General features: G+C 41.9%; 2 protein-coding genes across 3 annotated transcripts; both read left to right on the plus strand.

Moving 5' to 3' along the window:
- The first annotated feature begins 18,065 nt into the window (after nucleotides 1-18,065).
- LOC115169831 (integrin beta-1) lies at nucleotides 18,066-40,712 on the plus strand. The gene is made up of 14 exons (XM_029725839.1): nucleotides 18,066-18,132; nucleotides 18,604-18,689; nucleotides 22,065-22,287; nucleotides 22,628-22,798; nucleotides 23,054-23,298; nucleotides 23,653-23,808; nucleotides 34,036-34,221; nucleotides 34,682-34,822; nucleotides 35,655-35,857; nucleotides 36,063-36,301; nucleotides 36,590-36,812; nucleotides 36,973-37,208; nucleotides 37,567-37,733; nucleotides 39,619-40,712. Exons 1-14 carry the CDS (start codon nucleotides 18,066-18,068, stop codon nucleotides 39,682-39,684), a joined length of 2,409 nt encoding a protein of 802 aa, XP_029581699.1. The 3' UTR covers nucleotides 39,685-40,712.
- Nucleotides 40,713-44,201: 3,489 nt separating this feature from the next.
- On the plus strand, nucleotides 44,202-90,984 carry LOC115169832 (enhancer of polycomb homolog 1). Of its 2 annotated transcripts, XM_029725841.1 has the most exons (15): nucleotides 44,202-44,480; nucleotides 46,066-46,158; nucleotides 69,937-70,093; nucleotides 71,993-72,138; nucleotides 72,469-72,675; nucleotides 73,884-74,032; nucleotides 74,414-74,570; nucleotides 74,858-75,019; nucleotides 75,306-75,395; nucleotides 77,643-77,791; nucleotides 78,010-78,374; nucleotides 88,156-88,280; nucleotides 88,459-88,600; nucleotides 88,980-89,358; nucleotides 89,646-90,984. In XM_029725841.1, the coding sequence occupies exons 3-15, from the start codon at nucleotides 69,958-69,960 to the stop codon at nucleotides 89,716-89,718; spliced, it is 2,280 nt and encodes a 759-aa protein (XP_029581701.1). In that variant the 5' UTR covers nucleotides 44,202-44,480; nucleotides 46,066-46,158; nucleotides 69,937-69,957; the 3' UTR covers nucleotides 89,719-90,984. The 2 variants fall into 2 exon arrangements, with proteins under 2 accessions (XP_029581701.1, XP_029581700.1); XM_029725840.1 differs by lacking the exons at nucleotides 44,202-44,480; nucleotides 46,066-46,158 and adding an exon at nucleotides 48,174-48,754.
- The last annotated feature ends 10,802 nt before the right edge of the window (nucleotides 90,985-101,786 follow it).

Genomic DNA, 101,786 nt, shown 5'->3' on the forward strand with positions numbered 1-101,786 from the left:
ATTTTCTTTAACCGATTTTGGTACTTATTGCAGGGATGACAGACACGTTCCTTACTTTCTCCCCCTTCCACTTGCCTCTATAGAGCCATACTTAATAAAGGATTTTTCCTGCCACCATTACACAGCAAAGACCGCACAGAATGCTGAATAATGTAAGGCTGACTTCAAAACCCAAAACGGGGATGAGGTTATATTAGACAGTGCAGTTAAATTAACAATAATTTAAGCTTCCTGCCAATATCAGATATGTGTATGTCCTGGGAAATGTTCGAAGAACTTCTTCGGGATCGGTGTCCCATCCACGGGACGGTTGAGCTAACATAGGCTAATACGATTAGCATGAGGTTGTAAGTAACAAGAACATTTCCCAGGACATACACATATCTGATATTGGCAGAAAGCTTAAATTATTGTTAATCTAACTGCACGGTCTAATTTACAGTTGCTATTACAGTGAAATAATACCATGCTATTGTTTGAGTAGAGTGCACAGTTTTGAACTTGAAAAGTAATTCATAAACAAAGTAGGCACATTTAGGCAGTCTTGATACAACATTATGAACATAAATGCAATGGTTCATTGGATCAGTCTAAAACTTTGCACATACACTGCTGCCATCTAGTGGCCAAAATCTAAATTGCAGCTTGCCTGGAATAATACGTTATGGCCTTTCTCTTGCATTTCAAAGATGATGGTACAAAAAAAAAAAAAAACAGGGGGGTTTTCTTTGTATTATCTTTTACCAGATCTAATGAGTTATATTCTCCTACATTCCTTTCACATTTCCACAAACATCCACAAAAGTGTTTCCTTTCAAATGGTATCAAGAATATGCATATCTTTGCTTCAGGGCCTGAGCTATAGGCAGTTAGATTTAGGTATGTCATTTCAGGCGAAAATGTAAAAAAATATATTGTTTTGTTTGTGACAAATTATTTGGCTACACAATAATATTATCCTAACATCATCAAATACATTGATTTGAATACAAAGGACTATTGTTCTGTGTTAACGTAATGTCTTTCATTTCCACCTTCATTGGAACCTAGATTAATGAATCATTACTTAGCCTTTCATAGTTTATATATTTAGTTTAATTGAATTATAATATATGACTCATGAACCTGCAGTGATTAAGTTAAAAATAAATAAAAGATTGGGATGTAATTAGGAGGTACTAGATGAGTGGCTGATGATTTGGGGAGAGAGGTCCCTGTTGCTTCATTTGACTGTTATTTAGACACGGGGGGGGGCTGTGCAGTCATACACAACGGCTAAATGTGTGCACATCGTCATTGTTCTCATTGACTATGCACACACTCATTCAGAGAACACTATCCTATCCTTTAAATTAATGTAACCTACAGTAGCAGTCAAAAGTTTGGACACACCTACTCATTCAAGGGTTTTCTTTATTTTTACTATTTTCTACATTGTAGAATAATAGTGAAGACATCAAAACTATGAATTAACACATGTGGAACCATGTAGTAACCGAAAAAGTGTTAAACAAATAAAAAAAACATTTTAGACTTTAGATTCTTCAAAGTCGCCACCCTTTGCCTTGATGACAGCTTTGCACACTCTTGGCATTTTGACTGGTACTGTATATTACACAGAGCCCCTTTGTCTTGACACAGATGGCTTTCAGTGTTTTTCAGATTTTACATCACAGAGGAAATACATTGTAACTCTTTTAGAGTATAATACATGCCATTTAGCAGATGCCTTTATGCAAAGTGACTTACAGACATCTGTGCATAAATGTTTTATGTACGGGTAGTCTCTGGAATCAATCCCACCATCCTGACATTGCAAGCTCCATGCTCTAACAACTGAGTAAAAATGTTGTTATATTATACTAGTGTCACAGTTTGGAAGAAGTAAAATTTGATGGGAAAAAATGGGAGAACCCTTCCTCAGCAGTAAGACAGCATAACTTAAACTACGCTGTCTTACAAATAAACAATGCTCTGCAACAGGGTCAACAACAGGGTCAACAACAGGGTCAGCAACAGATCAACAACAGGGCCAACAACAGGTCAACAACAGGGCCAACAACAGGGTCAACAACAGGGTCAGCAACAGGTCAACAACAGGGTCAACATCAGGGTCACTAAAGCTTCATGTTTGTTCACTGATCACAAAAACAAGCCAACAGTGGTTTCGCTAAGCTACATTGTCTCTTAGGAGGAGTTTACTATACTTTTTCACTAAACAACATTCAATTTGTGTAGTTTATGCTCCAAAACGAGTGTTGGAGAGTAAAGTTTCACATATGAGTCCCACTGTTGATCTCTAGAATGTGATCTTTATCTGAGGTAAGTGTGTTGAATCGACACTTAGCAATAGCTCTTATCAGTAGGTAGAACCTTCCAAACATGTTTATAAAATGTGTTTTTCATATTGAATCATTGTTGAACCCTCCATATCACAGCAAATACAACTTCTAAGAAAGGATGTGCCCTGCAACACCTCAACATCTTTGAACAAAGTACAGTTTCTCATATCATTAAGTAGTTTAACTTTGCCTACTCACAGGAAGGTTCACAGGCCTGTCTGTCTGTCTGTCTGTGAGCTTGCTTCATTGCGCTCCAAGTACAGTGGGCATGTTCTGTGTGGGAGGTTCTAGATAATAAGAGGTGCCCGAAATTCATTGTCCACTCTGCTGAAGGGAAAAATATTTAGCCTTTGACTGAGCCATTGCGGACATATTGTAACGTGTTTGGGCTAGCTGGACTCCTGCCCCTAGTTCTAATTTTTACATTCCGTTTTTCCTCGACGTTTTGTTATTTTGTATGAGGCAATTATTATTTACGGATTGGCAACATCACTGATACTTGGTATTTTCTTCTGTGAAAGGAGTAGTCTACGGAGTAGGGACCCCTCCGTGAGTTAAGCTTTTTTTGTATCTAGAAAAAGCGCACGGGATACTTTGCCTCAAATGCAGCTCTAAAATTATTATTAAAACAAAAAATATATATATATTAGAAAACACGAGTCAAGGTAAGATGATGTACGTTATTTTCAAAAATGATTATCCGGCATATCTGGTAGGTCTATGAAGGCTATGTCAAAAATGTACGCTACTGAAATATCCAAGAGATTCGACAAAGGGGATGGGGAATGGGCTGAGTAACTTTGGGTGGGGATAGCGGCAGTCGGACAGGGCTACGCGAAACCGATTAACTTTGTAAATTCACTCGTATTAAATAGACCTACATTGACGTTTCTGTGTTTATCTTTACCAAGGTACGTTCCTATATTGTCCAGCCGTAGGCCCATATTAATGGCAATTTGATGCATTTTGGTTGGTATACTTTGTATTTGTTTGTCCCCCATTTTATTCTACTGTCTGTCGGCTACTTTCTGTTACAGCGTAGGCCTTCCTTCCTACCATAAATTAAGTTTTCTTTGACATGTTTTAGAGGCTGAAAGTTAGTTAGGTTAGTCCACTCTTACGTCTAGGCCCTATTCCATGATGTAATATATTGTATCAAGAATTGTTACAGCCTATATTGGGCTCCCGAGTGTGGCCATACTTCGAGTGTGTCTCCCTGGGGTACCCTACAATGTACCATGTCAATCAATACGTGGTAGCTTATGTACAGTATACATAGATTTGTAATGTAATCGCACAGATGCTTAAATGGCAGGTTGTTTCATTGAGCTAGACTTTTGCATGGGAGTGTCTCACAGCACTTATATATATATATATATATTATTATTTTATTATTTAACCTTTATTTAACTAGGCAAGTCAGCTGCAACAAATTCTTATTTACAATGACGGCTTACCCCGGCCAAACCCGGACGAGGCTGGGCAAATTGTGTGCCACCTTATGGGACTTCCAATCACGGCCAGTTGTGATACAGCCTTGAATCGAACCAGGGTCTGTAGTGACGCCTCTAGCACTGAGATGCAGTGCCTTATTTACATACGTATTCAGACCCTTTGCTATGAGACTCGAAATTGAGCTCAGGTGCATCCTGTTTCCATTGATCGTCCTTGAGATGTTTCTACAACTTGATTGGTAAATTCAATTGATTGGACATGATTTGGAAAGGCACACACCTGTCTATAAGGTCCCACAGTTGACAGTCCATGTCAGAGCAAAAACCAAGACATGAGGTCGAAGGAATTGTCCGTGAGTTCGGTGACAGGATTGTCGAGGCACAGATCTGGGGAAGGGTACCAACATTTTTTTTGCAGCATTGAAGGACCCCAAGAGCACACTCTTCCTAGAGCTGACTGCCCGGCCAAATGGAGCAATCGGGGGAGAAGGGCCTTGGTCAGGGAGGTGACCAAGAACCTGATGGTTTCTGACAGAGCTCCAGTGTTCCTCTGTGGAGATGGGAGAACCTTTCAGAAGGACAATCATCTCTGCAGCCCTCCACCAATCAGGCCTTTATGGTAGAGTGGCCAGACAGAAGCCACTCCTCAGTAAAAGACACATGACAGCCTGTTTGGAGTTTGCCAAAAGGCACCTAAAGGACTCTCAGACCATGAGAAATAATATTCTCTGGTCTGATGAAACCAAGATTGAACAAGCTTGTAGCGTCATACCCAAGAAGACTCGAGTCTGTAATCGCTGCCAAAGGTGCTTCAACAAAGTATTGAGTAAAGGGTCTGAATACTTATGTAAATGTGATATTTCAGTTTTTAATCGTTTAGAAATGTCCAAAAATGTATAAAAAACTGTTTTAGCTTGGTCGTTATGGAGTGTTGTGTGTAGATTGATGAGGGGAAAAACAATTAAATCAATTTTAGAATAAGGTTGAAACGTAACAAAATGTGGAAAAAGTGAATGGTCTGAATACTTTACGAATGCACTGTAGATTGCAAAATAGTTGGGAAGAGATTTTTGATGCACCGATTGCATGGCGTTCTTCACCAACCGAATGCGAGGCGCAGAATGATTTGTTGACCTGCTGTGTAAGAAAGCATCGCCACCAATCCTGATAGCAAGCGTGGCACAGACAGCACACAGCTAAGTTCTTGTTTTAAGGACTAAAGTGGCCTTGTTAAAAGGCCTTAGTCAGAGTAGGTGGGGTAAAATGACTGTCTTTGATTAGGAGATCCTGTCTGGTAGATAGAACTAGAATGTTTAATAACATAGTATTTACATTGTCTTAAAGATGAGTGAACCCCCTCTTGTATTTGATTTTACACACACACACACACACACACACACACACACACACACACACACACACACACACACACACACACACACGCACACACACAGAGTTTCAGTGACTTCAGAGGCTTGTTAATAGCACAAAGAGAAGAAGTGGTGTTGTTGGGCTGACCCAATCAGTCACTTCCCCTAGTTACATTGTTATGACTTAACAGCGCCAATATTACTGGGCTGGCCTAGGACAGTGTCCCAAATGGCCCCCTATTCCCTTTATAGCACACTACTTAAAAAGTAATGCACTAGGGCTCTTGTCAAAAGTAGCGCACTATAAGGGAGAAGGGTACCATTTGGGACGCTAGACTAGGAGTGTCCGGATAATATCATACTGTAGTCATGGGGTCATAGAACTATTACTATATGAAGCATCTCAGAGTAGGAGTGCTGATCTAGGATCAGGTCCCCCCTGCCATGTAATGTTATTCATTGTGATCTAAAAGCCGAAACGTATCCTAAGTCAGCACTCCTACTCCGAGACGCTTGACACATACCCCCCCCCCTTAGTTGTCCGACTGATTCAACAGATGACTGACTATGCAATTCAGATTTCTCAGTCACACATGAGTCACATTTCAAGCTAGACCCCCAGGCCTGGCAGTGTTGACTGAATTGAGTGGTCTCTTCATGGGGGATATTCTTATGAGTCATGGACACTGCGTTTCTTGGGTCGAGGTCTGGATCTGGAACAAGGGCCTATTAAGTTGGAATGTATTGTCTCATTCTTTGAGTACGATCTAGATCAGCCCCCAACCCCACCTCCATTTCTGAGAGCAGTTACACGTTTTGTGTTAAAAGGAGGCTTTTTGTATCAAGCGTCTCAGAGTAGGAGCGACGATCTAGGATCAGTTTAGCCTTTTAGATCACAGTAAATGAGATTTCATGAACAGGGGGAGACCTGATCCTTGATCAGCACTGAATTACAGCTCATATCATCTCAAGAAGGCAGCTCTCATTCACACGATTGAGTAGCCTACTGGCTAGTAGCTCAGTAGATGCCCCCTGTTAAACAGTACCACATACAAATGAACTCGATTAAGAAGGAATTCCTCAGTTTAGGTTGGGTTTCCTCAATATTCCCTTGTACTCGCCGGTACAACTGAATGCACTTCCTGATCCATCCACACAGTGCTGTTAAGACAGCACAGCCTGTACAGCAGTTTAATTAAGGAAATGGATTCATTCACTGCCCTGCTGCTAGGAGAGCTAATGGACAGAGGGAGAGGGGAGCGGGCGGTGGACTGTGACACAGGCAGTGGGGGTTGGGTGTCCGTTCACGTTACTTAGACTGCTAACTCAGCACAATTAAAGATGCAAACATATTTTGTGTGGTTATCATTCATAGCAACCATTCACGCATTAAAAGTGTTGAGATAATCTATAGACTCAAAAGCACGTACACATTTATTTAACACGCTAATCTTCATAATGAATACCATCAAATGTACTCATTTTGTACTCCTCACTATTTGTATGCACCGTGCAGTCCAAGGTGGTCCATCGACGATAATATTTTAATGTGGTTAACCAGCGTCGTAGAAGTAACAGCGAGGTGAGTGAGGCCGTGAGGAAATCCATGCAGGTGTGTTCTCTGTTAGTTACAGTCAGGTTCAAGTGGCTACATCACCAGATCAAAGTGTTACCTAGTTTAGCTACCACTTAGCACTGAGATGAAACATCCCATAAACACAACCAACTGACTCACTGAATAGGTGTTAGGTCTTGTACTTTCTCCCCCTCTCTAAACTGGTTTTTGTTATTCATTTTTTTAATGAAGTAATGTTAAAAAAATCAGAGCGGTAGATCTCTGCTTGCTTTTTGACTGCGAAAGTGATGTTGACTCAGAAAAGGTTGGTGACCACTGACTTAGAGGATTGAGCTACATCTAGTGTCCTCTCTGGGCTCTGTTTAAGACCATAGAAAACCATTTGTCTGGTCAGTTTTAGACTGTGGTAATATAATGTAGAATTTTTCTTGAGTAAGGTTTTCATTGCAGTGAGCTGTGGTTGTTTTACCTACCTTAGTTGAATACACTGACTGTAAGTCACTGTGGATAAGAGTGTCTGCTGAATGACCAGAATGTTATTGTGAAGTTCTTTACCTGCTAACGTAGGTCTTCAGTAGACCTCACATTTTGCACTGACCTTCCGTAAAGGATTGTTCTCTTTTGCTTATTGAACCTGACCATTAAAAGCCACGATTCGCCAGAGTTTATTCACACTAATATAAATATTAGGCTCTTAAAACATACCATGTTGCAAAACATACCAGCTCCAACATCACCTTGAATTCCCTGAAATTCTTTGAGGTTTTAGTTTTTTTCACGATAGTAGTGGTAGTAATATGACAATTCAAGCAAATTGTAGCTGCCAAGGGCTAGGAGTGACTGTTTTTGTCACTTCATTATTCAATGTTTTTAATTAATTTCACTGCATCAGAGATGCCGTACAGCTCCTTTGTAAGATAAATGTTTTAAAATGAAACATGTACTGAAATAGGTGAATTAACACTCCTCAGTTAGCAGGCTCAAGCAAACTAAAACCCACATGGTAGCAAAAACTAATTAGCAGAAGTTGTTAACAAGTTAGAAATGATTTAAACACTCTTTGCTGTAGGCTACTATTTACTAGTTAATAAAAAATCATGTATGTCATATATATTCATCCCACCCAGTATTGTAATCAAAATGTACCAGAGAGCATGTAGTCCTTGGCTCAGACAGTATAGTAGTGTGGGCTCAATAGCATCTGTGTGCAAGATCTTGAGAATCAGCTGTATATGTGATGGAAGAATGCACTGTGCATGCAGAGGGTTGCTATTCCATTGAATTGGGGATAGTTTAACCAAAATATGCCACAAGACCTAGAATTGCCTTGTGTATCCCACAAAAAAAGGTTCACTGTTAAAAGCTAACTTTTTTGATGAATTTAAGCAAAACTCTCCAAATTCCCGGGCTTAACTTCCCAGAAAGTTTCCGACTCTTTGCAACCCTATTAGCAACACAACATAGCATCAGGACATGGTAGCAGCACAAAACATGGTACAAACATTATTGAGCACAGACAACCGCATAAAGGGCAAGAAGGTAGAGACAATACATCACACAAAGCAGCCACAATTGTCAGTAAGAGTGTCCATGATTTAGTCTTTGAATGATGAGATTGAGATAAAACTGTCCAGTTTGAGTGTTTGTTGCAGCTCGTTCCAATCGCTAGCTGCAGCGAACTGAAAAGACGAGCGACCCAGGGATGTGTGTGCTTTGGGGACCTTTAACAGAATGTTACTGGCAGAACGGGTGTTGTATGTGGAGGATGCAGTAGATATCTCAGATAGGGGGGAGTGAGGCCTAAGAGAGTTTTATAAATATGCATCAACCAGCGGGCGGGAGCATTGGTGGCAAATCTGATGGCCGAATGGTAAAGAACATATAGGCGCTCGAGAGCACCCTTACCTGCCGATCTATAAATGATGTCTCCGTGATCTAGCATGGGTAGGATGGTCATCTGAATCAGGGTTAGTTTGGCAGCTGAGGTGAAAGAGTAGCGATTACGATAGAGGAAACCAAGTTTAGATTTAACTTTAGCCTGCAGCTTTGATATGTGCTGAGAGAAGGACAGTGTACCATCTAGCCATATTCCCAAGTACTTGTATGAGGTGACTACCTCAAGCTCTAAACCCTCAGAGGTAGTAATCACACCTGTGGGGAGAGGCTACCCTCTCAATCCACATCAAGATGGTTTGAACTATAAAAACATTGACAGAATGTTGCTCAATTGGCGGAATTGTCTCTTATTGCTAAATTCTGCTTACCAGTTCTAGCATGCTCTCCAGTGTGGATTAGTTTAGGCTACATGAGAAGGATGGGTCTATATGTGGTGCTATCTGCTGTTATCAGTGCAGAGGTTAACGTGCATGTTTTAGTTCTCTGGGCTCTGTTTCACCAGAGATATCCCCTCTCTCCAACGGTCGATCTGAGCCTCATGGGGAGTAGACCTAGACTGCTCTAGGTTTTGCGTCCCAAATGGCACCCTATTTCCTACATAGTGCACTACTTTTGACATTGGCCCTGGTCAAAAGTAGTGCACTATATAGGGAATAGGGTGCCATTTGGGACACGTCCTAGATCAGTCAACCCCCCCTACATTTTTGGTGCTCTATACATGATACCCTGAGCTGTAAACAAAGATACTGTTCAGGAAGTTTGGGAGGAGTCTAGATTATTAGAGGGACTGGCATTGCTGCCTTTGGGTTGGATCATGTTTAACTGTCAATTTTATTAGTGCACATCAAACTGTAGCAAAACGTTTTGCAATGGAAAAAGAAGTTCAGGTAGATCCTTTTTCAGTCCGTTTTCTTCTGTTTGGTGTCTACTAGTGAATATGACCCTGGTGGATTTTGTATTTTATCAAAGCAGCAGCTACTCTTCCTAGGGTCTGCATAAAACATGACATAATAGCTAGATAACATTTAAAGGGAAATGGAAACACTAGGTTTTAGATCACTAGCTAACTCTAACTGTAAATCGCCATATTGGCATTGTTACGTCACTGGCTGAATCCCAAAAATGGCTGAAAGACCTGAACTCTGCGTGCATTAATAAGCAAAATTTGCTGGTGTCAAACCATATATGAAAACATGATGCATATTTTGAAAGCTGAGAAATAGCCCTTTCAATTAAATGGTAATCAGTCAATAAAAAACACCTATGAAAATGTGTATTTTATGCAAAAATCAACAACAAAAAATCCCAAACAACTGCCATTTACTCAACTTCCTAATGAAGATAGAGAATAAACTAAGAGCATATTGAGTTTTCCTTATTTAGTAAGGATGGAAAATAGTAATACCTTTTACTGTGAATGAGTTATAGCTGTTTTAATGAATTCAATGGAATGTTCCGTTATCAGACACGCATATCTGCATCAAAACATATTACAAATGGCATTTAGTCTCACATATGATAAGGAAAGAGATACACAAGCAATATAATATGAATAAGTCAATAACTTTATTGATAGCACCCCATAGACCCAAATTTAACCAGGAAAGTCAGTTAAGAACAAATTCTTATTTACAATGACGGCCTACCCCGGCCAAACCCTAACCCGGACGATGCTGGGCCAATTGTGCGCCGCCCTTTGGGACTCCCAATCACTCACTCACTCACTCACTCACTCACTCACTCACTCACTCACTCACTCACTCACTCACTCACTCACTCACTCACTCACTCACTTACTTAGCAACAGCCTCCTTCACTGCCTGATAGCACAGATCATCCATTATACTGACCAGATACTCTAGTGGCCACTCTAACAATGAAAATAAATGTCTTAAAAAATGGAAGGCAGCCAGGAGGAGACAAGATCACCATTCTAGCCAATGAGGGGGCATATATGTGTGTAAACAATGGGCATAACGGTTTCCACTAGTAACCACAGCTAGGGCTGGGTGATATGGCCAAAATATCAATCACAGTATTATTGAAATTTTTTGACGTTATTTGATGGTATTTTATGTTTTGAATAATAAAAGTTCCATAATTGTTTTACATGTAGACAATGCCAAAAATAAATGCAAAACTGTTTCTGGATGCTCAACACAAAAAGTACAATCAATGTTAATGTCTTTTTTGAGTTTCTTCAGGTAATGATTCGCAGGGTAATACTTATGGATCATTCTGAAAGAGACCTCGTTAACAAGCAAGTATTTGTGTGGTAATGACCAGACTTTTTCCAACAGATATTAGTGACCAATGTATTCCAGTAACTTGTGACATAAGGAATGGATACAATATCCCTTTGAAATAAAGCACGTATAGATCTGTTGTTCTGAGGGAGCAAGGAGAAACATATTTTCCCTATTGGAGGGCCAACTTGATTAAGCGAGGGTAGGTCAAGAAGGTGAGGTCTGGCTAGACCTCTAAATAACATGAGAGTTCCAGATGGAAAAGCATCAAAGACTGTGGCGAACTCTCTGGGGTGTTACAGGGATATTGTAACGAGATAAAAAAACAATCCTTCTGCATTAAAAAGTTGACTCACCAGCAGGAAATGATTATTGAACCAGTTCTTAAAAAAGAAAGACTTGTTTCTATACAAAATGTCCTTATTGTTCCAAATGAAATACCTATGCGGGTAAAAAATTATGTTTCTATATTAATGACGACACTAAGAAGACTTGTCTTTGAAAAGCTGATACTTTGTAGGAATCTTATCAATGTTATAGTTACAAAGTAATTTAAAATTGAGGCCACCAAAACAGGAGAAGATATAATGAGGGATGAAATTCCAAATTGAAGTTGGATTCTTTAAAAATTGTTTATTATTCAAAGTAGGAAAATCAAAAAAAATTGAGACCACCATATTCATATGAGTTCATAATGACACATTATATTTCCTAATATAATGTGTAAGATTTTTCCAGATGAAGTTGAAAAGCACCTGGTCAACCGCTTTACCTATTTTGTTGTCAAGATATAGGGCCTGGGCTGCATAAGTAAGTCTCGAGATACCTTCAGCTTTAGAAAGCAATACTCGACCTTTCAAGGATAAATCCCTCTGCAACCAATGGTTCAACTTCTTTGAATTTTTTTCAATAATAGGTATAACATTTAATGAGCATCTTTCCTGTTGATCCTTAGATATGGTAATCCCAAGGTATGTTACTTTTTCCTTGACTGGAATATTGGATATAGAGGGTATCACACAGTCTTTAATACAAACAATTCACACTTATTAAGGTTTAGGCAAAGACCAGATGCTTTGGAAAATATATTTATCACATTGACTGCTCTAGAAATCTGGTCAGCATCTTTCAAAAAGAGGGTTGTGTCATCTGCAAGTTGACTTATCTCTGGATTTAACAGAACTTGAAAGAAGTTGGGTTGCAAGCAGGAAGAGTTAAGGTGACATTGGACAACCTTGCCTAATTCCTCTTTTCAAATCCAATCTAGGAGAAGTGACATGCTTTAATTTAATTGAACTGTTCCCATTCATATAAAGAGTTTTAATAGTACTACAAAATAATTCCCCAAAACCAAATTTCTCAAGGGAGAGAAATAGAAACTCATGTTCCACTGTATCGAAGTTTTATTGTATTCTTAGACTTTTATCAAGCCTATCTTCAAAGATTAAATCAGAAGTCAATAAGGTCTAACACCAGTTGGATATTATTAGATATATGTCTATTCCTCATGAAGCCAGATTGGGTCTCTTGTATAATTGAGTCCAATACTGCCTTCATTCTTTTTGCAAATATAGAGGCTAATATTTTGTAGTCATTATTGAGCAGACAGATTGGACGCCAATTATTGAGTAGAAGCAAGTCTTTCTTGGGCTTAGGTATTAATGTAATCAGACCTTGAGTCAAACTGGGAGGGAGAGCATTATTTGTAATGCTTTCAGAAAAGACCTCCAACAGAAATGGGGCTGTTGAGAAAATGTTTTGTAAAACTCAGCAGATATACCATCAGTCCCAGGAGATGTATTATTTTTCAGGTGTTCAATAGAATAAATTATCTCTTCAACTATAATAGGGTTATCACACTGTTCCCAATCAGCGTCCCCAATTGATTTCACATCCCCCAGAGAGTCAAAAAAAGAGTTGAGGAAACCTCACAATACTTAGAACTATATAAATTCCTGTAGAAGTTGCAACTAAAGTTAGAGATTAATCTGGGATCATCTGTGATGAGACCATTAATATTTAATTGTTGAATTGTATTATTGTTAGAGTGGTATTTTCTAACCTGAAAAAATAAAATGGATTTTGTTCACCCTCCTCTAGCCACTTCTGTCACGTCCTGACCCTTGTAAGATGTCAAGTTCTTCCTAGATCTGATAAAGGCTCCTTTTGTAGCTCAAACAGAACAGATTTGTTCTCTGAGAGACTTTCAACAGGCTTTTGAACAAGAGAGGTGATCTTTGTAATTACACTTTCTTCTTCAGCTCTCCTTGTCTTGGCAAGAGAACTCCCATATTTTCTGAAATATTTTCCAACCTCGTATTTAAAAATCTCCCAGTTATTACCGTATGAATTGTCATTCATAGCTTTGTTCCAAAAGTGTGTAATTAAATTGTTTATCTCCATCTTGACCAACTCATGTTTTAATATAGAGCTATTAAGCTTCCGGTAGGATGCTCTGCCAAGGCCATTATCAGAGATAAAAAGTTTAATGTCAATATAAATAGCTCTATGATCAGTAAGGGGAGCGGCAAGGATGTTAACAGAAATACCCTGTTTATCAAAACATTTAGACACCAGCCAACAATCTATGCATGATTGTCTGGAGCATGTCTTATTACTCCATGTGAAAGACTTGTCATTAAGATACTTTACTCTCCAAATATCTATATCAAACCTTTCCATAAACTGCCTCAAACTTTTATTCATAGAAGTGGACTCTCCCGATGGCCATCTAACAATTAAATTATTCGTAGAAGTATTAAAATCCCCACCTACTATAAGTAAAGCATTCGGGAACTTGGTTTGCCAATGGAGAATACGCTTTTCTAAAGTAAGTGATCATTTTCAAGTTTGGAATTGTAACCATAACTGTTGGTAATAATAATGATGATGCTGTTACAGTTGATAACAATACAAAGAAAGTGACCAAAAGGGTCACAGTCGGAGTGCAAAATACTTCCATTGAAATGATTCTTTAGAGTGATAACTCCAGCAGAGCTTTCAGAACCATGAGAGAGCCATACATCCTTACCCCAGTGAGATCTCCAGAAGTTGACGTCGGTAGCAACTGAATGAGACTCTTGAAAAAAACAGAAATCTGTTTGGCAAATAAAAATAATGCTTTGCGCTTTACATTATTTCTTAACCCCCTAGCATTGAGTGAAACTATAGACAACGACAAAGTGGAATATAGAACAAAGTACTATGAGCTAAACAACAATCGCAAATTGAAAAAGAATGAAAGGAAACCAGCGTTGCACACCAAATAGATATAAATAATTGAGTGAGAATAGTTTAGCATAACAAAGCTAACCACCAGAACAAGAAAGAACAAAGAGCTTGCTCACTGCCTATACTGCAGGTAAAAATATCAGAAGTGAGAGAATAAATAAAATAGTAAATATCCATTACTCCAGTAGTCCTGTGCAGTTAGAACGAAGGTTAAATCACCTTAGAGCTGGGAGTGGGATCTGCTCACATCAGAGGTAGCTATCTAGGAAGCCTATGTTGACCACCAGGCACAGTCTATGACAGTTCTCAAGGAGGAAGGTTGATTTCGGATCCGTTGATGAAAGCGCGCCCTCCGATGAAGTAAGCCGCTTTCCCTTCTTTTCGTGCTTTTTCCACAGCTGGCCACAGTTTCTCTCTCCTTTCTCTGTCTGCTTTCGAGAGGTCTTCAGCAAACCGTAGATTGTTATCACATAGGAAATTAGATTTCTTGGCTGCTTTCCAAATGGCATCACTGTAGATCCGTGATGTGAATTGGAGAATGACACCTCTGGGCTTGGAGTCACCCTGCCTTCTCGTGCCGAGGCGATGTACAGTGTCGACAACATCTGCTAGCTTAGCCTTCTCCACAGGTAGGATAGCTTGGCAGACTTTGATGGTCTCTTGCCGCACGTTCTCCCCATCTGCTTCGGGTACTCCATACAGTCTCAGATTCCACCGTCTGGAGTAGCTTTCGAGTTCCGCGATTCTTCTTTGGCACAGGTCCATCTTTCCCTCCTCCTTTTCGATGTGTCGACCTTCTTCTTAACATCCTTGATTTCCATGCATGCAAAGTCAACTGTTTTTTTTTAAACCCTCGATTTTCATTGCGTTGTCGCCAACCATTTTCTCTATGGCATCGGACCTTGCATTGATGAGCCTGGAAAGAGTGGCGATAACATCATTATTGGCAGTGGCATCTGGGCCCAGTTCAAACATACCTTTCTTGGAAGCTGGAGGTTTGCTTAGGGTTGTAGGCAAAGAAGGAAAATCCTCATCTGACACGGTAAGTGTCATAGAGTCTGTCAGACCAGTATAGTTGTGGCAGTTGTCAATCAAAGCATTTGCCTCCTGTGTAGCGACATTGGATGATGCCTGAGCATTGCTAGCTGAGGAGTAAGCCATAAGATTTCTCTTTCTGTCAGCGCGCTGTGACATTTTGGAAAATATAATCTTAAATCATCAATAACCTGGTGTTTTTAGCAAGCAAAGTATTAGTTTGGTAGTTCAAAATAATACACTTTTCGCTATCTTTCAAAAGTTGGTATGCAGAGCTCGGTAAGAAGCGTGCATTCAAGCTGCCATCTTGGAGCCTCTCATAAAAGCACTCTCCACTGGCGGGAGTTTGGAGAACACATGTGAAGAGCGGCGCCTATGGTGCGTCTTCGCCACAGTAATAATTCATTTTAAACAAATTCCAAATACAAGCTTCATAATTTGTTACATTCCAAAATACCAGTTGGCCTATGCTAGTAATTGTTGCCCCATTGCTGGTGAGCTTGCAAAGTAAACGGTTCATATTATTGATCACCAATTTTTTTTTAGAGCTGTCTATTTATTTATTATGGCAATTCTCTATTATAATTTGACGTTTGCACTGCACCCGATCCTTTAGCTGTACAGCAAAGCAGCAATCTGTTCACTAGTTTACCACTCAACCTCTGACAGTTTGCTGGTCCAATCAGATTGCAGAGTGTGCGTTTAACTAGCCAATCTGTTACAGGTTTTTTTTCAAGGGCGATGCTGCGGCTACTGTCTCTGGCTACGTGAAAAGTAATCCACGTAGACTCTGTGCCACAAAATGAGTGACAAAACGTTAAAAAACCTGGCCAGATAAGTTCAAGTCATCAGGCTCAAGTCAAAGTAGAGTCCCGAGTCTTGAGGCTCCAAGTCAAGTGTCTAGTTATTTCATTTTTTATTTAGTCGAGTCTCAAGTCATCGAATTTGTGACTCGAGGCAGACTTGAGTCCAATTCATGTGACTCAAGTCTACAACTGTGGTCGTTACTATGGCAATTCAAGATGGCACAACCACACCTCTAATAAAAATCCTAAAAATAGAGATGTTTCTATGTTAAATACACGTTTAGCATTAGTGGATGGAATACATATCTTTGCTTAGCTTTACTAAAGTTTTTCAATTTACCTTTAATGGACAAGTACATCAAGGAAAGAAACTACATACATTTATTTAAAATAAGAATAAACACTTTCATTAATTTATGCCTTCATAATCTTGTGATTCATAGACGCTACTGGCCAATATCCCTCTCTCTCTTTTACACCTTTTATTTCACATCTTGGATGGGACTGCTGAAACCACTTGTGACAGAGTGAAGATTTCAAGTCCGCTTGCTCTCTCTCTCTCTCTCTCTCTCTCTCTCTCTCTCTCTCTCTCTCTCTGATGGTTATCACTGAAGCTCTTAGGGAGGCTTCGCGTTAGATGGCCTGGCCAATAGTCCCAGGACGTGGTTATTTTCCTATAGGCTAGACAACACGACTGCATACATGGTTGTGTACAAAATCAAATAGCTGTAGAGTTTGTGATCTCATCTAGAGACAAAGCTCCTGCACAACCTCATCATTTGTCCAATGTTAACAAACATCACATTTCAGGGTGTACTTTTTACATATTTGAGTTATATGTTTGGATGACAGACATACTTGTGTTAGTGAGGAACAGGAACAAAGCCTTTCCTAACCCTCAGTCAGACATACTGTAGGTCGTGTCAAGAAGAGAAATGGTTAATGCTCTCTGACTGCTCTCTAATCAAGTTGTTGTCGGCACTGTTTGTCTCTCTGGTATGCTATGTGACTTCTGCCGGGCTGAGAGAAGACCGGGAGGGAGGAGGGGGAGGAAGAAGAAGAGGAAGAGAGAGAAAGGCTGATTTCATAATTTAAATGGGAGGAGGACTGGGCTGGCCATCAGAGGAAATGTGTCACTGGTGGGAGAGCTGGAGTGGGGAGCAGGAGGACTTGGGGGAGGCATGTAGCTGCCTGACCAAATATGGGAGTAGCAGATGCACACCTCTCCATTCTCTGCTCTGTGTTAGGAAGCAGTGGACTTGTCAAGGACTGCTTCCCAAATGGCACCCTATTCCCTACATAGTGCACTACTTTTGACCAGGGCCCATGGGGGACTTTACATGGGATATTGTTGCCATTTGGGACAAAGCCTAGGTCTGTTCTGCAAAGACATAGTCCAATAGGAATGTTAGCCATAATCAAGCCTGTTTCCTAGGTGTTTTCAAATGCAGACCTCTTATGAGGACAATGATTAGAAGAATTCCGTTGATGACTTTTTCTTCTCCTGTCTTTTGTTCAGTGCCAATGGTGGAGTCGTTGGTGGAGAGTTGCATTAGTGGCCAGGCCTATTTGTGTTCAATGTGATTAAGTGGCACGAGCTTAGACAATGTCTTTAAGGTGCTTCTGAAAACGCAATGACTTTGTTATGACCCTGGGGTGTAGAGCTCCTTATCTAAAGATTACCTGACTAGATATTCACGTCCCTGTCACTCTCTGACTACCTTTGGCTTGCTTAAACAGCAGTCTATCCATGCAATAAACAAACTTTCTTTGTTCATGTTGTGCTGAATGCATTACACACTTCTCAAAACTCCTCATGACATAACCGAGTATAATCTATTGGTCTCCCGAGACTGATATTCTCACGGTACAACACGTCCTCACACTTAAAAACATGTGACTTTTTTTTACCATGTTTGTTAATCAAGCAGGCTGTAGGCCAGTGAAACAAAGAAAAATGTCCTTGCAGTCCCTGCTAAGCTATCTGTGTGAGAGAAGCGACTGGAAAGGTCCTCAGTGGTTGTTTTCATGCTGTTTGAAGACAGGTATACCATTTGCTTCACTAAATTCATGTCCAGTAGTTTGAATCAATGTTTTGTCTCCTTTCAGATGGATCTGAGGCTACTTTCAATAGCAACATTATTAGGAATCCTGTGTTTCTGCAGTGCACAGCAAGGTAAGGTTATTTGACTTACACACACATATTGTTTTAGGGCTACATTTTACTGTTTTGTTATGCACCTAAAGCATTAGTCTACTTTGTGCATCAAAAAGCAATGAAAAGAAGACATTCTTCAGATTACGATATTGTGGTAGAGGAGGTTGGCCTAATGGAATGATGTCATCTATTTAAGAAACTGCCTACAGCTGCCAGCTGCCTGGCTTCAGCAACATGACTCGCAATTGAACAGATTGGAAGAAATGAAATTCCATGTTGAGCCAGGAAGAGAGGAAAAATGTAGTTACAAAAGCTGCGTCCCAAATGACACCCTATTCACACTGTATTGCACTATTTTTGACCATAGTAAAGCAAAGTAGTGCACTATATAGGAATAGGGTGCCATTTGCAATGCACATTTTCTGAATTCTGCCTCTTGGCAAATAGTTGTGGCTGTATTCAAAAATATGTATTGTTTCTTCCTTTCAGAGGGCAGTGATTGCATCAAGGCCAATGCACAATCATGTGGGGAATGCATCCAGGTGGCAGAGAAATGTGGATGGTGTACAGACACTGTAAGTTGTTTGAAAGCACATGCTTCCAGAGGCACAGTCTTATCTCACCGGAAGCAGCTAACACAAGTGTTTGTATTAGGAGCTGAACAATGGCAGGGATAGGATTTGAATACCAGTGTATGGGCACTTGCTGTGAAATAGTTGCCGCCAGCTCAGAGTGTAGTAATGCAGAGCTGTCTTGAGTCACGGAACAGAACACTATTTTCTACATTGTAGAATAATAGTGAAGACGTCAAAACTATGAAATAACACATATGGAATCATGTAGTAACCAAAAAAGTGTTAAACAAATAAAAATATATTTTAGATTATTCAAAGTCGTCACCCTTTTGCCTTGACAACAGCTTTGCACACACTTGGCATTCTCTCAACCAGCTTCATGAGGAATGCTTTTCCAACAGTCTTGAAGGAGTTCCCACATATGCTGAGCACTAGTTGGCTGATTTTTCTTCACTCTGCTGTCCAACTCATACCAAACCATCTCAATTGGGTTGAGGTCGAGTGATTGTGGAGGCCAGGTCATCTGATGCAGCACTCTATCACTCTCCTTGGTCAAGTAACCCTTAAACAGCCTGGAGGTGTGTTTTGGGTCATTTTCCTGTTGAAAAACAAATTATAGTCCCACTAAGTGCAACCCAGATGGGATGGGGTATCGCTGCAGAATGCTGTGGTAGCCATGCTGGTTAAGTGTTCCTTGAATTCTAAATAAATCACAGACAATGTCACCAGCAAAGCACCCCCACACCATTACACCTCTTCCTCCATTCTTCACAGTGGGAACCACACATGAGGAGATCATCCGTTCACCTGCTCTGCGTCTCACAAAGACACAGCGGTTGGAACCAAAAATGTCAAATTTGGACTCATCAGACCAAAGGACAGATTTCCACCGGTCTAATGTCCATTGCTTGTGTTTCTTTGCCCAAGCAGGTCTCTCCTTATTAGTGGTGTCCTTTAGTAGTGGTTTCTTTGCAGCAGTTTGACCATGAAGGCCTGATTCATGCAGTCTCCTCTGAACAGTTGATGTTGAAATGTGTCTGTTACTGGAACTCTGTGAAGCATTTGTTTGGGCTGCAATCTGAGGTGCAGTTAACTCTAATGAACTTATCCTCTGCAGCAGAGGTAACTCTGGGTCTTCCTTTAATGTGACGGTCCTCATGAGAGCCAGTTTCATCATAGCGCTTGATAGTTTTTGCGACTGCACTTGAAGAAACTTTCAAAGTTCCTGAAATGTTACGTATTGACTGACCTTCATGTCCTAAAGTAATGATGGACTGTCATTTCTCTTTGCTTATTTGAGCAGTTCCTGCTATAATATGCATGTGGTCTTTTACCGATTAAGGCTCTCTACTGTATACCACCCCTACCTTGTCACAACACAATTGATTGGCTCAAACGCATTAAGAATGAAATAAATTTCATAAATTAACTTTTAACAAGGCACACCTGATCATTGAAATGCATTCCAGGTGACTACCACATAAAGCTGGTTGAGAGAATGCCAAGAGTGTGCAAAGCTGTCATCAAGGCAATGGGTGACTACTTTGAAGAATCTCAAATATAAAATACTTTAACACTTTTTTGGTTACTACATGACTCCATATAGGTTTGATGTCGTCACTATTATTCTACAATGTAGAAAATTGTCAAAATAAAGAGAAACCCTTGAATGACTAGGTTTGTACAAACTTTTGACTGGTACTATATATTGTTACGGGAATCAAGTTAACAATGTTCTTAAACCGAACTTCAATTAAACTACTCAGTCTGCCCCCCAGAGGGTGTAAGATTCTGGTTGAATGAAACAGACGCAGATCCAGCTTACAATTGGTCAGAATGTTTATTTACAAGAGCTCTGAAATTCATACAATGCACACAGCCTTTTATATTACCACACACTTACATCAGTAGAGAACTCCACCCCGCTTTAGGCGGCTGTATTTTTCCACAGTACACATACATTCCTTATCAAACCTTGCCACCTGTCTTCTAATCTCCTGCCAACTAAGCCGTTCCCAGGCCGTTGTTTCTCTCCCTAACTTAGGGATGCCTCTTCTCCTGTTCCTTTCCCAAGGTCTTCTTATCAACTCTGCCCTGTTCATTTTGAAATAGTAACAGTGTCTTAGTCTTAAACAGTCTACTCACACACATTAGTACATTAACATTATAATTTACATTTTAGTCATTTAGCAGACACTCTTATCCAGAGCACCTTACAGTAGTGAATGCATACAGTTCATACATTTTTTTTGTTTGTACTGGTCCCCCAGTATATACACATATATATATATATATACACATATATATATATATATATATAGTTGAAGTCGGAAGTTGACGTACACCTTAGCCAAATACATTGAAACTCAGTTTTTCACAATTCCTGACATTTAATCCTAGTAAGAATTCCCTGTCTTAGGTCAGTTAGCACCACCACTTTATTTTAAGAATGTGAAATGTCAGAATAAAAGTAGAGATAATTATTTATTTCAGCTTTTATTTCTTTCATCACATTCCCAGTGGGTGAGAAGTTTACATACACTAAATTAGTATTTGGTAGCATTGCCTATAAATTATTTAACTTGGGTCAAACATTTCGGGTAGCCTTCCACAAGCTTCCCACAATAAGTTGGGTGAATTTTGGCCCATTCCTCCTGACAGAGCTGGTGTAACTGAGATAGGTTTGTAGGCCTCCTTGCTTGCACACGCTTTTTCAGTTCTGCCCACAAATTTTCTATAGGATTGAGGTCAGGGCTTTGTGATGGCCACTCCAATACCCATTTGCGACCAAGCTTTAACTTCCTGACTGATGTCTTGAGATGTTGCTTCAATAAATCCACATCATTTTTACTCCCTCATGATGCCATCTATTTTGTGAAGTGCACCAGTCCCTCCGGCAGCAAAGTACCCTCACAACATGATGCTGCCACCCCTATGCTTCTTGGTTGGGATGATGTTCTTTGGCTTGCAAGCCTCCCCCTTTTTCCTCCAAACAGAACAATGGTCATTATGGCCAAACAGTTCCATTTTTGTTTCATCAGACCAGAGGACATTTCTCCAAAAAGTACAATATTTTTTTGCTCCCTCTGATCTGAAGAAACACAAACAAACATGACAATTCACTTCGGGTTACCTTCACCCACTCAACAGCACCCACCATATTTTCCACCCAACTTGAAACCACCCATGGATCTGACTGAACTTCTGACTGAACTTGCTCCTTCTTCATACTGCAAAATCATCAGAAATGTCATATCAGAATGAGTGCTTCATCATGTGTATGTTGACTATTTTGAAAACCAATCAAAAAAGTCAATACAAATAACATAAAAAACAAGAAAATGTGGGTTATTTGTCATATTTGTCTCTGTGCAGGACTTCCTGAAGCAGGGAGAGTCTAAGTCAGCACGCTGTGATGAGCTACAGTCCCTGATCACGAAGGGCTGCACTAAGGCCAAGATCGAGAACCCCCGGGGCAGCACCTCCATCAACAAGAACAAGCCTGTCACCAACCGCAAGAAGGACATGGCAGAGAAGCTGAAGGCTGACCAGATCACTCAGATCCAGCCTCAGAAAATCACCCTCAACCTCCGATCCGGTAATGACCTGATTCCTGACCTGTGCTGATATTGGATCAGTTTGACCTTTTAGATCATAACGAATAAGATGGACATGGAGGACCTGATCCTCGATCAGCACTACTACTCTAAGTATTTTTGTGAATATGGGCCCTGCCTCCTGACCTGACCAGCTCATTGGCCATGCTTTATCTCAACAGGGCATATTAGAATATGCAATCTTTCTTGAACTTACCGTTCACATGCAGTCAATTTCTGAATCCAAGTTTTCAGGCAGAATCCTGTTGATGTTTGTCAAATATTGAATGATGGAGAGTCTTCATGTTCTCTGAATCTGTTCCATTCCTTTCTCACATGAAGGTGAGGCCCAGACCTTTAAGTTGAAGTTCAAGAGGGCAGAGGACTACCCCATCGACCTCTACTACTTGATGGATCTCTCCTTCTCGATGAAAGACGATTTGGAGAACGTCAAGAATCTGGGGACTGACCTGATGCGTGAGATGAAGGAGGTCACCTCAGACTTCCATATCGGTAAAAGACATTAAACTTCACATACTCAAAATGTTCAAAGTAAGGTCATTCAGAAAGAAGGAAGGTATTGGGTACTTCACTGTGGTACTTCATTGGGTACTTCACTGTGGCTATCCTCTGTTCCAACCTGTGTTTGTGTATTTTGTAAGGGGTTGGGATCAGAGCAAAAGACAGATTTCAATGGACTGCAAGGAAAATGGATCAATAAAGTATATTGTTGTTCTTCTTCTCAACATTGGCTGTTTTCCTGACCAGGTTTCGGCTCCTTTGTGGAGAAGACAGTGATGCCATACATCAGCACTACCCCAGCCAGACTGCTGAACCCCTGCACCAGCACCAACAACGACACCTGCACGAGCCCCTTCAGCTATAAGAACGTGCTGAAGCTGACTGAGGACGGGGAGGAGTTCAACAGCCTGGTCAGTAAGCAGCAGATCTCTGGAAACCTGGACTCCCCTGAGGGAGGATTCGATGCCATCATGCAGGTGGCCGTCTGTGGGGTGAGTGACCTGACCTGGGCCATAGTGGGATAGTCTCACTTCAGGGCCTGTAATCATAAAGCATCTCAGAGTAGGAGTACTGATCTAGGATCAATTTAGCCTTTTTGACCATAATGAATAAGATTACATTGAAGGGGGGACCTGATCCTAGATCAGCACTTCTAATCGAAGACACTTTATAAATACCAGCCCAGAAGTACAGAAAGCTTCATAATCGGCTAGAATGGTTCATGATTGAGATAATACCAGTCAGTCCAAAGCATTAAAACAAATAATTAGGAATCACTGATAAAGTTGGATGCATTTGTTTTCTTTTGGGGGCTCTAATTGGATGTGTTTTTCATCACCCTGCAGGAGGCCATTGGCTGGAGGAACGTCACTAGTCTGCTGGTGTTCTCCACTGACGCTGGCTTCCACTTTGCTGGAGACGGCAAGCTGGGCGGCATCGTTCTGCCCAACGATGGGAAGTGTCATCTGGAGAACAACATGTACACCATGAGCCATTACTACGTATGTCTTTCTCTACTTACTCTATACTTTCCAGCCATTTTCTATTGCATTTGTTTTATTGTAGTGTATTGATTTTGTGTATTTTGCATGCTGACCTCACAAAATGACTTTCCATGTACACGGACAATAAAGTTTAGAGCTGACCCCATTTAGTTGACTGGTCAATTGTTGGGTCAATGGGCTGTTGGTCGACCGATATTTCTTTAGTCGAGCAGTAGCAAAAAGTATTATAATAATAAAAGTAATAATATCATGGTGTACAAGACACCTGTCGGATTCGCGCCTGTCTGAGTGGACTGATCCATTGTGGAGGCTGTGGGGATGGCACAATCCATCACTCTAAAACATGTGCTTCTGAAATTGTATATGGTTATATTACATAAGAACAATGTTGCAACACCAATAAAATAATATTATTTTATAAAAAATAAGCTTTCTCCCACGTTGGATAGTGGTCACTGTCCGTGGTTCAGAAACACATCAGTGCGCTGTTGAATTGGCGCCTTTTCCTAGACCATGTTGCTATGTGCATAATAGCAAAGTTAACCAGCATATTGGTGTTGAGAACAATGCAGTGGAGGCAGCAGCAGAATGAGGAGATGAGAAATCTGCCCTTTCCTTATTGAACAGTGAGGAGAGAGGAAACACCAACCTAATTAGGTCTATAATCAATAGTCTAACTGTTAATTGTGCCTGGCTTTATAATGTGTCAATATTTCTACAGAAATAAGACAGATCCTGCTTCTGTTGCCTGTTTGAGTGAGTTTTTAATAGCCTACTGATTCCGTGAGTACCAAGCCTCACGCAATGACATGTCAAGTAAATAATTTGGCTATTTTTAATCTTTGCTGTAATAAAGGCCTTACACTTTATTTCATTAGAACAACCTCTCTGGCATTACTTATAATATATTTAGTGTTGTTTACACTGTTCCAAATTTATAAAAAAATTATATTTATAATAATAACGCTCCTTTTTCTTGATCTCTTTCTTATTGTTATTATTATTATGATCCTAAGTAATGTCATGATCATTAGTAGGCTTGCTATAGCAGCCTTGTATACTCACCATTGAGCTGTAGGCCTAAGAGCGCATCCTATTTAGTCTTAATACCGTAACTTACTTAGGCCTATATTTCAAAACTTTTATAGGCTACTGTATCAATCAATCAATAATTAAGTTGTTCATGTAATCACCAGCCAACAGCATACCACCCTGCATCCCACTGCTGGCTTGCTTCTGAAGCTAAGCAGGGTTGGTCCTGGTCAGTCCCTGGATGGGAGACCAGATGCTGCTGGAAGTGGTGTTGGAGGGCCAGTAGGAGGCACTCTTTCCGTTGGTCTAAACAATATCCCAGTGATTGGGGACACTGCCCTGTGTAGGGTGCTGTCTTTTGGATGGGACGATAAACCAGTGTCCTGACCCATTGCACTTATTGTAAGAGTAGGGGTGTTAACCCTGGTGTCCTGGCTAAATTCCCAATCTGGCCCTCATACCATCATGGCCATCTAAACATCCCCAGCTTACAACTGGCTCATTCATCCCCCTCCTCTCCCCTGAAACTATTACCCAGGTCTTTGCTGTAAATGAGAATGTGTTCTCAGTCAACTTACCTGGTTAAATAAATCACACAGCATATGAGTCATTCATGATTTGAAATGCAATCAAGTATTTTTGTTTTCAAATAAAATAAAGCCAGCCTTGAATAATTAGCATAAACAATAAATAAACCGTTTCATTTCGGAAATTGCGTAAACAAATGAATGCGACTGTTTTTAGTCTTTGCTGTAATAAAGGCTTAACAAACAAAAAACTTTACAACAGAGTCTGTTACGTTTGTAATTTATTTAGTGTTTACATTTATTATATTGTAATCTATACAGCACCTGTTTGGCATACATAATGTGCACGCAGCGCTTGCTCTTTACCTTCTTTTTCTTGATCTCCAGTATTTTCCACAACTAGTCCAATTTATTCCACACATCTGACTTTCCCTTTACCTCCTGAGCAACCAGTAAACATTCCCCCGTTTCTAGAATATTTGCCACGTCCTCTGCATCCAACCAATTTATTGATGTGATTATGATATGCTATAGGTCAGACCCTATTGTGCCCTATTCAGACTAGATTCGTTTTACTGGGGGAGGTCGGGTCATGTACAGTTGAAGTCGGAAGTTTACATACACCTTAGCCAAATACATTTAAACTCAGTTTTTCACAATTCCTGACATTTAATCCTAGTAAAAATTCCCTGTCTTAAGTCAGTTCGGATCGCCACTTTATTTTAAGAATGTGCAATGTCAGAATAATAGTAGAGAGAATTAGTTATTTCAGCTTTTATTTCTTTCATCACATTCCCAGTGGGTCAGAAGTTAACATACACTCAATTAGTATTTGGTAGCATTGCCTTTAAATTATTTAACTTGGGTCAAACGTTTCGGGTAGCCTTCCACAAGCTTCCCACAATAAGTTGGGTGGATGTGGCCCATTCCTCCTGACAGAGCTGGTGTAACTGAGTCAGGTTTGTAGACCTACTTGCTCACACACACTTTTTCAGTTCTGCCCACAAATGTTCTATAGGATTGAGGTCAGGGCTTTGTGATGGCCACTCCAATACCTTGACTTTGTTGTCCTTAAGCCATTTTGCCACAACTTTGGAAGTATGCTTGGGGTCATTGCCCATTTGGAAGACCCATTTGCGACCAAGCTTTAACTTCCTGACTGATGTCTTGAGATGTTTCTTCAATATATCCACATATTTTTACTTCCTCATGATTCCATCTATTTTGTGAAGTGCACCAGACCCTCCTGCAACAAAGCACCCCCCACAACATGATGCTGCCACCCCCATGCTTCACGGTTGGGATGGTGTTCTTTGGCTTGCAAGCCTCCCCCTTTTTCCTCCAAACACAGCAATGGTCATTATGGCCAAACAGTTCTATTTTTGTTTCATCAGACCAGAGGACATTTCTCCAAAATGTACAACATGCAAACCGTAGTCTGGCTTTTTTATGCCCGTTTTTGAAGAGTGGCTTCTTCCTTGCTCAGCGGCCTTTCAGGTTATGTCGATATAGGACTCGTTTTACTGTGAATATAGATACTTTTGTACCTGTTTCCTCCAGCATCTTCACAAGGTCCTTTGCTGTTGTTCTGGGATTGAGTTGCACTTTTCGCACCAAAGTACGTTCATCTCTAGGAGACAGAACGCGTCTCCTTCCTGAGCGGTATGATGGCTGCGTGGTCCCATGGTGTTTATACTTGCGTACTATTGTTTGTACAGATGAACGTGGTACCTTCAGGCATTTGGAAATTGCGGAGGTCTACAATTGTGGTGTACAATTGTGGAGGTCTACAATTCTTTTTCTGAGGTCTTGGCTGATTTCTTTTTATTTTCCCATGATGTCAAGCAAAGAGGCACTGAGTTTGAAGGTAGGCCTTGAAATACTTCCATAGGTGGAGCGCCAATTGACTCAAATGATGTCAATTAGCCTCTCAGAAACTTCTAAAGCCATGACATCCTTTTCTGGAATTTTCCAAGCTGTTTAAAGGTCAACTTAGTGCATGTAACCCACTGGAATTGTGATACAGTGAATTATAAGTTAAATAATCTGTCTGTAAACAATTATTGGAAACTGACTTGTGTCATGCACAAAGTAGATGTCCTCACCGACTTGCCAAAACTATAGTTTGTTAACCTCTCTAGGGTAGGTGGCACCAAATCGTCCCACCTACGTAACAGCCAGTGGAATCCTGTGGCGCGTTATTCAAATACCTTAGAAATGCTATTACTTCAATTTCTCAAACATATGACTATTTTACAGCATTTTAAAGACAAGACTCTCGTTAATCTAACCACACTGTCCGATTTCAAAAAGGCTTTACAACGAAAGCAAAACATTAGATTATGTCAGCAGAGTACCCAGCCAGAAATAATCAGACACCCATTTTTCAAGCTAGCATATAATGTCACAAAAACCCAGAAGACAGCTAAATGCAGCACTAACCTTTGATGATCTTCATCAGATGACACACCTAGGACATTACGTTATACAATACATGCATGTTTTGTTCAATCAAGTTCATATTTATATCAAAAACCAGCTTTTTACATTAGCATGTGACGTTCAGAACTAGCATACCCCCCGCAAACTTCCGGCGAATTTACTAACAATTTACTAAATTACTCACGATAAACGTTCACAAAAAGCATAACAATTATTTTAAGAATTATAGATACAGAACTCCTCTATGCACTCGATATGTCCGATTTTAAAATAGCTTTTTGGGGAAAGCACATTTTGCAATATTCTAAGTAGATAGCCCGGCATCACAGGGCTAGCTATTTAGACACCCAGCAAGTTTAGCCTTCACCAAACTCCGATTTACTATTAGAAAAGTTTGATTACCTTTGGTGTTCTTCGTCAGAATGCACTCCCAGGACTTCTACTTCAATAACAAATGTTGGTTTGGTCCCAAATAATCCATAGTTATGTTCAAACAGCGGCGTTTTGTTTGTGCGTTCAAGACACTATCCGAATGGTAAATAAGGGTTACGAGCACGGCGCATTTCGTGACAAAAAATGTCTAAATATTCCATTACCGTACTTCGAAGCATGTCAACCGCTGTTTAAAAATATTATCGTAAAAAAGCGATAATATTCCGACCGGGAGTCGTTGAATCCATTCGAAGACGATAGAATAAAAACATGGTGTCGTCTCGTGCACGAGCATGAGTCCCTTTGTCCGCTGATAGACCACTTGCCAAACGCGCAAATGTGTTTCAGCCTGAGACTGCCTCGATATCATTCAGCTTTTTCCCGGGCTCTGAGAGCCTATGGGAGCCGTAGGAAGTGTCACGTTACAGCAAAGATCCTCAGTCTTCAATAAACAGAGACAAGAATAACAAGATCTTGTCAGAGAGGGCACTTCCTTTAAGGAATCTTCTCAGGTTTTTGCCTGCCATATGAGTTCTGTTATACTCACAGACACCATTCAAACAGTTTTAGAAACTTTAGGGTGTTTTCTATCCAAAGCCAATAATTATATGCATATTCTAGTTACTGGGTAGGAGTAGTAACCAGATTAAATCGGGAACGTTTTTTATCCGGCCGTGTAAATACTGCCCCCTAGCCCTAACAGGTTAACAAGAAATTTGTGGAGTGGTTGAAAAACAAGTGTTAATGACTCCAACCTAAGTGTATGTAAACTTCCGAGCACAAAACACAGCCTCTGTAATTTTAGTCCCGTCCCAATCTGTCACGTCCTGACCATAGTAAGTTGTTATTTTCTATGGTAGAGTAGGTCAGGGCGTGACCGGGGGTGTTTGTCTGTTTTTGTATTTCTATGTTCAGTTTCTAGTTTTGTATTTCTATGTTGGTGTTGTTTGGGTTGATCTCCAATTGGAGGCAGCTGATCCTCGTAACCTCTAATTGGAGGTCATATTTATGTTGATGTTTGTCCCACCTGTGTTTGTGGGTGATTATCTTTTGAGTAGTGTTTTCCTCTCTGCGTCACGGTTTGTTGTTTTTGTGTTTCAAGTATTTCATGTATTGCATTTAGTTTCATGGAATAAATAAATATGTGGAACTACGACACGCTGCATTTTGGTCCGATCCGTCAGACAGATGTGACAGAATCGGCAATGTCAGTAATTTTTACATGGCAGGAGAGTAACAATTCCAGCCAGAATAACCTACTCCAAGGTCCTCTGATAATACTAATATGAATCAACATCCCTGTGTTTTCAGAGAAATGTCAGAGTTTGACAGATGTTGCTTGTGTCCTACATGTAGCCTATCAACTTTCACAGTGAATGCTTTTGTTTATATGTTTTGTGCATATGAATTGAATATTGCCAAATGCGTCAGTAAAAAATATTGAGCCTATTTAATGCAACCCTTGCTGTTAATAGATCGCATAGCAGCATACAACTGACCTAAAGCAGCATACAACTGACCTAAAGCAGCATACAACTGACCTAAAGCAGCATACAACTGACCTAAAGTTAACTTTCTCATCCATTGCCTTAAAATGCATCTCAAGTGCTGGGGGGCATTTAGGACGTACTGCAGATCTATAAAATATCCTAAAGATTATGATCAGACTTCCTCAATTGAAATAATATTATAGCGACACTATACCAAAGATGGTTTGGTATGGTTTAGAAACTTTGGAACCAAGCTGGAGTTATCAGTGTGGCCCTATCACCTGGACATGTTGAAATACTGTATCTTCATGCCTAGAATAAAAACCTCCAGGCTTCCATCATAACTGTCAATTTATAGAAGAAAAAAAAAGAATTATAAGGGGCAGTTTGGAAAAAATGTATCCTGTCCGAATCATCCTTTGGAATAACGTACATTCTGGAGTAATAATTACATAACCAACATTCTCTAGTAATACTAGTCCCATGCAAATAGGTCTTTGGTCACGTGCATTCGATACATAGCCTACATGTGTCACGTAAAGAGAGCAAGGGTTGAGGGATTAGGGAATGTTTTTCCTGAAGAAATGAGGGATTTCGGTAACAGAACTTTTCAGTCAGAAATGGCTGTTATTATGTTGCAACTGCAGCAACATGGACAGCACGATAAACACTTTAATGTTCTGTGGTGGTCACTGCAGCAGGGAGGAGAGAGAGACAATGGGTGCTAGTCACATGGTCACTCACTGTCTTTTTTTGAGCCAGGCCTCCACAATCAAATCAATTGCTGGTCGGACTCCCTTTAGTCATTTGTGAGTCTTAATTATTTAATGTGTGCTTAAGGCATCAGAAAACCTCAGTGAATATAGTTGATTTGATTTAAACACATAGGATTTGTCAATATATGGAAAAATGCACGTTTTAACATTTCGACCAATCGATCGAAAAAACAGACAACTCTTGGTCGACCTATATTTTTTTTAGTCGGGGATAGCCCTAACAAAGTTAACGTATCATATATGGCAAGGGTCGGCAACAGGCGGCCCGCGGGTCAAAACTGCCCCGCATGTCACGTCCTGGCCAGTATAAGGGTTAATTAGTATTGTAGTTTGGTCAGGACGTGGCAGAGGGTATTCGTTTTATGTGGTTCGGGGTGGTGTGTTTTGTTGAAGGGGCATTTGGTTTAAGTATTCCGGGGTTTTTGGGCACTGTTTGGTTTTCAGGTATTCTATGTTTAGTCTAGTATGTCTGTTTCTATGTTTGGTTAATTGGGGTTGGGACTCTCAGTTGAAGGCAGGTGTTGTCTATCTGCCTTTGATTGAGAGTCCCATATATTAGGGTGTGTTTGTGTTTGTGGGTGATTGTTCTGTGTTAGCCTTGTGCCTTGCAGACTGTCAGTAAATCGTTCGTTTTCTTGTTTGTTGTTTTTGTATTCGTTTTGGAGTGAATAAATGTTCAAAATGGACAACCGCATGCCTGCTGCGTTTTGGTCTACCTTTTCAGACGACGATTTCGCATTATCGTCAGAAGACGAAGATAATTGTGACAGAATCACCCACCAACTATGGACCAAGCAGCAGAGGAAGGAGCAGAGGGACTTCGAGTTGGACTGGCGGGAGAAGTGGACCTGGGAGGAAGTTCTGGACGGGGCCGGACCTTGGCACCAGGCTGGGGATTATCGCCGCCCGCAGTGAGAAATTGAGGCAGCCAAGGCAGAGAGGCGGAGGTACGAGGCCATGGACGCGCTGAGGGAGAAGCACAAGAGGCACCCCCAATAATTTTTTTGGGGGGGGCACACGGGTAGTTTGGCTAGGCGTAGGAAGAGCCGGAAGCCAGCTACCAGTGGTTATATGGAGGAGCGTATGGGGTGGAGAGCGCTATGTTTCGCTGAGGAGCGCACTATCTCACCCATACGCACGCACAGTCCGGTGCAAGTTATTCCAGCCCCTCGCAGGTGCCGTGCTAGAGCGGGCATCCAGCCTGGTAGGAGGATGCCTGCGCAGCGCATCTGGTCGCCGGTACGCCTCCGAGGACCAGGCTACCCAACTCCCGCTCTACGCACGGCTACCATCAGGCCCCTGCACAGCCCAGTCTGCCCTGTACGTACAGGGCTACTAGTTCCATCCAGCCAAGGCGGGTTGTGCAGGAGGTAAGATCTAGACCGACTGTGCGCCTCCATAGCCCTGGGTTTCCAGCTCCTGTCTCTCGTGCGGACCCGGAAGTGCGTCAACCCAGTCCGACTCGTCCTGTTCCCGCTCCCCGCACTAGCCTTCAAGTGCGTAAACCCAGCCTCGCCAGTCAACAGTCGTCAGAGCTGCCCGCCAGTCAACAGTCGTCAGAGCTGCCCGCCAGTCAACAGTCGTCAGAGCTGCCCGCCAGTCAACAGTCGTCGGAGCTGCCCGCCAGTCAACAGTCGTCGGAGCTGCCCGCCAGTCAACAGTCGTCGGAGCTGCCCGCCAGTCAACAGTCGTCGGAGCTGCTCGCCAGTCAACAGTCGTCAGAGCTGCCCGCCAGTCAACAGTCGTCAGAGCTGCCCGCCAGTCAACAGTCGTCAGAGCTGCCCGCCAGTCAACAGTCGGCGGAGTGGCCAGACTGCGCCGAACTGCCGGAGTGGCCAGACTGCGCCGAACTGCCGGAGTGGCCAGACTGCGCCGAACTGCCGGAGTGGCCAGACTGCGCCGAACTGCCGGAGTGGCCAGACTGCCCCGAACTGCCGGAGTGGCCAGACTGCCCCGAGCTGCCGGAGTGGCCAGACTGCCCCGAGCTGCCGGAGTGGCCAGACTGCCCCGAGCTGCCGGAGTGGCCAGACTGCCCCGAGCTGCCGGAGTGGCCAGACTGCCCCGAGCTGCCGGAGTGGCCAGACTGCCCCGAGCAGCCGGACTGCCCCGAGCTGCCGGACTGCCCAGACCTGCCGGACTGCCCAGACTGCTTCGAGCTGCCGGACTGCCGGACTGCCCCGAGCTGCCGGACTGCCCCGAGCTGCCGGACTGCCAGACTGCCCCGAGCTGCCAGATTGCACCGAGCTGCCAGACTGCCCCGAGCTGCCAGACTGGCCAGACTGCCGCGAACTGCCAGAGTGGCCCGACTGCCCGGAACGGCCAGAACCGGAGCCACCTCCTGATATAGGTGGGTTGGGGAGGGGGGGTGTAGCACAGTGCCGTCGTTGACGGCAGCCACCCTCCCTTCCCTCCCTTTTAGTAGAGGGGAAATTTGTTTTGTTGTTTGGGGTTGTTGTTTTTTTGTTTTTTGTTTTTAAGGTGCTTCCGGGGTTAGCACCTTTAAGGGGGGGGGTACTGTCACGTCCTGGCCAGTATAAGGGTTAATTAGTATTGTAGTTTGGTCAGGACGTGGCAGAGGGTATTCGTTTTATGTGGTTCGGGGTGGTGTGTTTTGTTGAAGGGGCATTTGGTTTAAGTATGGGGTTGGGACTCTGTTTGGTTTTTTTGGGCACTGTTTGGTTTTCAGGTATTCTATGTTTAGTCTAGTATGTCTGTTTCTATGTTTGGTTAATTGGGGTTGGGACTCTCAGTTGAAGGCAGGTGTTGTCTATCTGCCTTTGATTGAGAGTCCCATATATTAGGGTGTGTTTGTGTTTGTTATTTGTGGGTGATTGTTCTGTGTTAGCCTTGTGCCTTGCAGACTGTCAGTAAATCGTTCGTTTTCTTGTTTGTTGTTTTTGTATTCGTTTTGGAGTGAATAAATGTTCAAAATGGACAACCGCATGCCTGCTGCGTTTTGGTCTACCTTTTCAGACGACGATTTCGCATTATCGTCAGAAGACGAAGATAATTGTGACACCGCAAGTGTTTTTTGGGGGTCCCCCCAATATTTTTTGTAAAACATTTTTGGTTTGTTTTTGGTCAAAAAAGACTGAAATCACAAGGAATTTGGCATATATATATATATATATATATATATATATATATATATATATATATATATATATATATATATATATATATATATATATATATATATATAGGAAATCTGTTCCCAAGTATTCCCGCAAATAAAAAAAGAGACATGATCGTGTCTCAATGTTATCGAAGTATGACATTATTGTTATTTTCAAATACATTACATTTTTGGGCTTAGTTGTGGTCAATTTGCAGTGTACAAATTATTACAATTATGTTCCGGCCCCCCTACCATCCACTCTGACAAAAATCGGCCCTCGGCTGAACCTAGTTGCCTACCCCTAGTATATGGTATAACATGCTGTATGACTGGCACATGTCTCAGTGGTATGGATCATTGGATCTTTGTTTTGACATTTTCATCTTGCATTTATTTTCAATTGACAGGACTATCCCTCCATTGCCCATTTGGTCCAGAAACTGAGCGACAACAACATTCAGACCATTTTTGCTGTTACTGAGGAATTCCAGCCTGTTTACAAGGAGCTGAAGAACCTCATCCCCAAGTCTGCAGTAGGAACTCTGTCCTCCAACTCCAGCAACGTCATCAAGCTCATTATCGATTCTTACAACGTGAGTTTAACTCCCTAACTTTGAATTGGAATGGCAGTTTGATGTAAAGCTAATAATTACTGTGCAGTAAATAAATACCTGGGATGGTTCCCAAATGAGACCCTATTCCCTATATAGTACACTGGACCTTATTCCCTATATAGTGCACTGGACCTTATTCCCTATATAGTGCACTACTGTTCTTCTATTGACATATTTTGTTGAAATTCTCTGTATGTTGTTTGCAGTGCTTGACTTGTACTGAAATAAGTGCCGGTAGTCATTTTGGATGCCGGTACTGTTTATATTTAGGTGAAGGAGCTCCACAATACTGTTGATCTAATATTCTAGAAGAGGAACAGGAACTCAAGCAGTAGAACATTAGAGGTGCTTGTGCTCCGGTGAGCTCCTGCCCAGGTCAAGGACTGGTGGTTTGATAGTCTCTGTCATCTGAAGATATTCTCTGTATGTCGTGTGATAGTCTCTGTCATCTGAAGTCATTCTGGAAAACGGCAAGCTGCCTGAAGGTGTATCCATAACATACAAGTCCATCTGCAAGAACGGTTGGGTTGGAACCGGAGAGAATGGAAGAAAATGCTCTAACATCTCCATTGGAGATGAGGTAAGTGTGAGCTAGCACAGCCTTTCCTTCGTCGTCTGGTCTCTATTGAAATGTGGGTTGAGAATAAAAATGTGTCAATGTATTACATCTGGAAAATGTGTAAACCATCCAAGACATTTTAGGAGTTTACTAATGAAAAACAAGAAGAGGGAATATCGTTGAGACTGATTATTGTCAACGTTTCCGTTCAAGAGGCCTTTCTCAATACCAGTGTCCAGGAGTTTACTAAAGGGTGATTCCAGTTGTTGAGGAAAACTCGTTCCAAGGATCAGGCAGAGCTCATTATCCAGTTAATAAGAGTTTATTCAAGCAATTGCAAGGGAGATTACACTCAGGATACATCTGAGAGGAAACTCAAAATGACAGAGTCACACACAGTCATTATATACTTCTTACACAAAGAGCTGCTTGAGAGATGAAGGGTACTTAGCCCCACTTCCTTAAAGCATTATACACCAGTTCTCTCAGCCTACATGTGTAAGAGAGGGGAGTGATGAGTTCTTTAAAGCCTATTCAGCTGCATGAAGATTTTAACATTGAGCAAGGCCTCTGGAGCCCGTAGAGATAAAGAGCCAGCAGCATATCACTCCTGTGAGAAGAGGAAAACTAAACAGTCATGGAAAATTACCAGTTGAATAGCACTATACAACTCAACCATTTTACATAGCGTTTAGACTGTACAAAACCATTTTACGTAGTATTTAGACTAACAAAACCATTTTTGCCCCAACACAGCATTATGGACATTTAGTTTGGAAATGACTAACATTTTGTGCATGCGCAGGTTGACTTTTCGACTGAATCGACCTAATACCTTCATCCTATCATCTAGGTGTCCTTTGAGATTGCCATCAAGTCCGAGAAGTGTCCGCCTGAAGGCAATTCCGAGACCATTACAATCAAGCCCCTGGGTTTTACTGAGAATGTGGAGATCGTCCTCAACTTCATCTGCGAATGTGAATGTTCCAAAGATGGAAAACCTCTCAGCGAGATGTGCCACAATGGCAATGGGACCTTTGAGTGTGGAGCCTGCAGGTACGATATAAAAACAGTTGTTTTAGTTCTACTTTTTGGGGTGTGAAATGTTGTTCTGAAACTATACGCTGAGTGCGTGTGTGTGCATCCCAAATGGCACCCTATTCCCAATATAGTGCACTACTTTTGACCTGAGCCCTGCAGGCCTAGGGTGTTGATACGGGTGCCATTTGGGACGCATACTAAGTCTCTTGCTTTCTCTCAGGTGCAACGAGGGCCGTATTGGCAGACTGTGTGAGTGCAGTACAGACGAGGTGAGGACGGACGACCTGGACGCTAACTGCCGGAAAGACAACGGTACAGACATCTGCAGCAACAACGGAGACTGTGTGTGTGGAACCTGTGAGTGTAAAAAGAGAGAGAACCCAGAAGAACGTTACAGTAGGAAGTTCTGCGAGTGTGACAACTTCAACTGTGACCGCTCCAACAACAAACTCTGTGGAGGTAGGACCCGTGGCTGGCCCCCTTGTTTTGAGTACTTGTATACACGTTTTCATTGACACATTGAATTCATTTGACACTGCTGCGTACTGTAACATTACCACACCCATTATGAGTAGGCTAATTAATAGAATAAACAACTGAACGAACCTCAATTTTCTCCACCCCTTTCCTCAGACATGGTCTGAAAGAAAATGTTTTAGATTGGGTGATTCTTCAAAATGGGTGGTTGAGTTGTGTAGGCCTAGCATTGATTGAACCTCTTATTTTATCCCCCCTCCCCTCTACTAGGACATGGACGTTGTGAGTGCAGGGTGTGTATCTGTGATGCCAACTACACGGGCAGCGCCTGCGACTGTTCCCTGGACACCTCCACCTGCCTAGCAGCCAACAAGCAGATTTGTAATGGCCGGGGCACCTGCGAGTGTGGTGTCTGCAAGTGCACCAACCCCAAGTTCCAGGGCCCCACCTGTGAGATCTGCCCCACCTGCCCCGGCGTCTGTGCTGAGCACAAGTGAGCCTGACAACACAGGGTGTCTAAGCAGTCTTTTAGTTTGTTTGTGCGATCTGTTTTTAGGTCTTTTGTATGGACTTTTATCATGTTACCCCTGGTTACAGACCAAATTTAGCTCTGGGACAATAACGTTTGTTTGATTGATGATTGTCCTCTACAGAGACTGTGTTCAGTGCCAGGCCTTTGAGACAGGAGAGAAGAAGGACACGTGTAAGAGGGACTGCAGCTACTTCAACCTGATCAGAGTGAAGGACCGGGACAAGCTGCCCCAGCCAGCCGACCAGTCCTACCCCCTATCCCACTGTAAGGAGAGGGACGCCAACGACTGCTGGTTCTACTACACCTACGCCGTCAGGAACCACACAGAGAGGGAGGTCTACGTGGTCGACACTCTGGGTGAGTGGACGGATGTTGCTGCTCAACTCTCTGAAAGAAATACAAATCTTTGATTATCCATTTTAAGAATAGCCTGCCATAATGGCTCCATGTCTGTATAGCATTTTACAGGCTGTGTCACTAATCACACCTTTTGACTAGGGCCCTGTGGTCTCTGGTCAAAAGTAGTGTACTACAAAAGGAAGTTGTGCACTACAAAGAGAATAAGATGCCATTAGGGACCACACACACAGTGTAGGCCCATGTCCATTGTATATGATTAACTGTAAATGCAGAATGTTGCCATTGACTCTACGTGTGTGTGTGTGTGTGTGTGTGTGTGTGTGTGTGTGTGTGTGTGTGTCCTTCTGTGCTCCAGAGTGTCCAGCAGGTCCTGACATCATCCCCATCGTGGCTGGCGTGGTGGCGGGCATCGTGCTGATCGGCCTGGCCCTCCTCCTCATCTGGAAGCTGCTCATGATCATCCACGACCGCAGGGAGTTTGCCAAGTTCGAGAAAGAGAAAATGAACGCGAAGTGGGACACGGTAAGGCGGATCACACCAGCATACTGTCGGATCACACCAACAAACGTGCGTTCAGAAAATAATTGCAGTGGATGCTTTTTATTGTTTACATTGCAGATATCAGTGCCTTTGAAGGCCAGAGGGAATTCTGTGTGAACACTAACTGTTATATGTGTGCCTTGGTTATCTCTTTGGCTCAATCTCCCCTTTCCTTTCTGTTCTGTGCCAACAACTGCAGCACGGAAATGTGGCTCTGGCATGCTGCTCAGGCTGAGACAGACTTTATTCCCCTTTCCTCTATGGGCCTTTCCCTGGCTCGGCTAGGCTTGGGTAGCAGTGCTGCCACCATCTGTCCACTCATCAGTACAACATGCCCATAATAGGCAATAAAGCTGGTGTTACCAACAGAAGCTCAATCGAGCTGCTCAGTGTGCTCTGAAGTCATAGCAACAGTATTCCATGTTCATAGTAGAATGACAGAGCACTTGTGTGCTGAGAGAGACTATAGCTTCTGTTCTAGGCCCAAATGGCACACTATTCCCTATAGAGTGCACAACTTTTGAACAGAGCCCTGTGGGCCCTGGTCAAAAGTTGTGGAAGTGCACTATAATGGGAATAGGGTGCTATTTGGGACAGACCCTCAGTCTCAAGAGCATGGCTTTTGCTAAACCATTTGGGTTGGATATGTTTGTATTCTGAATATACACTATGTAGTAGACTAAATACATATACTTGGATTTTATTATACTTTTTCAAGACAGTAAGAAAACAAACAAACATTTGTTTTACTAAAGAATAAATGAAAACAAATTTGCCATCCAATAGGTACAGAATAATATAAAGTAACTGTACAGAGATGGGATGTTGTATTGTTAACAAGAAATTAGTTAAGTCTTCCTGATTTGTGAATGATATCCATTTCTCCCAGTTACTTTCAAATACAGGTTTTTGGAGTCTTAAGGCATATGTCAAGTTTCCATATTAAACATTTATTGGATTATACTTAGCCATTCTTCAAATTGTGCAGCTTTTACTTTATACCAGTTCCTGGTAATGGTTGCTAAGCCTTTCTGCTTTGTTTCAAACCCTTCAAACCATCCCTCCATCCTGTCATCTTTTACTGCTTCACCTTCTTTTCATGCTCTTTCTTGTCTTTCTTTTCTCAAACCCCTGTTTGTCTTATTGTCGACCATAGCAAGAGAATCCTATATACAAGGGCCCTATTAATAACTTCCAGAACCCAAGCTATGGGCGTAAAGACATGGTCCTATTACTCTGTTTGTATTGCCCATCTTTCTTTTCCCTTCTTCCTGCATGTACTTTACTTTCCCTTTGGAGTGTTTTGTGCTTGAGTGTTGCATCTTTTCCACACCTGTTTTTCAACTCTTATGTTCATTCTCTTCTTCAAAACAAAAGCTGTAAGAAAACCATTTTCTCATTTCAGCAGTGAGTTTAAAGTTTATGGTACTGAAGCAAATTGAACAACACATTTGTCAAAGAAATTAACTTTGAATAAAACAGAAAGAAAAAAAGCAACGCTGGTCTATCGCATTGGGACGACCACATCTATTAAATGGGCTAAGGATTAACACGTATTTCACTGCATGTTGTGTGTGCCATAAACATGCTATATTATTGGACATGTGACTGCTTTCTTCACAAAATGTTGAAAATCATATTGTCCAAACCATGGAGCGGCTGCTCTGGATCTGATTTAATTTTAACCAAACTGTGATTTGTGAAGTGGCTCCAACCTAATTATTCAATTTTTGGGTTACATTCCAAATGGCACCCTATTCATTCCCCTATGGGCTCTGGTCAAAAGGTATAGCACTATATAGGGACAAAGACATAGTATCCATGGTGACCCTTTGCCTCACTCTCTCTCTTTACTTGTCTTTTGCAGGGAGTGAATCCCATCTACAAGAGTGCCGTAACAACTGTTTTCAATCCAAAATACGAGGGCAAATGATGGAGCTTCCTCTGTCATTACAACACTGTATGCAAAAGAATATGGAAGGAGGGGTGTTTTTATGTTCACTTTGTTTTTGTAGTTGCCAAATGATAGCAGTGCATTTTGCCACTATTTCAGTATGTTTTACTAACTGCTTTTTCTATGCATTGTTTGAATTGTACAGTATGTATAAACTTGGGTTATAATTTGTTTGTGGAACTTGAGAGAATCCTTAAACTGTTTTTTTTGCCACTGAAATGGTAGGGTCATTGAAGGTCTAGTTGTGCCTTTCAAAGAACCGTGGAGCCATTCTTTCTGTTTTGAGGGTGACATTGGATGTCGATATAGGACAAGATATGTAGCGATAGCTGGCCATTGGGACAGCAATAAATTGTCATGTGTACAGTTTGTAGGCAATGGATTCTGTCTAAGCCATATTTTAGTGACAGAAAAGGTCTGGAAGCAAAGGTATGTTTCTTTTCAATGACTTTCTTCAACCTGAACAATCAGTTTAATAATTTTGGGGGTTTGTCACGATATTTGTGAATCTTTATAAATGAAATGACATCAAGTACAGTAGTGCTATTATGGGCTCCAGGTTTACATTTTTTTTGTTTTAAAGAAGACTCAGGTCCCTACTAAACTCCTCATTAATAGCAATGCCAAATATGACATAACTCACTGCCTTCTCGTTTTAAGTGTCTTGTTTCAGTTATGGAAATGTAATTTTGAATGGGGTTCTGAATGTTTTTTACTTGACCTAAAGCCCCAGCTTTCTTTTTTGCTGTCAAATAATTCTCACCTTAATCCTTTTCTAATTTGATGGATTGATCAAACTCGACTTCCATTGAATAATGGTGGTTACGTTTCAGTTATAAACATCAGTGTTATGGGAATGGCGTCGGTCAGATCTTTGTAAAAGTTCAAACATCCCACTTAGTTGTAAGAACACACCGTGCTCTTTGTTTTTAAAGGGTATTTTTATTTCATCAAATTCACATTTTCCAATACTTTATTAAATAAAGTTCCAATACAAATTACCCTAACATTGCTACATGCTGCATGTGTGTGTGTTAATTACTGTTTAATGTGTCCTTGCTTTATCTTACTGTTAGAGAGAATCCAGTGTGATGTATCCAAGGTTACAATGTCCAGGGAATGTTCAGGGAATCCATCTTTCTACTCACTGCCCATCTTATGCTACCCACATGTTTTCTACAGTTAAAGGTCCAATGCAGCTGTTTTTATCTCAATATCCAATCATTTCTGGGTAACAATTAAGTGATTGTTTTCAATTAAAATGATCTAAAAGAAAGAAATAGCTTCTTAGCGAAGAGCAATTTCTCAAGCAAGAATTGTTATGGTCTGGGAGTGGTCAAAGTGGGGAAAGGAAGAGAGGTTTGGAACTATTTCTTATTGATCTATGAACTATACTGAACTAAAATATTAACGCTACATGTAAAGTGTTGGTCCCATGTTTAATGAGCTGAAATAAAAGATTCCTGAAATTTTCCATACTCACAAAAAGCGTATTTCTTTGAAATGTGGTGCACAAATTTGTTTACATCCCTATTAGTGAGCATTTCTCCTTTTCCAAGATAATCCATCCACCTGACAGGTGTGGCATATCAAGAAGCTGATTAAAAGGCATGATCACTACACAGGTGCACCTTGTGCTGGGAACAATAAAAGGCCACATGTAACCACGCCAGCCCAGGACCTCCACATCCGACTTCTTCACCTGCGGGATCGTCTGAGACCAGCCACCCGGCAAGCTGGGGAAACTGTGGGTTTGCACAACCGAATAATTTCTGCACAAACGGTCAGAAAACGTCTCAGGGAAGCTAATCTGCGTGCTTGTCATCCTCACAAGGGTCTTGACCTGACTGCTGTTCGGCATCTAACTGACTTCAGTGGGGGAATCCTCACCGTCGACTGCCACATTGGAGAAGTGTGCTCTTCACGGTGGAATCCCGGTTTCAACTGTACCATTCAGAAGCCCATTCAGAATAACATTTCTGTAACTGAAACAAGACACTTAAAACAAGAAGGCAGATGGCAGACAGCGTGTATGGCGTTGTGAGGGCAAGCGGTTTGCTGATGTCAACGTTGTGAACAGAGTGCCCCATGGTGGCGGTGGGGTTATGGTATGGGCAGGCATAAGCTATGGACAACAAACACAATTGTTTTTTATAGACGGCAATTTAAATGCACAGAATACTGTGACGAGATCCTGATCATGTTTCAGCATGATAATGCATAGCCCCATGTCGCAAGGATCTGTACACAATTCCTGGAAACTGAAAATGTCCTAGTTCTTCCATGGCCTGCATACTCACCAGATATTACACCCATTGAGCATGTTTGGGATGTTCTGGATCGACGTGTACGACAGCGTGTTCCAGTTCCTGCCAATATCCAGCAACTTCGTACAGCCATTGAAGAGGAGTGGGACAACATTCCACAAGCCACAATCAACAGCCTGATCAACTCTATATGAAGGAGATGGTTACGCTATATGAGGCAAATGGTCACCCCAGATACTGACTGGTTTTCTGATCCATGCCCCTACCTTTTTTTAAGTTACAGTATCTGTGACCAACAAACGCCTATCTGTATTCCCAGTCATGTGAAACGTATAGATTAAAGCCTAGTGAATTTATTTCATTTGACTGAATTCCTTATATGAAATGTAACTCAGTAAAATCTTTGAAATTGTTTCATGTTGCGTTTATATTTGGGTTCAGTATAATTTACAGCTATTTTCAAACAGCTCTTACACTAAAAGGGCATTATCATTTTAACAGTATTATTCCAACATAGTTTGGAAATATATACAAAACACAGGAAATCAAGTTTTGGAGTGCACTGGACCTTTAAAATATGCATTTCAGCTCTCTTATCCTTGCCAATTCATCCATTTTCCAACTCAGGATAAATCTCAGGATAGTGTGTCATGATCTGAACAACAGAAATACAGCTACCACTGTTCTCACATGCCTGCACCTGCAGTCTTGCTGCTGCTGTAATGCCTGATGACTTGAGATAAGAAGTTTGCAGATACTGGCAGTGGTGCAAAGTACTGAGGGAAAATTGCTTTAAAGTACTATTTAAGTCGTTTTGGGGGGGAATCTGTACTTTACTATTTCTATTTTTGACTACTTTAACTTCACTACATTCCTAAAGAAAATAATGTACTTTTTACTCCATACATTTTCCCTAACACTCAATGCTTAGCTGGACAGGAAAATGGTCCAATTGATTCACTTATCAAGAGAACATCCCTGGTCATCCCTACTGAATCTGATCTGGAGGACTCACTAAACACAAATGCTTTGGCTATCCAAAAATTAAAAATTAAAATAATTTGTGCAGTCTGGTTTGCTTAAAATAAGCAATTTGAAATGATTTATACTTTTACTTTTGATACTTAAGTGTATTTTTGCAATTACATTTACTTTTGCAATTACATGATACTTACAGTTGAAGTCAGAAGTTTACATACACTTAGGTTGGAGTCATTAACACTCGTTTTTCAACCACTCCACAAATTTCTTGTTAACAAACTATAGTTTTGGCAAGTCGGTTAGGGATCTACTTTGTGCATGACACAAGTCAGTTTTCCAACAATTGTTACCAGACAGATTATTTCACTTATAATTCACTGAATCACAATTCCAGTGGGTCAGAAGTTTACATACACTAAATTGACTGTGCCTTTAAACAGCTTGGAAAATTCCAGAAAATGATGTCATGGCTTTAGAAGCTTCTGATAGGCTAATTGACATCATTTGAGTCAATTGGAGGTGTACCTGTGGATGTATTTCAAGGCCTACCTTCAAACTCAGTGCTTCTTTGCTTGACATCATGGGACAATCAAAAGAAATCAGCCAAGACCTCAGAAAAAAATGATAGACCTCCACAAGTCTGGTTCATCCTTGGGAGTAATTTCCAAACACCTGAAGGTACCACTTCATTTGTACAAACAACAGTATGCAAGTATAAACACCATGGGACCACGCAGCCATCATACCGCTCAGGAAGGAGATGCATTCTGTCTCTTAGAGATGAAAGTACTTTGGTGCGAAAAGTGCAAATCGATCCCAGAACAACAGCAAAGGACCTTGTGAAGATGCTGGAGGAGGTCTTCCTGGTTGAATTATTATTATTATTATTTTTACTAGCTCCATCACATAAAATGTTAATCCCAGGTATATTCACTGATTTATGTGAAGAGGTAAATAGTGTACAGATTGACCTTTCCCTATCTGAGCCTGAATGAAGTCAGGCACCAGCAGGAAGCACTGCATTTGAAAAATAGTGTTTTTCTATGCGTCTATTATTTGTGTCTGTTAGGTAGTCCATTCCCGTTGTAATCACAGAGGACTCAGGTTCACTATACTATGTAGCTGCAACAGATGGAACGTTCTTTTGGGATTTGAGCTCATCAACACAGCGCGCTCTACAGGTGATTGGTGCTAGCCGCCGGCCAATCAGGATGCGTCTTTTGTTGCAAAGTTGTTAACCCCCAACAAGACAGTTACCTTCTCCTATTCGTTAGCCAGCTAGTTTCGATAGCAAGCTAATCTTCTTTAAAATTACCCTTATAATTTCCTGATTTCAACAACGGATTAGTTCGGCGGAGGCTTTCCGATACGAAAATCAGTTTTTTTAAAGTAGTATTTTCCTAAGAACTCCATTGAGTTTGTTTGACGATACCGTTTGCAACGTTTCAGTTATGCCGTCTGGCCATTTGGGGAATCAATCTCATGATCATCAGAAATGTTATCACCCATCCTGGAGCAAATGTAATGGTACGTTTTTCTGATATCTTTGACTTCATCAATTTACTGATCGAAACTGTCTCGTGAAAATCGGGTTGTTTGCAAGATGGCCAGCTAGACAGTTACAGTTATTACAATTCAATCGAATGGCAAGTTGGCTTGCTGATTGACGTGACATCGGTGGTTGGCTAACGTTACAGTCGCGAGACGGCTTCATTTTTAGCTAGCTAGTTAGCAGGCGTCATTGTTTTTGTCTAACTAAGTAAAACTGTGTTTTGTTTGGCTTGCGATTGTGTTGTAACTTGTCATTGGCTTTCAAAGGTTGTTCTGACGTGCGAAATGCAGAACAATGTTTTTTATTTTTATATTGTTTGGAAAAAAGGTCAGAGCCAGCTAACGTTACGGTCATTTCCAGGAAGTGTCATACTAAAATCTGATATATAAACTGTGCAATAATGTTGTAAATTGGTTAATACGTTTTATAACCACTAACGTTAATTTGAATGTCACGTTATAGCTAACTAGTTTACTTTAATGCCATCAAGGAAGGCATTTGATAGCTAAACACTGCCAGCCAACTACCAGTGATCTAAAAAGGAATTGCACACATTCAGATTTAGGGTGTGTTTGTAAATTCAATCTGCAGTGCCAGAATGCGCTCTAGGCGTTCGTAAATTCAGATTGTCCGTTTGTAAATTAAGAGCGTTCAGAGTGCACACACTGGAAGGTCAGACTGAGGCGTAGGGTTGATCCGAGAGTTCTGACCTCACAACAGCAGTCAAACAACCAAGCTAGTTGGCTAGCTACTTCCAGACACAAATGAGAACATCTCGCCCTAGCAGTGCTGGTTAGGCTGTTTTTATCAGTGGCGGTTGCTGAGGGGAGGACAGCTCATAATCATGGCTGGAATGGAGTCAATGGAGTGGGATCAACCACATGGAAACCATGTCATTGTGTTTGATACAATTCCATTGACCTTATTCCAGCCATTATGATCTGTCCTCCCCTCAGCAGCCTCCTGGTTTATGTTATCCAGAGCGCTGGTGACTAATTGTGCTGCTGACAACAATTTAAACCTGCGTTTTTGCCGAATTTTATTGACACCTGCCGTATTTAGGTGTTGAGCATTCGTAAATTCCTTAGTTATTCTGAGCTCTGGCACACTTATCTGAAATCGGAGTAGATAGCCAGAGTGAATTTACGAACGCACCCGTAGCAGTTAAAATTCGACTGAAGGAATCCGTGATCACTAATGCCAAGTTGTTTGGAATGATGGTAATTAACATAATACATCTGGAGTGGCTTGATCAAACTACTCCTAGCCCTGGCCCCTGCATGTCAGAGACTAAACACTATACTTGTCCTGGGCCTGTATTAAAGCATGTCGGAGAAGGAGGGATGATTTTAGGATCAGTTTAGCCTTTTAGATCATGATGACATGCACAGGGGGGGCTGATTCTTGATCAGCACTCCTACTCTGAGGCACATTTTGATTTAAGTTGCTCTTTGCAATTGGAATTGCTGTCCCAGTCCCGTCCTACCAACATGATGACCCCTATAATTACCAACACTCAAAGAAATGATAACTGGTATGTTTTTTAAAATTCCCATTCAGATCCCAATGATGCTGTCTTTTGTAATGGATTACCCTGGGTGGACTCTACAACTCTTGGAACCTGGCTAGACCCGATGTCTGCCATTACTATAGGTAAGCCCAGATAATGTTTTTATAATATGGGCTTTAGCACCAGATGCCTCTGCTTGCCATTCAGCATTAAGGAGTTATAGGGTTAAGGCCCTGTGACAGACTAGCATACTTTGCAGCGGTAGGCTGTGATCATGACTCTCAGTTCCATCAAATTACATGAGTCATTTGGACGAAGGCATCTTCTGTACAAGGGAGTTTTATTAAGAGCCGCGCCGCTCAGTCTGAACATTAACACGCATGTGGTACAGTTTTGGAAGCATAAGGACCTTATCTTTCATATCAGAGAAATACATTTCACAAAACAAAAGGTTAAATTTATACTCACTGTTTAATAATATATATTTTTTTTAAATCTGCCCCTTCGATATTGTCTCGTTGCTGCAGCTCCCCAATGGGCTCTGGAGGCGAAGGTCGAGTCATGCGTCCCCTGAAACATGACCCGCCAAACCACGCTTAACAACACCGGCATCCGGCCCGCCACAAGTAGTCGCTAGAGCGCGATGAGCCAAGTAAAGCCCTAACCCCCCCCCCCCCCGGCCAAACCCTCCCCTAATCCAGACGACACTGAGCCAATTGTGTTCCGCCCAATCAGACTCCCGATCACGGCTGGTCGTGATACAGCCCGGGATCGAACCCGTGTCTGTAGTGACACCTCTAGCACTGTGATGCAGTGCCTTAGACCGCTGCGCCACTCCGGAGGCCCCGATATACACCTTTTTTATAGGGTTAGGGTTCCCACACAGCCATATTTCCATGTTACAGCACTTGTTTACGGAAACAGATGGAAGACAGTGGACTAGGGCTAATTAGCTGTCTGTCTCCAAAGACCAGTGTGTAAACGGAGGACGGACGCCATAAACGTGTTGTCACTGAAAAATACTGTCGGCTGCAACTGAGTTAAAACAGTGTACAGTAAGTATATATTTTGCATTTGTGAAGTTATTTTGATATATGAAAGGGATTTATCTTTCTAGAATGATACCGTTATTAAGAATTGATTCACGTTACATGGGAGTATTGGAGATTGGTCCATAGGGCAGGAGCCTCTCTGGCTTGGAAAAGGCTTACTTATTCAAGGTACCAGAACCCTTTGTTTTGAGGTTCTTAATTTTTCCAAATATTAAAATTACTGTGGGACACAGAGGACCCACACAGTTCTGTTGGAGAGGGCCACTGTTCTAGGATTGATCACACGAGGGTGACATTTTGGAAAATACTTTTGGAAGCTTTTCAGTTTTTACCTTACTGGTAATTTAGTCACTATTTAGTGAATGATTAGTTTATTTTACATTTATAATATAGTTATAAAAAAAAAACGTTTGTTCATGCTTCATCTCAAGGGTTTTATTTTATTATAACTTTTATATAGGAACTAGGTGTGTTATCACTGCATCAGCAAGATACAGGAAACCCCCTCTAAATGTACAAATCACAGAAGCAGGAGAAAAATGTGCATGATAATACACCAGGTACACACTTACCTCGTTTGCACACACTGTAATTAGATTTCTTTCTATTGTGTTATTGACTGCATGTTTGTTTATCCCATGTGTAACTGTTGTTTTTGTCGCACTGCTTTGCTTTATCTTGTCCAGGTCGCAGTTGTAAATGAGAACTTGTTCTCAACTGGCCTACCTGGTTAAATAAAGGTGAAATACATGCCTAGTGGTTAGAGTGTTGGACTTGTAACAGAAGGAAAGGTTGCAAGATCGAATCTCCAAGTTGACAAGGTAAAAACCTGTCATTGTGCCCCTGAACAAGGCAGTTAACCCACTGTTCCTTGGCTGTCATTGAAAATAAGATTTTGTTCTTAACTGACTTGTCTAGTTAAATAAAGGTTAAAAAAAATATATAATGTTACTGTGACAATTCAGAATTATTTAGTCACTGATGATGAATTGGGCAATGTAGGCTATTTAGTTTGCAATCAATTAGGGACATGCAGCGAAATATTCTGTAGTGTCAATGCTCCTTTATTGCAATCCCAAATGTAACCTGAATCATATAGTTAACTAGTTCTCAATTGTTTTAATTACTTATTTACTTGTTTACTTTTGGGGCACTGGAAGGGTGGTGGGGGCGCTACGCCCCACCCCCACCGTCGCGCACGCGCTCGGAACCGTGTGGGAATGGCTGTTAGATGATCGGTGGGTTGGGCTGCTCTGTGCGAACGGAGCGTTATAAAGAGTTTTTAATGTCCGCCATGTTGGCCATGGCGTACTCAACCACCGATAGACAGCGAAGCCTCTGAAAAAATAGACCGAAAGAGAGCGACCAAGATCCGGGCCTTCCCGGCTCCGTTCGACGCCCTAAAATATAGCTTTCAACCAGTCGAACCGTAGATTTCTGAAAAACAACAGAGTCATCCATGAAAGCGCAACTCGAGACCGTTGTGAATTTTAGGAGATCGGATAGATTTATGTTGCATTTCGAATTATAAAAAATGAGTAAATTGTCGTTTCGGGCACGGGCGCTGGACGCGTCCAAGCCACTACCCGTCTTCCGATGTGAGGATTTACCAGACCTGCACGAATATGCATCTATTAACCGGGCAGTGCCGCAGATGCCGACGGGGATGGAAAAAGAAGAGGAATCGGTATGTTTTATAGCTCGAAAATCTGAGGAAAAACACGTTAACTTATTTTTATATTTTGAGAGGTGTTACTCTTTTTTTTCTCCGCAAGTTTGCACAAAATGGCCGCCAATTGTATTTTCAAAAAGACGACGAAAATGTGGTGTAGATGCCATTCTAATAATACATTAATACATTTTACAGTTCACTACGAGGTATTATTTCTATATATTATACTATATTCTGGTTTTAGCTGGTTGTTTTCGCTTGAGATGATTTTCAAAGTACAAAGGAATCACGTGACTCCCGTCAATCCGACATTTTGTTGTCAGTTTTTGGGATGGGCCTTGTGTTGGCGTAATGGCAAAGGACCGGTGCAAGGGGGAGCTAAATATCGGAAATTATATATGCCCTCCAACTGTGCCTGTGGGATGATGGCGATACTGGGGGAAAAATGAAAACATTGTGTGCCTTGCATGGATAGTCTGTATTTTCAGTTTAACCATAAGTGTGCGCTCCAAATAGCCTACGCTGTTGAATTATTATAAATTAGCGCGCCAACGAATGCATGAGAGCAATCACTCATGGCTGCACTGTTTTGCTTTACTTTCAATAAGCATATGGTTGGCTATATACAATTTGTATTTTGCTGGGCACCTCTAGGTTCATATTTGGCTTCAGGCTCAAGGATTCAAGTCCCAAGTGTTGGCTAGGCACGTGGCCTTGTTATGATGTGGACGTTTGTACCTTGTCAATATGACATGTAGCCTCTGTTCTTGGTTATCCGCTGTCATGTCTCTTGGGCCGGTCTGTGTTTACATTTCAGTGCACTAACTTGTATAGCCAGCATTGTAGTTGATTAGTTAAAAAAAAAAAATGGTATCCTTATTTTATACATGCCATGCGTCAGTTGAAACCTGTTTCTAGTGATTGCCTACCTACGCTGTTTGATGCTTTAAGGTAAGATGCTCCCACTCCCTGCAGACCAGTTGTCTAAAATACCCTTTTTATTTCACCCTTTGTGTACTTTACTGTATTTATACTTGGGATATTGCATTTCAACTGAAGTTTTTATGCTGGAGGACTACTTTAATTGCACATTTCGACTTGAGTGTGTTGATTTATTTATGGCAGGTCCAGGACATGTCTTCTTGACATTCCTCTGTGAGACAATGTATCTTAATGTTCTGAGGCTCACAGCAGGAGTCCCAGCAGTGGGCCTCTTCACAAAGTCTCCACTCCATTCTTATGTACTGTGTTGCATAATATAGGCACATAACAATAGGAGTGGTCTGTTTACTTATGCAGTATACTGAGCACCCTGTCAAAAGGGAGCTGTCAGGCAACAGACAGCTTCTCACTGACTGGCATGGGAAATGAGATAAGCATGGTATCCACCTTATGTCACAAAGTTGTTTTTAATGGATGTTTTGGGTGGGGGAATAGATGTTCTAGCTTGCGCTATGCGTGTGCCTTATTCCAATTGATTGCTCATTAGACTTATTTTTCAACCTGGCTGCTCAACTTTTTATAACTGTTAACTGTGTCAGTCCACACAGCAAGTGTTTGTTGGGTGAACTCACTGTCACCAGGTCAATGTCTGAGACATGACGCAGAGGGAATTGGAGGGATGTGTTTTGTCTGAGTGCCAGTTTTCCTTGAACACAGATGTTGGCAGTCGACCAGTTTCTCACTGCTGTGACCGCATTCACCTGGAATGTGTTGCGTGATGGGCTAGCCTACCTGACCCAAATCTCTGCTGTGGTGCAGCTGAAATCAGGTGTAAAATGGTTTCACCACAAATGCGTGACTACCTATGAACTGTTATCCATTGAGAGAGTCGGATGTTTTTTGCCTCTCAAATAGCACCCTACTCCCTATGTAGTGCACTTTTGACCAAGACCCATAGGGCTCTGGTCAGAAGTACTGCACTATATAGGGAAATGGCTGTGCTTTGGGATTCAGCCACATACCATCTCCCCCTCATAGAGGTGTTGAGCCTTGGTGAGATTAGCACAGGTGCTGTATTTATCAAGCGTCTCAGAGTAGAAAGGCTGATTTGGGATTAGTTTTTCCTTTTAGATCACATTGAATAAGAGTACATGGACTGAAAGGGACCTGCTCCTAGATCAGCACTCCTACCCTGAGATGTGCATTATATGTCCCCAGATGGTTTCAGGAAACAATTTATAGAAGTAGCTGTGTAGACCACTTAGTCTCACAGTAGTGGAGTTACATAACCAGTTCTTCTCTCCAGACATGCTCTGTGTGTATCCCAAATGGCACCCTATACAGTGCACTACTTTTCACCAGGACCCATAGGGCTCTGGTGAAGAGTAATAGTGTTTTTTTGGCACTCATCCAGAGTCTAACAGTAGTAAAGTTATGAATTCTACTCTCTAGATGTTCTCTGATTCTCTGTGGCCCCGTCATTGTCCCTGCCCCCTGTGGCAGACCATCATGTTAAGTGACATTTACAGCGGCTGGGACAGTAGCTGCCTGGTAGGCAGGGAGGACAAGAGGAGGAGCAGCCGTGGGTCCTCAGAGCAGACCTGACAGCGAACGATACACATTTTAAGGGTTAGCCTATTTCTAGACTGTTGTGGTCTGGAGGAGGAAGAGACAGATGGTTATCAGTTTATCCTCTGCTAGCCCATTGCCATCGCTAGGGAAGTAGCCTATAAAAAGGGAGTGTTTTGATTAAATTTATTCTCTGGTACTTTTTTTAGCCAGTAGATTTTAAAGTAGTGCTCACAAGCCAAAAGTGGTCCCTGAAAATGGCATGCTAGGTGGAAAGGGGGATATCTAGCCAGTTACACAACTAAATGCATTCTACCAAAATGTGTCTTCTGCATCTAATGCAAACCCTCTGAGTCAGAGCTGTGGGGGTTGCCTTAATTGACATCCACGTCATCAGCTCCCAGGGAGCAGTTGTTGTTGGGGGTTAACTGCCTTGCTCAAGGGCAAAACGGCAGATTTTTGGGTTACTGGCCCAACACGCTTAACCACTAAGCGACCTACTACGTCAGATATGTGCACCACGTCATTGCTCTGCTGTGGTGGGTGCATCTTGCTAGCTGTCACTCATTTGGCCAGGGGCTGAAGCTCATTGGTTGAACTCCAATTGTTAGGAGACTGGCACACATGGGGGAACATGGTGCAGCACAGCTTCCAGAAAAATGGTTGCTTTCAAACTAGGGATTTTGTGGTGGAGGTAAAACAGTAATTCTGATCAAAGATTATGTATATATGAACTACACACTGACAAATCCAGGCCAAAACAGAAGGTAAAAAAAATGCTTAGTCACCGAAGTTTCGGACATGACACTTGCTGCCAAACGCAAGGACCTTTATTTATTTTTTTCTTCCCAAGGCTGCAGTTCTAGGCTGATATAAAACATCTTATAGAGGAGAATAATCAGCTTGTGAATGCAGTGTTTTAGCTTGTGAATGCTATGCTCACTGGGGAAAAAACCTCCTGCAAGGTTATGCAAGTACACAAATATGGAAGGGACAAAGTGAAGGGCTGTGTCTGAAATGGCATCCCATTCCCTATATAGTGCACTACTTTTGACTAGAGCTCTGGTCAAGGCTTTGAATGAATGCAATGGGAACTGAAAATTCTGAAGTGTCTAGAAGCTGCATAGCTTATATCGGAGCTGGCCTTTGGAGCAGATTCCAGAGTGCTGAAAATGAAAAATGTAATTGGTTGTCAACAGTAATTTTCTCAGCAAGCCTTGGAGAGTAGGCTAACAGTCTTGATTCCTATGCAAACCACATCTATTGTAATGTTTAACAAACTTGCAGGGATGTGCACTATTCTCAGCCCTTGGGAAGAGTAAGGTTGCATCACTATTCTCCACACTTTTCCCAAAGTGTGCACTCCCAGTCATGGATTTAATGTAGTACCTATTGGCTGGAGGAGATACCATGACGGAGTGTGTGCAAGTGCAGTCTTTGGTAGAAGGGTGGAGAATTGGGACGTAACCAAAGATTTCTGTAGTGTAGTGGGGACTTAAGGCATCGATTTAGCGCCTCTCGGTGTGTGCTGTAGCCAAGGCAAACCTGCAGGTGACTCTGTCCATGTAGGATTACTAATATTCTGGGTTGGGCAGCAGAGATGGTGTTCGTTGCTTTGTATGGGAAGGGTTCTGTTCCTCTTCACCTACACTAGCTACCGCCAACCCTTTGCAACAAGAGAAGTAGGTTTGGGCGGAATCTAGATTTTCATATCGTCCTTCTCTCATCTAGGGATTTATGGTATTACCGGCATAGCACACAAGGGTCACAAAAATGCAGGAGTAGACAGCCAAATCATGCTCAAAGTTATATAAGCATAGCTAGTAGCTACCAAATGTTATTTTCGGTGAGTGGACATTTACAAGAGAAATTGTGCAAAGAAACAAAGTTGTGACGCATGCATTTCTGAAGGAAGAGCAGCATGTGTACACGGAGCAGATGGGAGAAGAACAGAGAAGGAAAAAACTCTAGGAAGCACAGGGGGAAAAATGGCAACTGTACAGACAGAACTCATCCAGAGCTCTTTGACTTCTGGCAGAAAGTCATTAAGATATCTGATGGCATTCATTTAGTAGTGAATTGCATACAGGTGTGACTTCATCACCTCATGTGTGCCGCACAACAGACACTCGCTGATAGATATAGAGCACTACAGACTCACCAGCTCGCTTTCTCCTGTCGTGCTAATTACAAACACATGACTGGCTCAACTGTTCTGGGGAACCACCGTAAGCTTCATAATGTGACGGGTGAAGTGAATGCTAACGTATTGCACAAGATGACTGCAGGTATTTAACTTAAGTAGCTACAAATTTTCAAAGTTATTGAAAGACAAAGTTTTGGCGCTATTGAAAAACCGTCCCGTGGCTTTTTCCAAATACGGTATACACACGGTATACTGCCCAAGCCTAGAGAGAAGCTCACTTTATTTGGCATATACAACTAGGGCTGTGATTGTCATGGAATGTTGAAGGTTATTGGTAATATTGTGATTTGGTTGTTTTAAGAGGAAATACTGTGGTGATTGGTCAAATTTGCAAACCCTCGTAATAGTGGTGGTGAGGAGTAGGAGCTCTGCCATATGCTTTGTGTCCAGAAGTAATTTAGCCATTCATTGTAGTCATGCTCTGTAGAGTTGCTCTTTTCTTATGTCAATTAACCCGTGACATTCCTGGATTACTTATTATATTATTAATGAAGTCTGATTTTTAATCAACAAATACAACATTAAGTTTTAAAACATCAAGGGTACAAGACTGTGTATATATATATCTGGCTATATTGGCAAAATCACTACATATCCCATCAGGCCAAGTGGGGAGAGGCTGCCTGTTGTCACAGTTCCAAGTCAAAAACATCCAGCTAACATCCATGATATCCTTTGCCGCCGTAGTCTTACGACATATCTCAAACCAGTCATTACTATTCAACAAAATAATAAAACAAATAATTAAGTTTCTTTCCAGTGAATTTCTGAGTTACATGATTGTAGAACTAGCAAAGGAGTTTTGAAGTTGAGGGTGTCGTATTTATGGAGTTTGGCAACTAGAGCTAGCAGTAGTTTAGCCAGGAAAAACAAGCATGGGCCTAGTGTGCATATGCATACTAGGCTAATTCAGGAGACTGTTTGTAATTTTTATGCCCTGCTATCAGGAGCTGGCAGCAAAGTTTGATTAAACAATTCAGACTGAAACAAATAAATCAGATGACTTATATTTGAGTGCGACTTGATATACAATCCCAAAATCAGCTACAACTGTCAGTAAAACAAAGCTTAAAATGATGTTTGAGTGAACCCTGAATACAGAAAATGAATGAAGTCTCTTCTGGACACAGTGAACACCACCTCACCACTCTACACTGAGTATACCAAACATTAGGAACACCTTCTTAATATTGAGTTGCACCCTGCCCCTTTTCCCCTCGGAACAGCTTAAATTCGTCAGGGCATGAATTCTACTAGCTGTCGAAAGCGGTCCACAGCGATGCTGGCCCATGTTGACTCCAATGCTTCCCACAGTTGTCATGTTAGCTGGATGTCCTTTGGGTGGTGGACCATTCTTGATACACACAGGAAACTGTTGAGCGTGAACCCAGCAGCATTGCAGTTCTTGACACAAACCGGTGCGCCTGTCACCTACTTCCATACACCGTTCAAAGGCACTTCAATCTTTCGTCTTGCCCATTCACCCTCTGGTCGTGTCTACACTTGACACTTACGTGCAACTTTCACTATCAGAATATTGCATTGAAAGATGGGTCTAGATGCACAAAAGCCGCTTTGTGGTCTGATTGTGTTCAGATCTGGCTGACCACTTCAAAAGGTGGTCAGGGACGCATTGCGTCCAGACTGAGGAGAAACCGCACACAATCAGCTACCGAAGGCATATACAGTGGGCAACGTCATCAGCACTCCTCCCACAAGTCTACAGAAATTATGCTAACCCATTTGCAAGTGTTGCTTGCTAACTACAGAGGTTAGCTACAGTAGTTAGCTACTGCCATCAGTTATCATCCACTGTTTTGTAAAATGCATTTGAATCTGGACACAGTAGACACATTTAAATGTAGGTGTAGATGCATGACACGTTTGAAATTCCATGATCAGAAATCTATGATCAGAATGCTAAAGCTGCATGAACTCAAGTCTAGACACGGCCTCTGAATGGCATACACACAATCCATGTCTCTATTGTCTCGTGGCTTAAAAACTGGTCTCCTCCCCTTCAACTACACTGATTTTTGAAGTGGATTTAATAAGGGATCATTGCTTTCACCTGGTTAGTCTCATGGAAAGAGCTGGTGTTCTTAATATTTTGTGTACTTGGTGTATATGCAGGGAATTGTTGATGAATCCTGGAGGGGACTAACTATGGCTTCATCCCAAATGGCGCACTATTCCTTAGTGCACTACTTTTGACCAGAGGCTTGGGAAAGTACGGAATGGTGTGCCATTTGGTACACACACACTAGGCCCCTCAACTCTTGACCTTAAAACCAGTCCCACCTGTTATTTTTCATTGTTCCCATCTAATCAGGGACTGATGTAGACCTTGGACAACAGGTAGGTGCCATTTAATTATCAGGTAGGACACAACCAGCAGGCTCCTGACCTCGTAGGGTAACAGTTGAATACTCCTGCACTAGGCTATAAATAGGCTGGTATTGTAATCCAGTCAGTGGTTAGGCCTTTTTCCCATGGTTATTATGAATGCCGTTATTTTCAAATTGGCACCAACTAACTCGGTCATAGAATACTGGCGCAATTAAAATACTGGCACAATTAAATATTTTGTGGTATGTTGCAGACAGCAATTTCTTTTTGTCTGATTTTTGTTTCCATAATGTCCTTTCAAAGCGGTGACTGAGTTCCCTAAATGAATCATTGTACCTGTGTAGATGAGGGAGATTTAACTGTTGCTGACAGGGAAACACTTTTCTGGACTCTAGTTGGAAGTGAATGGCATGTGTCCCAGATGGTACCCTGTTCATTATATAGTGTATTCCATATGTAGTGCAGTACTAGTGCACTAAATAGGGAATTGGGTGCCATTTGGGATGCAGACAGTGAGACCGCAGAGCAAACTGAAGCTTGCCTAGGGACCCCAGAGCTGTGGCGAGCGGCACAGTGAAACCATAATCACACACTCCGGAGAGATAATGTTCAAATCTGGGACCACGCTGTGCTTCTGCTGTCTTGACAGACTGCCAATGACACAATGCCCAGGTCTGAGAGCCAGCGGCCTGTTAGTTTTACTACTGTCAGACGAGTGCCCTCCCGGCACTTTTCCTCAGGATGACAGAAACCATATTTAGATTATGGTAATTCATCTTAAAAGAACATGCAACTCGAGAATGCAGCAGCGTTTCAAGTTTTATTGGTCGTATACACTCGGTACGCATGTTATACATTGTCCAACAAAATGCTTACTTGCAGGTTCCTTCGACAATGCAACCACAATTAACTCTTACATCTAGACGTTCCGCTAGCGGAACACCGCTCCAATATCCAATGATTGGGCGTGGCGCGAAATACAAACTCCTCGAAAATCCGAAAACTTCCATTTTTCAAACATATGACTATTTTACACCATTTTAAAGACGAGACTCTCCTTTATCTAACCACACTGTCCGATTTCAAAAAGGCTTTACAACGAAAGCAAAACATTAGATTATGTCAGGAGTACCCAGCCAGAAATAATCAGACACCCATTTTTCAAGCTAACATATAATGTCACAAAAAACAAAACCACAGCTAAATGCAGCACTAACCTTTTGATCTTCATCAGATGACACTCCTAGGACATTATGTTATACAATACATGCATGTTTTGTTCAATCAAGTTCATATTTATATCAAAAAACAGCTTTTTACATTAGCATGTGACGTTCAGAACTAGCATTCCCACCGAACACTTCCGGTGAATTTACTAAATTACTCACGATAAACGTTCAAAAAACAATTATTTTAAGGATTATAGATACAGAACTCCTTTATGCAATCGCGGTGTCCGATTTTAAAATAGCTTTTCGGTGAAAGCACATTTTGCAATATTCTGAGTAGATAGCTCGCCATCACAGGCTAGCTATTTTGACACCCACCAAGTTTGGTACTCACAACTCAGATTTACTACAAGAAAAATTGGATGACCTTTGCTGTTCTTCGTCAGAATGCACTCCCAGGACTTCTACTTCAACAACAAATGTTGGTTTGGTTCCAAATAATCCATAGTTATATCCAAATAGCGGCGTTTTGTTCGTGCGTTCAAGACACTATCCGAAGGGTGACAAAAAGTCAAAATATTCCATTACCGTACTTCGAAGCATGTCAAACGCTGTTTATAATCAGTTTTTATGCGATTTTTCTCGTAAAATAGCGATAATATTCCGACCGGGAGTCGTTGTTTTCGTTCAAAGACTCAATCTAAAATGGACTCTTCACGTGCATGCGCGCACCCGTCTCATTGTTCTCAGATCGACCACTTACCAAATGCGCTACTGTTTTTCAGCCTGGGGCTGCAAAGTCATCATTCAACGTTCTGCTGCCTTCTGAGAGCCTATGGGAGTACTTAGAAAGTGTCACGTTACAGCAGAGATCCTTTGTTTTGGATAGAGATAACAAAGAAGGCCAAGAAATGGTCAGACAGGGTACTTCCTGTACAGAATCTTCTCAGGTTTTGGCCTGCCATTTGAGTTCTGTTATACTCACAGACACCATTCAAACAGTTTTAGAAACTTTGGAGTGTTTTCTATCCAAAGCTACTAATTATATGCATATTCTAGTTTCTGGGCAGGAGTAATAAAAGTTAATAAATGATAAGAATACGTACATAAAGTAAAGAATAAACATTTAGGCATAAATATAACACAGGAAGGCACAATTTATAGTTCAATTTTACACGTGTATTGGGGATGGGGTGTAATGTATAAACTGAGCGGTATAATAAGTAGGCTTGGGCGGTTTACCGGGGTATTTAGAAAAAGCCGCAATGCTTTTTCAATACTGTTAACTATTTCTGAAGTTGTTTTAATACATTTGAATATTAGTAACTACTTTAAGTACCTGCAGTCAACTTGTACAACAATACTGTCTAAACTCCGGTATGGCAACATCTGGAAAAATAGTGCCTACTTGGTAGTGTGTACCGGTGCTCGACCAGTCGGCGAAAACCAACATCATTCACGACAGAACGGTTGTTTGTCAAGGGTAATGAATTATCTTGGCGTTAATGGATTTCGCCTTTGCGTTGTCTCGCTGAAATGTTCTTACTCTTTCAAATGACTGCTCGATCCACACAGCAGACATTGGGCTGTGTTGTACGTGTAGCGCTATATATTTTGTGGCGTTATTACGTCATCTACCTCCGTTATATAGGTATGCACAGTAGCTTTGATATCGGTTTTGCACATCGCCATTAAACTAGACAGTCGGGCCTATGCCGACGTTGGCATTTTTAGCTGGTATCGGCCGATTTCCGATATGCTTACCGATATATCGTGCATCCCTAGTTTCTTCCGCTCCGATACCGTCTGACCGACAGATAAGGGAGAGAACAACTCATGGCTGGGGTGTGGGGTCCTTGATGCTGTGTGCCTTCCTCAGACACTTTTGAGTCGATGTCCTGTATGGGTGGGAGCATGGTCCCAGTGATGTCCCAACGATATTCGTCCTTGCTGAATTTATGATGCACACTTTGAAGATGTTAAAATAACTGTCCATTTACTTTTCCTCAGCCAACAAGACGAGTAACTAACAGCTAAATCACTAGCTTATTTCAATCTACTATTCCCCCATAATAGAAAAGTTGACCTGTCTGGGACCGTTGTGGGACGATGGTGCCCAAGTTCATACGACCAGTATATCAAAAGCAGCCTGATGCAGCAGACCAAAACGGTTGGCTTAAAATGTTCATATACTATTATTTCTTCACATTACTAGCATAGCAATGCACACCTGGCAGTAGCCTGCGTGCGGATCTTTGTTCCATGATGCAATTAGCGGGAAACCGGTTTCCAAAAGCGCACCCCACATGTGAGTGGATTCATGTGACAGATGAAAATATCCATGAGAAATGTGGAGGGGACGATCTGAAGATTCAACAATTAGGATGGGTTGCTAATAACTAGGATTGTGCCATTGACGTCTGAACAACGAGTTGATTTGAAAACCAGTAGAACATGAGAAATAAGCTACTGGTTTCAATGGCATAATATAATTGGTTCCACGTTTCTATTGTCGGGTTTTTGCTAGGCCACTAAAGCAAGATAAGACATGCCTCATATGAAGTAAAATGTTCTCATTTCAAGGTTAAATATGTTTTCAAAATGCATACTACCTCCAGTTGCCTATGCACTTGAGTGGTGAGGTAGTTGAGAAATAAAAAAAATAGTAGCCACTTTTAATTGTGGCCTTAAACTGTTTAACACATGCGATTGCATAAGAATTGTTGCGCAATGATGCTTATAAAACTGCTTGGAGTAACAGCGTTACCTATGTTACTACCATGACAAAGACCAAAGTCAGTGGGAGTACCATTTGAGGACAGTGGTGTGTCTATCACAGGTGAAGGATCTTTTAAACAGAGTTCTACAATAAGCCATTTTCTTGTTGTAACAACTGCAAGTGTTTTGTCCAAATACTGGTGGTCAGCTAATAAAATTGACGACCTGACCAGATTTCCAGGACCTGAACAGTTTGCAGTTCTCTCAGGGTCAGCTCGATGAGTTTAAACAGCAGAACGGCAAGTTGACAGCAATCTGTGAGTCATTGAGAGAGGACGTCAGTTGTGTGTGTGTGTGTGTGTGTGTGTGAATCCATGATAACAATGAGGGAGAAAACAGATTATCTCGAGGGACAATCAAGGCGGAACAACATGACTGTGGACTAAATTGCAGGTTCTCCATGAGACCTGGATGGAGTCTGGGGACAAAGTGAGGGAAACGATCTATAATAAACTGAAGATGAACCACAAAGATTGATGTGGAAAACCCACCACTGGCCCAGGTGACAGGACCAGGCCAATAGTGATCAAGTTCCTGAGGTTCAAGGACAAGGTAGCTGTTCTGGAAAGAGCCAAGAACTTGAAAGGAATGTATATCTTCCTCAACGAGGACTATCCAGAAGCTTTGCGCTGAAAGAGGAAAGAACTTCTCAGCCATGAAATCTGCCAGAGCGCGAGAGGACATTGCTTACATCCGTAATGAGTCTCATTGTCCACCCTTCCTCCAAAAGGCCTGGAACAGAGAGCCTATGGGTTCGTACTGTCAACCCCACAGCGCACACACACCAACTGATTAATGGACTGCTGAATGTATATTTTGTTCTCTTTGTTTGCTCTTTTCCATAGCTCTCTGATAAGCTACTCAGGAAAAGGCTGAAAATAGTCCATATTAATATGTAGCCTTCCAAATAATGTTCATGAAATCAATAACTTGCTAACATCAGAACATTCATATTAGCTGTTTCTGAGACTCACTTAGATTGTTAATTTGATACAGCAGTAGCAATACAAGGTTGTAATATCTATAGAAGAGACAGGAATGCTTGGTGTTGCTGTATGTATGTATGTATGTATGTATGTATGTATGTATGTATGTATTCAGAGCCATATCCCTGTAATGCTTAGGGGTTGAAGTGTTGTGGTTGAAGGTTCACTTCTAAATAATGTTTGATACTGTATGTGATGTAAACAGAGGTCTACTTTCTTGGGGCCTTGACTATTGACTGGTTTTCATTAAGTGGTCCGCTCAAGAGGAAGCTTCTCACTGTAGTCGGTGGCCGTAATCTACCGGGGTGTTTACAAACACTACAGGAACAAGATCATCCACGTGTATTGATCACATTTTTACTAATACTGTAGAACTTTGTTCTAAGGCTGTATCTCTACCCATTGGATGCTGATATAGTGGCTATATCCATGAAAGCCAAAGTTCCCGAAACCTGGGCCCAAAAGATTTTGCTGTGACTCTTATGTGGATAATGGTAAAAATAGTTGTTGGTCTGTGATTTAATAAGGAGCGGTTCGACACTGCACTTGATGAAATTGCTTCAAATGATTGATAAACACGCATGCACCTGTTAAGAAACTGACTATTAGAACCATTAAGGCTCCATGGATTGAGGAATTGAAAAACTATGGTTGAGAGGCTAATAAGTCAGGCTGCACATCGGCCTTACTGCAAATTGAGAAATTATGTAACTAAACTCAACACAAATAATAAACTTATAAAGACAAGATCAATTATCAACTTTTGAGTACTTGAAATGACATTATGAAAACATTCAATGACGATGGTGACTCATCACTGCGTGAATAATAGGTAGACTAGTGGAGTTTTTTTTTTTTTTATGTCATGTGAACAAGTACAATGAAATGCCTTCTTGCCAGCTCTAATCCCCCAAAAATGTAGTACTAGTAATAACATAAGTTAGAACAAAAACACACAAGAAATAAGAACGCGAAAGTAAGAAGCTACACTGAACAAAAATATAAACGCAACATGTGAAGTGTTGATCACAAACGTTCTATTTGCACAAAGCTTATTTCTCTAAAATGTTGTGTACAAATTGAAGTCCCTGTTAGTGAGTGTTTCTCCTTTGCCAAGATAATCCATCCACCTGACAGCTGTGCCATATCAAGAATCTGATTAAACAGCATGATCATTACACAGGGGCATCTTGTGCTGGGGACAATAAAAGGCCACTCTAAAATGTGCAGTTTTGTTACAACACTATGCCCACAGATGTCTCAGGTTGAGGGAGCGTGCAATTGGCATGCTATTTCCAGAGAATTGGATGTACTGAAACAAAGCTGAAAATGTGGCCACAATTGTTCCTGTTCCCAAGAAAATTAAGGTAACTGAACTAAATGATGATCACCCCATTGCACTCACCTCTCATCATGAAGTGCTTTGAGAGACTAGTCAAAGATCATATCACCTCCACCCTACCTGATACCCTAGACCCCCCCCCCCCAATTTGCTTACTGCTCCAATTGGTCCACTGACAATGCAATCACACTGCACACTGCCCTATCCCATCTGGACAAGAGGAATACCTATGTAAGAATGCTGTTCATTGACTATAGCTCAGCGTTTAACACCATAGTACCCTCAACTCGTCATTAAGCTCGAGGCCCTGGGTCTCGACCCCGCCCTGTGCATCTGGGTCCTGGACTTCCTGACGGGCTGCCCGCAGGTGGTGAAGGTAGGAAACGCTGGGGCCCCACAAGGGTGCGTTCTCAGCCCTCCTGTACTACCGGTTAACCCATGACTGCGTGCCCATGCACGCTTCCAACTCAATCAAGTTTGCAGACGACACTACAGTGGTAAGCCTGATTACCAACAACGACAAGACGGCCTACAGGGAGGTGGTGAGGGCCTTCTGAGTGTGGCGTCAGGAAAATAACCTCTCACTCAACGTCAACAAAATGAAGGAAATGATCAGACTTCAGAAAACAGCAAAGGGAGCACCCCCCCATCCACATCGACGGGACAGTAGTGAAGGTGGAAAGCTTCAAGTTCCTTGGTGTTCACATCACGGACACACTGAAATGGTCCACCCACACAGACAGGGTGGTGAAGGAGAAAGGGTGCATCTTAAACCTCAGGAGGCTGAAGAAATTTGGCTTGTTATCTCAAACACACAAACTTTTACAGATGCACAATTGAGAGCATCCTGTCAGGCTGTATCACCGCCTGGTACGGAAACTGCACCGCCCTCAAGGCTCTCCAGAGGGTAGTGCGGTCTGCACAACGCATCACTGAGGCAAAACTACCTGCCCTCCAGGACACCTACACCACCCGATGTCACAGGAAGGCCAAAAAGATCAAGGACAACAACCACCCGAGCCACTGCCTGTTCACCCCGTTATCATCCAGAAGGCGAGGTCAGTACAGATGCATCAAAGCTGGGATCGAGAGATCGAAGCTGTTTTTCAATCTCAAGGCCATCGGACTGTTAAACAGCCATCACTAACATAGAGAGGCTGCTGCCAACATACAGACTCAAATCTCTGGCCACTTAAATTAATGGACTTAATATAGGTATCACTAGTCACTTTAAATAACTTCACTTAATAATGTTTACATATCCTACGTTACTCATCTCATATGTATATACTGTATTCTACACCATCTACTGCATCTTGCCTGTGCCGCACGGCCATCGCTCATCCATATATTTATATGTACATATTCTTATTCATCCCTTTACATTTGTGTGCATAAGGTAGTTGTGAAATTGTTAGATATTACTGCGCCCTGTGGCTCAGTTGGTAGAGCATGGTGTTCGCAATGCCAGGGTTGAGGGGTCGATTCCCACGGGGGACAAGTACGGGGGGGAAAATGTGTGAAATGTATGCATTCACTACTGTAAGTCGCTCTGGATAAGAGCGTCTGCTAAAATGACTAAAATGTAAATGTGAACTAGAAGCGCAAGCATTTCGCTACACTCACATTAACGTATACTAACCATGTGTATGTGACCAATAAAATGTTTTGATGTCCCAGTACTTCCATAGCCTGCATACCTACCAGACATGTCACCCATTGAGCATGTTTGGGATGTTCTGGATCGACGTGTACGATAGTGTTCCATTACCCGTCAATATCAGCAACATCGCACAGCCATTGAAAAGTGAGACAACGTTCCACAGGCCACAATCAACAGCCTGATCAACTCTATGCGAAGGAGATGTGCCGTGCCGCATGAGGCAAATGGTGGTCACAGCAAATACTGACATGGTTTTTGATCCAGACCTACATTTTTTTTAAAGGTGTAATAATTTTTTTTCATTTGATGGATTTCCTTATGAACTGTAACTCAGTAAAATCTTTGAAATTCTTGTGTTTTATTTTATGTATACTATACATAGAGTACCAGTCAAGTTTGGACACCTACTCATTAAAGGGTTTTTCTTAATTTTTACTTTTTTCTACATTGTAGAATAATAGTGGAAACAGAACTATGAAATAACACATGGAATCAAGTAGAAACTAAAGTGTTAAACTAATCAAAATATATTTTATATTTGAGATTCTTCAAAGTAGCCACCCTTTTCCTTGATGACAGCTTTGCGCATACTCGGCATTCCCTCAACCAGCTTCACCAGTCTTGAAGGCAAACACACGATTGCATTTTTTATTTCATAGTTTGGATATCTTCACTATTCTACAATGTAAAAATAAAGAAACCCTTGAATGAGTGGGTGTATCCTAACTTTTTGACTGGTACTGTATGTATTCAAACTCTTTGCTATGAGACTCGAAGTTGAGCTCTTTTGCATCCCGTTTACATTTTTTCATCCTTGATGTTTCTACAACTTGATTGGAGTCCACCTGTGGTAAATTAAATTGATTGGACATGATTTGGAAAGGTGCACACACCTGCCTATATAAGGTCCCACAGAAGACAGAGCAAAAACTAAGCCATGAGGTCGAAGGAATTGTCCGTAGAGCTCCGAGACAGGATTGTGTTGAGGCACAGATCTGGGGAAGGGTACCAACAAAATTGTGCAGCATTGAAGGTCCCCAAGAACACAGTGGCCTCCATCATTCTTAAATGGAAGAAGTTTGGAACCACCAAAACTCTTCCTAGAGCTGGCTGCCTGGATAAACTGAGCAAGTGGGGGAGAAGGGTCTTGGTTAGGGAAGTGACCAAGAACCTGATGGTCACTGACAGAGCTCCAGAGTTTCTCTGTGAAGATGGGACAACTTTCCACAAGGACAACATTCTCTGCAGCACTTCACCAATCAGGCCTTTTTATGGTAGAATGCAGACAGAAGCCACTCTTCAGTAAAAGGAACATGACATCCCATTTGGAGTTTGCCAAAAGGCACCTGAAGGACTCTTACGCCACGAGAAACATGATTCTCTGGTCTGGTGAAACCAAGATTGAAGTCTTTGGCCTGAATGCCAAGACTGGGCAGGGACTGAGAGACTAGTCAGGATCTAGGACACGATGAACGGAGCAAAGTACAGAGAGATCCTTGATGAAAACCTGCTCCAGAGCGCTCAGGACCTCAGCCTGGGGCGACGGTTCCCCTTTCAACAGGACAACGACCCTAAGCACACAGCCAAGACAACGCAGGAGTGGGTTCAGGACAAGCCTCTGAATATCCTTGAGTGGCCCAGCCAGAGCCCGGACTTGAACCGGGAGAGTCCTGAAAATAGCTGTGCAGCAACGCTCCCCATCCAACCTGACAGAGCTTTAAAACCTGTTAAGGACAGACGTTCCGCCTGCGGAACCCCTAGCCAACAGCATCGCATGGCGCGAAATACAAAACCAACTAAAATACCACAATTCAATTTTCTCAAACAATCAACTATTTTACACCATTTTAAAGACAAGACTCTCGTTAATCTAACCACATTGTCCGGTTTCAAAAAGGCTTTACAGCTAAAGCAAAACATTAGATTTTGTCAGGAGTACCCTGCTAAAAATAATCACACAGCCATTTTCAAAGCAAGCATATATGTCACAAAAACCAAAACCACAGCTAAATGCAGCACTAACCTTTGATCTTCATCAGATGACACTCCTAGGACATTATGTTATACAATACATGCATGTTTTGTTCAATCAAGTTCATATTTATATCAAAAACCAGCTTTTTACATTAGCATGTGATGTTCAGGACTAGCATACCCACCGCAAACTTCCGATGAATTTACTAAATTACTCATGATTAACGTTCACAAAAAACATAATTATTTTAAGAATTATAGATACAGAACTCCTTTATACAATCGCGGTGTCAGATTTTAAAATGGCTTTTCGGCGAAAGCACATTTTGCAATATTCTGAGTACATAGCCCGGCCATCATGGCTAGCTAATTTGACACCCACCAAGTTTGGCCCTCACCAAACTCAGATTTACTATAAGAAAAATTGGATTACCTTTGCTGTTCTTCGTCAGAATGCAGTCCCAGGACTTCTACTTCAACAACAAATGTTGTTTTGGTTCGAAATAATCCATAGTTATATTCAAATAGCTCCGTTTTGTTTGTGCGTTGAGGTCACTATCCGAAGGGTGACACGCGAGCGCATTTCGTGACAAAAAAATTCAAAATATTCCATTACCGTACTTCGAAGCATGTCAAACGCTGTTTAAAATCAATTTTTATGCTATTTTTCTCGTAAAATAGCGATAATATTCCAACCGGGCGATGTATTCATTCAAAGGCTGAAAGAAAAAAATTGAGTAGTCTCGTGGATGCGGATCTCCAGTGTCACTGTTCCCAGCCTGAACACTAACAAATACTCCTGCTGTTCTTCGCCTAGAGACTGCAGACACCCCATTACACTTTTTGGCGCCTTCTGAGAGCCAATTGAAGCCTTAGAAAATGTCACGTTACAGCACAGATGCTGTATTTTCGATAGAGATGCTACAGAAGGACAATAAATTGTCAGACAGGGCACTTCCTGTATGGAATCTTCTCAGGTTTTGGCCTGCCATATGAGTTCTGTTATACTCACAGACACCATTCAAACCGTTTTAGAAACTTTGGAGTGTTTTCTATCCAAAGCTACTAATTATATGCATATTCTAGTTTCTGGGCAGGAGTAGTAACCAGATTAAATCGGGTACGTTTTTTTATCCGGCTGTGAAAATACTGGCACTCAAGTTTCTAAAACTGTTTGAATGGTGTCTGTGAGTATAACAGAACTCATTTGGCAGGCCAAAACCTGAGAAGATTCCAAACAGGAAGCGCCCTCTCTGACCATTTTTTGCCCTCCTTGATTATCTCTATCCAATACAGGGGATCTCTGCTGTTACGTGACACTTCCTACGGCTCTCAGAAGGCGTCAAAAAGCTGAATGACGTCATTCCAAGCCCTGGCTGAAAAGCTTTAGCGCATTTGCTAAGTGGTCTATCAGCGGACAATGGGACTCATGCTCGTGCACGAGACGACCCCATGTTTTTATTCTATCGTCTTTGAACGGATACAACGACTCCCGGTCGGAATATTATCGCTTTTTTACGAGAAAATTTGCATAAAAATGTATTTTAAACAGCGGTTGACATGCTTCGAAGTACGGTAATGGAGTATTTAGAAATGTTTTGTCACGAAATGCGTAGTGCTCGTAACCCTTCTTTACCATTCGGATAGTGTCTTGAACGCACAAACAAAACGCCGCTGTTTGGATATAACTATGGATTATTTGGGACCAAACCAACATTTGTTATTGAAGTAGAAGTCCTGGGAGTGCATTCTGACGAAGAACACCAAAGGTAATCAAACTTTTCTAATAGTAAATCGGAGTTTGGTGAAGGCTAAACTTGCTGGGTGTCTAAATAGCTAGCCCTGTGATGCCGGGCTATCTACTGAGAATATTGCAAAATGTGCTTTCACCGAAAAGCTATTTTAAAATCGGACATATCGAGTGCATAGAGGAGTTCTGTATCTATAATTCTTAAAATAATTATGTTTTTTGTGAATGTTTATCGTGAGTAATTTAGTAAATTCACCGTAAGTTTGCGGGGGTATGCTAGTTCTGAACGTCACATGCTAATGTAAAAAAGCTGGTTTTTGATATAAATATGAACTTGATTGAACAAAACATGCATGCATTGTACAACATAATGTCCTAGGTTTGTCATCTGATGAAGATCATTAAAGGTTAGTGCTGCATTTAGCTGTGGTTTTGTTTTTTGTGACATTACATGCTAGCTTGAAAAATGGGTGTCTGATTATTTCTGGCTGGGTACTCTGCTGACATAATCTAATGTTTTGCTTTCGCTGTAAAGCCTTTTTGAAATCGGACAGTGTGGTTAGATAAAGGAGAGTCTTGTCTTTAAAATGGTGTAAAATAGTCATATTGTTGAAAAATTGAAGTTTTCGGATTTTAGAGGAGTTTGTATTTCGCGCCACGCCCATCATTGGATATTGGAGCAGGTGTTCCGCTAGCGGAACGTCTAGATGTAAGAGGTTATTAAACTGCAAAATGTTCTCTCTGCCAACAAGAGGGGTGTGAAGTTTTTTTGGGGGGGAGGGGTGCGCATGGGTTGTGAGGTGGGCGTTTACTACGCTGTGTAATTACATTATCCATCTGGACCTTTTGCCACCTAGGAAATTTGTGTCTGGACCTTCTCAAATAGTACTTGAGTACCCGTGGCCTAGACCATATCCAAAACAAATAGCAATACACTAAATTCATACATTTTCTGTTTTCAGTTGTAAACACAATACCACACATTTTTCCAAAGTATTCAATAATGTTGCTGTGCATTTCCAATGAAATCAAGGCATTAGAATATACCAGAGGGCTTACGCTGGTTTTTGTTGAGCAAAACGCGCCAGCGAGACTAACGCTGCGTACAGAGCCCTCGTCTCACTCGCCCTCCACGCACTGTAGGCTACAATACCTTGAGTTTCCCTGTATGTTTGATTTTCATTAAATCATACATGGTGTTTTTTCTGGCCTAAAATACATTAGTTCATAAGGGAAGATGTGTGTGTGTGTGTGTGTGTGTGTGTGTGTGTATATGGCCTACAGAAGTTTGATCAGTTATACCATTCATGCCAAAATATTCAGATCAGGTAAAAGCAGACATTGGCAAGAGACCAGGCTTTATGGAATCTAGGTCAATACTTCAAAAATGTTTAGTTATGAAATGCCCACCTTGTACCAATGTTTGTCCTCTGTAGTTGCTTGCACATCTTTGTTTTCTGAAATCCATACTTTTTCAATAATTGTTAATCAAATACCAGTACCGACTGTTTCCTTGTTGAGATTCAATTGGCGCATTTGTTCGGCGTTGCCATCTTAGAGCAACAGCAATGAGCAAACAGTCGGTGGTTGCCTGGCAGGCTATTTTTTTCTATTTGGCTGGCTACTCGATGTGCTTGAGGAAAACATTGCAATGGGATTTTAAAAAATGTAATCACTTTAATTCATTTTTATTGGCTAAAAGCTGGCTTTTACCGGCTAATGGAAACCCTGTTCCACTGGTGGTTTGTAGCGATTTGCGATGACGGTAATTATTTGTTGCTGTAAAGTGCATAATCTGCCAGGTGCCTGGTCCAAAATAGCCCCCAGACTTTGAAACTGAAGAATAGGAATTTTTAGTTACGAAACTGGTATGAGTTAAGGCTACATATTGCCTTGGATATAAAGTGTACTTGGGTTTTGCACCTGGGGAATAGCCTAGTAAATCGGTGACTGACGACCATTCCTGCACTTTTACCCTGGCCTTGCCAAGTCCTGCTGTTTTTTTATTTTCCAGTCCTTTGTTTGAGAGTACTAGAAAAACAATCACCTAAAAACTCTGAAGGTGATTCTGTTTCTATCAGTAATGATTTCACCCTTGATTTGTTCCGAGCCTCACGGATAAGATAGCAGTCTGTCACAGTGCTTGAGATTCACTCTGACTTATGTACTCCACTCTAGGCGTCAATTACCTCAACTTCCAGCTGACCCTGTCAATTTACCTATTATGTGGTCTGACTTGATTGTTAAATGGGCAGAGGTATGTTCATTCATTTGACCTCATTCCTCTACTCCTCTCTGTGGTCCTGTATGGCACAGTTGATAGAGCATGGTGACTGCAATACCAGGATCGAGGGTTTGTTTCCCGCTGGGGGCCACCCATATGAAAATGTTTGCACGCATGATTGTAAGTCGCTTCAGATAAAATTGTCTGCTGAATGTGTTGATTATTATTAAGATCTATTTTTCTAGGAACACCATCTCCAGAGGGCCATGTCGGCTCAGTCAGTGTATGGAGAGAAACACAACATGGTCATCCCCGTCCCGGAGGCAGACGGCAACATCGCCTACTACGAGTCCCTCTACCCCGGGGAGTTCAAGATGCCAAAGCAGCTTATTCACATACAGCGTGAGTAATGGACCTGGCTGCAAGGCTCTAGTACCCTATACTACCGCTCAGTCCCAAATCGCCCCAAACACCCTCTCTATTCACTTTGGGCAATCGGACAGGATTTGATTGGTATAAGTAATATGATGAATCTTCCACCTAGCCTATCAGAGGGCCTGGTGGAACTGTTTCCATATTGATTGCAGCTGGCAGATCCTCTGAGATCACAAGTCCCTAAGACGTTGGGTCTAGGTGTCCATTTGGTCGTACCTCCTCAGCTTGGTTTATGGAGAGGTGTTGATAACCCACATATACAGATGTTATCTGTTGCTAGGCAATAGAGTGATGAGTAGTTTTAATGCCCTGATATCAGGAGCTGGTGGCGAAAAGTTTCATTAACCAATTCAGAGACTAACTAATACATATTGAAGGAGAGCCAATCCATATACAATCTCGAAGTCAGCTGTAACTGTCAATAGTAAAACGTTTGAGTGAACCTGAATCTGGAAAATGAAAGGTCAAGTTGCTTCTGTAGACTCCTCCTCCCCACCACTATATGGCAAGGAGTTTTGTTGGTAGTAGTTGGGACTTGTAAGGCATAATTCTCAAGTGTTGTGGGATCTAGCCTTAGTAGTAATTTAGTAGGCCAAATCCTCTTGTACATGAATCATACTATTTGTTATTGCTCAAGATAAGAGCTCAGCTAAATGTTATTTCCTGGGCTTTTGCCATTATTGTCCGATGTGAGATGGGCCTGGGAATTGTCAGGGAACTTACTAATATTATCACCATACTTCGGTGCCGATTCGATAATGTGCTCTAATGATCCAAACATATTGCTCACCATATGTCTGATGATCCAAACATATTGCTCACCATATGTCTGCTGCAGAGAGGAAAGACTAAAACTAGTTTTGATCAGTCAGTGAAATAAGTTCTGAAAGTTGTTGGCTCACTATTTATAAAGATGGGATGAAAAATAGGTACAGCCAACTAGCGCTAGCTAACGCTACCTACAGTAGCAAAACAATTGTTACTTAGAGTCAAATATCTATATCCTCCCAAAATAATATTGCAATATGTAACTTGATTTTTTTCCCACAACTTTTTCTGTGTCATTATAGCTAGGCAATTACGTTAATTCATGTTACCTTGTTAGTAGAGGCTGCCGAAAACTCAATCTAACATGATTGGAATTTAAATGAAGGTGTGTTTGTTTTGGATTCAGGATTGTGATCAGTCTTGGGCTTTGAAAGTGTCATTGGCTAAATTTTAAATGCAGTTGCCAAGATGCTGCCATGAAGTTTCTCTGGCTCGATTTGCTGAACTGACCAAATGTAAATTAATCCCTTTACCCCAATCAATACAACCATTGCTTTAGTCAGAATTGAAATACTAGTAGCTCGGGACATAAGTCAGCATTATGTCAAACTGGAAAGATGGGCTAGAAGGTCTCTCGTATCCCGTAATAGGAAAAGGGAGCATCTAGCTCTAATTTTGAACTGTTGAAATGGAAATGCATTGGCTTAAGCACCAGGCTACTGTGATGCTACTACGTTAGCATGTGTGCTCAGTGGTAACAGGAGAGCTACACTGGGGCGTCATGGATGCGTAGCTTTTGCCGGCGTGGGCAGACCTTACGCGTCCTCTGGTGTGAGCCGCATGCCAAATTCTTGAAAATAGAACCAGTGTATAAATTTACTAGGCTGTTGTAGCCATCAATTGTTTAATTAACAATCAATCACCCATATTAGCAAACGTATTTCATTTCAAACTTCACATTTCTCTAGTATAGGCTACTTATCATCATGAACAATATCAGCAAGTACCTGTGAAAATGATCGGTATGGTCTGTCTAACTTTAGATTTGTACTCCATTCTCGTGTCTGAAGTTCACACCTCTCCCTCTCTCACCTGTAGCTTTCACCCTGGACACGGAGCAGCCGGACTATGACCTGGACACAGAAGACGAGGTGTTTGTGAACAAGCTAAAGAAGAAGATGGAGATCACCTTCCTGCAGTTTGAGGAGATGGTCGACCGTCTGGAGAAAGGCAGTGGGCAGCAGGTAAGTCTTGGAATCTGCATCCCAAATGGCACGCTATTCCCTACATATAGTGCACTACTTTTGACGGGAGCCCTAAGTGCCTTGGTCAAAAATAGTGCACTACACGGGGAATAGGGTGTCAATTGATGGGAGAAGAGGGAGTAGCCGACAATGGGCAGTCATAGCATCAGACTAGCATCCTGTCCAGGGGGGTGTACTGTCTTGCACATCAAGCTGTGTCACGCTACAGAAACCAGAAATGGTTACTCTACAGTCAGGGGATCAGAACAGAGACCCTGCCACCTCCCAAATGTGACCCCCTGCTCCTCCCTCACCTCTTCCCCCGATCAGGCGGTGAGCCTGCAGGAGGCCAAGCTGCTGTTGAAGGAGGATGACGAGCTGATCAAGGAAGTGTTTGACTATTGGACCAGGAAGAGGAAAAACGGCAAGCACGGCACGCTGCACCCCACTGTGAAGCAGGAGAAGAGGGACGGCTCCAGCACCTCAGACCCCTACGTGGCCTTCCGCAGGAGGACGGAGAAGATGCAGACCAGAAAGGTAGGATCCCACCTCTAAACCAGGGGCAAGTCAAATTTTATTTGTCACATGCGCCGAATACAACAGGTGTAGACCTTACCGTGAAATGTTTACTTACAAGCCCTAACCAACAATGCAGTTAAAAAATATATATAATATAGATACCAAATCATTAAAGAGCAGCAGTTATAAGTAACAAATAATTATAGAGCAGCAGTAAAATAACAATAGCGAGGCTATATACAGGGGGTACCGGTACAGAGTCATGTGCTGTGGCAGTGGTTAGTCGAGGTAATATGTACATGTGTAGGTAGAGTTATTAAAGTGACTATGCATAGATAATAACAGAGTAGCAGCACTAAAAGGGGGGGGGGGGGCAGCAATGCAAATAGTCTGGGTAGCCATTTGATTAAATGTTCAAGTAGTCTTATGGCTTGGGGGTAGAAGCTGTTTAGAAGCCTCTTGGACCTAGACTTGCCGTGCGGTATCAGAGAGAACAGTCTATGACTAGGGTGGCTGAAGTCTGACAATTTTTATGGCCTTCCTCTGACACCGCCTGATATAAAGGTCCTGGGTGGCAGAAAGCTTGGCCCCAGTGATTTACTGGGCCGTTCGCACTACCCTCTGTAGTGCCTTGCGGTCAGAGGCCGAGCAGTTGCCATACCAGGCAGTGATGCAACCAGTCAGGATGCTCTTGGATGGTGCAGCTGTAGGACCTTTTGAGGATCTGATGACCCATAGCAAATCTTTTCAGTCTCCTGAGGGGGAATAGGTTTTGTCGTGCTCTCTTCACGACTGTCTTAGTGTGTTTGGACCATGATAGTTTGTTGATGTGGACACCAAGGATCTTGACGCTCTCAACCTGCTCCGCTACTGCGTCGTCGATGAGAATGGGGGCGTGCTCGGTCCTCCTTTTCCTGTAGTCCACAATCATCTCCTTTGTCTTGATCACATTGCGGGAGAGGTTGTTGTCCTGGCACCGCACGGCCAGGTCTCTGACAATATTATAAGGGGTAGTTGACATGATTCCCGTACACAGATAAAGCCTAGTCCTGGTCAATAGAAATTCCTGTTGAGCATGGTTTTTAGTTTAGGACTAGGCTTTATGTGTCCAGGAAACTGGCCCCAAGTGTGTGTACCCCTACGCATTTCCATTTCAACTAATCATAGGCTTACCCTAGGTTATTGACAGCAGATGAGTCAATTAATGGTGAAATTGCCCCCCTCAGAACCGTAAGAACGAGGAGGCTGGGTATGAGAAGATGCTGAAACTGCGGCGGGACCTGAGCCGAGCCGTCACCATCCTGGAGATGATCAAGAGGAGGGAGAAGAGCAAGAGAGAGCTGCTGCACCTCACCCTGGAGATCGTAGAGAAGAGGTGGGTACTACTCATAGATGTACCGTTTTTTTTTTTTTTTTTTTAAGTCATGTTGCTAGGATGCCAGTCATCTTAGTCAGGACAACTTTCATTCTGGAAATTGATTAAATGTGGTAAAATATTGTATACAACAATGCATTTGTAGATATCTGCTTGGGTATATGTTTGCTAGCTAGCCAGCTTGCCAACCATTAATTAGGCCTATACGATCTATGGTACTACTGTAGTGGAATGGTTGGGATCTGTTTAAGAGACTAGAGTTGGACTTCTGTTGCAAAACAGTGTTTTAAATCAGTTTTGATTGTCTGGTGATTTGATTGAGATCCAGTTGAGTTATTCAACTGGTCGATTATAACTTGACTTTGACCTTTGCCCTTCCAGGAACGTTATGTCGGACTTCGGTGGTGAGATCATGGCTGAAGTGCTGGCCCAGCGAGCTCTGGCCAAGCCTGCCCATATTATTCCCCTGGCGCCGCTGACCAACAGCAACCAGTACAGACACCAGGACCACATGGACCACAAGGAGTACAAGTCCAAGGTGTGTGTGTGTGTGTGTGTGTGTGTGTGTGTGTGTGAGGGGAAAAAAAGAGGTCGATCTCATTGGTCCATATTCACATAGTGTCTCGTAGTAGGAGTGCTGCTGATCTAGGATCAGTTTTGCCTTTTGGATCACAATGGAGAAAGTGACGTGATCCTAGATCAGCATGTCTGCTCAGAGATACTTTGTGAGTACGGGCCAATGACTCAAAGGCTTTTTCCTGCTTTCCCCCCAAACAATTGCTAGCAAGTGAGTGACGAATTGAAATGTCTGTCATTCCCTTCTAGCCGGAGAAGACTGTCGTCAGGCAGAAGAGGAAGTATGAGAGGAAGCCTAAAGTCTTACCCCTGTCAGCTGCTGCCCCTCACTACTCTGGCCCCTCTGTGTTCAACGCTAAGGACGTCCACCAGTATGACTTCCCCAGCTCAGATGATGAGCTGCACTCCCAGGTAGGCAGAGCGGTTAGACATGGGCTGCTTCCCAAATGGACCCCTAGACCCAGCGTCCTATGCACTTGGAGATCTGAGATGATTTGATTGGTATAAGCAATATGGTGAGACTTCCACCTAGCCTATCAGAGGGCAAGATGGAGCTATGATCATATTATTGTCACCTGTCAAATCTCCAAGTGCTTAGGGTGGATTTGGGATTGGGCCTTGGACGTCTGTGGGGGAAACTTCTTTATTTGGTCATAATGTCATTTTGGTGACCTGTGACTGCTCTCCCTCTCTCCAGGTGCACTCAGGCTCCTCAGAAGCTGAGGAGGAGAATGACCCAGATGGTTCCTTTTCATTCCGAAGGAAAGCAGGCTGTCAATATTATGCTGTGAGTATAAATGACTCCATCTGATAAGTTTATTATACATTTACACAAGTTCATTTTGTACCCAAAATCTGAACATTATACACTATATGACCAAAAGCTCGTCGAACATCTCATTCCAAAATCATGGGCATTAATATGGAGTTGGTCCCCCCTTTACTGCTGTAACAGCCTCCACTCTTCTGGATAGGCTTTTCACTAGATGTTGGAACTAGGGATGCACGGTATATCGGTGAACATATCAGAATCGGACGATATTAGCTAAAAATGCAAACATCGATATCGTTCTGATGTCTAGTGTAACACTGCTGTTAAAAACCGATGTCAAAGCTACCGTGCATACCTATATGATGTAATGATGCCACGTAAAAGTTTGCACTACACGTGCAACACAGCATTCCTAACCTAGCCCACACAATGTCTGCTGTGTGGACCGAGCAGTCATTTGAAAGAGTAAGAACATATTAGCGAGACAGCTCAAAGACGAAATCCAGTAAAGCCAAGATAATGAAGTTCATTGCCCTTGACAATCAACCGTTCTCTGTCGTGGGTGATGTTGGCTTTCGCAGACTGGTCGAGCACCGGTACACACTACCAAGTGTGCTATTTTTCAGATGCTGCCCTACCGGTGTTGCACAGTAATAGCGTCACTGCTATTAGCTTCACTACATGCATACTATGGAATGCCGTTTGGGACTTTGCGTGTCAAAAAAGATAGACACAGTACAGATACTTGTTGTTCGCCTACTGAAATTGAACTTCAGTTCATGAAAAATAGCTAGGCAGCTACTTAACCCTGTTGCCCAAAGCTAACGTTATAAGCAGCCAGCTAGCTTCATCTGGCTAGTGAGACTCGACCGGACTGGGTTATGTGTTGTGAAGCTAGCCACAATAAGGATTAGACACAATAGTGGAATTTGCTGTTTGCCTTCAAAATAGAGGTATGTCATTGACAGTGATCCAAATTAATACAAATAATAGAATTATGCTATACTTTTATCAACATTGTCGTGTTGTTTGACACGTCAAATAGTGTTGTCCTTCAAAATAAAAGTAAAGCATAATTCTACTATTTGAACAAATTATGCTTTATTACCAACGCGGTATTGTAAACATATCGTTCGTGGCTGGTGTTTGCAGACTTTTTTGTACAGCTTTGACAGTGCTACTGTATCTTTTTTGACACGCAAAGACCCAAACGGCGTTCCATAGAAATCCTGGTTGAGAATGAAACGACTGAACAAATGAACGAAACAGCACAGCAAGTAAGTGAAATACGTTTTGATTATGTTTTACTGGAAATGGGGGCATGCGTAAATGCCAACAAAATAACTTGTTGGTGTGTGTGTGTAACCTTAACTAGGCAAGTCGGTTAAGAACAAATTCTTATTTACAATGACGGCCTGGACGATGCTGGGCCAATTGTGCGCCGCTGTATGGGACTCCCAATCACAGCCGGCTGTAATACAGCCTGGATTCGAACCAGTGTCTGTTGTCAAGCCTTATGCAGTGCCTTAGACCGCTGTGTGTGTGTGTGTGTGTGTGTGTGTGTGTGTGTGTGTGTGTGTGTGTGTGTGTGTGTGTGTGTAACTATTTAACTGTACTAGAATGCTTAAATTTAAACAGCCCCAGACCATTATTCCTTATGTGGCCTACCACTTCGCGGCTGAGCCTTTGTTGCTCCTAGACGTTTCCACGTCACAATAACAGCACTTACAGTTGACCGGGACAGCTCTAGCAGGGCAGACATTTGATGAACTGACTTGTTGGAAAGGTGGCATCCTATGACGGTGCAACGTTAAGTCACTGAGCTCTTCAGTTAGGCCATTCTACTGGCAATATTTGTCTATGGAGGTTACATGGCTGTCTGCTCGATTTTATTCAACTGTCAACAACGGGTGTGGCTGAAGTAGCCGTGTCCACTGATTTGTAGGGGTGTCCACATACTTTGTGTATATTTGTTTAATTCAAAACAAAATGCAGGAAATTGAACATACACGTAATCATATTGTCCCTGTGGCATTCTGTCTGGCCATGTATTGTAACTTGCATTATAAATAATATATGCCATTTAGCAGACGCTTTTATCCAAGACTAGTTAGTCATGAGTGCATCATGTTTTTACGTGTGGGTGGTCCCGGGAATTGAGCCCACTATCTTGGCGTTATAAGCGCCATGCTCTACTGAGCTAGAGACCATGTCTAAAACTTGTCCTATGTCTAATGGCTCCTCCTGTGTCTGTCTCACTAGTCTCGGTTGGACCACGGTGGCAGCTGGCCGTGGGTCAGTCCGTCAGAGGGAGGTCTGGGAGACACTCGTTACCGCTACTGCCTCACCACCCTCACCGTGCCACCACGCTGCCTTGGCATGGCACGACGCCGCCTGGGACGGGGGGGCAGGTAGGTTACTGTAGGGTAAAAAGGGCAATCTGGGATTCAAACGGAGGGTTGCCACTGTTTTGGTAAACAGCTGAGTGATGGGGCAGGACAAATATAACCACTCTCCAATTAATATTAAGATCTGTTGATGTGAGATCAATTTAATAGTTTTCTGGGACCAATAGCATGAATGAATGCCTTGCTAACAGAAGGACTTAACCCTGTTCTCTCTCCCTCAGGGTTTTGCTGGACAGGGCGCACACAGACTTTGACAATGTATTTCATGGGCTGGACTCGGAAATGCTTGACCTGCCTGTCCACTCTCCAGTCACAGACAAGTTTGCTAGTACCTCACAAACAAATACCTCGGACAGAACCTCTTCTTATTCTTCCTCTTCTGCGGACCTCAATCGGATACTGTTGAACATTAAGTCGAGCCGATGGAGGCACTTTAGGCCCCGGACACTATCGCTACACGACGAGGACAACACAGTCACAGATCCTTTGTTCAGGAGGCTGGGCAGGAACCAGAGTCACATCACCTCTACCCTGGCTGGCACCACTGGCCCCCTGAGAGGAGCTAGCCCTACGGCCCCCACAGCTGGTGAGTAGGGCCTGAGGTTATAGGTTTATCTGCACGCGCATGCATGCCGTTCCATAGACAAGTACACAGTCCACGTCTATACACACACACACACACTCCACGTCTATACACACACACACACACACACTCCACGTCTATACACACACACACTCCACGTCTATACACACACACACACACACTCCACGTCTATACACACACACACACACACACTCCACATCTATACACACACACACACACACTCCACGTCTATACACACACAGTCCACGTCTATATATATACACACACACACACACACACACACACACACACACACACACACACACACACACACAGTACTAGCTCAAAAGTCACTGAATCATGTTTTTTTTTAACTAGCTATATGAAAAAGGAGCGACCCTTACTTTGGTAGGTGTTTTAGAAAGGCAATTGGAAAAGTCTAAAAGCATGAAATTGTTGAAGACGTGTTGGATTGATTTTTTTTTCCCTGCCACCCCTGCTTTTTTGCTGCTGATAGTCTACTTCCCGAATGGCAACCTATTCTCTATATAGTGCACTAGGACCCATAGGGTCTGGTCAAAAGTAGTCCATTATATAGGGGGACATTTTGGACGCACCCTTAGTTGACCACCACAGTAATAGATTGTCTCTTGTTCCTTTCGTGGTGGGGACAAGGTTCTAATGAATGATCAATTTCCTTCATGACTGACATTTGAATGGCTGTGATGTTGGGCATTCATGTGGCGTGGCCTTTCCCAGTCAATAAAACATGTGTGATCCAGGACCTCCTATTCCTGGCGGTGTCAGAAGAAGCCTACAAAAATTGCCATACTCCAGCCACCCAAGTCATAGACTGCTCTCTCTGCTACTGCATTGCAAGCGGTATTTCTTTTTTTATATATATTTTTTTTATCTAACTAGGCAAGTCAGTTGAACAAATTCTTATTTACAATGACGGCCAAACCGGACGATGCTGGGCCAATTGTGCGCCACCCTATGGGACTCCCAATCACGGCTGGATGTGATGCAGCCTGGATTCGACCCAGGTACTGTAGTGACACCTCTTGCACTGAGATGCAGTGCCTTAGACCGGAGCGCCAATTTCGGGATCAAAAGGCTCCTGATCAGCTTCTACACCCCCCAAGCCATAAGACTGCTGAACAGCTGATCAAATGGCTAACCGGACTATTTGCACACGTATATTGATGCCTCACACAGACACACTTTCATACTTCACATAGGCTGCTGCTACTCTGTTTATTATCCATCCTGATTGCATAGTCACTTTTACCCCTTCCTACATGTATACTGAACAAAAATATGAACGCAACATGTAAAGTGTTGATCACAAATGTTCTATATATACAAAAAGCTTATTTCTTTAAAATGTTGTAGACAAATTCGTTTATATCCCTGTTAGTGAGCATTTCTCCTTTGCCAAGATTATCCATCCACCTGACAGGTGTGGCATATCATGTTCTGATAAACATCACTCTAGTTCTGCTACCTTTCAGCACAGATGCGGAAAGGCGATATTGGCTGATGTGGTGATTGAGACGCAGCCTATGTAATAAAAAAAGATCTCTAGCTTTAACAAATGGATTTTGTTGGGGTTTGTTTTATTATGTTAGGTTTCCATGGGTAAGGGGAAAAAACCCCAGAAAGTTGAGTGAAGTTCTTCTCTCATGCTTCTCTCTGATATTTCTTCTGACTGGCAGTCCCGGGGGAGCTGCGCAGTTGGAACCAAAATGTTACCTTTTGCATATAGTGTACTACTTTTAACCAAGGCCCATACAAGTACTAACTACCATACAAGTACTAACTAGGTAATAGGGTGCCGTTTGGGCTGGGCCACTCAAGGACATTCAGAGACTTGTCCCGAAGCCGCTCCTGCATTGTCTTGGCTGTGTTCTTAGGGTCGTTGTCCTGTTGGAAGGGGAACCTGAGCGCTCTGGAGCAGGTTTTCATCAAGGATCTCTGTACTTTGCTCCGTTCATCTTTATCTCGATCCTGATTAGTCTCCCAGTCCCTGCCGCTGAAGAACATCCCCACAGCATGATGCTGCCACCACCATGCTTCACCATAGGGATGGAATTGGCCAGGTAATGAGCGGTGCCAGATTTGCTCCAGAGATGACGCTTGGCATTCAGGCCAAAGAGTTCAATCTTGGTTTCATAAGACCAGAGAATCTTGTTTCTCATGGTCTGAGAGGCTGTCATGTGCCTTTTACAGAGGAGTGGCTTCTGTCTGGCCACACTACCATTAAGGCCTGATTGGTGGAGTGCTGCAGGGATTGTTGCATGGTTGTCCTTCTGGAAGGTTCTTCCATCTCCACAGAGGAACTCTGGAGCTCTGTCATTGGCCATCGGGTTCTTGACCAAGGCCCTTCTCCCCTGATTGCTCAGTTTGGCCGGGCAGCCAGCTCTAAGAAGAGTCTTGGTGGTTCCAAACTTCTTCCATTTAAGAATGATGGAGGCCACTCTTCTTCGGGACCTTAAATGCTGCATAATGTTTTTGGTACCCTTCCCCAGATCTGTGCCTCGACACAATCCTGTCTTGGCGCTCTACAATTCCTTCGACCTTATGGCTTGGTTTTTGCTCTGACATGCGCTGTCAACTGTGGGACCTTATATTAGAGGTCGACCGATTTATGATTTTTCGATACCGATTATTGGAGGACCCCAAAAAAAAAGCCGATACCGATTAATCGGCCGGTTTTTATTTATTTATTTATTTTTTTATATTTAAAAAAAATCTTATATTATTATTTGTTTGTTTATTTGTAATAATGACAATTACAACAATACTGAATGAACACTTATTTTAACTTAATATAATACATCAATAAAATCAATTTAGCCTCAAATAAATAATAAAACATGTTCAATTTGGTTTAAATAATGCAAAAACAAAGTGTTGGAGAAGAAAGTAAAAGTGCAATATGTGCCATTTAAGAAAGCTAACGTTTAAGTTCCTTGCTGAGAACATATGAAAGCTGGTGGTTCCTTTTAACATGAGTCTTCAATATTCCCAGGTAAGAAGTTTTAGGTTGTAGTTATTATAGGAATTATAGGACTATTTCTCTCTATACGATTTGTATTTCATATACCTTTGACTATTGGATGTTCTTATAGGCACTTTAGTATTGCCAGTGTAACAGTATAGCTTCCGTCCCTCTCCTCGCTCCTACCTGGGCTCGAACCAGGAACACATCGACAACAGCCACCCTCGAAGCAGCGTTACCCATGTAGAGGAAGGGGAACAACTACTCCAAGTCTCAGAGCGAGTGACGTTTGAAACGCTATTAGCGCGCACCCGGCTAACTAGCTAGCCATTTCACATCGGTTACACCAGCCTAATCTTGGGAGTTGATAGGCTTGAAGTCATAAACAGCGCAATGCTTGAAGCACAGCGAAGAGCTGCTGGCAAAACGCACGAAAGTGCTGTTTGAATGAATGCTTACGAGCCTGCTGCTGCCTACCACCGCTCAGTCAGACTGCTCTATCAAATCATAGACTTAATTATAATATAATAAACACACACAAATACGAGCATTAGGTCATTAATATGGGCGACTCCGGCAATTATCATCTCGAAAACAAAACGTTTTTCCTTTCAGTGAAATACGGAACCGTTCCGTATTTTATCTAACGGGTGGCATCCCTAAGTCTAAATATTCCTGTTACATTGCACAACCTTCAATGTTATGTCATAATTACGTAAAATTCTGCCAAATTAGTTCGCAACAAGCCAGGCGGCCCAAACTGTTGCATATACCCTGACTCTGCGTGCAATGAACGCAAGAGAAGTGACAATTTCACCTGGTTAATATTGCCTGCTAACCTAGATTTCTTTTAGCTAAATATGCAGGTTTAAAAATATATACATCTGTGTATTGATTTTAAGAAAGGCATTGATGTTTATGGTTAGGTTCAGTCGTGCAACGATTGTGCTTTTTTCACAAATGCGCTTTTGTTAAATCATCCCCCGTTTGGCGAAGTCTGCTGTCTTTGTTAGGAAGAAATAGTCTTCACAGTTCGCAACGAGCCAGGCGGCCCAAACAGCTGCATATACCCTGACTCATTTTGTGACACATTTTCCCTAGTTAAAAGAAATTCATGTTAGCAGGCAATATTAACTAAATATGCAGGTTTAAAGATATATACTTGTGTATTGATTTTAAGAAAGGCATTGATGTTTATGGTTAGGTACACGTTGGAGCAACGTGTACCTACGAGATTATATGCAACGCAGGACAGGCTAGATAAACTAGTAATATCATCAACCATGTGTAGTTAACTAGTGATTATGATTGATTGATTGTTTTATATAAGGTAAGTTTAATGCTAGCTAGCAACTTACCTTGGCTTCTTACTGCATTCGCGTAACAGGCAGGCTCCTTGTGGAGTGCAATGTAAAGCAGGTGGTTAGAGCGTTGGACTAGTTAACCGTAAGGTTGCAAGATTTAATCCCCGAGCTGACAAGGTAAAAATGTGTCGTTCTGCCCCTGAACAAGGCAGTTAACCCACCGTTCCTAGGCCGGCATTGAAAATAAGAATGTGTTCTTAACTGACTTGCCAAGCTAAATAAAGGTGTAAAAAAAGGAAATCGGCCCTAATTAATCGGCCATTCCGATTAATCGGTCGACCTCTACCTTATATAGACAGGTGTGTGTGCCTTTCCAAATCATGTCCAATCAATTGAATTTAACACAGGTGGACTCCAAGTTGTAGAAACATCTCAATCATGATCAATGGAAACAGGATGCACCTGAGCTAAATTGCGTCTCATAGCAAAGGTTTGTGTAGATTGAGTACACTTTCAAAAATATTTTATCCACTTTAGAATAAGGCTGTAACATAACAAAATGTGTAAAAAGTAAAGGTCTGAATATTTTCTAAATGCACCGTACATAAAATTGTTTCCTGATTTTTGTATTTTTCATATATAGGACAGACACGTCAGAACAAACTTTTTGGGGGAATATGTCATTCAGTGCGTTTTTATTGGCTGACAGCGGTAATGCCAAATTCAATGTTTCATTCAATAGTTTTTTGATACCTTAAGGCAGGGGTGTCAAACTCAAATACCCAGTGGGCCAAAATGTAAAACTTGAACAAAGTCGCTGGCCAACATTGAACAAATGAACCTTTTAATATGGACCCAAACAAGTTTTGCTTTAACATTGAATATGGAACAAGCATCGCTTATTACCATACAATATATAATTTAATAGTGGAGACATGCAAAATCGAATTTCAAATGAAAAAACACATCAATGGCATTCATTTATTAAATAAATCAAATTTAAATAAAAATCGTATGCCTCTTTTCTATTTGCAGCCTTCTGATTTAAATACCAAAATAAACTTTTTCCACTGGCTAATAATTTTACAAATAAAATGATAATAAATCAATCAACCATTCAAGCCCATGCCTTGTAGCAAGAAAAAGTGCACAAAGAAAACGTTAATTATTGCACACTGATCTAATCTGATGTGCCCATTTTCGCCATTTTGTGCCCATTTTCGCCATTTTTGGGAAGGGATAGCGCGCTGACATGAATCCTACAGACGAAGAACCATATATGTGACAATTTTTCCATTTTAAGATAATCAGTTATTTTTATATTATTTTTATATTATTAGTTATTTTTATATTATTAATTGTGTGTACCACATTAGGTGTTTTATGGTGGACAAATAATTCACCATACTCATATCTTCCAACAACAATTGATATTTTTTTGTTATTTCAAAAAATACTTATTTTATTGCTGTTTTAATTTTTAGAATGTGGAAGAACAGTATATCTCCAGCGATGATTTCAGTTTGTGGAAGAACAGTATATGTGACATTTTGCATGACACTTGTAAGATGTCCTTTTTTAACACCTGATATGATGTTTTAAGTACTTTCAAGTACAGATGCCCTTCATGTAAATAACTTAAATGCAATATGTAGTAAATTAATTTGTATGGAGGTTCATTTAAAGGTGGTCTATCAACTTTAGCACTGATGACTTTTCTTAAAAGTTGAGTCATGAAATCTTAGTCTCATTTAAAATGAAGCCCTCAATGTGAACATACCATAGAATAACTACAAAAATAGAAATACAATTAAATTAATTCAATCAAAAGAAGCACAACTTGTACATATCAAATATGGATCAATGTGATGTGCCAATATGCATGTCCATTATGCAGGTCCCTAAGGTCAATATTACAAAACGTTCAGAAAACCATTCTCTTTGCGTTTAACACTATGATCAGCAATTAAGTTTTGAATTGCGTTAAACCCATGCTAAAGGCAAGAAATGTCCTTCTGTACTGAGGTGACAGCAGTAAATAAGTTAACTGCTTAGAGTTAATGCTAAATGTGGTGACAGAGAGATGTACTGTATATTGTAATGAATAAAAAAAAGGGAATCATTAGGATATTTTATTGTTAGAACCACATCTTGCATGTTGATGGGATGTTAGTAAACTATTTTCTGTGCAATACCTGTGACTTTTAACCACCTCACTGAGGTGATCTGTAGTCCAGCTGGTCGCTTGAGGACAGAATCTGGAAGGTGCCTGAAGTCTTCACATTGCATCCTCATCACCTTGAATGGTTTCGCTGGTTGTGCTTCAAGTATCATCTTTGAAACATCATCAGGTTTATGAAGGACTGACTCCTTGCACCTCTTCTCGATGGTGGCAAAAGATCGATCACAAGGAAGAAAAGAATGACCAGAGACCATGAACTTCTGCTCAACTTGGGTAAAGTAACCCATAGAGACGAGCATCGACATCAGATTGAGCATCCGCCAGTTGTTATTCTGCCCACAGCATCTGTCACTGAAGATGATCAACTTGCGCACCTCTGGTTTGGTGAGTGGCGTGAATTTTGTCTTCACCCACTTCAATATGCAGCTTGCTACCTCAATGGACCCTCGGTGTGCAATCCCCTCATGCCAAACACACATGTATGCAGGATCTTCTTTTCCAAGTTCCTGGATGCAAAGGTTAAAATTTGACAGCTGCCGCTGATAGTAGACATTGGAGTGGGTCAGATTAGGGGTGTACATCACCCCCTATAGATCCACAGAAATGACATGCCAGTCAGCATTGGCTTTAGCCACTCAGTGTCACTTTGAAGCTGTGTGTAGGCCTTTTCGGCTTTTCGATGGTGCAACTCACTTTCAACTGCTATCTTCCTCTTGTCCTCTTCAGATGTTGCTGCTGACATCTTAGTGAAGAATGTGTCACATTTGCCACAGGTGTCACTCCTGGGTTGGCCGAAATTGAGACTGCTGTTTGAAAATGTCCCTATAAACCCAGAATTTTGCAGATGATGTGGTATTCTTCTCTTTGTAGAACATATACATTTATTGATAGTAAAACATATACTGTAGCACATTCAGGGTATTGCTTGATCAGGACCCCCATCTTTCACACACTCCCAACCTATACACAGAATGAGTTTGTATTGCACCATTGTGTAACACTGCACTTTTAGAGTTAACGTTAATGTACGTATCATTACTGTCAAAGTTAAACTATGCAAGTGTTCAATATAGCTATTATAATAGGAGTTTTGTCCTATTTCTAACCTGTTCTAAGCCGGAGAGAATCAACGCTTGTTGTTTCTCGTATGGGACAGTGTAGAAACTGTTGAACAGATGCAGCTTGCGCTCATCAGTCAACTTTCCACAATCATTTCTGCACTTCGTGGAACACGCTCTTCCCTGCAGGATACAGTGGATCGTTACATATAACTAGCTAGCTACTGTAGCCATGTCGAATCATCCGGTGGATGGACAAAAAGTAGCTAGCTATGTTTCTTCTATAATCTAGCAATAACATTTGTAACGATAGTGTATAAATTAGTAGCCAACGAACTTTAGCTAATATGTTTTCTCTATAGTTACAAATGAGACAACCCAGAACATACATGTTAGTTACTGTACTCTATAGCTAGCTAGCTTGATTGTTTGATATACGGTTCTTCCACATACCTCTTGGACAGCTTTTCCCAGTTTTTTCTTGACCCTTACGATTTGTATAGGGTTTTCCCGCATTCCGTAAGATCTTCCTCTGCCTGTCTTTCCATTCTTTTAGTTTTGTTTTACGTTTCTTTCCCACATTTCGGCGATTTTCATCAGCAACAGAAAAGTTGTGCGCTTGTCCGTCCATTCTGAGTGGTTGACATAAACGGTTATTCCACGAGAGCCTATCTTTAAATTTAAAAATATTGTTAATTAGCGCGTGGAAAGCTTGTGAAACCGGTTCACTATAGAAAAAGGGTGTCCAATAATGATTTTTCATGTATATCTCTTTTTTTTTTTTAAATGTCACATACGGTTCTTCGTCTGTAGAATTCAGTTGTAGCGTCTATGTTGCTATGACTACTGTCACAGAGGAGAGGGCGTTTCTGGGTCCTGTCCTGATTGGCGCACGAAAACAACAGCAGAGCATTATGGGATTCGTAGTATTAGCGGTGAATGCGCTGTATAATACTGGCGGGCCAGCTCTAGTTGTAATTTGGTATTGTCTCGCGGGCCAAATATAATTACGCGGGCCAGAGTTTGACACCCATGCCTTAAGGGGTCTTTAAAATTCTAAATCAAATATAAATAATCCTTGGTATGACCATCTTAAAACAATTCCATATGTTAGTGGCTAATGTTGCATTGGTTCTAAGCTTTCAATGCAACATTCCAGAAACAAAAGGAACTGTGCAAAACTTTGCATGCAAAACTATGGAAGACATTTTGTTGTAGGCAGGACACATCGGAGTAGGATTCCATTGCATTGACAGTCAACTCAGGCCCGTAGTCTACACAGATCGGTGTGTCGTAACCAATCAGAGCTGCAGTAGGCCTATATGCAAATAGACCATTGCCATAATGCCTCTGTGCTATTCACTTTGAACTGGACTGTTTACAGTATGAGCAGTCGTGAGTAGATGCGCTTGTTTTGAAAGTGAGAGCTGCATGTAGCGACATGGGCACATTTGTTCATATCCTTTACTAGTTAGGGAGTTGAAAGCCCAGTTATAGATAATTTGTAGTCAGCAATGGGGCAGTGATTGCTTCTTATAAATCAAATTTATTTTAAATCAAATCAAATTGCTTCTTATAAGAGTACAGAACATGTACATTTCTAGACCTATGTGAAAAGTGAGTCGGGTAAAGAGCTTATTTTTGTTCTTAAACAGGTAGTGTTGTATTTTGAGACTGGCTTGAATAAGCTAAGTAGCCAATGGGCACAGGGTAGCGTAATAATGGTATGGGAATACTAATGCATTTTATTTTGTAAAGTGGTTTCTTGCCTCAAACAACACAACATGTTCAGTCACCTCCTTGTCTGAAGGACAAGTGGATAAACAGGTTAATGTCAAGCCCTGCATGGTTTTTCTCTCAAAAGTCTCATGGAATGTAGGCCTACATTGAACACCACACATTGGCTGCTACTATAGGCTGAATGATAGAACAGCTATTTCCATGTTATGGGATGCATTCCCCATTGTTTTTGTGATGCTAGGCCTACATTATGATCATCCACAGTAGCCTACTTGACCACTGTCTGAAACTGTAACTTAAAGCGGGTTCAGCCTCAGTGTTCACAATAAACGCACGCTAGAAGTTGCACAGAATTTTCACAATGTTCAAGTTTGTGCTCGGCAGACCTGAAATTTGCACAGTGACAAAAAGATTGGACGGAAAATTGGTTGCACCCCATATTGATGTGGCCGATCCGTGTGACCGGTTCTCTTTCCTCTCTCTGTGTTTCCTACAGCTTTCACCGCCCAGCAATACCAGCAGCATCAGGAGCAGCTGGCCTTGATGCAGAAACAGCAGCTTGAGCAGATCCAACAGCAGCAACAAGCCAACAGCGCCACCTCCACTGCCAACAGCACACAGGTTTGCCTGCTCTCTGACCTGGGCTGCTCAGTATTCGATTACTGATCTAGGAGGGACCTGATCCTAGATCTGCACCCCTACTCTTGAGATGCATGTTACATATAGCTCCTGTCTCTGTCCATCTCAGGTAGTCTCTTCAGTTTTGTGTTAATACGTTCTTGTTGTCCCCCTCTTCCAGGTTTTGGTCTCCAAGATGTTAGATTCTGCCAGTGCCCAGTTTGCTGCAACTGCCCTGGTGACCACAGACCAGCTGCTGGCCTTGAAGGCTAAGGATGAGGAAGGGCCAAGCAGTGGGGTCAACGGGGTCCTTTCACCCTCAGGTAACATTGACTGCACCAAAGCATTTTGTATTAAAAGAAGAGCTTGAAAGAAAGGAGAAACTCGCACATTGCGTTTGTAGGTATCACTTTGGACTTTGAAAACTGACCAATGCCATAAGGCCGGTATGTAAGCTAAAAAAACAAGTCAATCCGGTAAGGGCAGTGTGCAAGTTTGTCTTTTTCTTTCAACATATCATCAAATAATTCCCACGCACCTGCAACAAGTAATCTCAGACCTGCAAGTGCTTTTCCAATTAAACGCAGAGCTTTCACAGAAGCAAACAAAAGGTTGGAACCGATCAAAGGGGATACTGCTTGTATAGCTTCAGCGAGTACCATTCAGACGTAATGATTTGTGTTCTGTTCTCCCTTCCAACAGGTGTCTACAAGGGCTTGCACCTCACTAGCACAGCATCTACGTCACCTGCTGCCCCCACCCCTAGCCCTCTGACCACCACTACCCCCTCCTCCCCCTTCCTCTTGCCCAGCACTTTCAACAATGGCACCCCCCACACCCACACCAATGCTGCCAAGTCCACCGCCACTCAGGTCCTGATGGGGAACAACAACAACCTCCGTCTGAGCATGTCCTCCCCCGGGGGTCCCGCTGGGGGGGCCCTCACCAAGCGCCACATACCCCGGACACTAAGCCACGCCCACGTCGCTGTGTCGTCATCTGCCTTAAAGCTGGCCGCCACCGCTAACTGTCAAATTCCCAAGGTCTCCACAAACACCCCGTCAATGGACATGGTGCCAAGGTGAGAGAGGGGGAGGGAATGGATGTGTGTGCCTGTCACAAATGGCACCCTAATCCCTTTATAGTGCACTATTGGCCAGGGCTCTGATAGAGCTGTAGTATACTACAGAGGGAATAGAGTCCATTTGGGACACAGTGTAGAGAAATTGACTATTACTTGGTGTTCAGATCACCGTAGCTTAAACTGCTGATTCAGGAATATTACCTACCGGTCCGTTTGAGTCAATGAATGTAGATATTGTTGAACAGTCTCTGATTTGTTCATGTTTTCTCTCCACCTGCATCCAGGGAAAATCAGGATCAAGACAAGCCAGCACTAAACACCATATCGGACAACACAGTGGCCATGGAGGTCACGTAGCCTCCGAACACGGGCAGGACTAAGGGCTCAGCCGGGAACTCATTTAGGTGCTATGCATCGTAGAGTTGTGAATGCAAGGAAGAGGCAGTGGTATGCGCTCACACAGCATGCAACACTGTCTCCATGGCAACTGTTGGGACTTAATTGCAATGCTTGTCTTTTTTTTTTTTACTGTTAATAAGATATCAACGTCTGTAAATTATGAATATGGCAATTGTAAGTACAGTAGTGCATATTTGTAATACCCTACCACCCTTGTATATAACATTACTTGAATACAGAAATTGTTCATTTGTGATGTTTTGCACTTGGGATTAAACATTTTCAAAAGACAAACTGCAAGTGGTGTGAGGAGTTGTACAACAGTGTGTCGTCACGTCAGTGCATGGTGTGGAACCTGCTGTTATCTATTTATTGTGCAGTGTTTAGAATTTTTTCAGTTCGTTTTTAATTATTTGTAAACTCTTCCCTCATTGGTTCCCGTGCTGTAGTCGATGTGTTTAGGTAGCTATGAACTTCTCTGTATTTTGTGTATTGTGAACATAACCAGGCGGTCCTCACTCACAGATTCCTGGTTGTTGGTTCATGTGGAAACAAATGATGACATGCATTCATACAGAGTTGGTGGCTGTGGGTAATCGGTTGCTTAAGATCTTCCATTTTTAATTGTTTTTGAGACAAGTAACAAAATGGGGATGAAGTTCTCAAAAGTCACTGCTGTCTGACTTATCTAAGCACTAGTTTGTTTGGGTTAATGCTGCTTTTATGATTTAGCTCTCTTGTCGGATTACCTGTGTTTAAGATGCCTTCCCCAATTATTTTGTGAATTTTTATTTTTGTATCCCCCCTTCCGTTTTTTGATAATGATTGTATGCTCCTTAATGAAACTTCATTATTTTGTTACTTGTTGATGAAATATAAGGGAGAAGAATGCAGTAACTGTTTGACTACATGTATCATTCCAGTTTATACATAACGAAAAATGTATACAAATAAATTTCTTTGCTTTTAGAATAATTCTCCTGAAGGCTGCCAGGCCGAGGTAAACGAGTATCTGGTGCCTTCCTTTTGGAAATACAAGCTCTCTTCTGTGAAGAGTACGGTACTTAACAAGGCTACTGGTTAGTTTTTGTACCACAATCTGAATGCCCATTCCAATGGCATCATAATTGATCCATGAGGTTTTTTCTTTGAGACCCTCTAAATGAAAGAAGAAAAAATCCTCCTGAATTCTCACAAATAAAATCCAGGGCATTGTTTGGACCAGCATGTCTTGTTTTTTGTCTCAAATTCACATTGTCCCATGTGTTCATGGTAGGCTAAAGTTACCCTAGACACTGATCTTGGTTCAGTTTAGCATTTTCCCCACAAATGGTTAAGGTTAGAATTGGGGGAGAGGAAGCTGATGCTAGATCTGTACCTAGAGGAAGCAGGGTTGTATTCATTTTGCAACCGAAAACAAGGTCGCATTGGACAAGTTCTGGTAGATCCCTGTGTTTTGGTCGGTTTGCTATTTGAGTGCGACCCTGAGCTTAGTGGTGATGGTTTACTCTAAACTGTACAGTTTAATAGGGATTTGTTGGAATTGGTGATAATGACATACCAAACATTTGTGTCCCAAATGGCAACCCTATTTAGTAAACCAATTTTTTACCAGGCCTAAAGCCGACTAGGTGAAAAATCTGTGCCCTTGAGCAAGGCACTTAACCCTAATTGCTCCTGTAAGTCACTCTGGATAAGAGCGTCTGCTAAATGACCAACCATTTTTCCCAAACTCGATCCTGGGGACCCAAAGGGCTGCACGTTTAGTTTTTTTCCCCTAGGACTACAACTGATTCAAATCAAAGCTTGAGATCATTAATTGAATCATATGTGTAGTGTTAGGGCAAAAAACAAGACGCGCAGCCCTTGGGGTCCCCAGGACAGAGTTTGGGAAACGCTGGATTAAAATGTAATAGGGCTCGGCTCTGGTCAGGAGTGGTGCAGTGTACAAAACATTAGGAACATCTTCCTAATATGGAGTTGCACCCCCTTTTGCTCTCAGAACAGCTTCGATTTGTCGGGGCATGGACTCTACAAGGTGTCAGGGATGATGGCCCATGTTGACCCCAATGCTTCTCACAGGTGTGTCAAGTTAGCTGGATGTCCATTGGGTGGTGGACCTTTTTTTATTTAACTTGGCAAGTCAGTTAAGAGAGAATTCTTATTTACAACGACGGCCTACCAAAAGGCCTGCGGGGACTGGGATTAAAAATACAAATCACGACAAGAAAGACAACACAATACTACATAGAGAGACCTAAGACGACAACCTAGCAAGCAGCAACACATAACACAGCATAGTAGCAACACATGGTACAAATGTTATTGGGCACAGACAACCGCACAAAGGGCAAGAAGGTAGAGACAGCAACACATCACACAAAGCAGCCACAACTGTTAGTAAGTGTCCATGATTGAGTCTTTGAAGAGATTGAGATGAAACTGTCCAGTTTTGAGTGTTGCAGCTCATTCCAGTCACTAGCTGAAGCGAACTGAAAAGAGGAGCGACCCAGGGATGTTTGTGCTTTGGGGACCTTTAACAGAATGTGACTGGCAGAACGGGTGTTATATGTGGAGGATGAGGGCTGCAGTAGATATCTTAGATAGGGGGAGTGAGGCCTAAGAGGGTTTTATAAATAAGCATCAACCAGTGGGTCTTGCGGCGGGTATACAGAGATGACCAGTTTACAGAGGAGTATAGAGTGCAGTGATGTGTCCTATAAGGAGCATTGGAGAGGGGCATTCTTCTTACCAAACCACATGACCTTTGTTTTGGAGGTGTTCAGGACAAGGTTAAGGTTAGTGAAAGCTTGTTGGACATTAAGAAAGCTTTGTTGTAGAGCATTTAACACAAAATCCAGGGAGGGGCCAGCTGAGTATAAGACTGTATTATAAATGGATAAGAGAGCTTCCTACTTTCTGAGCTATGTTGTTGATGTAAATTGAGAAGAGCGTGGGGCCTAGGATCGAGCCTTGGGGTACTCCCTTTGTGACAGCCAGTGGCGGAGACAGCAGATTTTCTGACTTTATACGCTGCACTGTTTGAGAGAGGTAGTTGGCAAACCAGGCCAGAGACACCAATACTCCTTAGCCGGCCCACAAGAATGGAATGGTCTACCGTATCAAAAGCTTTGGCCAAGTCAATAAAAATAGCAGCACAACATTGCTTAGAATCAAGGGCAATTGTGGCATCATTGAGGATCTTTAAGGTTGCAATGACACGTCCATAACCTGAGCAGAAACCAGATTGCATACCCGAGAGAATACTATAGACATCAAGGAAGCCAATCAGTTGATTATTGACAAGTTTTTCCAACACTTGATTAACAGGGCAAAATAGAAATAGGCTTATAACAGTTAGGATCAACTTAATCTCCCCCTTTATTTAAAGGATGAACCATGGCTGCCTTCCAGGCAATGGGAACCTCCCCAGAAAGGAGAGAGGTTTAAAAGGTTGGAGATAGGCTTGGCGATGATAGGGGCAGCAACCTTAAAGAAGGGTCTAAACCAGATGGTTTTTTGGGGTCAAGTTTAAGGAGCTCCTTTAGCACCTCGGACTCAGTGATTGATTGCAGGGTGAAACTTTGTAGCGGGGCAGGAGAAAAAGAGGGAGAAGCATCGGGGATAGTCGCGTAAGAAAGGGTGGGAGATGAGGAAATGTTGGACGGGCAAGGAGGCATGGCTGAGTCAAAAAGGAATCCTGACTTAATGAAGTGGTGATTAAAGAGCTCAGCCATGTGCTTATTGTCAGTAACCACCACATCAATATTAAGGGACATGGGCAGCTGTGAGGAGGGTTTATTCTCCAGGTCTTTAACCGTTTTCCAGAACTTCTTGGGGTTAGACCCACAGAGAGAGAACTGCTCCTTAAAGTAACCAACTTTGGCCTTCCGGATAGCCTGAGTGCACTTATTTCTCATTTGCCTGAACGAGAGCCAGTCGGCCTGAGTATACATGTGCCAAGCCTTTCACCAAATGCAATTATTGCAATTACTCTGTAAGATCACGGTCGAACTAGGGGCTGAACCTGTTTTTAATTCTAATTTTCTTTATGGGGACGTTTGTTAACAATACCACTGAAAATAAAAAAATTGTCTATCAAATTCTTGATACACACAGGAAACTGTTGAACTGCAGTGTTGCAGTTCTTGACACACTCAAACTGGTGCACCTGGCACCTACTACCATTCCCCGTTCAAAGGCACTTAAATCTTTTGTCTTGCCCATTCACTCTCTGAACGGCACACACACAATCCATGTCTCAATTGTCTTCAGACTTGAAAATCATTTAACCTGTTGCCTCCCCTTCATCTACACTGATTGAAGTGAATTTAACAAGTGACATTAATAAGGGATCAAAACATTCACCTGGTCAGTCTGTCATGGAAATAGTAGGTGTTCCTAATGTTTTGTACACTTAGTGAATAGGGTGCTATATGCACACCACGAATGAGCAATGTTCAATCAGTGAAAATATATGTATATACACACACCAATATGACACTGGTACATAATTATACACACAAACTCCTAAAGTATACAGTGCATTCGGAAAGTATTTAGACCCCTTGACTTTTTCCACATTGTTACGTTAGCCTTATTCTAGAAATTATTAGATTCAAGAAAAAAAAACAATCTACACACAATACCCCATAATGACAAAGCAAAAACATTTTTTGTTTTTGATTTTTTTGGTTTTGAAATATTACATTTCCATGACTATTCAGACCCTTTACTCAGTACTTTGTTGAAGCACCTTTGGCAGCGATTATATCCTGAAGTCTTCTTGGGTATGATGTTACAAGCTTGACACATCTGTATTTGGGGAGTTTCTCCCATTCTCTGCAGATCCTCTCAAGCTCTGTCAGGTTGGATGGGGACAATCTCTGCACAGCTATTTTCAGGTCTCTCCAGAGATGTTCGATCGGGTTCAAATCTGAGCTCTGGTTGGGCCACTCAGAGACTTGTCCTGAAGCCACTCCTGCATTGGCTGTGTGCTTAGGGTCATTGTCCTGTTGGAAGGTGAACCTTTGCCCGTCTGATCGCTCTGTACTTTGCTCCGTTCATCTTGCCCTCAATACTGACTAGTCTCCCAGTCCCTGCTGCTGAAAAATATCCCCACAGCATGATGCTGCCATCATCATGCTTCACCGTAGGGATGGTGCCAGGTTTACTCCAGATGTGAAGCTTGGCATTCAAGCCAAAGAGTTCAATCTTGGTTTCATCAGACCCGTGAATCTTGTTTGTCATGGTCCAAGAGTCCTTTAGGTGCCTTTTGGCAAACTCCAAGCGGGCTGTCATGTGCCTTTTACTGAGGAGTGGCCTCCGTCTGGCCACTCTACCATAAAGGCCTGATTGGTGGAGTGCTGCAGAGATGGTTGTCCTTTTTGAAGGTTCTCCCATCTCCACAGAGGAACTCTGAAGCTCTGTCAGAGTGACCATCAGGTTCCTGGTCACCTCCCTGATCAATGCCCTTCTCCCCCGATTGCGGCGTTTGGCCGGGCGGTCAGCTCTAGGAAGAGTTTTGATGATTCCAAACTTCTTCCATTTAATAATGACGGAGGCCACCCTGTTCTCGGGGTCTTCAATGCTGCAGAAAGCTTTTGGTACCCTTACCCAGATTTGTGCCTCGACCCAATCCTGTGTTGGAGTTCTATGGACAATTCCTTCAACCTCATGGCTTGGTTTTTGCTCTGACATGCACTGTCTACTGTGGGACCTTATATAGACAACTGTGTGTCTTTCCAAATCATGTCCAATCAATTGAATTTACCACAGTTGGACTCCAAACAAGTTTTAGAAACATCTCAAGGATGATCAATGGAAATAGGGTGAACCTGAGGTCAATTTTGAGTCTCATAGCAAAGGGTCTGAATACTTATTTACATAAGAGATCTGTTTTTTATTATTAATAAATTGGCAAACATAAAAAATGTAAATAAATTGATTTCTCGTTATGGGGTATTATGTGTAGATGCATTTTAGAATAAGGCTGTAATGTAACAATGTGGAAAAAGTCAAGGCGTATGAATACTTTCCGAATGCACTGTATATGGCTGCGTTTAGACGGATAGCCCAATTCTGATATTCTTTTCAGTAATTGGTCTTTTGACTAATCAGATCAGTGCTGAAAAAGATCAGATGTGAAAAGATCTGACGTGATTGGTCAAAAGACCAATGAGTGGAAAAATATCAAAATTGGGCTGCCTGTGTGAATGCAGCCAATTTTTATTTCACCAGGTAGGCAAGTTGAGAACAAGTTCTCATTTACAATAGCGACCTGGCCAAGATAAAGCAAAGCAGTTCGACACATATAACAACACAGAGTTACACATGAAGTAAATATAATATAGCAATTAAAACACTGGAATGGTAGATTTGACAGTAGATGAGTGTGCAAAGTATAAATACTGGGGTGCAAAGAAGCAAAATAAATAAATAAATACAGTAGGGGAAGAGGTAATTGTTTGGGCTATTTATAGATGGGCTATGTACAGGCTATGTACAGGTGCAGTGATCAATGACGAGGGTGTATGTTGGATTGATGTTTTGTGTTCTAGCCTGTGTGTGTGTGAGACAAAACATGGGCTGCATTTACACAGGCAGCCCAATTCTGATATTTTTTTAACTAATTGTTTTTTTGACACAGATCAGCTCCGATGTGATTGGTCAAAATACCAATTAGTGGAACAAAGATCAGAATTGGGCTGCCTGTGTAAATACGGGTATTTCAAATAGCTTAAACACAAAGCTACCAGAGACTAAATAGAGGTTAGTTTTGCAGCAATGCTTGGTTCCCTGACAGTGGTGATGACAGGGCCAGCCAGAGGCTAAACAGTAAACATGTTCTCGATGACATTTCACTGGTCTTCAGTCAGACTCAGCAGCAGAAGCGAGGTTCTCAGTCTGTGTTTACATAGGCAGCCCAATTCTGTTATTCTGCCCAACTATTGGCAAAAGAGCTGATCTGATGGGTCAATAGTGGAAGAAAAAAAAAGATCAGAATTGGGCTGCCTGTGTAAAGACGGCCTCAGAGTCCCCATCTCTCGGCTGTTCTCTCTCACACACACTCAACAACAAAAAGCAGTCTGGTCTCAGCATGACTGATACCCATCTCTAAGTCCAGACAACTGACAATGATGATCAAATGGAGATTCAATGAAAGAGTCAGTGTGTCTAACAGAGTAAGAAAATATATCCTGTTTAATTTGTGAAGTTTGCCTAAATTAGTTTCATAATTATTGAATTCATGTTCCAATGTCATGGTTTCATTGATTCCTATTGACATTGTTCCATTCACGGGTACTTGACTGACATCATGTGGTTAGTTGACAGTGTTGCACCTTAGCTTCTCAATTACTGTTGCTCGACATTTGATATTTTCATACTGTTGGAATGAATGGAGTGCGAAATAAATCATTGAAGTCAATTTACACTACAGTCCGTGTTATGTTGTCTGTAATCCCAGAATAACTCATTTTCATAAACTCCACTATTGTTCAGGGATGCAAACTAGTCACCTTTCGGCGAAATTCGCCGTTTTGAATCCAAAATATGGTTGGATGACTACTGGCTGTAAGCGAACGAGTGACTCGAGTTTGGAGCAATAATGTTACATAACAGAATGCAGCGCAGCACGACTGAAGAAAGAAGAGACAACCAGTGTATCAGCTGTCCGGTTAGAGCAGCGCGAGGTAACGTTAGGTGTGAAGCCTGACCACCGAGAGAGGGGTGAGAAGGTGATGAAGCGTACTTCATGAGTTGTAACCTAAAAACTACCCGCATTTGGGAAGTTTGAGGTGAGGGAGAAAGTGTGGTGGAACAAGTAACGTTATTAGCATTGTTAAGTATCTTGCTAGCTGGATTGAATTCTCCGTTAGCTAATCAGATAAATGTTGAGCAACATTAGCCAATTTATCTGATAAAATAATTGAGTTTATGGTGTGAAAATTAGCTTGTTAATAAAGGCAGACAGCGAACGTTACAAAGTCAGATGAGCTAACATTAGTAACCAATTCGCTATAGTATTAACTGGTATACGACTCCTTGCCGTTCCTCAAGTTAACGCCTAAGTTGCTTACTGGACCCTGGCAATCTGTGTGAAATGTTAACTAGTTAACGAACTAACCGCTATCTGTGAACTGATGTTTTACACTCTACAGTATGTGGTTAATTTTCAGAATGAGAGAACAAGGTGAAAATGAGGCGTTGCTAGTGCATTCAGGGATCAAGTGCAGCTGGGCCTGGCTTAAACTGGATGCCATTATAGAGGTGAATGAACACCACTCACTTTCCCTCTTTCTCACTTTTGCTGGCACATTGTAGAACAGATGTCCACAGGCAGAAAGTGTACAATGTAATAGTGTAGCAGCCCAAATATATTGTTTTTCAGGGAATGTTATTTTTGCACACATGTAGCCTTGTGCACTTGATCGATGTATATAGTGGCCACTATAATAGAGAAACAATAGAATTCCTGTTTGTTTCATTCTATTTCTACTTTAAGATGTGTGTGGTCACAAGCGTTCTATTATAAAGGCTGTCATGGCTAACTGCAATATTAGTGTATTGTTTTTTTCTCAAGACTTGAGTGTCATTTGCAGTAAAGTCTGGTCAACAAATAACATTGGATTGCTTTCTTTACATGTTTTAGCTGTGAGTTAGGTTCACATGAACCACGTTTTATTTTACACACAGAGACTGATCATGTAGATCATATTTGTTTAATTACTTAACCTGCATTTCCCTCTAGCAAGGATTTTTTTAGCAAAAATGTTTCAGTGCAACAAATAAAAAGTGTGACTTTTTTGGGCCTTCAACAGTTTGCATCCACAATTGTTGTGTTCGTGCCTGCTGACTGGTTGCCTTGGTAGGAGTAAGAACCGGAACGTGACATGTCCTCATATGTTTTGTCGATATAAGAGTATTTATGGCTGTTAGGATGGAAAAGAAAAGGCATCCCTATATACAGTGCATTCAGAAAGTATTCAGACCCCTTCACTTTTCCCACTTTGTTACTTTACAGCCTTAATCTAAAATGGATTAAATAGATTCCCCCCCTCCACAATCTACACACAATACCCCATAATGAAAAAGCAGAAACGGGTTGACATTTTGGCAAATTTATACAAATAAAACACTTAAATATCACATTTACATAAGTATTCAGACCCTTTACTCAGTACTTCTTTATTTTTTTATTTCACCTTTATTTAACCAGGTAGGCCAGTTGAGAACAAGTCCTTTATTTAACCAGGTAGGCTAGTTGAGAACAAGTCCTTTATTTAACCAGGTAGGCTAGTTGAGAACAAGTCCTTTATTTAACCAGGTAGGCCAGTTGAGAACAAGTCCTTTATTTAACCAGGTAGGCCAGTTGAGAACAAGTCCTTTATTTAACCAGGTAGGCCAGTTGAGAACAAGTCCTTTATTTAACCAGGTAGGCCAGTTGAGAACAAGTCCTTTATTTAACCAGGTAGGCCAGTTGAGAACAAGTCCTTTATTTAACCAGGTAGGCCAGTTGAGAACAAGTCCTTTATTTAACCAGGTAGGCCAGTTGAGAACAAGTCCTTTATTTAACCAGGTAGGCCAGTTGAGAACAAGTCCTTTATTTAACCAGGTAGGCCAGTTGAGAACAAGTCCTTTATTTAACCAGGTTGGCCAGTTGAGAACAAGTCCTTTATTTAACCAGGTAGGCCAGTTGAGAACAAGTCCTTTATTTAACCAGGTAGGCCAGTTGAGAACAAGTCCTTTATTTAACCAGGTAGGCCAGTTGAGAACAAGTCCTTTATTTAACCAGGTAGGCCAGTTGAGAACAAGTCCTTTATTTAACCAGGTAGGCCAGTTGAGAACAAGTCCTTTATTTAACCAGGTAGGCCAGTTGAGAACAAGTCCTTTATTTAACCAGGTTGGCCAGTTGAGAACAAGTCCTTTATTTAACCAGGTAGGCCAGTTGAGAACAAGTCCTTTATTTAACCAGGTAGGCCAGTTGAGAACAAGTCCTTTATTTAACCAGGTAGGCCAGTTGAGAACAAGTCCTTTATTTAACCAGGTTGGCCAGTTGAGAACAAGTCCTTTATTTAACCAGGTAGGCCAGTTGAGAACAAGTCCTTTATTTAACCAGGTTGGCCAGTTGAGAACAAGTCCTTTATTTAACCAGGTAGACCAGTTGAGAACAAGTCCTTTATTTAACCAGGTAGGCCAGTGGAGAACAAGTCCTTTATTTAACCAGGTAGGCCAGTGGAGAACAAGTCCTTTATTTAACCAGGTAGGCCAGTTGAGAACAAGTCCTTTATTTAACCAGGTAGGCCAGTTGAGAACAAGTCCTTTATTTAACCAGGTAGGCCAGTTGAGAACAAGTCCTTTATTTAACCAGGTTGGCCAGTTGAGAACAAGTCCTTTATTTAACCAGGTAGGCTAGTTGAGAACAAGTCCTTTATTTAACCAGGTAGGCCAGTTGAGAACAAGTCCTTTATTTAACCAGGTAGGCTAGTTGAGAACAAGTCCTTTATTTAACCAGGTAGGCCAGTTGAGAACAAGTCCTTTATTTAACCAGGTTGGCCAGTTGAGAACAAGTCCTTTATTTAACCAGGTAGGCCAGTTGAGAACAAGTCCTTTATTTAACCAGGTTGGCCAGTTGAGAACAAGTCCTTTATTTAACCAGGTAGGCCAGTTGAGAACAAGTCCTTTATTTAACCAGGTAGGCCAGTGGAGAACAAGTCCTTTATTTAACCAGGTAGGCCAGTGGAGAACAAGTCCTTTATTTAACCAGGTAGGCCAGTTGAGAACAAGTCCTTTATTTAACCAGGTAGGCCAGTTGAGAACAAGTCCTTTATTTAACCAGGTAGGCCAGTTGAGAACAAGTTCTCATTTACAACTGCGACCGGGCCAAGATAAAGCAAAGCAGTGCGACACAAACACAGAGTTACACATAAACAAATGTACAGTCAATAACACAATAGAAAAATCTATGTACAGTGTGTGCAAATGTAGAAGAGTAGAGAGGTAAGGCAATAAATAGACCATAGAGGCAAAATAATTACAATTTAGCATTAACACTAGTGATAATGTGCAGATTTTCTTTTTTAATGTTTTTTTAATTTCACCTTTATTTAACCAGGTAGGCTAGTTGAGAACAAGTTCTCATTTACAACTGCAACCTGGCCAAGATAAAGCAAAGCAGTGCGACACAAACAACAACAAGAGTTACACATGGAGTAAACAAACATGCAGTCAATAATACAATAGAGAAAGTATATATACAGTGTGTGCAAATGAGGTAGGATAAGGGGGGTAAGGCAATAAATAGGCCATAGTGGCGAAATAATTACAATATAGCAAATTAAACACTGGGGTGATAGATGTGCAGAAGATGAGTGTGCACGTAACGGTACTGGGGTGCAAAGGAGCAAAAATAAATAACAATATGGGGATGAGGTAGTTGGGTGTGCTATTTACAGATTGGCTGTGTACAGGTACAGTGATCAGTAAGCTGCTCTGACAGCTGATGCTTAACCTCTCTGGGACATGTGGGACGCTAGCTACAGAGGAAACAGAAGGAACGGCGTGCCTGCGCAGTAAACAACTCGTTGGTCTCAGGCTTGAGACAGCTCTTATTCTCTTCCCAGTAACAGTAGAAGCATGAAACAAGGTTCTAAAGACTGACATTTAGTGGAAGCCTTAGGAAGTGCAAAATGACCCCACAGACACTGTAGTTTGGAAAGGCAATCAGTTGAAAAACTACAAACCACTTCCTGGTTGGATTTTTTCTCCGGTTTTTGCCTGCCATATGAGTTCTGTTATACTCACAGACATCATTCAAACAGTTTTAGAAACTTCAGAGTCTTTTCTATCCAAATATACTAATAATATGCATATCCTACCTTCTGGGCCCGAGTAGCAGGCAGTTTCATTTGGGCACGTTATTCATCTGAATTTCCGAATACTGCCCCGTCACCAAGACGTTAAAGTTAGAGAGGGAGATATGACTCCAGCTTCAGTGATTTTTGCAATTCGTTCCAGTCATTGGC

The sequence above is a fragment of the Salmo trutta genome, chromosome 31 (assembly GCF_901001165.1).
Source record: "Salmo trutta chromosome 31, fSalTru1.1, whole genome shotgun sequence".
In the NCBI taxonomy this organism is placed as follows: Eukaryota; Metazoa; Chordata; class Actinopteri; order Salmoniformes; family Salmonidae; genus Salmo; species Salmo trutta.

Coding starts and splice junctions, on each gene's coding strand:
- LOC115169831 (XM_029725839.1), top strand. CDS start 18,066: ATGGATCTGAGGCTACTTTCAATAGCAACATTATTAGGAATCCTGTGT. Junction 35,858..36,062: donor TTTGAGTGTGGAGCCTGCAG/GTACGATATAAA, acceptor GCTTTCTCTCAG/GTGCAACGAGGGCCGTATTG. Junction 37,734..39,618: donor TGAACGCGAAGTGGGACACG/GTAAGGCGGATC, acceptor TGTCTTTTGCAG/GGAGTGAATCCCATCTACAA.
- LOC115169832 (XM_029725840.1), top strand. CDS start 48,602: ATGAGTAAATTGTCGTTTCGGGCACGGGCGCTGGACGCGTCCAAGCCA. Junction 48,755..69,936: donor TGGAAAAAGAAGAGGAATCG/GTATGTTTTATA, acceptor CTATTTTTCTAG/GAACACCATCTCCAGAGGGC. Junction 88,601..88,979: donor CGGGGTCCTTTCACCCTCAG/GTAACATTGACT, acceptor CCCTTCCAACAG/GTGTCTACAAGGGCTTGCAC.